Source organism: Mustela lutreola, chromosome 13 (genome assembly GCF_030435805.1).
Source record: "Mustela lutreola isolate mMusLut2 chromosome 13, mMusLut2.pri, whole genome shotgun sequence".
NCBI classification, from domain to species: Eukaryota; Metazoa; Chordata; class Mammalia; order Carnivora; family Mustelidae; genus Mustela; species Mustela lutreola.
The window spans coordinates 59,336,532-59,442,041 of NC_081302.1; the positions used below are offsets into that span (position 1 = coordinate 59,336,532).

The following is a 105,510-nucleotide window of genomic DNA, read 5'->3' on the forward strand; positions in this document are numbered from 1 at the left end:
GAGCCGAGAGGAGCATCTGTAAGAAGAAAGGAGTTAGACACCATTGTCATCCTGTCTTTGGCACAGCATTACTCTGTTACTCGGAGGTTTCTGACTGACTGTCCTCTATCCCCGCAGAAGCAGGTAGGGCCTGTAACTTCAGCCCACACTGGAACCAAAAGAGGTTGGGTTATGCAGGAAGGAGGTCAGGGTCCTCGATTCTTTTCTAATCCAGAATTTCCAGTTCTGCTTCTTGAATTCAGGTTCCTCATCTGCCAGGTGCGTGGAAGGATCACGTATCTAAAGCCCATGCCAGTCCTGAGAGTCTCTGACTCCTTGACTCAGGATCCATCCCAGTTAGAGAGATATATGGTGCTATGGGCTGAATTATGTCCTCCAAAATTCATATGTTGAAGCCCTAACTTAACACCTCAGAATGTGGCTGCATTTGGAGGCAGAGTCTTTAAAGAGATCATTAGGGCTGAACAAGTCAAATGAGAGGTCCTAATCCAGGCTGATTAATTATTTTGGGGGAGAGGAAATTTGGATGTACAAGAGATACGAGGAACACACAGATGCACAGAGAAAAGGCCACACGAGACGATAGCAAGAAGGCTACTATATGCAACCGGAAGAGAGAGGCCTTGGGAGAACCCAAACCTGACACACCTTGACCTTCGACTTCCAGCCCTCAGAACTATGAGAAAATAAATTTCTGCTGCTTAAACCACCAGTCTGTGATATTTTACTACGGCAGCCCTAACAAACTAATACATATGGCAACAGACCAACTTAAAAGGTTAAATTGTCCAGGAAGAGGGCTTCCTCAAGCAAAACAGCCTCTGGTTCTTTTGACATTCAGCCAGTTTGCCTGGGGCCCTGTGCCATGACTAATAAGATGCAATTCAATATAACAAGTGTTTACGGAATGCCAGCCATAAAGAGAGGCACTGGCAGTACACACCTAATTCTCCAAGGTCTTGGGATTAAGAGGGGATGGAGAAAGATCAATCAAAAATCTAACACCGGCCAAAAATATTAAATCTCTCCTTTCTCCATATGTGACCTCCATCTTCAAGAACTGATGGATTCTCCTCTCCTGGGGCTAGCCCAGTCTCTCCTACAGGTCATCATCAGCCACAAGTAAGCATGAGAAGAAAGAAAAGTCTAGAAATCCACAGACTTGGATTAGCCATTGTTACAGAAGAGAAGCTGAAGCAGCTCCCAGGGAGGGACTCCTCTGTTCAAAGGGAGAAGACAATTGAGGGAGGGAAAGAATCTAGAAAACTTGCTGGCATTTGTGATCACTAAGGCAGAAATCTGCTGAATGGGAAAGAACGGGTTGAAAACATGTCCATGGTTTTCTCAGCTGTGCCTAGAAAAGTGTGTAAAAGAGAGAAATCTCACAGCTGAGCTCTTTCTTTGGATAAAAATATGTTAGAAAAGGGGCGCCTGGGTGGCTCAGTCAGTTAAGTGTCTGCCTCCGGCTCAGGTCATGATCTCAGCTTCCTGGGATTGAGCCTCATATTGGACTCCCTGTTCAGCAGGGAATCTGCTTCTCCCTTTCCCTCTGCCTGCTTGTGCACTTGCTATCTGTCTCTCCCTGTCAAATAAATAAAATCTTAAAAAAAAAAAAAAAAAAAAAGCTGGTATGGAAGCAAAGAGGACTGGAAAGTGACAAGAAGGAAAGAAAGATCTGGAGCTTGTTTTATTTTTATAATTAATATCTGGCTGGAGATGAAGATCTTTGGAAGCCATCAACAACTTTTGAAAGAGAACACAGAGTCTAAATAGACAATCTCAGCATCTTCAAAAGCTAAGTTGCACACATCACCCTGAAGGATCCCAGCATATCCACTGCGAACCTAAGCTCCACCAAGATCTCAGAAAGGTGACCTCTGCCCATGAGAGCCCAGAGATCTCACTTTTCAAGTGACGAAGTTCTTAGCTCAATTCCTGGACCCTGGTCCTTACAAAAGAGCAGAGCATGAAGATTCATGTTTCTAAATGTTCCTCTTGAAATTCTCTCTCTTTATATCCTTCCCCATCAGAGAAGGATGGGGCTATCCTTCAGAGTCCTCGCTCTTTTCTCAAGAAAAGCTAGCAATTGCTTCCAGGACCTGACTCTGCAGACTCCACCTTCACCTTCCCCTGCCCAACCCACCACCCATCCTGGGCCAGGATCTTGGACTAAGTCTTCAGAGTGCTCAGCAACCCTAAACCACACTGTACCCACCACCATCACTGCCCCGAAGCCCAAGCACAGGGTTCACCTGCCTAAAACTGGGCTAGGCAGCAATAACTGGTCACTCGGAGGCTCTGGGGACAATCATCTTAGAGAATCAGAAGCAGAGTCTGAGATTTGCATAAATGTGAAGCTGGTGTTTGCGGTCAAATGCTCTACCACTAAGGTATACCACCATGAAGCTGATGTTTGGGCCTGAAAGAAACCTGATTGTTAAAGGAACATAACGCAGATACCATGTGCTGTAGAAGGAAGAACACTGGACTAGGAGGCTCTGGGGTCTACCTTCATTGTTGCTATGTGACCTTGGACCAGGCACCTAACTTCTCTGGACCTCTGTTTTTATCACTAGAAGAAAGCAAGTATTAGAGCAATCTCTAAGGATTTTTCCAGCCCTAAAATTGTCATAGCTTTAGTTTCTTTGATCATTTTCATTAATATTCATAGAAAATAATCTTCAGCCCACATAAGGTCCTGACTCTTATCAATAGTAAGTTATTCGGTCGCCTGGGTGGCTCAGTGGGTTAAGCCTCTGCTTTGGGCTCGGGTCATGATCTCAGGGTCCTGGGATCGATCCCCACATCAGGCTCTCCACTCAGCAGGGAGCCTGCTTCCCCCTCTCTCTCTGTCTGCCTCTCTGCCTACTTGTGATCTCTCTCTCTCTCTGTCAAATAAATAAATAAAATCTTTTTTAAAATAGTAAGCTATTAAAGTGTCACAGATTGGAAATACTATTTTCTGAATTTATAGTACATGTTTTTCATTCTTTTTGGGCTACCTTTCCTGTGTCAAAGGAGTCTCCCACCATATGAGGTATTATGGATTGAGCTATATCTCCCCTAACACTAAACTTTTAACCCTTAGTACCTTGGAATGTGGTCCTATTTGGAAATAGGTTGTTACAGATGTACTTAGTCAAAATGATGCCATACGGGAGTAGATCAGCTCCCATCCAATGTGACTGGTGTCCATATAAAAAGGGGGACTGTGACTCAGAGACACACACCCACAGAGAAGGCCGGGTGAGGCCTGGAGCGTGTTGTCCTATGCCCAGAACCCACCAGAAGCTGGGCGGGGCCCAAAATACATGCTCCCCTCATGCCTTCAGAGGGAAGCCCTTGATCTCAGTCCTCCAGGCTCCAGAAGTGTGGACAGTAAATTCCTGTTGTGGACGGCACCAGAGCAGGGTTTTTATTAGGACAGTTCTAGCAAACAGAAGAGGTAAACCCACTTGCCAGTACAGTTAAGAATGCCAGCTGCTTACTTTCCCAGCCATGCCTGGGGTTGGGCAAGGATTTGTGATCTGGGTTCTACTGATGGGACACACCTGCACAGCTAGTGAGGCAGAGGCAGGAACTGGGAAATCCAATCAGATGGCACACGGTGGCAGTGGTAGCCACACCACACAGCTCCAAGGGGTAGTTACAAGGGCAGCTGGAGCAGCCAGCTGGACCCTGGAGCACCAGCAGTGACGGCCACACCTGAGAGCAAGGACACGGGAATCTCTGTAGCATGAGCTCTGCAGCCTGGCTTAGGGGGTCCTCTGAGCCTGCTGGCCCTTCTAGGGCTTCCTAAGTTATGCAGTACTTTCTCACAAATTTCCTTTCCAATTCAATTAACCAGAGGATGCTTCTGTTGCCAGCCTAAAACAGCTTAACCCAGAGTAGGTCCTTGGTATTTCTCAGTATTGAATAAACTCTGAATTAACAGAAGTGGTCATACATAAGCCACATATTTTTCTAAAATAGTTCAATATAATACACATATACTTGGTGAATATCCAAATAATAATTACTCCCATTTAATAAACATGGGCCGCATACTCTGACCAAGCTCATTACCTGGTACCTCAACACAACAGTGCCCTGATCTAGCAGGCCCTCCTGACTTGCACAGATGGGGAAAACCATGTTTGGAGACTTACCAAGCCATGGTGCTAGCAGATGGCAAATACAAGAGTTGAACCCAGGCATTCTGACTATAATATGTGTGAACAGAACACTCTGGAACAATACCGTAAATACATTTTTTTAAATGAGATAGCAAGGAAAAAATGCAAAGTTTCTGATTCTGAATGAGTTACAGAACAATATTTAAAGTTTGCTTTGATGTCCATTTGTCTGGAAAGAGAGTCACATATGCCTTTTCCTAAAAGAAGAGAAATGAACTAGACACCCTCTGCTATTCTGGTAATGGCCTGAGGGAAATTGATGTAAATAGCTACATAACTTAAGGCACAAATTATTGAGGCAACAACCAAACTGGGAAATTAATTTATCTGATAAATTGTGTTGTATCAGCTTGACTTTATAAAACTAATTTCATTTTTTAAAGTGTTAGCCATTACAAATTCTGAGATACTTCGTAAAGCTTTCATTTGGCAAATGAGAACAGCTGGGAAAATAAATCTGTACAGTGAAGAAAGCTAAAATATCTTGTTCAAAAAAGAATTTACAATAGCTGTGAAAACCAAAGTATCAGAACATCGTCCATGTTCAAGTTCACCATCAGAATCAAAGCATTATTTATTATTTTTGAAAAAAATGTTGATAAGAAGCTCAGGGAACAGGTGACAATAAGAAATATCTGAGGTAGCTCCCAAAGCAAGGATTGGCTAGGTCAGTGGGACCCTGACTTCCTAATCTTAGGGAGAAGCTCTCAAGATTCACTGTGGGAACTAGGTACTTCCCTTTGTGTTCATGGAGAATCATACTAAGTTTCATTGATTGATCTGTTCCCACACTAAGATTGGAATTGTCATTGGAACTCTTTCTGGACTGTCCCGGAGAAGATACATCACTTCTCTGGGTCTTCACTGTCTCACACAGTGTAAGGACCACCTGCTTTATCCTATCTGACCTTGACTGCTGTCAGGGGAGACTGGAGCTCCTGAAATCCTTGCAGGTTCTTCACAGACCTTCCAACAAGGCTCCATTTAGTGCCTAGTTATTCTCTTCCTATCCTTTCTCCAACTTCTGGACTCAGAAGTATCATGGAGAAGTTGAGGGTTCTGAGGCTTTATCAGAAGTGTAAGGACCACCTGCTTTATCCTGCCTGAACTTGACTGCTGTCAGGGGAGACTGGAGCTCCTGAAATCCTTGCAGGTTCTTCACAGACCTTCCAACAAGGCTCCATTTAGTGCCTAGTTATTCCCTTCCTATCCTTTCTCCAACTTCTGGACTCAGAAGTATCATGGAGAAGTTGAGAGTTCTGAGGCTTGCCAAGGCAAAGGCTTAAAGTTCAAGGTTCAAATGAGGTTCAGAGAAACTGTTGAACTGAAACTACTAAAGCTACATGTATGATTAGTCCATGATTTACCAATTCTACCACTAAGTATATACCCATAAACAGTATGTGCATTTCTCCGCCAGAAGATGTATGTGCACAATGGACGAAACCTGGACCAGATCCAAATGTACATCAACAGTACAGAGCATAAACTACAGTATATTCATATATCATTACACAGCAATAAAAATAAACCACTTTCATACTCAACAATATAGATAGATATAGAATTGAATGATGAGGCTAGATACCAACACGTGTACTGTAGGATTCCATTTACATGAAGATCAAGAACAGGTAACACAAATCTGTGGTGAAAGAGGTTGGAACAGGGGTTACTTCTGGGGAGAGGATAGATACTGCTTGGGAGGGAACATACAGGAACCTTCTGGAATGCTGTGAATGTCATAGATATTTGTCCTAACAGTGATTACATGAATATATACATAGGTAAAAATTCAAATAACTTTTATACTTTTATACATATATGCATACTTTTATACATATATTATCAAAAATTTTAAGAGAGAGGTTTTTGAGAGTCAGGACTTCAGTCTTTTTTTTTTTTAAGATTTTATTTATTTATTTGACAGAGAGAAATCACAAGTAGATGGAGAGGCAGGCAGAGAGAGAGAGAGGGAAGCAGGCTCCCTGCTGAGCAGAGAGCCCAATGCGGGACTCGATCCCAGGACCCTGAGATCATGACCTGAGCCGAAGGCAATGGCTTAACCCACTGAGCCACCCAGGCACCCAGGACTTCAGTCTTAAAGTAGAATATATGAGTATAGGAGATTTCAATGAGAAGTGCTCGGGTTGGAGCCTTCAGGCTTCAATGCTCAGCATTCAAGACAGCTCAAGATTCAGAGGGTAGAACTTAAATATCTGCAAGCAAATAAAGATAATCACTACCATCTTGTTAAGTACTTTCCAGGTGCCACACTCTAGACCAAGCATTTTGCAAACACGACCTCACTTGACATTTACAACTTTATAAGGTAGGTCCTGTTATTATCTCCCTTTTACCGAATAATGACGTCTCGCTCAAGGTCATGCTGCCCTGAGTGGGAAAGTCAGGACACTAACATAGATCTGTCCAGGATGAAGGGACAGAATGGTGTCAAGGTGGAAAAGAATGATTTCCAGGCTCCTCCGCTCTAAGTATTTACTTTTCTTGGTAAGAGACTAATCAAAACTTCAGAGACAGAAACTACTCTTCTCCCTTAGCCAACCAAGCAATCAACACGTTAAAGTGAAGAATGCTCTAAGGAAACAAATCAGGTCCAGGTGGAGTGGCTTCTGCTTTTGTCAGCCAGCACTCTTCCTCCCTTTTTTCTGGAACAGGAATAGAGAGTGACCTAGCAGGGGCCCGGGACTGTCTCTCCCTTGGCTACATGAAGGTCCAGTACTAACCCATGCAAGTGGAAGGAGGCAGACCCAGTCACTGAGCAAGAGCCAGAAGCTCCCATGGCCAAAGCCACAGGGCGACCTGCTCCCTGCCTTTCCCATACGTCTTGTGCCACTTTTCTTTCCCTTTTGTGAATTGCCCCAGGGTCTTTTCAATAAATCCTGTGTTAGGGTACCTGGGTGGTTCAGTCAGTTAAGCGACCAACTCTTAATTTCAACTCAGGTCATGATCTCGGTGGTGGGGTGGGGCACAGTCGAGCCTCAGGAATGGAGATTCTTGAGATTCTCTCTTGAGAATCTCTCTCAACCTCTCCATCTCCAACTAGTGTTTTCTCTAAATTAGTTAATTAATTCAATCTTTAAAAATAAATAAATGAATCCTGTGTTATTTAATAGGGTTCTTTGCTACAATAAAGGAGTCCAGAGATACCTGGGTGTCTCAGTGGGTTAAGCATTTGCATTTGGTTCAGGTCATGATCCCAGGACCCTGGGATAGAGCCTGCATCAGCAGGGAGCCTGCTTCTCCCTCTCTCTTTGCCCTCAACCTGCTTGTGCTGTCAAATAAATAAATAAAATACTTTTAAATAAAAAAAGGAGCCCAATTTGAACCAGCTTGAGTGAAAAGAGGAATTCATCAGTAAGACCCATTGAGTCTCACAAAAATCAAAGATGGAAACACAACCTCCAGAAGAGAGCAACATCCTAGAGCCCTGTAGGGAAGGAACTTGGAGGTCTCTCCACATCACTCCCTCCATTTTCCCAGTACATCTCCTTCCCTAGTCCAGGCTACCACAGACCGGGCTCCTCGGCTCCTCTAGACACACTATGGCATGTAACCAGGATTTGTACATTCCATCTCATACACCCAACAGGAAGCTCATCTCTCACCCTTATTTCCAAAATCAAAACTCAAGGTCAAGGACTGATTGGCCAACTTAGATAAAAGGGCCCAGATGAGGCAAACATGGCAGGGGTTCAGGATCATGTAGAAATGTGGCAACTCCTCCCATAATCATGTGGGCAGATGAGGGAAGAAGAAACTAGTGGAAAAGAGATGGTGGGTAACAATTTGATGGGTATCCACCACATGGCCTCGCTTAAGCAATCCTTTGACCATAGTGAAAGCATCAGCTTCGGAGTTAAAAGGACTAGCTCCACCATTTACCAGCCGTGTGATGCTGGGCAAGCCTCTGGCTTCTCACTTGCAAAGTGAGGGTAATAATACATACCTCATGGTGTCACTGAAAAGATCAAGCAAGGAAGAGTATACAAAGCACCTACAACACTACCTGACACAGAAGAGTGCAATGCTCCTAATTTTATTTTGAAATTGAAACAATCACAGGAGGACTAAGTGTGCCTTGCATATATACTGAATTGTTTTTGCTAACACGGAGATTTTCCCATGCCATGTAGCTTGCTAACTTACAGCATTTCACTGGGGCGTCTCATGCTTTCAAAAAAAATTTTAACAAAATACAAATGTTCCTTCGTGCTTGCTGCAAAAAAGTGAAAGGCAAGAGGGTGCCATGGTACAAGCACCCAAGCTAAACCCTCTCGGTGAGGCAGATGATGGTAACTTGTCTTAGGATGTTTGGATTTGTTCATAATGAGCAGTACTTGTGGAGAGTTATCAGTGAGAGCTATAAATAAGAAAGTTCTAAAGAGGCAAAAAGCTGATGAGACTATGGGAGGACTTTCTAGTTGTCAGGAAAGGCAGGTGGGAAGTCCCTCTTTCTTTTTGTCTCTTTTCTTAGAGAAAGAGAACAATGTACTATTTTAGGAAATCCATCTAGGCCTGATTTAACACCTTGAACAGTTGGCTTCATGCTATCAGCATCAAGGTGATATTTTCAAAACACAAAGACAACAATACTGGCTGTGATCACTATGTCAAGGCTTTGGGAAAGTGTCTAGTTAAAAAAAAAAAGCCCAGTCTCTTGAAGTTTATCAGTTTGACCTATCATGGTTTAGGATTCCCAGCACAGGGAGCAAGTGACTTCTGGTTCCCTCTGGTATCTGAGAGAACACCCATTCCCTGAAGCAGAATGAAGGTCAGAGAAACTGCCCATTTATAGTGCTTGCTGGAAATCAGCGATGTGTGTCTACAGTGTTCATATTTAGAGCATTTTGTTTCTAGAAATTTATAAACAATAACCCATGTATAATTCACATCTTATATGGAATTATTGTTCCTCAGGTAAACAAAGAATTTATGTGTGACCTTAAATTTTAGAAAGGACTTGAGTCTTCTTTAAATTAAACCATTTTGTATTTTTTCTTTTCATTTTTTATTTAAATTCAATTTAATTAACATATACCATATTGTTAGTTTTAAAGGTAGAATTCAGTGATTTATCTGTTGTATAAAACACCCCGTGCTCATCACATTACATGTGATGCCCATCACCAGGTTACCCCATCCCTCCCCACCCACCTCCCCTCTAGAAATCCACAGTTTGTTTCCTAGTGTTAAGAGTCTCTTGCGGTTTGCCTCCCTCTCTGTTTTCCTCTTACTTTATTTTACCTTCCCCCTAGCTTCATCTGCTTTGTGTCTGAAGTCCAACATATGAGTGAAATCCTCAGGCAAACAAAAAATTTATGTGCAACCTAAAATTTTAGAAAGGACTTGAGTCTTCTTTAAATTAAACGATTTTATTAAACCCATTTTATTTTTTTTTAAGATTTTACTTATTTATTTGACAGAGAGAGAGATCACAAATAGGCAGAGAGACAGACAGAGAGAGAGATGAGGAGAAGCAGGCTCCCTGCTGAGCAGAGAGCCCAATGAGGGACTCGATCCCAGGACCCTGAAATCATGACCTGAGCCGAAGGTAGAGGCTTAACCCACTGAGCCACCCAGGCGCCCCTATTAAACCCATTTTAAATTGAAAAAGTTCTCTTTAGCAACATGAAAAATACAATATGCTCACATGAGAATCATGGTAAACCTCCCAGCAGAGGAAACCCCTTTACAACAGTCCTGCAAATGATCACCCAACCTCTCACTCAATACTTTGAGATGAGCTACTCCCCAGCTTATGGCATGTTCCTGCCATCATTTGCCTTGTTTATGTTTGTACTCATTGGTACTTATTAAGCTCTGCAGCAAAGCAGAATCAGCCTGTCTTTGAAACTAAAATATCCTTTCAGAGATAGGACAGTGGTCATCACGCTCACCTTTATCTTCTTTCAACACAGCTAAACTTTGGGAATACTCTCAACAAGACATTTTTTCCCTAGCACCTTAGAACTGAACTGAACAACATAGCACAAAATATGGCGGAATTTTTGGTTGTGGGCTATAGCTAATGGCTTCGAGGTGGCATGAACTTTCTTTGGACGCCACATCACATCATTGATTATTGCTTTAAAAACATCAGAAAATGAACTGCTGCTTTCTCTAAGATGTTTTTCATTTGCAATCTTATACATTATTTCTATTTTCTTTTAAAGCTACACTTACAGAAGTCGTTATAGGCCAGCACTGACCTTAAACCAAACTGATTGCAAAGGGGCTGATTGCTGATGCTGGTCAGGAAATGGTACCTTTGCTGGCAAGCAGAAAGGTTACTAGAGGGCTTTTATAATAGTAAACTAAAGAAAATGTCTTTAAAATTGGACATTCTCTAGGAGAAAGAAAAAGAATAAGAAATGATGTGGGCAGCAGTTTCCTACACTGGAGGAAGAATAATGAGCCATGAATAGAGGGAAAGTCACACAAAATTACCTTTTTTGTGTTAATTAGGTGACACACCATGACAAACACTGGATAAAATGAAAAAGAATGAAAAGCAACATGCCATTTCTGAACCTAACCCACTGATTAAAGGTGGGGGCAGCCCAGTCACCTGCTCACCCAGAAGACTTGCTGAAGGGGAGTTGCAGTTAAGCAAACTGGTTTTCTAATCAGCCTCTGGACAACATGGCTGACATAATGCTGTGAATGATGTACAGGGAGAACCGTGTTCCTAGAAATGGTCTCCAATTTTTAAAAAATCTCAAAACATTCTCATTCCTTTTATTTATTTTTCTTTGAATAGATCTCAGCTACAGTTGGTGGAACAGGTAGGTAGAAGGATAAGAACCACTTGCCAAGGAAGAATAACTGACAAAACATGAGCATATGGCATGAAAGTCAGAAAGACTGTTTTTACGTGATAGTCGGATATTGAGTACTTCCTAGTGATGATGTTATAACCAAATGCTTGTGCCCATCCTCACAAAATTTCTTGTGTTGAATCCTAACCCCCATTGTGATGGTGTTGGGAGGTGGGGATTTTAAAAGGTAATGAGGTCGTGAGGCTGAATGAGGTCATGAATAGCATTAGTGCCCTCATAAAAGAGGCACCACAGAGCCTCCTGCCAAGTGAAGACACCAAAAGAGCTAGGAACCATGAAGTGAGCCCTCATCAGAACCCTGACTCTGCCAGCACCCTGATCTTGGGACTTCCCAGCCTCTAGAACAGTGAGATATAAATGTGTGTTGTTTGAGCCACCCTGTCTGTGGAACTTTTGTTAGAGCAATCCAAACTGACAAAGATACATGATAACCTAGTGTGCTATGGATATATTCCAGAAGAGAACCGTGAGGCATGTGTTCTCACCAAAGCCACTCCCCTCAGAAATAAAGACAGAGTCTCTTGTATGGATTCTGATTAGTGTAACTTCACGTGAACTTCCTCAAATTTGGGAATACCTTTGCCCTCTCCCCACACACACTCAAAACCAATCACTGTTAAACTTTAATTATTCCCAGGAGTGTTAAAGAAGAACATCTGTACCTGAGTGATTTCAAGAAGCATAACCCTAGAGCCTATTATTTGACATGGATACTAAGCATGAAGTACCTGCTCTACATCTGCTCTGAGAATTTCTGGGCCATCTTGGCAGTTACTGTCTTCTCCTACCATTTTCTGTCCCAAATATCACCACTCTGTCACTTTCTATCAGCTTTCAGTCACCTCCACTCTCCTCTGGGACTAATCTGGCTGTCTGCCTATATCACAGAGCATTACCTGAAATTTTCTGTTCCTGCACAGACCCTGTAATATTAAACACAGGTATCCCTAGCTGTATTTCTGAAGCCATGGATTTTAAGCCCAGCTGCACATCAGAATCACTTGGAAAGCTTTTTAAAAATACAAATGCCAGGGGAGGAATTAAGAAGGCAGAGGAGTAGGGAGACCCTAAATTTGCCTTTTTCCTCAAATACATGTAGATGGTTACCAAATCATTCCAAACACCTAAAAAATCAGTCGGAGATCTGAGAAAAGAAATGCTGAAGTCTAGAAGTAGAAAAGCAACCACTGTTTGGAAAGTAGGAGATGCAGGCACTTGAACCTGGTGTGACATACCTGAGGATACAGTGGTGGGGAGAGAGCCAACTTAAGGAGGATACTGCAAAGTATTATAAGAAGCAGAGCACAAAATTGGAACTTTTAGAAGTCTGTTACGTTGGGGGATGTGCCTGGCTTAAAGGTGCACAGGTGGTGAAGCAGGACAGAATCCCAGGTATAATAGGGATCCCTGCTATCACAAGAAGAATGGGTGGCTCCTGAGTGAGGCAGAGTTTCCAGGCACAGGAGCAGGAAAGCTGGCTGAGAGCAGGAATTCTAGGTACTGGCTCTCTGCTCTGTGTTGCCATTACCTGTGAACCACCGTGCATTCATGCAACCACTTTCCTGGGACAGGTCCAGCAAAAAAACCTTTTGCATGGTGAGCCCCCCTTTCTCCCTGACCCAGGGAGGAACAGTGCTAGTCCACACCACAGAAGTCCATAAAATTTGGAGTTTTGTAACTCAGTCATGTGCCAGAGATAAAAATGCTCAGTCACAGGCAGGGTGAACACAGGGTGAAAAGAAACTGAGAAGACAGGAATGATTGATGGCTCTTCTGTGAGCACTGAAGAGCAGGGGCAGGAATTACCAGCTCTGGGGATAGCAAGCAGGGTGGAGCCATGTTCATCCCAACCATCAGTGCTGAAAGCCTTCAGAGAGCAAAACAGCACCACCTTGTGGAGTCCCGAGCCACATACAACAAGCCCTGCCTCCCTGTGCACTGGAGGCACATTTCCACTAGGGCAAGTGCAGCTAAAAATCACTGGAACAGGCCTTCCCCAAGAAGACCAGCACAAACAACTCACTCTCACCAAATTTACTGATCTTAAAGGGCTGCTAAGCTTCAGCTCTTGGGGAAAACAGTATATAGCATTCTTTGTATTTTTATTTTTTAGTCTTTTTTCAGTTATTTTCTTATTTTTTCAATTTTTTTATTTTTTAATGTTTATTTTTAATATACTTTATATATTTTTATTTTTGTTTCCATTAATTGCATTTTATACATGTGTGTATTTATGTATATATATATACATACATATACATATATACATGTATACATATATAAAATATATATAATGTGTATATATTATATATATATACATAAAATTTCCTTTCTTATTTTGGGATCTAGTTTCTTTTATTATTTTTAAATATTTTATTTATTTATTTGTCAGAGAGAGAGAGAGAGCACAGGCAGACAGAGTAGCAGGCAGAGGCAGAGGGAGAAGCAGGCTCCCTGCCGAGCAAGGAGCCCGATGTGGAACTCTATTTCAGGACGCTGGCATCACAGCCCCAGCCGAAGGCAGTGACTTAACCAACTGAGCCACTCAGGTGTCCCTGGGATCTAGTTTCTTTTAAAAAGCAGACCAAAACACACCCAAAATCTAGTTTCTTTCTTTCCCTGTTGTTGTTATTGGTAGTGGTGGTGGTTTTGTCATTTTTTTCTCTTCTTTTCTTCTTTCCTTTTCTGAACAAAATGATGAGATGGAGAAACTCACCCCAAAAAATAAATAGGGGTAATACTCACTGCTAGGGATTTAATCAATATGTATGTATGTAAATGTCTGAACTAAAATTTAAAACAATGATTATAAAGATACTACCTGGGCAAGCAAAAAAACCCAGAAGACACTAGAGAATCCCTTACTGTAGAGATAAAAGAACTAAAATCTAGTCAGGCCAAAATTTAAAATTCTATTACCAATATGCAGACCCAAGTGGAGGCCATAAAAATGAGGACGGATGAATCATAAGAGGGAATAAGTGATATAGAAGATAAAATGATGGAAAATAAGGAAGAAAAGAAGTAGGAAAGAAAACTATTAGAACATGAAGGTAGACTCAGGGAACTCAGTGATTTCATAAAGTGAAATAATGTCCATATTTTCAGAGTCCCAGAAGATTAAGAGTGGGAAAAGGGGGCAGAAAGTTTATTTGAACAAATTGTATCTGAATACTTCCCTAATCTGGGGAAAGAAATAGGCATTCAAGTCCAGGAGGCACAGAGAAACCCCCTCAATATCAACAAAAATAGGTCAAACAACTTGATACATTTTACTGAAGCTTGCAAATTACAAAGTTAAACAGAAACTTCTGAAAGCAGCTTGAGACTAGAGGTCCTTAACCTAAACAGGTAAACACATAAGTAGGCTGGAAGCAGAACTGTCCACTGAGACATGGAAAGCCAGAAAGGACTGACATGATATCTTCAATATGTTAAATAGGAAAAATATGCAGCCAAGAATACTTTATCCAGCAAGACTGCTATTCAGAATAGGAGAGATAAAGAGTTTCCAGGACAATCAAAAACTAAATGAATTTGTGAACACTAAACAAGCCCTGCAAGAAATAGTACAGAGGATCCTTTGAGTGGAGAGCAAGCCCACAAGTAACAAAGACCAGAAAGGTACAGAGAAAATATACAGGAACAGCAACTTTACAGGTAATACAATGGCACTAAATTAATATCTTTCAATAGTTATTCTAAATGTAAATGGACAAAATGCTCCAATTGAAAAACAAAGAGTATCAGACTGGATAAATAAAACAGACTCATCAATATACTGCTTATAAGAGAATCATTTTAGACACAAAAACACCACCAGATTGAAAGTGAGGGAGTGGAGAATGATTTATTATGCCAGTGGACATCAAAAGAAAGCTGAGTAGACATCCTTATATCAGACTAACCAGATTTTAAGCCAGAGACTGTAATAAAAAGGACACTATATCATAATAAAAGGGTTTATCCAACAAGAAGATGTGGGCACCTGGGTGGCTCAGTCAGTTAAACATCTGCCTTTGGCTCAGGTCATGATCCCAGGGTCCTGGGATGAAGTCCCACATTGGGCTCTCTCATCAGTGGGGAGTCTGATTCTCCTTCTACCCTTCCCCACTGCTCATGATCTCTCTCTCTCTTTCACTCTCTCACTCTCAAGTAAATAAAATCTTTAAATAAATTAATAAATAACTATTGGCTTCCACCTGTAATTGAAAAAAAAATATGATGATATGATCTGACAATTATAAAAATGTATGCCCCTAACTTGAAAGCAGCCAAATGCATAAACCAAATAATAATAAAATTAAAGAAACTCATTGATACTAATACAATAATAGTAGGGGACTTTAACAGCCCACTCACAGCAATGGATGGATCACCTAAGCAGAAGATAACAGGAAAACAAGTGCTTTGAATAACACCTTAACAGGTATATTCAGAGCATTTCATCCTAAAGCAGTAGACTACATATTCTTCTTAAGTACACAAAGAACATTCTCTAGAGCAGATCACATACTGGGTCACAAATCTGGTCTCAACCAAGACTGAGAGCATACCATGCATATTTCCAAAACATGATGCTATGAAACTTGAAATCAACCACAAGATAAAATTTGGAAGGACCACAAATACATGGAGGTTAAAGAATATCCTATTGAAGAATGAATGGTTCAAACAGGAAACTAAAGAATTAAAAAAAAAAAAAAAAAGACATGGAATCAAAGGGCATCTGGGTGGCTCAGCCAGCTAAGCAACTGCTTTCAACTCAGGTTATGATCCCAGGGTCCTGGGATCATGTCCCACATCAGGCTGCTCGGTGGAGAACCTACTTCTCCTCCTCCCTCTGATGCTCCCCCCTGCTTGTGCTCTCTCCCTCACTCCATCTTTTTAAAATCTTTTAAAAAGGGATGCCTGGATGGCTCAGTAGGTTGAATGGCTGCCTTTGGCTCAGATAATGATCCGAGCGTCCCAGGATCGTGTCCCACATCAGGCTCCTTGCTCGGCAGGGAGCCTGCTTCTCCCTCTGCCTCTGCCTGCCACTCTGTCTGCCTGTGCTTGCTCTCTTTCTCTCTCCCTCTCTTTCTGACAAATAAACAAAGTCTTAAAAAAAAAAACTTTTAAAAAAATGTATGGAAGAAGATGAAAATGAAAACATGACAGGCCAAAACCTTTGAGATGCAGTAAAAGTCATTATAGGAGGGAAGTATATAGCAATACAGGCTGTCCTCAAGATGCAAGAAAAGTCCCAAATACACAGTGCAACATTACACGTAAAGGAGCTGGAAAAAGAACAGCAAATAAAGCCTAAATTCAGCAGGGAAGAGAAATAATAAAGATTGATTTCTACTCTAATGATATAGAAATTTTAAAAACTAGTAGAACAGGTCAACAAAACTAAGAGCTCATTCATTGAAAGAATAAGATTGATAACTCCAAGCCAGACTTACTGAAAAGAAAAGATAAAATACCCAAATAAATAAAATCATGAATTAAAAAGGAGAGATCACAACCAACAATAAAGAAATTCAAATAATTATAAGGGAATTTATGAGCAATTATATGCCAACAAATAGGGCAATCTGGAGGAAATGGATACATTCCTAGAAACATAAAGTACCAAAACTGAATGAGGAATAAATAGAAAAGCTGAACAGACCCTTAACCAGCAAAGAAATTGAATCAATAATCAAAAATCTCCCAACAAACAAGAGTCCAGGGCCAGATGGCTTCCCAAACATTTAAAGAATTAATATTGATTCTTCTGAAACTGTTTCAAAAAATAGAAATGGAAGGAAAATTTCCAAATTTGTCCTATGAGATCAGCATCACCTTGATCCCAAAACCAAAGACACCATCAAAAAGGAGAATTACAGACCAATATCCCTGATGAACGTGGATACAAAAATTCTCAACAACATACTAGCTAATAGGATCCAAAAGTACATTAAAAGGATTAGTCACCATGACCCAGTGGAATTTATTCCTGGGCTACAGGGGTCATTCATATTCACAAATCAATCAACGTGATACACTACATTAATAAAAGAAAGGATAAAAATGATAGGATCCTCTCAATAGATGCAGAAAAAGCATTTGACAAAATACAGCATCCTTTCTTGATAAAAACCTGCCATCATGTAAGAAGAGAAAGAACATACCTCAACATCATAAAAGCCACATGTGAAAGATCCACAGTGAATATCATCCTCAATGGGGAAAAACTGAGAACTTTTCCCCTCAAGTGAGGAACACAGCAGGGATGTCCACTTTCACCACTGTTGTTCAAGTAGTCAAATAGTATTGGAAGTCCTAGCCTCAGTGATGGATAGGATAGGATTCGATAGGACAGGAAAGACAAGGAAGAGAAGGAAGAGAAGGGAGGGAGGGAGGGAGGGAAATAAAGAAGGAATAAAAGCATCCAAATCAGCAAAGAAGTCAATCTTTCACTCCTCACAGACAATATGATGCTCCATGTAGAAAATCCAAATGACTCCACCAAGAAATTGCTAGAACTGATATAAAAATTCAACAAAGTGGCAGTATATAAAATCAATATACAGAAGTCAGTTGCATTTCTATACACTAACAATGAAGCAGCAGAAATATAAAGGAATCGATCCCATTTACAATTGCACAAAAAAGGGGTGCCTGGGTGGCTCTGTGGGTTAAGCCTCGGCCTTCAACTTGAGTTATGATCTCAGGGTCCTGGGATTGAGCCCTGCATCAGGCTCTCTGCTCGGCGGGGAGCCTGTTTCCCCCCACCCCCACCCCCGCCTGCCTCTCTTCTACTTGTGATCTCTCTCTCTTTCTCTGGCAAATAAAAAAATAAAGTCTTTACCAAAATAATTGCACCAAAAACCATAGGATACCTAGGAATAAACTTAACTAAAGATCTGTAAACTTAACTGAAAGATCTGTACTGTGAAAACTATTGAACACTAATGAAAGAAATTGAGGAAGACACAAAAAAATGGAAAAACATTGCATGCTCATGGATTGGAAGAATATTGTTAAAATGTCCATGTTACCCAAAGCAGTCTACACATTCAATGCAATCCCTATCAAAATACCATCATCATTTTTCACAGAGCTGGAACAAACAATCCTAAAATTTGTATGGAACAATGGAAGACCCCAAATAATCAAAGGAATGTTGAAAAGCATCATAATTCTAGACTTCAAACTATATTACAAAGCTATAATCATCAAGACATACGGTACTGGCACAAAAACACACAGAACAATGGAACAGAATAGAGATCCCAGAAATGGACCCTCAAGTCTATGGTCAAGTAATCTTCAACACAGCAGGAAGGAATATCTAATGGAGGGCGGGGGACAGTTTCTTCAACAAATGGTATTGGGAAAATTGGACAGCCCTATGCTGAAGAATAAAACTGAACCACTTTCTTATACCATACAAAAAAAATGAACTCAAAATAGATGAAAGACCTGAATGTGAGACAGGAATCCATGAAAATCCTAGAGAAGAATGCAGGCAGCAATGTCTTTGACCTCAGTCACAGCAACTTCTTGCTTCGGAGACACCTCCAAAGGCAAGAGAAACAAAAGTAATAATGAATTATTGGGACTTCCATCAGGATAAAAAGGCTTTGTACAGCAAAGGACACAATCTACAAAACTAAAAGACAACCTATGGAATAGGAAAAGATATTTGCAAATGACATATTAGATAAAAGGATAGTATCCAAAATCTGTAAAGAACTTATCAACACCTCCCCCGCCAAAAAAACAAACAAACAAACAAAAAAATCCAGTCAAAAAATGGAGAGAAGGCATGAACAAACATTTCTCCAAAGAAGACATACAAATGGCCAATAGATGCAGCAAAAATTGCTCAATATCACTCATCATCAGGGCAATACAAATCAAAACCACGATGAGATACCACCTCACATCAGTCATAATGGCTAAAATGAACAAGTCCAGAAACAACAGATGTTGGCAAGTATATGGAGAAAGCAGAGCCTAAATACACTGTTGGTGAGAATGCAAACTGGTATGGCCACTCTGGAAAGCAGTGTGGATGTTCTTCAGAAAGTTAAAAATAGAACTACCTAGGACCCAGCAATTGTACTACCAGGTATTTATCCAAAGGATGTAAAAGTCCTGATTGGAAGGGGTACATACAGTCCAATGTTTATAGCAGCAATGTCCACAATAGCTAAAATATGGAAAGAGCCCAAATGTCCACTAACTGATGAATAGATAAAAATGTAGTGTATGTAGATGTGTGTGTGTAGATATATATGTATCTATATATACAAATATATAAAACGGAATATTATTTGTCCATCTAAAAGAATGACATATTGCCACTTGTGATGATGTGGATGGAACTAGAGGATATTATGCTAAGCAAAATAAATCAGAGAAGTATCTGTTCATATCTTCTGCCCATTTTTTATTATAGAGGACATGGATTGCATGGAGCACTGGGTGTGATACAAAAACAATGAATACTGTTATGCTGAAAATAAATTTTTAAAAATTAAAAAATAAATAAATAAATCAGAGAAAGACAAATACCATATGGAATTTAATCATGTGGAATTTAAGAAGCAAACCAGATGAACATAGTAGAAATAAAAGAAAACTATAAAATAGGATAAAAATGGAGAGGGAGGCTAACAATAAGGGACTCTTAACTATAGGAAATCAACTGAGGAGTGCCGGAGGGGAGGTGGGTGGAGGTAGGAGTAACTGGGTGATGGGCATTAAAGAGGGCACTTTATGTAATGAGCACTGGGTGTTATATACAACTGATGAATCCCTAAATTCTACCCCTAAAAGTAGTGATATAGGATATGTTAACTAAATTGAATTTTAAGATTTTATTTATTTATTTGACAGAGAGAGATCACAGGTGGGCAGAGAGGCAGGCAAAGAGAGAGAAGTTGGGGAAGCAGGCTCCCTGCTGAGCAGAGAGCCCAAAGCAGGCCTCGATCCCAGGTGCCTGAGATCATGACCTGAGTCAAAGGCAGAGGCTTAATCCACTGAGCCACCCAGCTGCCCTGAATTGAATTTTAACAAAAAATTAAAAACCAAAAAAATTAAAAAAAAAAAAGGCAAATACGAATGCCAAGACCTAAACCTCAGGAATTCTAATTTAATGGAGGGTATTGACACCAGTAATTCTTAAAAGCTTTTCAGATGACTCTAACATATAGCCAAGGTTAAGAATTACCATTTTATTTCTCCAACATACCCACAAGCTGTGATGTATAACATCAATAACTGCAGTTATTTATGGGGCATGAGAAGGGAGATTCTTAGAGATAGCTTCTAACAATGAGTCCTAGAACCCTTCAAGAATAAGGAGAATTGAACATTAAATGTCAGATAAAGACAAGCCTAAAATTCACATGGAAAAGGAAGCACACAAGAATGCTTAAGAGAACAGGGACAGGAAAAGTTCTAAGGACTTTAAACCAGACATTAAAATATTCTACAGAGCTTCTATAATTAATGTATTATTGGCATACAAATAGACAAACAAATCAAGGGAATAGACTGGAAATAGATACAACTACATAAAATAAACAAAGCATATGAGAAGATATTTGCAAATGACATATCAGATAAAGAGCTAGTTTCTAAAATCTATAAAGAACTTTTCAGACTCAACACCCAAAAAAACAAATAACTCAAGAAATGGGTAGAAGACATATACAGACATATCTCCAAAGAAGACTTCCAGATGGCTAAAGGGCACATGAAAATATTCAACATCACTCATCATCAGAGAGATGCAAATCCAAACTACAATGAGATATCACCTCGCACCTGTCAGAATAGATAAAATCAACAACACAAGAAACAGTGGTTGGCAAGGATGCAGAGAAAAGAGAGCACTCTTACACTGCTTGTAGGAATGCAAACTGGTACAGCCACTCCGAAAAACAGTATGGAGTTTCCTCAAAAAGTTAAAAAACAGAACTACCCTCCCATCTGGCAATTACACTACTAGGTATTTATCCAAAGAATACAAAAATATCAATTCAAAGGGATACATGCACCCCAATAGTTTATACTAACATTTTTATCGTAACCAAAATATGGAATTAGTCCAAGTGTCCATCAATTGATGAATGGAGAAAGAAGATGTGGTCTATAGATATATGTATACATACACAATGAAATATCACTCAGCCATAAAAAAAAAAAAAAGAATGAAATCTTACCATATGCAGCAACATGGATGGAGCTAGAGAGTATTATGCTAAGCAAAATAAGTCAGTCAGAGAAAGACAAATACCATAATGATTTCACTTATATGTGGAATTTAAAAAATGAGCAAAGGAAAGAAGAAAAGAGAAAGAAACAGACTCTTAACTAGAGAGTGTTAACAAGCATGGTTATCAGAGTAGAGGTGGGTTAGGAGGATGGAAAAGTCGGTGATGTGAATTAAGGAGTGCGTTTGCTGTGATGAGCACGCAGGTGTAGAACTGCTGAAGCGCTATAAGGGTCACCTGAAACTAATAGTGCACTGTATATTAACTAACTGGAATTTAAATTTTTTTTAAAAAAGCAAAATGCAAAAAAACCCACATATGTAGTATGTCACCTTCTGGGTATTTTTTTTTTTAAGATTTTATTTATTTATCAGAGAGAGGTGGGGGGAGAGAGCAAGCACAGGCAGACAGAATGGCAGGCAGAGGCAGAGGGAGAAGCAGACTCCCCACCGAGCAAGGAGCCCGATGTGGGACTCGATCCCAGGACGCTGGGATCATGACCTGAGCCAAAGGCAGCTGCTCAACCAACTGAGCCACCCAGGTGTATTTTTTAAATAAGAAAAATGCATATTTTCCCTCACTATTAATATCAGCAAAAAGAACTAGTAAGCCAGTAAGCAATGAAATTGGTTCCCTGCAAGGTGCAGGTGAGAAAGAAATATAAGACTCATGCTTCCAAGCATAATTTTTTGGTATAGTTTTTACTTTTGAAAGCATATTGATCTCTTGTTCAAAAAGAAACACAATCAATAATAACGGGAAGAGAAAAAAAAAAAAACCCAAAATTGAAAGCAAACTGAAACAAATGAATCTAATTGTATCTCAAATGAAAATTATAGCCACACTGAAGGGGAAAAAATAAACAAGGAATGCAGGTGATTTATGAACACAATCTAATAAAGTATTTGTCTATAATCCCTCAGTAGGGGGTAGGTTAGGATACCAGGTGAGGAAAAAGAAGTGCAAATAAATCCTAAACTCTTTCTAGTAGCTTTGCTTAATGGTAAGGGCAAAACAACAGGGGAATGATTTGGGATGTATTATTAGACTCAGCAGAAGAGTAAATATGTTCATATTGTTGAAATACAGGATCCTCATTGTGAGGAGAGACATACAAATATTGATCTGGATTTGTAAAAGGGTTCTGCGAAATGCTCACCAATCATTCCTTTCTGTTGTCACCTTTAAGATGCACATTTTGTTGGGCTGCCTGTGCTTTTCATAAGTCACTTGATCTCGATGGTGTCATTAGACCTCTAAAATCTAAAGCTTTCATCTAAGCCTACACCTTCCCTGAGGTCCCCCAGGGCAGGGAGGCACTGCCCACCTTACCATACCATCACTTCTCCGCAGTTCCCTAAGCAGAGCCTCATCACTGGGACAACTACATCCTAGTAAGAGCAGCAATTTTCCCCTCTAAGCTCTTAAAAATGGCAGAGACCTTAGTCATATCTGTATCCTCAGGTCCCACTAAAAAAATCTAGCACTTGATGAATGTTGGTTCAACTAAACTGAATTGCACCTCTTTTGCTGTAGGCCACCGAAATCCTTCTGTGGGAAGAAGAGTATAAATAAATCTGAAATATGAAATTCAGTGGGGAGTAGATGCTACCTCTCAGGAAAAGGAAAAATCCTCGCAAATGCCCTTTTGTTGCACAGCAGAAGATAAGGGAAGGACCTCTCACCGATAATGAACTAGCTGGTTTGACTTTCAGAAAACAAACCGCTGGTGCTGTCTTTCAGGGTGACTGAGATTTTCATGGGAGAAAAAGCAGCTGATTATTGGCTGCTTAATTACAGCATTCTTGGCAGAGAAATGGAAAAAGCAGTATAGTGAGCTCTGTTGACCTATGGTGATAGTTTACAGGAATATTAAAGCAGATTTTAAACACAAATCATAGTCTCTGTAAGTTATTTACTACCCAGACTTGTGTTCTTTGTTGATTAAATGTACAGCAGGAGTGAGCTGCCAGAGTCACTTTTAGCAAAAGACAGAAAAGATCTCTTACCCTTGCAAATTAATGCGTGAGATGCTCATTTAATTTTGCCACCTCTAAGGGGTTCATGCCTCGTTCCTTCTCACAAGGTCTGGTGTTCTTCCTACTCCTATGCAGTGTTAGCAGCTTTTTGGGAATGTGATTATAAAAGCACTATCCAATTTTACATTTGGTATCCGTGTCCTTAACTAATACTCCAGCTTTGCTGTAGGTTACCAAGTATCATATTTTCCTTTGTGTGAGTTTTTCTCACCGCCTCCTAACTTTGGGCATAAAAAAATCTATTGCTGGAACAAATACATTTCAATTTGGAGGCTTGAGGAATGTATTTATCATCCCCCCCGGCCCCTGCAGATTCAGACATACTTAGAAACTGTTCTCAGTTCCTGCCAGGGTCAGAGGATGCTTTAGCTCTGAAGTCACAGACCTTTCCAGTCTGGAAGATTCATGTCTGTTCATCAATGCAAGAGAAGAGCAAAAAGAAAGTTAAAGAATAGAGGGGAAAGGTAAGTCACCAGAAGGGAAGAGTAGAAAGGGGGCATGTGTACACAGGAGCTGCCCCTGCTCAGTCCTCCTAATAATCAGGTGGAGAATATTTCTGAACTGAATTTAGGGTTCTTCCCAAAACCTCTTTCAAATGATGGAATATCCTAAAGCCTAGCATCACTTCGACTTTAAAACCAGCAAGGAAGAGAGGAGCTATGTAGTGGTATGAAAAACACGGATTTTGATGTCTGGAGACCCAGTTCATGGAACAGTACTCTGACACCTTATTAAGCCACTCAGCCTTCTTAGAATCTCTGTTGTCCTCATCTGCTAAATGGGGATAAGACTTGCCACCGATATTGCAGTGAGCCCCAAATGACTATGCATAGGAGAGTATTCTGGAAACTATACACTGAGCAACGGTTAAGTTTTCATTTCAACCATGGGTGGAGGGATGGTTACCATACCTGTATTTCAGGGATTCGGGGAACTAAAGAGCAAATACAACAAGCAAGATCATGATGCCACTGATTTATATTGTTAAGTCACGTCCACACTCTCATGTATCTCTGCATATTTCTACACATTTCCACACTCTGCATATTTCTACACCGAATAACAAAATGGGGAGCTTAAAAGGAACATGAGAATTTCTCAGATATTTGAAGGACAGCCATGTGAAAGAGGGTTTAAACAGATCTAGAGCAGCTCAGCGATAGACCCTCACACTAGCAAATAAAAGCTACAGGGAAACAGATTTCAGTACAATATTGATATCAATACTGATATTCAGATATCAGTACAATGGAGATCTTTCAAGTATTTAGGACTATTTGAAAATGGGATGGCTCCCAGGAAGGGAGGGATCTCCCAGCTGGTGAAAATACTTAAGTTGAAGGGAACATAAGTGGGCAGGGACTCATATTGCTTTGTTCACTCTTGCCCTCACCAGTGACCAGAACAGTGCCTGACACACAGAAGAAACTCAGATGTGTTGAATAAAGGAATGAGCACATCCTGTGATCACTTTGACTCAAAGACTACAATTTTTTGATAGATGTTCAATAATAATTCTCAACTCTGCTGAGTTTAAGTCAGTTCAGCAGCTCAGCTGGGAGTTTCAAAAGCCATAATCATGTAAAGATTTTCTTCAGGTCAATTTCACAAACCCAGAAAGGCAGCTCCGCATCTTCAAATGGCTACCAGCAAGACCTATCTCATCATTATACTTAAAAGTATAGGACAAAAAGCAGATAAAATAGTCAAGCCTACACAAGTCAACCAACAAAATCAAAGGGGATGTTATGTGGATGTTATGCAGGTACAATTCCAAATGGCTCTGCAGTCAAGAATGCTCTCCTGCCCATCTCTCTAATACTCAGCACAGATCAGTGTCTGGTCTAATACTCAAAAACCATCTGCTGCATTCAGTTGAACTGAAATTTATCTGACAACCACTAAACTGTCCTCTCTTTTCTCATTAGGTTCACATCCATTTTATGCTTATTCTTAGCTTGGTTTGATTTAACTGCATGTCCCGCTCCCCGGCTACCTTGTGAACACCATGAGAGATCGTGCCTCTTCTTTATCACCATATAGACCAGGGCACCCCAGGACATTATATAGCACATAGAGGTGCTCGATTAATCTTTGTTGAATGAACCTTGATTAATATTTGTGGAGTGAACCGAATGAATACTGGAAGTAGATCCCTGAAATAATCATGTGGGTGAAGAATTCTGGAGTCACAGAATCTTTCAGTTAAAACAGACCTTAGCAAGCCTTTCAGTTACTTATTAAGTATTCCCATTTAGACTGAACAATTTAAGAAGTGAAGCAATTTAATCTACATAAAATAACAGTAAATCCAATAGTGATATCAAGGATGTTTCTTTTTTTTTTTTAAGATTTTATTTATTTATTTGACAGAGATCACAAGTAGGCAGAGAGGCAAGCAGAGAGAGAGAGAGAGAGGAGGAAGCAGGCTCCCTGCTGAGCAGAGAGCCCAATGCAGGACTCCATCCCAGGACCCTGAGATCATGACCTGAGCCGAAGGCAACGGCTTAACCCACTGAGCTACCCAGGCACCCAAGGATGTTTCTAATAAGGAAATTGAGACGTAAAGAAATAACCAGTTTTCATACAAAGAGAAAATAAATTTGTGAGGAATTAACAGGATAAAGAAAATGGATACTTGGGAGGTGTGATCAGTAAGGAATTTGAGCAGGATTTGGGCTGAGGTAGTAGATTAGTTGAAAAAAAAGTAACAAGGTTTGTTTCTATAGCTTTCTTGGCTTTAAAGTTCCTATCTCCCATGATAAGGGCATCTTTTTACTTCTTAGTTCAGGGAGGGTCCCTTTCACATGGGAAATGAGTTTTCACTTTGGAGGGACAAAGGAAGGTCTGTCTTTGCACTGGCTGTTTCTCAAGTAACTTTTATTTAAAATAATATGCCAAGGCAGCACATTCTGGGGCAGCCTGCCCTTCACCCCTGCAATGGTAATTGCCGGGCCTATGTTTAACTGCCATTAACCTCACAGGATTTCTGACACTGGGCAGCCCATTTCTCATTAAAATACTGAATTTTTAGCTATGTTGACTTGAGGAACAATGGATCTTTTTTATTTTTTTTTAATAGAACTTGCTCATCTCAGAAATAACCTGGATTTCAATCAACCTTTCTTTCAATGAGGAAATTTCACAATAATGGACTTCATTCAAAGGGGCTTTCTTTTACAGGTCCCCTAAAGGACTGGCTTGCTAAACTCTGCCCAAGTAGGCAGGCTGAGTGACACGGCTAGAAGTTAAATCACCTGGCACTGTTTCACGGGAAGTCAATTTTTAAATCTTCTCACTACACTGTGTCATCAACAATGATATTTCTATAAGATGGGCACTAGGCCAAATGCTGTACCATAAAAATAACATGTGTCTGTGGTAGCATTAATACTCAGCCAAGCAACTGATCTCAGTGTACAGTCAAGTACACCAGCACAGGCCTCAAGGAAAGAATTTAACCACAGGGGTGAACCCCAAGGAAAGGCGCCATAACAAGCACCAGAGGTCAGGAATGCTGGGTCTGCCAGGAGAGGAGTCACATAGAGCGCCCTGTCTGTTCAACGGTCTCCACAGGCGGAATGTTTCACACTGACTTCACACGGACTTAGGATACCAAACACATGAGAACCGACAGCCTGGGCAAGTTAAGTCTATGGTTTTGTGGTTTTTTTGTTGTTTTTTGTTTGTTTTGTTTTGTTTTTAAGATTTTATTTATTTATTTATTTGACAGAGATCACAAGTAGGCAGAGAGGCAGGCAGAGAGAGAGGAGGAAGCAGGTTCCCTGCTGAGCAAAGAGCCCAATGCGGGGCTCGATCCCCAACACCCTGAGATCATGACCTGAGCTGAAGGCAGAGGCTTAACCCATTGAGCCACCCAGGTGCCCCAAGTCTATGGTTTTTAAAAGGTCGACTCATAATGAAAAGGCTCTCACAAGCTGAAAAAATGGTCCTTGTCAGTTGAATCACACTTTATCAGAAATCCATGACCAATTTGTTCAAACTGCTCCTCTGGCTATACTCTTCAGTATCCCTCCCAGAGTAAATGTCAGTTCGCAAACTCACTCCCAAACACAGAGGGACAAGGAGAGCCTGAAGAAAGGGGCAGGCCACTCCAGACTCTCAATAAGCAAGAGAACTTACTTCTGAGGCTCATCTTGGGCAGCTGAGAGCCAAGCAGATGTCCACACCCACCCGCCAGGATCTTGCAAGTTGACCTAGAGGCCTGCGCTGGTTTCGGTCCCAGTATGTTGTACCAATAGTCTCGACTTCACGCTGCGCTCTTGAGGTGGCGTCCTTGAAAATGGCTCCGGCTGTGGGAAGGGCCGGTGGGCAGAAGGTGCGTTTCAAGAATGGGGAGCAGGTGAGGAGCTTCTGATTGCCTGGTTCTAGGTCAGAGGTCAACCGGTGATCACCTGCTCTGCATTCATAACTCAAGCTCGAACTAACACCAAAATTAAGCCTTTCAAAGTCATGAAAACCAGAAACTATAAATATCAGTACACTTGATTATATTAAAAATTATATTTGTAAATAAATGCTGTATGATTCCACTTATATGAGGCATCTAAAATAGTCAAAGTCGGGGCGTCAAGTGGCTCAGTTGGTTAAGTGTTTGCCTTTGGCTCAGGTCGTGATCCCAGAGTCCTGGGATCCAGCCCCATGTTGGGCTCCCTGCACCATGGAAAGCCTATGGCTCCCTCTCCTACTGCCTGCACTCTCCCTGCTTGTGCTTCCTCTCTCTCTCATTCTGTCAAACAAACAAAATCTTAAAAAAAAAAAAAAAAATAGTCAATGCCCTAGAAACAGAGATTAGAATGGTGGTTACCAGGGACTGGGGGAGGGGAAAATAAAGAGTTGCTATTCAATGGGTATAAAGTGTCAGTTATGCAAGATGGGTAAGTTTAAGACATCTGCTGTACAACACCATGCTTATAGTAAACAATACTGTATGTACAATTTAGAATTTGTTAAGAGGCTAGATCTCATGTTATATGTTCTTAACATGATTTTTAGAAATCATGTAAGATAAAATATGTAATATATAATAGACAAATGGCTAATCTCAAATATGCAAAAACTTCTTAAGTATCAATTAGAATGAAGTCAATAGAAAAATAGTCAAAGAACACGGAAATGTAAGCTACACACATGTGCTCCTGCGCAAATGACTAGTAAACAGATGAAACCCTCATCAGTGTTAAACAGGGAAGACATGTCTTTGGCCCACTGCAATTATCAATGCATTGTTGTCAAAGACATGGAAAACTGTCAGACACTGTGAGAGGGAAACTAACCAGGACAGACTTGCTGCAAAGCAGCTGCTCAGCGACTGCCATGAAAATGTTAAGTGTAGTTATGCTTTGACACAGCTAATCCACCTCAAGGTGCTTATCAAAAGGACAACTTATGCAAATGGGCATTTACCTCTTTTATTTAGAATGTTAAAAATGTAGCCAACAAATGTCAATAGTGTAAGACTTGGTATGTAAAACAATGGTGCATACATTCTCTTGTGTGTGCAGTCATTAAAAATGATGTAGACCTATACTGGACACGATAGAAGAATGCCTAAGTGTTTACTGAAGAATAGAACGGTATCTAGAGTTCGACCCCACTTACATAGAGGGATATTCATATATCTGGGCACATATGCTCATGCATAGAGAAGACTGGAAGAATATTACCAAACTGTTAACAGTTGTTATCTCTGGGTTGTGGGGCTGCAAATGAATCTTCCTTGTCTTAGTACTTCCTGTATCAATGAGGTTTTTACAGTGAGTATCTATCATTTTCACTGAAACAAAGGCCTCTTTTTCTAAAGGCTAGTTTCATCAAACACGTCAGAAACAGAAGAAAAAGATGCTTTTCTGTTTTTAGAACTCACCATAGGAATAATCCTGAACCATTCAAGGTTTGTCTAGAGTTCCCTTATTATGAAATGACCATCTCATCACCCTGGAACTGTCAACCTGAACAGCAGGACTGCAAGGTCTCAACCAGTGATCAGTCATCTCCTACCAAAGACACTGATGATGTCAGTGTGTAAATTAGCAACATACAAACCAGACATGAAGCTCAGGCCATGCCTGGCCCTCTCCCTGCATACCCCAATTTGCTCAACTGATTTTCTGTATCAGCACTGACTGGACTCCGGGACACACACCGGTCTGTGGCCTTGTTGACTGATGGCAACTGGCTCACAATTTTACAAAGCTGTGAGTACCATCATATTGACTAGAAACTATTCAATGCTGAGCCTCTCAACAATGGATGTTTGTTTATACCCTACTTCCAATTTTTATATTCACATTCTCATAATTGGATGTGATGGAGCTTTTCTCAGTCCTACTCAAAATGTGATCTGTGGACTGATGCTGATCCGATCCACAAATAGTTCACAAATCTGCAAGAGTTAAGCAGATATTTAAGAGTAAGCATTTAGAAACTTTTATAGCAATTTGAAACTTTATGCTGTTGAATAAAAACAAAAGAATTGGAGTTCATATTTTGTACACTTTTTTAAAAAAGCTATTTCTTGTCATTGTTTTGGTTGTATTTTATACAAGGATTAGTCCATGGCAGATTACAAAATTTTAAATTTCTAATTTTTACAAAATGGCCCTTCACTTCAGTTTGAGATAAATTGGCTTTCGTAACTAATAAACAGTAGTGTGGATATATTAGTATATCAAGTTTCCTCTTGCCGCCATAACAAATTACCACCAACTCAGCAGCCTAGAACAATACAAATTCATTATCTCACAGTTCTGTGGATCAGAGGCCCAGATAGGCCTGTCTGCTTTCTCTGCTCAGAGTCAGGTGAAACCAAAATCAAGGCATCAGCCGGCTTTGCTGTCATAAGGAGGCTCTGGAAGGAAGCCAATCCAAATGCATCCAATTGTTAGCAACACCTAGTTCCTTTTGGCTGTAGGACTGAGATCTCCATTTCCTCACTGCCTGTCTGCTGAGGGCTGCCCTCAGTTAAAGGCCTCTCTGTGGTTCTTCCACATGGACTTCTGCATCTCAGAAGCAGCAGCAATAGTATATTGAATTCTCCTCATGTTGTAATCTCTCAGCTTCCCCTCTGGCCACCTCTCTCTTGCCTCCACTTGGGAGAATGTTCTCTGCTTTTAAGGATTCATGTGATTAGACTGGGCCTTGCTATAACAGTATTTGTCCTTCCAAAGTGTCCTTCCAAAATTCATACACTGAAACCTGATGCCCAATGTGTTTAATAGTAGGAAGTGGTGCCTTTGGGAGATGCTCAGATCTAGAGGGTGGAGCCCTCACGATTGGGATTAGTGCTCTTATAAGAGACCCCAGGGAGCTCCCTACCTCTTCTACAAGGTGAGGACACAGCGCCTGTCAACCAGGAAACAGGCTCTCACCAGACACTGCATCCACCAGTGCCTTGAGATCTTAAGAATTCCCAGCCTCCAGAACCATGTGAAATAAATTTCTGTTGCTTATAAACCACCAGTCTACAGTATTTTGTTACAGAAGCCCAAACAGATCAAAACAGGCCTATGGGGATAATCCGGAATCATCTCCCTATTTTAAGATCTCCATAGCTTTATCACATCTGCAAAGTCTTTTGGACATGTAATGTGACATATGCATTGTTTCCAGGGAGCAGGTGTGGGTATCTGTGAAGGGGCCATTATCCTGCCTAACAGACAGGGTAAGGTGAATGAGTGCTCACATAATCTGCTTGTTCATGTAGGGAACCTAAAGGTTAAAGCCAAAGGCATGAAAACAATAATGATGGAAATGACAGAGGTCATGTGGGAAGTAACAAAATGGATCTCTGGGAAGTAACAAAATGGATCCTGGTAGGGCCAGCCCATCCATTTTCATGTCCCAGGATAGCTGCTTACGGATGAAGTTTGCTGCTGACTGCACAGCCAGTGAGAGTATCCCGAGAAGGAAGTCAAGTGGGGGTGGCACGCATGGTGGGGCTCCCACCCCACTAACCATGAAGAGGAGGCAACGTACAGGAAAACAACAATGTACACACAAGATTGGAAGAAATGAAAAATAGAAGCTGGTTACTTGTGAAGAAATAAAAGTTGTTCACAGTCTAATCTTGTGAGGCAAGTCATGAATAACAAAGATGCTCAAATTTCCTCAAAGTGGAAAAAGAAGCTGACAGAGCTAGATTTTTGAAAAAGAGAACAAAGACTGCCATTGCTTCAATGCTGAGAACATTCAGACAGGGGGCAAAACCCTGGCACCCGAGGACTCTGTAGCTTCATTATCTCAAGTCCCTCTGGGTCACCACAGCCCTCCCTTCCTCCAGTCCTCTCTCTGGCTGTCACTTCAGACACCAACTTTTAAAAAATTATTATTTTATTCTTTCACTTTCACCTCTTCATTTTAAATCACACTTCAGACAAAAACTGATTTACCAACCTTTTGCCTTTCCTCATTTTATAGTGCAAACCTCTAAATCTTATTTTGATTTTTTACCACCACACAATAAATCACACAAATCTGAAAATTGATTTTTCCACAGATCCTATCTCACCTCATTACGTTTCAACGGGACAAAAGAACGTGACTATAATTGTAGCACACCTGCTAATATTTATGCCCGTTATCTTAAAATTTCTTTAAATAGAATTATTTGCCAGACAGAAACAACTCACCAAAATATTTTTAAAATATTGACTGCTTCAATGTCCTGCTGGGGTTACTGGAGCTTCAATGTCCTGCTGGGGTTACTGGAGCTTCAATGTCCTGCTGGGGTTACTGGAGCTTCAATGTCCTGCTGGGGTTACCGGAGTCGTACAACCTGCCTGCCTGCCTTCATTTGCGCTTTCCTTCCTTCTTTCTTTTCTTATTTTTTCTTTTTATTTTTCACTCCCTCCTTTTGTTTTTGTTTTTACATGTTTTCTCCCCTAACGTGTGGTTTTCTAAAATCCCATCTGGTGCAAAGTATGATTATCTATCAGGCTTGGTGTCCTGGATTCTGCAAGCTGTTATCATAGTCAGAATTGGTCATATTCTATACAGAAAGAGTTGTTCAGATGGATTTACTCAACTGTAACAGAGAGAATTCAGACGTTAAGTAGTTAAATAGGGTTTTTTTGGGGGGAGGGGTGTTTTTTGTTTTTTTTTCCCCCACAGGAAGCAGGCAGGGCTGTAGGGACAGAAGTATCAAGCCCGTAAAAAGAATATTCAAGGGTGATAGTTGTCTTTCTCTGCTTGACTTATTATCATATGATCTCCCTGATATGAGGAAGTGGTGATGCAACATGGGGGCTTAAGTGGGTAGAAGAATAAATGAAACAAGATGGGATTGGGAGGGAGACAAACCATAAGTGACTCTTAATCTCACAAAACAAACTGAGGGTTGCTGGGGGAAGGGGGTTTGGGAGAAGGGGGTGGGGTTATGGACATTGGGGAGGGTATGTGCTTTGGTGAGTGCTGTGAAGTGTGTAAACCTGGTGATTCACAGACCTGTACCCCTGAGGATAAAAATATATGTTTATAAAAAATAAAAAATTAAAAAAAAAAAAAAAGAATATTCAAGGGTGAAAGCGTATTTGTGGGCTGCAGTAGGAGGGTGTGTAAGTGGCTACCAGGCCATTGTTTCCATTCTCCATTCTCCACAGAATTTCTACTTCCTGCCCACAGCTACACCATCACGCTTACCAAGTTGTTGTGCCCTATTTCAATACCACCAAATACTTTTTGGTCCTTATGTTTCTTGACTTAACTATATTTGACACCATTGATCACTTTAACCTTGAAACATTCTTTCCTTACCTTCCCTGATAAATGTTCTTGTAGTTTTCCTGGGCCCACCACTGAAGAAGCCAAGGTACTCTCCTCCTCAAGGCTGCAAGCTTTTGAAGTCTTCCCACCTCCCAGATTGTCCCTACTACCTCAGTCTCAGCAGTTACTAATCTCTGAGTTAACTCAGCATCCAGTTTGCTCTTTTAGCTTCCAAACATGAGTTGTGATGTTTTAAAATATGTCAACAAACTGATACTTCTCCCTTCAAGAATGGAACTGACAATGTCCACAATAACTAAACTATGGAAAGAGCCCAGATGCCCATCAAAATATGAATGGATAAAGAGGTTGTGGTATATATATTCAAAGGGATATTACGCAGCCATCAAAAAAACTGAAATCTTGCCATTTGCAATGACGTAGATGGAACTAGAGGGTATTATGCTAAGTGAAATAAGTCAATCATAGAAAGACAATTATATGATCTCTCTGACATGAGGAATTTGAGAGGCAGGGCAGGGGGTTGTGGGGGGATAGGGAAGGAAAAAAATGAAACAAAATGGGATTGAGAGGGAGACTCTTAATCTCACAAAACATACTAAAGATTGCTGGGGGGTGGGGGAATAGGGTGGCTGGGTTACGGACATTGGGGAGGGTATGTGCTATGGTGAGTGCTGTGAAATGTGTAAGCCTGATGATTCAGACCTGTACCACCGGGGCAAATAATATATTATATGTTAATAAAAATAAGTAAGCCTGGACTCAATGAGTCATGTCTAATGAAGAACGTGGCAGAAGTGACAATGAAATGAGAACACAAAAGGCAATGTCGCTCCTCCCTCATTCCCTTGGATCCCTGACTCTGGGGGAAGCCAACTGACATGTCACAAGAATATTCAAACAGCCCTGTCGACAGGCCCACATGGGCAGAAACTGAGGCCTTTGGACAACAGCCATGTGAGAGAGCCATTTGGAAGTAGGTCCTCTGGCCCTAGACAAGCCTTCAAATGACTGTGGCACCAAAACTAGCACCTAACTAAACTGCTTCCAAATTTCTGACCCACAGTAACTATGAGAAAATAACTATTTGAAAATCATTTAGTTTTAGGGTAATCTGTTATGCAAGAATAGGTAACTGAAACACTAGTATTACCGATAGCCTATATTATACCCTCCCTATAATACCAAGTATTGTTTTAAATTCCTGACTACACCCCAACTAATACAAAATGCCAATCTTTTTTGAGTTTGTCATTGGCTGGCAATTTTTGGAAATTTTTTTTTTTAATGAAAAGCCAAAGGCTTGGACTTTTAATTATAACTTAATCATAATTTTCAATAGTTTAATGGCTCCAATTTAGTATTTTAATACATGAGCAGGAAGCGCAGACTGATAGTTAGATAATGATATATGTATAGTTGGTTTAAATATATATTTTATATATTCTCTTTATAGAATGTCTCTTCCTCTCCCCCAACCCACTCCGTCCCTGGCTGTCCTTCTCTATCTCCCTCTCCCTACCCAGTAACTCTAGTCAAGATGAGAAAGGAGCTAAGGAAACAGATGCACTGAAATTTAAAGACTTGTCCAAACTCATATAGATAGTAAGTAGTGGAGCCAAGATTCAACTACAGAGACCACTTTCAAATTCTATGCTCATAATCACTATGCTATGCAACCTATCAGAGTATATATATCTGATCACAAGTTATGTATATCAGAATAGGTAACAAGTTCTGATATTTATCAGTACGGTTACAGAGCCTACCACTTGGCTGGTATTTCCTTCCATGGTATTCACACTGTTAATAGTTAAATATCAACTGTTCTAAGCAGTGACCAAAAGATTAATATACACATACATATACACACCAGATGGACACAAAAGAAAACATGACTGTTTTAAAGAAGGTACCAGAAGGTACACACACATAAACATCAAAATTCAAGGGAATTATTTGAAAGTAGCTCCAAAATACATAATGTCATACCCCAGTACATGATCTACAAATCAGTAGAACACATCACCTTCTACTATGTTTACTTAGAAAAGAAATGAAAAGAAAAAAGAAAAAACATTAATCCAAGTCACATTGGGAGATTTTTATTAACTTAAATTGACACTTAATTTTGTCTGCCAAGTCCTTACTGAATATACCTTTATTTGATACAAACCTACCCGTTCTTATCAATACCACAGGATCATGAAGACTTACAGTAATCAGTGTTTTATGATGCTTAAAACAATGTTCAAATAACAAGTTATTTCACTGACATACTTAAAAGAATATTTTGGGGAGTGTCTGAAAGCTCTTTTTATAAATAGTAATTGATATATTTAGATAGGTATTTGGTGTTGAAGATAAACACTTCTAATATAAAACATTGTTTTAACACATTGCTCTGCTAATGAGACTAGTTATCAGATATAATATATTTCTAACACTAAAGAATAAAGCTTTATCTTCATATTTATTTTATTCATAGGACTCTCATCAATGAAGAATGTTGAATCTAACAATAAACTGGCATATTGTGAGTGACATTCTATAGAAGTGAAAAAGAAAGCTGCAACAAAAGAAACTAGATCACTGCATTATACATTCTTTATACAAACAGCCCACTCTGAACAGTAGAATTAAATGCAGACCAAATGCTTTTAAAAGTTTTTGTGCCTAGCTGGCAATTATAATCTCCGTACACTAAAGAGAAAAGGAACAATAATAATACAGAACACAGTATTTTTAACAATTATCGCACATTTAACACCTTCAGCCATCCACTGGGTTCTCCAATCAGATTGGCAACTGAAATTTCACATCCACCTGGGCTTGCTTGGCTAAGGTCACTATTTCAGAGAGCTTTACAACCTGGAAGGAAAAAACAAAGCATCTTTGTTTCCAATTTCCACAAAACCGTAAAATCAGAACTACCAGTAAATGTGAAATTAATGCACATTCAATCTTTCTCACTTAAAACATCTGGGCTATTCTGACATTTTATAAATCACTTCACACTTACAAGCATTTGCCACTCTTGAAGGATAGTCAAATCTGAGACTCTTCATAACTCACACCTCAGCTCAATACCTTCTGTATGTATGTGTGTGTGTGTATGTGTATACCTACTCTTTTTTATTGCCTAAATTTTATCTATTTTAAAGACAGAAACTGTGGTTGTCTTAATTGGACACCATACAGTGCAAAGTACATCTAATCAAAAGTCTGTTTAATAATATGTATATAATCCTAACTTGCAATATCAGGATAGGAGCTTGAGTCTAGAAGTTAGTATTTCATATTTTGCCAAGCTGAATTCCAATGTTGTGTCTATAATCTGTGTGAGGATAGCCAGCTGGTACCATACAAAGGATTAAAATTAAACATGTCTAAAACAAAACACAAATTCAGCTTCTGTCCTCCCCAGGTGAGTAGTTAAGAAGAGGTTTCAAAGTTAGGCCCCCTGAGTCTAAATCCCATTCTGATGTTTATGACATGTGATCCTGATGAATAAGTTAATTTATTTGGCCTGTTTCCACATCTATAAAAATAGAAATTGTATAATCAAATATAATGAGATAATACCTGAAGAAAAAGCTTAGCATTGCAAGCACAATAAATAAGTGGCAGCAGTTGCTACTATCATCATCATCATAATTATTAATATTGTCATACTTCCATAATCTCACAGTCAGTAGAAAAACAATGCAGTTACAATTTAATCAGCTGTTCACTTTTGTCTTTTATGGTCTACTTGATCAAGAGTTGATCAATATTTGACTGATTCTTCTCCTTTTTTCCCATGTCCACAAAGTTTTCTGAAATACTTTTGCTCTACCATTCCCTTGCTCAAAATCTTAATCTTTAAACTCGGGATTGAGGGGCACCTGGGTGGTTCAGTCAGTTAAAGTGTCTGCCTTCAGCTTAGGTCATGATCCCAGGATCCTGGGATAAGAGTCCCGCATCCATCTCCCTGCTCAGGAGAGAGCTTTCTTCTCCCTCTCCCTCTGCTGCTCCCCCTCGGCCCCATTCTCCCCCTCTCTCCCCCGTCAAATAAACAAATAAAATCTTAAAAAAAAAAAAAAAATTTAAAAATAAAGTCAGGATTAAGTATAAATCTGTCACTAAAGTGCAGCTGATTTTTATTTACTAGTGTGTACTTTCCCAAAGAATGACACTAGACCTTTATTATTTTTATGAAATGATATCACATTAACTCAGCAAATCTCAAAAGTCTACTGCTGATTAAAAGTCTACTACTGCCCAGAGGATTCCACGAAATGACCATAAACAACAGTTGGAAAAATCAAAAGTTCTCATTTAAAAACACCTCTATGTCTACTATGGAGTGTGTTCCAAGACAGATTACTAAGTAAAAGAAATGACATAAAATATGTTATCATCATACAATGTGAGAAAGTGGAGATACAGATATATATGTGTGTATATGTATGTGTGTATACACAAACACACACGTACACATTACTTGCATATTATTTTTGAAAAGTGAAATGATGAACTAAAACCTTCTTTTAAAAAGTGGCTATGTGTGGGAAAGGAGGAAACAGGCTATATTATAAAAGTATAAAAAGTTTAAAAGTAGAAAAGCTAGATTCTCTGAATATACCTTTGGAACCACTTTGGAACCACATAATATTTACATAAAACAAAAATTCCTTTAAAAGTAAATGAGGGGGTGCCTGAGTGGTTCAGTAGGTTAAGTGCCTGACTCTGGTTCAGGTCCTGATCTCAGAGCCATGGAACTGAGCCCCACATTGGGCTCCCCGCTCAGCAGGGAGTCTGCTTGTCCCTCTGCTGCCCCCCACCTCCATGCTCTCTCTCTCTCTCAAATAAATAAAATCGTTTAAAAAAAATAAAAATAAAAATAAAAATAAAATAAAAATAAATAAATGAAACTAACTTAGACTCTAAAATGAGCCAGCTAATATTGCCAACAATGAGTGTTTCTGCTAAATATTAGGAGCACTGAAGTGATTATACCTATCATCCCATCTTATACACTTTGCAAATTTGCCCTTAGATATGTAATGTAGCATGTTTACCATTTTAGCAGCTTCATCCAAGTCATCACAAGCAAGAATTTTAAGTCCACTGTCTGCTATCAGTGCCTTAGCATCATCAACTCTTGTACCTGGAAATGATTTATACAAATATAAAGATGTTTTAAATACATGCTTAAACTCATTTAAAATGCAGGTCACAATATGAAATTTCAACATAGGAGTACTTTCATCATCTAAAATAAATGCTTCTAAAACCAAAGAAACTACTGTAAGATTCTGGAGCTACCTCAGGAATATCTTGCCTTACCATGTCCATGGTAACTTAGGCAAGTCCGAATTTTAAAAAAGCACAACAAATAAATAACATAATAAATTATACCAACCAAAACTATAAGCAATTTCCCCCAATATAAGAAATATTTTCTAAACCCACATCTTAAAAATTTCCTATTATAGGGGTGCCAGGGTGGCTCAAGTGGGTTAAGCCTCTGCCTTTGGCTCAGGTCATGATCCCAGGATCCTGGAATAGAGCCCCACACTGGGCTCTCTGCTCAGCAGGGAGCCTGCTTCCTCCTCTCTCTCTGCCTGCCTCTCTGCCTACTTGTGAGCTCTGTCAAATAAATAAATAAATAAACCTTTAACAATTTTTTAAAAAAAAATTCCTATTATATATTAACATTTTCACTTCAAAGATAAAGCTATTTGAAAACTCTATTTTAAATTTATTAAACTCCTTGGAATTAGGAACTTTTAAACAATCAAGAGTTCATGGAACAACCACAAGGTATCTTTTACACTCACCTTGTAACCGTACCACAATAGGTATTTTAATTTCCAAATCCTTTACTGCCATAACTATACCCTGTGCAATAACATCACACCGCATGATTCCTCCAAAAATGTTGACCAGAATAGCCAGTACCTGTGAATAAAATGGTTTTTGTAGGTTAAAATTTAAAAGCAAAGAGTATAGGTCCTTCCTTCTCAAGAAAATACTAGTGCCTGTGCCCTACCAATTAATTTCATGGTAATAATTTTCAACCAAACCATCACCTTCTCTGCAGCTCCCACCACTGAAGTTTATGCAGTCCACCACGTACCAGAACTTACTCTCCCCAACATGGGTGATTTCAACACCTGGCTTATACAGCATCTTCTCTCCTAGCCCATATGAACAAGATTCCCTGATCCTATTTACTCGTTTTCTATTAAACAGCCATTCACCAACATGACTGCCCCAGATCATGATATAAGATAACATTACATGCAAGTTCTCCAATTTAATATTTACCACCTATCATTCCTTCTTCATTTATCCCCACCAACTCAACCAAATTCTCACACACAACTGAACCTCAAAGTCACTCAGCTTCTCCTGAATACCCACTCCTAGCTACACTTCACATCCAAATCTCAAGGCCTGTTTGGATCAGCATTCTTACATCATCACTGATAGTCTGAATCACTATTTTTCTATCATTTCCCCCAAGAAATCTTTTTCTATTTTTTAAAAAAGAGTTTTAGTTCATTTACCTACACCAGAGCTTCCAACTAGCAAAATACAAATGGGTTATAGACATACCAAGATATTGTTCCCCTCTACCCACAGAGCAGTTAGGAGGATTCTGGGACAGCTAGCACCTCTGCACCTCTGGGCCAGTATCCTCTGTCTACAAGCAATCTGCTACATCTATCTTCTATACCCCACTGAAATACCATTTTCTGTGAATGACAGGACATTAAAAAGACTGAAACACATTTAACTACACTATGCATTCCTTATTTTTACCAGTATTATTTCTAGACCTTTAAGAAATGAAGGAGTAGACTAGAATTCACAGTGACCTTGGACGTATCCTCCTCTCCTCCCTCCCACCTCATTCTCGGTAGCTTCAATACATACCACAGGCATCACCTAACACGCGTGCCTTAAAGTGTCTCTACCATGTCACTTTTACCTCCGGTTCTCCAACTAATGATCACCAAGGCTAAATCGTTGACTTGACCAGAATGAATGTTTCTAGAATATTAAGTGTACAAAGCCCACTCTCTGCTCAACCTCCTCTCCTCTCACCTCCAGCTCCATCAGACCCAGTCTTTTCCTCTTAAAACCTTCTAGTCTCTCAACCTTGATCTAATCTCCCAGATTCTCAGCAGCTCTGGCTTTCTACACTACAGGGCCTGGATCCTGTGGCTCAGTGATCCAGTGACACTGTCACCTGCATGCTTAACTTCCCCATACCCATTCCTCTCAAGACCAGTCGGCCTCTGCCATCCCTTCAAATAATGCACTCTTGGATGATTCTAGTCAATCAGTTTATTCATTGCAACTTCAAGGAAAACCTAAAAAGTTAAAACAACAATAACCCGAAACATCAGCATAACCTAAAGAGCAGTACAAAAATGACTCTTCATTAACAATCATTTCTTTAGTGGTCTGCCTCATATCTCTCACTTTCTTCATAAGCCTCCTATCTCACCTTCAAGCTCTCTAATTGTTAGATGTGATCTTCCTTTCTCCAGTGACACCTTGAGGAAGGAGTTAACCCCCCCTCTCTAAAGCTAATCTCACTATCTCATTAGTGTGTCGTATCTCCTCCAGGTCTTCATTCCATTAGCTAAACTCACTTTCTTCTTCATCCTCAAATCTCTTCTCTCCTTAGATAGAAATAGTTCATATTCTTGGTCTTCTAAATAAACAAGAAAGTAAACATACACTAAACACTAAAGTTCTCCTCAACCCCACCTCCATTCAACTGCTAACACTATGTCCTTCTATACCCCGGGGTTGCCTCAGTGGCTCAGTCGGTAAAGCTTCTGACTTTGGCTCAGCTCATGATCTCAGGGTCCTGGAATAGAGCCCTATAGGGTGAGCTCCACATTCAGCAAGGGGTTTGCTTCTCCCTTTCCCCCAACTCATGCTTGCTTGTTCTCTCTAATATATAAAATCTTAAAAAAAAAAAAAAAAAGAAAAGAAATGAAAAAGAAAGAAAGAAAGAAAGAAATACCCTGAAAGGGTAATCTCTGCCGGAAGTCTCTACTCTCTCAATTCCCAATCAGAGCTAACCTATTACAACCTGGTCTCTGGCCCTTCTTCCCTATTGTTCTTGCTAGGGTTCCCAATCACTAATTCAGTCCTTACTCTACCTGATCATTCCTATAGATGGACACTGCTGCCTACCCCTTACTACTCAAACTCTCCACCTTGGCCTTAGATGTCATTGCTCTCTCCTGATCTCCAGGAGGTCTCTCCTGATCTCTTTTTCTATTTTGTTGGGCCTTCCTTCTCTCTTCAGTCCTTCAGCTCCAGCGGTGGCAGGGGCTCCCATTCTTGGTTTCAGCCTCCCACCCTGGGTCATCTTACCAACTTCCTAACACTTCAAGAGACACTTCAAGAGAGATACCATAAGCCAAGTTCAACCCAGTCAGAAACACCTATTTCTCCACTTTGCCTCTGACTACACAAAATGCTCGCCACCGAATGATCTCGCCAAACAGAAGTCCTTAATGTTAACCTAACCAACCCTTCTCTGTAGCTTCCCAACAAAAAAGGAAAAGATGAATTTAATGATTCTGTCTCAGAAATGCCTCTAAATTAGGTTTCTTTGTTTTATTCTTAATGACACTACTTCTGTCAGGGACCTCTTCATAGTTTTGCACAAGCAGGTATATAACAACTGAACTCTCTCTCCTGCCACTGCCTCCTCCTTCCACTCCATTTCATCCTCTACTAACCCCAGTTACCTTCTTTAAAAAAAAAAAAAAAAGGAAAATAAATAAATAAATAAACAAAAAGGTAAGGGATATATATATATAATCCCTGTGTATGGATTAGGATAAGGGAGTTAAAATCCAAACTTCCTAACTAGATACAGAGGATCTCTACAATGCAGTCTCAATTTGCTGACTTTAATCATTCATTCCAAAAATGTTGTATTCTTACACATAAGCACCTTACCATTCCATAAACACAATGGTCTTTTTTGGATTCTATATAGCTTTTTTAAAATTTATTTGTCAGAGAGGAAAAAAGGGAGAGCGCACAAGCAGGGGGAGCAGCAGGCAGAGGGAGAAGTAGGGTCCCAGCTGAGCAAGGAGCCTAAAGAGGGTCTTGATCCCAGAACCCTGGATAATAACCTGAGCCGAAGGCAGACACTTAACCGACTATGCCACCCAGGCATCTTTGGACTCTACATATCACGCTATTTTCTTCTTCTTCCCTAACTCATTCAATTTCTCAAGACAGCTCAAGGAATCATTCATTCAGTGAAGGTCTCCTTGATTCGCCTACTAGTTACCAGCTCTGACTTCTATTCTTCCACAACACTACATTCAGTTTATCACTCCAGTCAGACTATAAAAACGCCTTAAGCAAAGTAACCATGCATTCCCAAATCCAAGTACAGTGTCCAACACAAAGAGACATAATAAGTATACAGCTATTTCAATGCTATCCACCTTGTGTCCCTGGGTTCCTGGCCTGTTTCCAACTCCAATGCCCTTCCTGTCAGTCCACAACACTGGAATTCTTACGCTTTTCTCTATTCTTGTACGTAGACCCTAAAAGCTCTACTTAGAAGAATAGTTAAAATTCTAGCTCACCGTAGTAAGTACTCAACAGTTAAATAATTAGATAATGCTCTGCTTTTAGAGTTTACCAAAAGAAGCTACAGAAATACAGTTCCAATAAGATTTATTTTTTGAATAGTTATTAAACAAGGAAAATAAAGCACTGTTATTTCTCATTTCAGTTCAATGCTTTTTGTAAAACAAAATATGGCAAATAATTCCAGAGGCTCAAAGAGCAGTAAAAAAAATTTTTTTTTTAAACAATTAATTACTTTAGAGTCTAACACCATAAGTAAAAAGGCACATTGTCAGCAGCATCAATAATACTTATTAATGACCTCTGTATGCACTGAGCACTATGCCAGCCACAGGCAGAGGCAACAGTGAGTAAGAAATACTCCTCACTGGGGCACCTGGGTGGCTCACTGGGTTAAAGCCTCTGCCTTCGGCTTGGGTCATGATCTCAGGGTCCTAGGATTGAGCCCCACATCGGGCTCTCTGCTTAGCAGGGAGCCTGCTTCCTCCCTCTCTCTGTGCCTGCCTCTCTGCCTACTTGTAATCTCTCTGTCAAATAAATAAATAAAATCTTAAAAAAAAAGAAAAAAAGAAAGAAAGAAAGAAAAGAAATACTCCTCACCAATGAGGAATTCTCGGTACTGAATTCAGTAAAACTAGTTCCACAGAAGCCACTATCTTATTTTTCCATAAGTCTTACAAAACTCACAAGGGCCACACAGTAGATATACCTCTTTAAAAAATCATTAATAATATTGTGTATCTTTTGGATCATTATGCTTCATGTCCCTTGTATTCTGATAATCACTTACAAAATCATAGTTCTAATTTATGGCCTATCTACATATGAAAGATTAATACAAACATTAAAATGAGTGTTTTAGAAGAACACCTTATGTAAAAAGTGGGTCAAGGTATGCTAGCCAAAGAAGACAGGAACAGACATTTCTGCAAAGACATCCAGATGGCCAAAAGACGTATGAAAAAGTATTCCACATTACTCGGCATCAGGGAAATACAAATCAAAACCACAGTGAGAATACCACCTCACACCAGTAAGAAGGCTAAAATTAACAAGTCAGGAATCGACAGTTGTTGGCAAGGATACGGAGAAAGGGGAACTCTCTTATATTGTTGGTGGGAATGCAAGCTAGTGCAGCCACTCTGGAAAACAGTATGAAGGTTCCTCAGAAAGTTGAAAATAGACCTACCCTACGACCCAGCAATTGCACAATGGGTATTCACCCTAAAAATACAAAGGCAGTGATCTGAAGGGGCACATGAACCCGAATGTTTATAGCAGCAATGTCCACAATAGCCAAATTATGGAAAGAACCTAGATGTCCATCAACAGATGAATGGATAAAGAAGATGTGGTGTGTGTGTGTGTACACACACACATATATACAATGAAATACTATGCAGCCATCAAAAGAAATGAAATGTTGCATTTGCAATGACATGGATGAAAATAGAGGGTATTATGCTAAGTGAAATAAGTCAATCAGTGAAAGACAATTATCATAGGATCTCTTTGATATGAGGCATCTGAGAGGCAGGGCAGGGGGTTATGGGAGGGTAGGAAAGGAAAAAATGAAACTAGATGGGACTGGGAGGGAAATAAACCATAAGGGACTCTTAATCTCACAAAACAAACTAAGTATTGCTGGGGGTGGGGAGGGGTAGGGATAGGATGGCTGGGTTATGACATCGGGGAGGGTATGTGCTATGGTAAGTGCCGTGAAATGTGTAAGCCTGATGATTCACAGACCTGTACCCCTGGGGCAAATATTATATGCTAATAAAAATAAATAAATAAAGGGGGAGAAAGATAATACATTATATGTTAATAAGAACAAATAAATAAATAAATAAATAAATACGGGGGGAAAAGATATGCTAGCCAAAAAACTCAAACTATGTGTTTTGACATATATTTACAAATGGGTGAACTAGATGGCATGTGAATTATATCTTAATAAACTGTTTCTCTAAATATATATATATATATGCAAACAGAAACAGAGAAAGGGAGTGTGAGTGTGTGCATATGTGTGTGTATGTGTGAAATATACAAGCATTAGCAAATTTAAAAAATGGTAAGTCAATAGTAACAAAAATAATCTCTGGATAGAATTAAAAGGTAATTTTAATTTTCTTCTTTGTAGCTTTATAGATTTTCCAGATCTCTGGGCTTTCGTGGTCAACTACCATCTCCAGCAGTTTTTCATAGGAATGGCTCCCATACTAGATCACTACTATTCAGAGTATTACCTAATACCATCTAATATATCTTCATCTTGTTTTCTAAATTACAGCAGGAAACTACCTTTTTTTTTAGTCAACTTTTATTGCATTGATTTCAGCAACTCTTCTAAGCTAGTTAGGTCTTCTGAAATTTAATGCTCTACTACTGTAATGACCACATCTACTAATTAATCAAGTTACTTCTTGTCATTCAAATTCTAAAACATAAGCCCGGCCCTTACCTTTTTATCTGAAGTGATAAGCTTAAATGCCTCTGTTACTTGATGGACTGTGGCACCACCACCAACATCAAGAAAGTTCGCTGGAGTCCCTCCGTGAAGTTTTATTATATCCATTGTGGCCATCGCCAAACCAGCACCATTTACTGTCAAAAGGGAAAATGACTTGTATAAACAACAAACACAAAGAAAATAAATTAAGTTCAGCCAACCCACCTTTAACATAACAACACATGGTACCTAGACAGCCTATATTTCCATCAAGGCCAATGTAGTTGAGATCTGCCTTAGCTGCACCTTTCTCCCTTTCATCTTCCTGGGTCCAATCCTGTAAATCAAAGATTTTCTTCTGGCGATAAGCTGAATTAGAATCAAAGTTGATCTTTGCATCCATGCACAGCACTATGAAGGAAAAAAAAAGAAAATGATCTGAATTTCAAAACAAACACAATAAACCATCCAATAGTGAAATGTTCTTAGTTTAGGAGAGAAAGGTTTTGTATTGAAAATATTTCAATTTATGTTCACAATGTATTCAAACTGTTTATTAAAAAAGAGTATTTGGGAATTAAAATTGCTCTATCAAAGTTACTAGTTATACATCCATCCTAGCCAGATAGTAATGGATAAAAGGGGGGGGGAGAAACACTTTAAAAACCCTTAAAATTTGTTTTAAAGTTACTAAAAACAAAACAGTCAAGCACCTAGCTATTCCCCTTCTCATGTGCCTTGGACCCCACTGTCTCTTACCTACGGAAGGACACTGCTCTAGCAATTCCATCCTTCTTGCATTATAAACTGCCCCCTTTTTGCTACTGGCTAAATGCCAATGATTTGCAAAAATGCTGTTATTTCTCCCACCATAAAAAGAAGAAAAAAATAATTTGCCATCTCTTCCCTCTTATTCTTCTCTTCATATACAGCAAAAGTCCATGACAGACTTGTCTATATAAACCAAGGGTCAGCAAAAAACCAGTATGGCTCAGGGGCCTGACTGAGACTATGCCTATTTTGTATTACCTGTGAGCTAAGAATAGGTTCCACATTTTTACATATTTTGAATGGGTTGTTAAGAAAGAAGGGGAAAAGGAAGACAAGGAAGATGAACAGGATATGAAGAAAAGCAGCAGGAATGAAAACCATAAGTGGGCCACAAAACTGAAAATACTTACATCTGTCAACTACTTTGCCTAAACTCCCATCATCCTCCCTTAAATCCACTCGAATCAGGTTGTACCTCCAGCATTCTTCCAAAATGGCTAATTTGAAGGTTACAGCTACCAACTTCATCTTTCAATGCTTTATTCCTTCCTCACTCCAATATAACTACAATATTCTCCTTGCTATCCCTGATAAAAGGCTGAAAGACTGAGCCGCTTAAGCCTACAAGGCTACCCAAAACAAGAGACAAAGTTTGAAATCCAGCTAAGTTAACTACTAATAACAGCAGAAAACCAACACTCAACACTCTTTCAGAGGAAGATAAAAGAATTCTGTCTCTACACTGCATCTCCCAAAATATCCAGTATAAGACTAGATCCGTGAAGGTAAAACAGGAAAATATGAACACTGAAAAAGAGAAAAAGCAGCCAAGAAGAACCAAACCCAACACAACCCAAATTTGGAATCAGAGGACTCCAAAAGCTCTTTTAAATACTTTTAATACTTTTCCCTTTGAAATAAAACTATCAAAAGAAGCCTAGTGGAAAAATCTAGAACTAAAAAGTTCAACACCTAAAATGAAAAGTTCTCTGGATGTGCTTAACAATGTATTTATTGGAGCTGGATCAATGAACCTGAAGACAGATAAACAGAAGTTACCCAATCTGAAAAAAAAAAAAAGAAGTCATCCAACATGTGATACTGGGAAGAGAAAGGAAGGAGAATGGGGCAGGAGAAAATATTTGAAGTGATGAAAAAAGATATATCAAGCTAGATTTCTATGTCCAGTAAAAATATTCTTCAAATCATGTAAATAAATTTTCAAAAAATAAAGACCTCATCAAATTAATAAGAAAAACTATCCATGTTTCTTTTTTTTTTTCATGTTTCTTTTGAGTACTGTAATAGGCTGAATAATGCCACCCAAAGATAAATAGGTCCTAATACATGTGAATGTTACCTTATATATTAAAATTCTTACAGGTGTGATTAAAATAAGGATCTTGGAGGATTATCCTGGATTATCTTGAAAGGCCCTAAATTGCATCACAAGTATCTTTATAGGAGAGAGGCAGAGGGAGATTAGATACACATAGAAGAGGAAGAGGCAATGTGACTCAAGAGGCAGAGACTAGAATGAGGTGGCCACAATCAACAGAATGCCACCAATAAGTTACAAAAGGTAAGGAATGGAGGCTTTCCTGGAGCCTCTAGAGGGAGCACCTTGATTTCATGTGACATTGATTTTGGACTTCTGGATTCTAAAACTCTGAGAGATTAAGTACCTCTTGTTTTAAGCCACCTAGTTTGTAGTAATTTGTTACAGAAGCCACAGGAAACTAACACAGTTACCAAAGGACATCAACAGAAAATCTGCAGTCTACCAAGGAAAATGTATGCCCAATAAACATGAAAAATTCTCAACATCACAAGTAACCAAAGAATTGAAAGATAAATTAAGACATTTCCTGATTATTAGTTTGACAGTTTAAACCCAATATAAAACTTACTTCTGCCACAAGTAGACAATGAAATGGACACTCTGTATGTTAGACTAACTTTTCCAGATGACAATCTGGCAAAATACATCTCAAAATGTTATTATCATGACCCAATAATCAAACATACGTGAAAATATTATTCTTCTTTGACCCCAAAATTCCCCTTCTAAGAATCCATACGAAAGATAATGAAGACTGCAAAGATTTATATACAAATAATATACAAGCCTTTAAAAACTGAAAAATAGGGGCGCCTGGGTGGCTCAGTGGGTTAAGCCGCTGCCTTCGGCTCAGGTCATGATCCCAGGGTCCTGGGATCGAGTCCCGCATCGGGCTCTCTGCTCAGCGGGGAGCCTGCTTCCTCCTCTCTCTCTCTGCCTGCCTCTCAGCCTACTTGTAATCTCTCTCTGTCAAATAAATAAATAAAATCTTAAAAAAAAAAAATAAATAAAAATAAAAAATAAAAACTGAAAAATATTTAACATCAAAATATTCTATTATATAGGTTTTTGGGTTTTTTAAAGATTTTATTTATTTATTTGACAGAGAGAGATCACAAGTAGGCCGAGAGGCAGGCAGAGAAAGAGGAGGAAGCAGGCTCCCTACCAAGCAGAGAGCCTGATGTGGGACTCCATCCCAGGACCCTGAGATCATGACCTGAGCCGAAGGCAGTGGCTTAACCAACTGAGCCACGCAGGTGCCCAATATTCTATTATATAGTTTTAAGTTTAAAAAAGAAAAGATACAAACTGAATAGACAACATGATCCTGATTACTGAACAGACTGAAATGAGCTACTGAAATATTAAAATAGTGTTAGGTAATGAGGCTATATAAATTTTTTATTGGTGCAAATTTTCTAAAGTAAATATACAATGCCCCTTAACCAGAAAAGGAAAAACAAACAAAAAATCAAACAACAACAAAAAACCCTCCTTCAAAATATATAGAAATACATACAAAGAATAGAAACTAAATACAAAGAGATAAATTTACAATGCCCTTAACCAGAAAAGGAAAAACAAACAAACAACAACAAAAAAACCTCCTTCGAAATATATAGAAATACATACAAAGAAGAGAAACTAAATACAAAGGGAAAAAATGGTTTTTAAGAGAACAAAGACATTCTCTTAACAAGAGAATATGGCTGCAGAATTCCACTGCTGAAAATAATTCAGGAATCTTGCTTTCAACGTTTGGAATGTTTCCATGAGGAAAAAAAAAAGAAATAGCTGTTCTATACAAGTAATACTCCTTCACTGAACATTCATTTTTAAAATGTGCCTTTACTTTCTAAAAAACTTAATTTTTTAGCTTTATAAACTACCCATATGATCAAAAGAGAATTTACTCATTCTTTATACAACTATATAAATGACCAACCAAAAATCAATTTCTATAATAAAGAATATAACTAGAAGTATAAAAGTGAAAGATGATCTACAAATGCTTAAGAGATTAAAATGCCCAAAGTGACTTGAAACAAATCCAATAAATTACAGTAACAAAGGTTGTTAATATAAAAGATCAAGAAAAGGGAGGAATGGGGTAACTGGGTGATGGGCATTAAGAAGGGCACATAAGAGGCGCCTGGGTGGTTCAGTGGTTAAAGCCTCTGCCTTCAGCTCAGGTCATGATCCCAGGGTCCTGGGATTGAACCTCACACCGGGCTCTCTGCTCCACAGGGAGCCTGCTTCCTCCTCTCTCTACCTGCCTCTCTGCCTATTGTGATCTCTGTCTGTCAAGTAAATAAATAAAAATATTAAAAAAAAAAAAAAAAAGGGCACATAATATGATGAGTACTGGGTATCATATGCAACTGATGAATTATTGAACACTACATCTGAAACTAATGATGTACTATATGTTGGCTAATTGAATTTAAATAAAAACAAATAATCAAGAAAAACTTAAGCTACAATAATGCAACTTATATTTTTATAACTTATATATAACATATATATAACTTTATAATTTTTATAACAATAAAACAACTATACATGGAAATTGTAATAATTCAGAATCTTTAAACACATGCAAAAGAAAAGGTATCAAAGTAACAAGCTAATCTTACTTCTCCAGTGAATAAAAATATTAAAAGGACTCAAGTATCAAAGTCTACCCTCTGTATAATAAAGATCCATGATGACTCTAAAGTCTGAAACTTGTGAGAGACTAAGATGGCTAATTTCCATAACTACAGCCAATTACTCACTACCACACCAGATACTCTAATCAGCAATGCCCAAAAGAACTTTCTGCAATGATGGCAATATTCTATATGCGTGCTATCTAATGTGGTAACCACATGCAGCTACAGAACAGATGAAATGTGACTAATTTGACTGGGGAATAGTTTAATCACATATCATTTTAATTAATTTTAATTGCCACATGTGGCTAAGAGCCCCCATAAGGTACAGTATAACTTTAACACCCTCCCCGTGTATTTTAATAGGTATCTTTAATATTTGTTCACACTCATTCTATTTATTTTAAAGTAGTTTCTACATAGGAATGCCTTCACTCCATTATGAGTTAAACTTCCCTAGTGAAACATATGATTGGTAAATAAATATATCATTAATGTTTGATTAAAAAAAAGATACCTTACCAGATCCATCTGAATCCTCTACCATTGGATTTATTTCTACCATAGTTGCATCGTATTTCAGGAAAAGGTTGTAAAGCTTGACCATATTTTCTGCCGCAGAATCCACAATATTAGGTGGAAATCCCATCTTCTGTGCAAGCTGAAATTCATTTGTCTCTTTATTAACAACATCAACATTAAATTCTTGTAAATAAAAAACCTTATAATTCATCATTAAAATGGTAAGCATGAATCATTTGTAGTCCCCAAACATGAATGACTGAAATAGCAGCTACTACTACTAAATGGTTAAACAAAACTTTTTATTCAAAATTCTCACAAGGCAAGTAGTATGCCCATTTTACAAATGAGAAAGAAATTTAGAAAGGTCAAGTGACTTGCCATTTGCCTAGATTCCAGTTCCAGTGTTTATTCCATAGCCTCCATACTGCCTCTAAGCCTTATGGTAAACCTAAACTGAAAGAAGAGGCTTATATTTTATTAAAACGACATATGAAATGTGGACTGACAATCCCAATAGTCCAAATGATAGCAAAAATATTAAATCACCTGATCTTACCTTTTAGGTAATTTATGAAGAATATCTACCAAGCAATGAGAACACAAAATCAGTGTAACTGCATTCATTCAAAAAATCTACTAAGCACCTAATACAAGTGAAGCAAGTAGTATGCCCATAGATATAGGTACTTTAGCTATGAATCTAAAAGAAGAGTTTATAGTCCTGAGCAGAAATCCCTAACTAGATATACCTGAAGAGGTTTTTTAAAAATACATATCCCAAGGTCATAAGGCCATAACTGAGAAGTTCCAGTTCACAAGTTCTATAATGGACCAAGCCATCTGTAACTTTTGAAGTTCCATAAGCAATTCTGAACCACTGGTATGGAAGTTCCATGTTTATTCTAACTGCTGCCACTGCTCAAAAACACTATGGAGGATGTTCACCTTTTTTCCAACTGCTATCCAAGGCTGCAATACATTTGAATTTTAACTACAGAAAATCTTAAATTCTTTAAGGGTGAATATGGTTTTTGTAAAAAATCAAATGCCAATAAAGCAGATAATCAAGCTAAGAAATGTCATTTTCTATTAAGACTTATTTCAGGAATGCCTGGGTGACTCAGTTGGTTAAGCATCTCTCTTCAGCTCAAGTAATGATCCCAGAGTCCTAGGACAGAGTCCCACATTCGACTGCTGGTTTAGCAGGAAGCCTGTTTCTCCCTCTGCCTGCTGCTCCCCATGCTTGTGCTCTCTCTCTCTCTGACAAATAAGTAAGTAAAATCTTAAAAAAAAAAAAACAAAAGACTTATTTCAAATAAAGAATAGTAAGAAATAAATGAGAAATAATGAAATTTTATTTCATTAAGAAAGATTTTCACTAGGTCATAATCTACCATTTTAGAGCTAAACATATGAGAATTATGACAGAATCTGATCAACCCAGAATGACATTAATTTACCAAATGCTATGCTTGGTACTATTTCTGTTCATCACTCAAAAAGCTATAATCTTAGTAGACTATGTCTTCAACTATTCTTGTAAATCAAGTATTCTTTCTCATCTAAATTTAGCCATCCAGTCATCACTCTCACATAACTACCTAATGAATCTCTCTGTCCCATTTAAAGATTTATACCATTCTTTTGTCTAAATGACATTATCAAGGTAATTTCTCTATCTCTTTTAAACTTTTGTGCAGGTCAAAAATTTCTGTCCTATACTTCAGTATCATAAACCTATTTTGACATAGTTTCCCACTAATAGATGGTAATTTCATTCAAACTTTAATATTCAAACTTTTTTTTAAGATGGCACTTATTTTTCATATCCAAACTAAAAACAATTTAATTCAGTAGGAGTATTACCAACCTTACCAAGCAACTCTCACAGGCCATGGTATTAAACTTCATGGTTGGGCTTTTTTTTGGCGGGGGTGTGGCAGGGGATGGGGAGTATTGATGGAGAGGTGGAGGGAAGATGCATACAAAAAGGACAATATAGAATACTAGTTATAATGTGGGCAAAATTTATTCTGTATGTGCAAACACTAAAAGTCATACCTGTCATTAGGTTCTCAAAAGCATCCTTAAACCCCCCCCCAACAAAATAAAATCACTGACCTATCATAGGGATACATAAGACAGTGTCCATACTATTCCATACAATTTTATAGGAAATAAAGGGGAGGATGAAACATATCAAATGCTACCATGGGAATGTAAAATCCAGACTGTGATAAACAATAATCACTCCAGTGTCTTCAACAAATGAAAGAAGACAAAGAGAGTAAGGGAAAGAAAACCTATAAATTAGAAAAAGACCCACGAGACAATAACCAAAAACTCAAAGGAAGACCTAATATGGATCCCAACTCAAACAAATTATAAAAGAAAAAAAATGAAAAACTTGAGACAAGGGGATGTGAATGACTGGGTAAGTAAGTAATGATATTAAGAAATTTTTTTTAATTTTACTAGTTATAACAATGGTATAGTGCCTATTTTAGAAGAATTCTTACCTTTTAAAGACAAGTAATAAAATATTTATGGAAAAAAGGATATATTGTAGATACTTCTAAAAGTTTCAATTTCAAACAAAATAGTCAAAATTTTTAAAAGTTTCATCAATCACTTCACTTACTCAAAGTTAATTCTCTTTCTTTCTTTCTTTCTTTCTTTTTAAGTATTACAATTATCCAATAAAGCTAGACAGAAATTTTTCAGAATACAACATACCCGGACAGCTTGTTCCTTCTTGATGCCTTCTACAATATCAATAGGTTCTTTAAATATGGCCTCAGGAGTCTCAGCAGCAACATCTTCAATGTTGACACCACCTTGAGAACTTCCTATTAATACAGGACCCTACCAGGAGGGGGAACAGACAAAACATCTAGATTTTATTATGGACCCTTCATTAAATGTTAAAACCTATTTATGCACACTACCAGACTTATGAATTTATCACTCCCCACTCCTATTTTTAAATTTCCCAGAGAATTTCTCCTTACACTTCCTGCACAGTGCCCCTTTATAAGTATTCATTTGAAATGAAGGCAAAGAAGTAAAAAAAGTAAAGGAAGACAAGAGCTCACCTGTGAAGGAAAAATATTAAAAATATATACAAAACTCACACCAAATAAGTTATATAAAATATAATCCATGCATTATTTCTTAAGAACTGAAGGGCAATTAAAATATTATTTAAAGAACATTTTTAAAAGATCATAAAAAAGATACTGATATTTAAAAAGGAAAGTCTAATGAATTAAAGATTTTATAAGCTCTAGACATTCTGCAAGTTAATAAAAAAGAAAGTTACCTACCTTGAAAGAATAATTCTGGCTATTATCATGGATAATATAAGAAGGTAAGATACAAATACTAAATAATTAAATTAACTTTTAAGTCCTCTAAAACCTAGACAAGAAAAATCTTGGGAGCAAAATAATCTAATAGATTTGTTAATTCACACACAAAACTGGAAATAACCTTAACATGCAAAAACAAGGAAGTGATAAAATCGTATTACTGAAGATTATTTAATGATATAGGAAAACGATCTCAGCAGTGTTACATGGGAAAAAATTAAGAAAAACTCTAGATTCTGTTCTCAATTGTTTGGGTTTATTTTAACATAAAGTATGTCTAAAAGTGCCCCTACTCACTAATCACATAAACTGAAACCATTAAATGTTAAGACTTTTATTATTTTGTGTCACTATTCCATACCCCACCCCAATCTTTTTTTTACAGTGAACATAGTATTCTTAATGGGGGGGTGGGGAGCGGAACAAGGTGATTTTCATGGGAAAAAGGCAAAAACCAAAAAAAAAGACTATTTTCACTTTTCTATCCCAGCAATTAGTGTGCTTAAGTAACAAAATCATCTCAAGACATAATATAAAGGAATAGTATTGTATTCATTACTGGAGAACAAAACAGTCTGGAGAACAAAACAGTCCTTCAAATCCTCAAAATAAGGCAATAGCCAGAGGAAAAGAAATAACCTATTACTTTTTAAGAGAATCAACTGTTACTTAGGTGAAAAATGACTTAAAAAATAGTACCAGTGTCCATGGAGAAAAACTGGGTGGCTGAGAAACAGGTGGATGGGAGATTTATACTTCCTTGTATATCTTCATACCCTTTAAATTTTATATTATGGGATTAGAATTCAATATGCATGTATAATAGTTTGGCTGGCCTTTGTCCCCAGTGTCTGGACAACCTTTAAACCTTCCACTACATCTCACAGTTTATGCTAATGAAGTGACTCATGGTCGGCCCCTAGTTAATACAAAGGAGATGACTCAGGTAGGCCCCAGGCTAGGACAGAAAGACAAATGCTGTGATTAGAGGTTTTGGAGCTTTGAGCCACATGATATCTGCACACCCTTCTGGGAGGAAAGGGGATATTAAGTACAACCAAGCAGCCAATGATTTAATTAATCGTACCTACTTAATAAAGCACCCCCCTAAAACTATGGACATCAGCATCAGAAAGATGGTAGATTAGGAAGCCCTAGACCTCATTCTCCCACAGAAACACAAACTTAACAATATATGATCTGAATTTTTATTCCCTTCTATGAGAAGAAACCTCTTTATGAGAATACCAGAAACCAATTAGGAAATTGTAGTACCTCAAGTTCAAATGCAATGAAACAGGTAAGAAAAGTCATTTCATTTCATCCAAGTCAGCCCCCTCCCCTAGGTTGACACAGCTAAAGATCAAGAGAAATAGCCCAATGCCATTTCTTCCTTGGGGAGAAAAGGGGGAAGTTGAATGCATATCTAACATTCCTGCTTTTCAGGCGGCTATGAAAACTACTAATCAATATCATCGATGAGTATTGATGCAAAAACTCTCAACAGAACACTAGCAACCAATTTCAGTAACACACTAAAAGGATTATACATCATGAATAAATAGTTTCTGTCTCACCTGACTTGGAAGACTGAATGGGAAAAGCATACTCTTACTGGTGGTGGGGAAACATGACACAACGAGAACAAAAATAGAGCTCCCCATCTTAGGATGCTGTGGAACTTGTATTACTGCACCATAGAACTTGTAATACTGCAGAAAGAAGTCAACATAGCCCTCAGAAGTTGGGAAAAAGCACCCAGCTCAGGGATTTTCTTTTTTTTTTTTTTTTTTTTACAACTCAAGGAACTAGAAAAAGAACCTAAACTCAAAGTTAGCAGAAAGAAGGAAATAATTAAGATTAGAAAATAAATAAATAAAATAGAAAATAGAAAAAATTAATAAAACTAAGAATTGGTTTGTTAAAAAGATCAACAAAATTTACAAACCCTTAGGTAGACTAATTAAAAATAAGAAAAAAACTAAAACAACAAAAATTAGAAATGAAGAGAAGATATTACAAACGGATACTACAGAAATAAAAAGGATCATTCAAGTCTACTGTTAATAATTGCATGCCAATGAACTGGATAACCTAGAAGAAATGGAAAAATTCCTAGAAACAAATCAACCAAAAATGAGTCCTAAAGGAAAAAAAAAAAAAACCTGAAGAGACATATTAGAAGGAGATTAAATCAGTAATTAAAAAACCTCACAACAAAGAAAAGCCCATGACCAAAGGGCATTACTGAAGAATTCCACCAAATATTTAAAGAACTAACAGCAATCTTCAAACTTCCAAACTCAAGAGAGCTCAGCATTGATCGGACAAAGATACTACAAGAAAACTACTAATTGATATCGCTGATGAATACTGATGCAAAAACTCTCAACAGAGCACTAGCAACCAATTTCAGTAACACACTAAAAGGTTTATACATCATGAATAAATGGGATGTATTCCTGGAATGCAAGGATGGTTCAACATTCAAAAATCAAAGTAATTCACCACACTAACAGATTCAAGTTTTTGATGCAGAAAAAGCATTTGAAAAAAATTCAGTATCTTTTTATAAAAACACTCAACTAGGAATAGAACGAATTACCTCAACATAATAAGCTATACATTAAAAACCCACAACCAACATTCACTCAATGGCAAACAACTGAAAGCTGCCTTCTAAGGTCAGGAAAAAAATCAAAGATGCCCACTCTTGCCATTTTCTTCAACATAGCATTTGGAAGTCCTAGCCAGAACAATCAAGCAAGTAAAAGAAATAAAAGGCATCCAAATAGGGAAGGAAGAAGTAAAATTACCTCTGTTCACAGATAACATGATCATGTATATAGACACCCTGAAGAACCCACAAAAAAACTAAGAACCACTAAATGAATTCAGCAAAGTTAAAGGATATAAAAATCAACGCACAAATATGTCTTGCATTTCTATATACTAACAATGAACAATCTGAAAAGGATATTAAGAAAATGATCCCATTTATAATAGCATCAAAAAGAATAAAATACTTAAGATAAGCTTAACCAGAAAGATAAAAAACTTGTACACAGAAAATGATAAAACAGTGCTAATGAAACTGAACAGGACACAAACAGAAAGACATCCTGTGTTCATGGATTGGAAGACTTAATATTGTTTAAATGTTCAATACTACTGAAAGCAATCTACAGATTAAATGCATTCCTTATTGGCACATTTTCCCAGTGCAATCTTGTGTCCATCATCCATTTTCTGCAAAAATAGAAAAAAACCTTAAAATTCATATGGACTCTCACAGGACCATGAAAAGCCAAAATAATCCTGACGAAGCAAAACAAAGCTAGAAGCATCATACTTCCCGATTTCAAACATATTATAAAGCTATAGTAATCAAAACAGTACGGTTCTGGCATCAAGATAGGACATAGAGACCAATGTAACGGAATAGAAAATCCAGGAATAAATCCCCATGCCTATGGTCAAATGATCTCTGACAAATGTGCCAGGCTATACAATGAGGAAAGGATAGTCTCTTCAGAAAATGGTGTTGGGGAAACAATATCCACATGCAAAATAATGAAGGTGGACCCTTATTTTACACCATACGCAAAAATTACCTCAAGATGGATTAAAGATCTACATATAAGAGCTGAAACTGCAAAACTTCTAGAAGAAAACATAAGGGGGAAATTTCATGACCTTGGATTTGGCAATAATTTCTTAGCAATATTTCTTTGGCAATAATTTCCTTTGCCCAATTTAAAAATGGGCAAAGGACTTGAAGAGACATTTCTCCAAAGAAGATGTAGATCTTCATCAGCTTAGGATAGTATAACAAAATGCAGTAAACTCGGTGGTTTAAACAACAGACATTTATTTCTCACAGTTCATGGTTCCCACTCATACTAACCTCCTTATCAAATGGTTATTCAGCCACACCCTCCATATTCTTTTCCAAATAGCTTTCTCATTTTTTGCAGTATAGGCAGACTGAGAATTTTCCAAATCTTTTTAAACTGATTCCTTTTTGCTTAGCTAAGCAATTTCTTCTTCAATTCATTTCTCTTTTCTCACTTTTTACCAATAAGCAGTCAGAAGGAACCAACCTGTTTCTTCAATACTTTTCTTTATAATCTCCTCAGCTAAACATTTATCCCTCCCAATTCTACCTTCCACAAAACACTAGAACATAAACACAATTGAGTCAAGTTTTTTGCCACTTTGTAACAAGGATCACCTTTTTTCCATCATTCTTTATTTCAGGCTGAGACCTCAAAAAAATGGCCTTTACTATCCATATGGATATTTATACTAACATTCTATTTATGAATATTTATATATTTTCTAATAAAATGGAGGTTTTCTCTATAGCTCTTTTCTTTGCGCTCTCATCGGAATCACTTTTAACAGTCCCTTCATGATAATCCCAGCTTTTTCTACCACATACCTCAAAACGCTTCCAGGTTCTACCCTTTACTGAGTTCCAAAACCACTTTAGTGTTTTTATGTATTTGTTATAGCAGCACCCCCACTTCACTGTATCAACATCACCTTACCTAAACCTAATTACCAAAGGAATCACCTCCAAACATATCACATTAGCGGATAGAGCTTCAACATAGGAATTGGGGTGGGAGATAAACTTCAGTCTGTAACAAGAGCCAACAAGTATAAGAATGGGTGCTCATTATCATTAATCATTAGAGAAATGCAAATCAAAACCACAGTGAGGTATCACCTCACACCCATAAAGGATAACTTCTGTTTTTAAAAAAAAGGCATTGGTGGATGTAGAGGAATTGGAACTCTTGAACACTGTTGGTAGAAATGTAAAATAATGGAGCTACTATGGAAAACAGTATAAGGTTGCTCAAAAAATTAAATACCATATTATCATATAATCCAGCAATCCCACTTCTAGGTATATTCAAAAGAACTGAAAACAATATCTCAAACAGGTATCTGCACACCCACATTAACTGCAACATTATTTAAAATAGCCAAGAGGAAGAAACCTGAATGTTCATCAACAGATGAAAAATAAAAGAAAAATCATATATACATACAATGGAATATATCCAGCCTTTTAAAAAAAGGAAATCCTGACACATGCTAAGCATGAACTTTGAAGACTATTACGCTAAGTAAAATGAACCAGTCACAAAAAAGACAAATACTGCATGATTCCACGTACATGAGGTTTAACTACATCTAAAACAATCAAACAAACTCTTAAAAACAGAAAGTAAAATGGGATTGCCAGGCGCTAAAAAAAAGCAGCAGAAAGGGAACTGTTCAATGGATATAGTTCCAGTTTTGCAAGATGAAAAAGTTCTAGAAATTTGCTGCACAACAATATACATAAAGTTAACACTACTGTACTGTTACTTAAAAATGATTAAGACAGTAATTTTAATACATATATTTGACCATAATTTAAAAAAAAAGAAAACACAACTCTAGACCAGAAACTTGATGAGGTCCTATGGTTGGCAATATTTTCTTTCTGTGCACTGTCATATATCAATATTCCAGAAGAATGACAGGTACCTGAGGACAATGGAAACTTTATGCTTGGAACTCTCCCAGACCTTGCCCTGTGCGTTTTCATTTGGTTGGCTGGTTCTGATTTGTGTCCTTTGGCTGTAGTAAAACTATAATCATAAGTATAATATTTCCTAAGTACTGTGATTCACTCTAGCAAATTATGAAACCTGAAGGGGTACTAGAAACCCCCAAATTTGTAGCCAGCTATTAAGCATACAGGTTACCTAGGGAAGCCCAAACTTGAGGCTGGTGTCTGAAGTGAGTGAGCACAGGCATGTGGAGGCTGTACCCTTAACCTGTGAGGTTTCGCCCAATTCTGGGTACATGGTATCAGAATTCACTATAGTACACACAGACAAAATTTTTAATGAAAGAATTCGTTGTGCCTCCTGAGACACAAAAAGAGAAAGAAAGCTACACTAAAGAGAAATGATCAAAATTATAGTCTAATTTTTAGTTCCCCTATAAATTTCAAATGAAAAGATATTTTTCACTTCCTTTCTCGAAAGGCAGTTCATAATTATAAGCTTTTACAAAGAACTAAAAGGGGGGGATACAGATTTAAGAAGACCATGTATGACTAGTATCATGCTATTGAAGTAGAATATAGGTAAATTAATGTACAGATAACCTCAAAATATAATTTTATACAACAAATGAGGTAGAAACCAACAAACTTTTAAAATATTTTAACATTTTTATTTTATTTAAGATTTTATTTTATTTATTTGAGAGAGAGAGAGAACAGAAGAGGGAGAGGGAGAAGCAGACTCCTGCTAAGCAGGGAGCCCAATACAGGGCTCAATCCCAGAACCCTGGGATCGTGACCTGAGCCAAAGGCAGATGTTTAACCATCAGAGCCACCCAGGCACCCCTGGACATTTTATTTTTGTTTTACCTTTTTAAAAATATCTATTGATAAGAACAATTAAGAGCCACAAAGAAGGCGGCACTATTAAAGGGGAAAAGATACTAAATTCTCACTGAAGTAATGATTAAGTCTCCAAGAGTTAGCTGTATGTTGGGAAAAAAGACAAAAAAACAAAATATCAAATAATAGTATAGAAAAGAAAGTGAACAGATTCTCTGTGTATTAATTCCCTAACCGGTTAGAAAGAAAACCCAAAATTATAGGCAGCTGATCAGAAGAAAGCTTACATAGGTAAATATGTATCAATTAAAACAATGACTATAGTTTTGCATTTGGTCATAACTGCTGAATGCATGCTGTTTCTGTTTAAACAACTGGTTTTAAGTTTAAATTTTAGTAATAAACTTTCAGAACTACTTAAGTTCTAGCAAATAGTTGTAAATTCAAATAAATTAATAATGCTATTTTCTCCTTCTTAACTTAAATTCTTCTTTTCTTTGGTCCTACAAAAAATTTTGCCTTAAAATAAATCTGAATTTTAGGGCGCCTGGGTGGCTCAGTGGTTAAGCCGCTGCCTTCGGCTCAGGTCATGATCTCAGGGTCCTGGGATCGAGTCCCGCATGGGGCTCTCTGCTCAGCAGGGAGCCTGCTTCCCTTCCTCTCTCTCTGCCTGCCTCTCTGCCTATTTGTGATCTCTCTCTGTTAAATAAATAAAATCTTTAAAAAAAAAAAATAAATAAATAAATCTGAATTTTAAATATGACAAATAAGCCACTTAATAAAAATGTCTTCTGAGAATAATAAAAGTGGGGTGTCTGGGTGGCACAGTTTCTTAAGCATCCAGCTCTTGGTTTCAGCTCAGGTCGTGATCTCAGGGTCAGGAGATCAAGCCCCACAATGGGCTCCACACTCAGCACAGAGACTGCTTAAGACTTTCTCTCCCTTGGGCACCTGGGTGGCTCAATGGGTTAAAGCCTCTGCCTGCAGCTCAGGTCATGATCCCAGGGTTCTCTCTGCTCAGCAGCAAGCCTGCTTCCTCCTCTCTAACTGCCTCTCTGCCTACTTGTGATCTCTGCCTGTCAAATAAATAAATAAAATCTTAATTAAAAAGAAAAGACTTTCTCTCCCTCTACTTCTGCCCTGACCCCCTCACTCTCTCAAATAAATCTTAAAAAAAAATAATAATAATAATAATAATAATAAAGTATGGAAAATAAAATTTGCAATTCTTGAAGCATTTGTTATCTATGCCAGGCAAAGTAAAAAAACTCTATCCGGTTAAATGCACCACTCATTTATAGCAGATTACAATGTTTTACTAGACAAAAAATATTAAAATAGCAAATGTAATTTACTAATTAGATTTGTTCAGCCCAAAAGTACCCAGTAAGTACTGGGAAAACGTTAAGAAATATAATTTTGAAAAAGTGCCAATACAGAGTAGGTACTTAAACTGATTTTTTTTGATATACCATCCCTATGGTAAATATCTACCCAAGCTTCCTGATGTAACACATACTAAGAAGACCAATAGATCCTATGATATACTCCTAAAAAGAAATAAGGAACAAAAACAATTTTTAATCATCAGCTGACTTCTATAAACAGAACTTTAATTCAATCAAAAATGTTTCTTTTTAAATAGACTGATTTTTTTTTTTCTTAGAGTTCCCAAAATGCTTGCCATATCCCAAAAGGCAACATCAACCAACACTACATTGTTTTAATGCAATTAACATCAAAGAACACTTGGCCAAATGGTTTTATTGGTACTATCAAATTTTTATTTTTCTAATTTTTTTTAAAGATTTCATTTATTTATATGAGAGGGAGGGAAAGAGGGAGCTAGGGAAAGAGAGAGAGCACAAGTTGGGAGAAAGAAAGCACAAGTTGAGAGAGAAAGAGGGGGAAAAGCAGACTCCTGGCTGAGCACAAAGCCCAACACACAGGGTTCAATCCCATGACCTGAGTCAAAGTTAGACCCTTAATTGACTGAACCACCCAGGCACCCCACTGGTACTATCAAATTTTAAGTCTCAGTTATTACAACTATGCAGTGTGAAATAAAAACATTTTTCCCGGGAGAAGGGGGGTGGGATTATGGACATTGGGGAGGGTATGTGCTTTGGTGAGTGCTGTGAAGTGTGTAAACCTGGCGATTCACAGACGTGTACCCCTGGGGATAAAAATATATGTTTATAAAAAATAAAAAATTTAAAAAAAAAATTTTCCCACATAAGACTCAGAGAGTTCTCTAAAAATTCAAGTCCTTAAAATGAACTCAAATTTGATCCTCTTCCCTAATACATTTGGTTATGACTCTTCTCTCAGTGGTCATTATATTTTTAATGAAGTATTTTCAGTGTGTTATAGTTGTATCTTTAATAACACATATTCAGTTTGCCATATTTACTCCAATCAAAGTGAGGTACTCTGAATGTTTAATATTATAGGACTCATAACTCTAAAACAAAAAGTAAAAACATAATAACTAACAAAATGAAACATGTTGATAGACAACCTCAATAGAAAAGAAAATACAGTGAAAATAAGTGAATTTGTAAAAATATGGTTTTTGTAAATGTGTGTAATATGTAAGTTTATTGTCATGAAACTTCTAAAGAAACTAACAAAACTGAATTCTACCACATAGAGAAACCTATATTGGTAAAGACATCACTTACAAATAAAACAATGTCTTTTATCCTATATATTCTGAGTGGGTTTTTACTACCATCTAGTGTTATATCTTAAGAAATACTTTCTTGCAAAAATAAGTTACAAAAGACACTTTACAATATTACTCAAACATTACTAGATTTAATTAACTGTAGGAAAAAAACATCACAGTATAGAAAATAGCTATTTTTAAAAAGCTGTCTTATGTAAGAAACCTATTTTCATTACTCTTAAAATTTTTGTTTTATTACTAATTGTGTAATTGTGTAATGTACATCAAATCCTTTATAGGGCTTCTAAATACATACTCAAGTTGCTTCAAAAGACAAAGTAGCTATTACAAAGATTCAGCCCATTAAATCTAGCCAATGCATTCAAAAAGCCAGATACTTATAGTATAAAATGATTATCAATGTTCTCTCAATCCCAAGAGGTATATGAAAGGACTTCCTCCTCACCTGACACCTTAAATGCTAGCATTTTAGGTTCCATACAGAGAGAAAAGCAGAGGTATGGTTATGCTCCATAGAATCTTATTGTTTGCTATTGAATGTCAGTCATCCTTCAACTTGCCAAACACCAAAACGCCTAGTGAAATAAACCCCAAACCATTAAAAAAAAAAAAAAAAAAAAAAAAAAAACACCAAGAGGTTGAAAAGGAAGAAGATGAAGCCATGGAAACACATTCTTTTAGTGGGTTCAGAAACTACCTTTGTTAAAAGATTTTACTCTGCTAGAAATTATTTTCTCAGGCACAGATTCCAGGAGTCCGGGGATCAAGTCCCGCATTGGGCTCCCAGCTCCATGGGGAGTCTGCTTCTCCCTCTGACGTCCCCTGTCATGCTCTCTCTCCCTCAAATAAATAAATAAATTCTTTTAAAAAAGAAAAAGAAAAAGAAATTATTTTCTCAGTCTATGGAATCTAGAGATAAATCCAAAGGATTTAAGCTGCTTTTAGTAAATTAAAAATTAAGAAGTCCTATGGATTCTATTTCAGCAAAGTTTTGCCTACAGCTATTTTTACCACAATATTACATATTAAATTTTATATCATTAACCATACAGGGTTTGTTTTTTTTTTTAATGACACAAAAATATTGTGCTCATGATATATACAAATAAGATTATGGATCATACCTTTTAAATCCTTCCCATACAAACAGAAATAATCAACCTTTGAAATTGAATGTAATAAAATCGTCCTGAAGGTATCATGTCTACATTACTCACTTGAAATGACCTTTCCATTGTTATTGCAAAGTAGTATTCTCTCCGGGGATATCTTCTCTCACAAACCAATACTTGATTGCATATTCTGCCTTTTTCTCCTGTTTGCTTGGTAAACAACTTTTTCCCAATCATTTGTGAGGAAACAGCTTTTGCTTCTTCTGGACTGAAAAAATGAAAAAGAACTCAAATTTTTTTTCTCCTCCAACTGAGAAAAACAAAAACATAGGACAACCAAAATTTTATCTCACTTAATATTTATTTTAATTTTTTTTAAAGATTTATTTATTTGAGAGAGAGAGAGAAAATACAACAACGGGGGGAGAGGCAGGGGAAGAGAAACTCAAACAGACTCTGTGCTTAGTGCGGAGCCCCACATGGGTCAATCCTAAGACCCTGAGCTCACGAACTGAGTCAAAATCAAGAGTAGGACACTCAACTGACAGAATACCCAGGAACCCACTCATTTAATATTTAAATTTCAGTATTTTCACCAATTCAATAATAAGGGATAATTTTTAAAATACATTTTTTCTTTAATACTGATGATTTTTCTTTAAAAAGCAGGACTTACGAGAAAACTATCTTCACTCCTCCTTTGAGGCCACTCTCAAAGGTTCCTTTTCCTCTCCCACCAGCTAAAACCTGTGCCTTTATCACAACGTCTTTTGAACCTAGAAGAAAAACACTTCCATTAGATAAACAGCATGGAATAGCATGCAAGATGTTACTGTTATTAAGCATATATATTAAGTGATGTTTTTAAATGCAGTAAAGACTCATTTACCCACAATGTCAAAAAATGTAGTCCACATATATAATTTTTCTAGATTAGAACATTAAAACATTCACCATCTAAAGATCCACAAGTTAAAAAATTAGCCATTCATATGATACCATTTCTTAAAGTAGACTGAAAATAATTTTACTTTTCCTTAACACTGAATATCTAATGCTTTGGAAGATATTAAAAGTATAAAAATTAAGACTCAAATGACTTCCCAACATTTCCCTCCCTTTCTGTTCACATGTAAAATTGCTATCCTGTGAAAATTTGAGTTAAAAATGCTACTCTGAGCATAATATACATGATAACTTAAGGGAAAACTGCCAGTACTGATACCAACTTACATTGTTCTAGTAACAGAAAGACTTGTTAATACACATTCTTGAGCTATACTGTTATGAGGAGTATTATCAGAAGTTAAACTATATTTATCAGAAGATTCAGGGATGTTACATTTGTAAGTCTTAAATTTTTAATTTTTTATAATACTTTAAAAAAAATTTTTAATGAAATTTTTTAAATAAATACCCTGAATTTTTCTTCTTTAACAGGTAGACTGATCTCTCTTCTATCTTCCTCTTTCTAATGTGCTGAAGAAAAGCAGCAAACCAGCTGGTTAACCTGGGTACCCTTCATCATTCATGGTCCATGGCTACTCCTCCTTGAGGGGCATTCTCTGTCTCCCCAGACACAGAGAATTTCAGAATCTCCTCATTTTGCCTCTTATAGCATTTTGCCTATACTAGCAGTGCAACACTTATATTACATTATGGCAAAATAATAACCTTATCCTTATTGGTCACAATCCCAAAGCAGTCCCTCGTATGTAACTACCAATTCATGCACACACCATGCAGAATGTGGGGACTCTCACCTAATCAGATAAACCAACAAAATCAAAGAGGTAACAAACACAGTTTCTGATAAAACCAATAAGAACTGACCTAAAGTTTATACCTAAACAATTATTTTAAAAGAATGTTTAGAAAATTTATGATGTAAGGGTGCCTGGGTGACTCAGTGGGTTAAAGCCTCTGCCTTCGGCTCAGGTCATGATCCCAGGGTTCTGGGATCGAGCCCCGCATTGGGCTCTCTGCTCAGCAGGGAGCCTGCTTCCTCCTCTCTCTGACTGCCTCTCTGCTTACCTGTCAAATAAATAAATAAAATCTTTAAAAAAAAATTATGATGTAAATGAGTCTACATTTAGAAATTAGAAGAAGACCCTTAAGTCAGTCAAGGATGCTTTTTAAAAAGCCATCTTTTTCACACCCCATACCCATCTTTAAAATTTACGCAGAATCTTGACCACTCCTCATCACCTAGTTTGAACCCTGGTCCCAATGACCACTCTATCTCACCTAGATTACCCCCGTCCCTGACAGTATTCTCAAGGCAGCGAAGAGAGCACATCGCTCCTCTATTTAAAACCTTACAGTGAATGCCCATTTTACTCAAAGTGAAAGTCACACTCCTTACAATGACCTACAAGGACCTATATAATCCTCCAGTACCCTTACTATTTGTATCTCCTATAACCTCCTCATCGTTCACTCCACTCCAGCTACACTAGTCTCCACTGTTCCCAGGCATACTTCCGCCTTCGGGATTTGGCTCTAATGCTCCCTCCGCCTGGAATACTCTTCATCAAGTATAGGAATCCTCTGCTTTTCAAAAGTTGGCATTACACCACTTCACTTTTACAGAAGACCTACATCAGTTACCTGTTTTCACTAACCAAAAGAAATCCAAAAGTGATCTTTACTTCTGCAAAAGTATCACTGTTGATTTTGCAGAGAGCCATGAGAGGTAACACAAAAGTGGCCAAGCTCTTTACCCACAACTATATTCAGCATCCAGCCACCAAAGCTTTGAACTGTGCCTGTGAGCATCTGTGCTTTAGCCTAGGAAGGGTCATTTACTGGGTCTGAAAATGTCTGAAATTTTTTCCTCATAATTAATGCTAACTTCTTTCACTTTATGCCATTTTGGCCTACAAAAGGTTTCACAAGAATGCTCTGCTTTCAGATACCAGAAGACACCTGTAACCACTTGAGAAAGGTCCACATTCCTTTCAAATTTTTCTTCTTACATCTCATTATCCATTAGGCTTACCCTGATCATTTTATTTAATAGTACAACCTGCCCACCAGGGACCAATCCTCTTTACCCTGCTTATTTATTTTCCATAGAACTCATCACCTTCAAACACAATATATAATTTTCTCATGTTTACCATTTATTGTTTTGCTCGCCCACTAGAATACAGACTCCAAAAGGGCAGAATCTTCATTGTGTTCACTGATGTTCTCAAGCTCCTGGGAGCGTTCCTAGCATATATTTTCTGAATGTTGAATAAAAGAACGTGTAAAAATGGAAAGAATTCTTGCACACCTTGATTTTTCACTGCTCTTTTAAAAACTCAGAACTGGAAATACTGGGACCTACAACTAAAGCTGATTAGAAATGCCTGGTTTACACAAGACAGACCCTTTTCTACCTGCCACAGTCCCCACCATTCCCAGGTAAAAACAACTAATATTAGATGAATAGACAAAACTTTAAAAATGTCCTTAAAATGAACAATAATTTTCTTATTGGAAAGAAAACAGGTAGCCTCTGGGACAATGGCAAATTACAGAGTTCATGCCCAAACTAAAAGGAGCAACCACTAGTCATTTTACCCTGGCTTTTCCCGTACTTTAGAAATATTCTTTTATATCCAAAGAGAATAAATGTAATCCCAACAGTGTAAATATAGCATAAATGGGCAATAGTTAAACTGGTGATTTGCTGGGCTAAATTCAAACATTCCTAACATTAAACTGAAAACTTAAAACACTGACCCATTAGAGTAATAAAGCTCTACTTTTTCAAAATACATTTTACAAAACAAGAAGTCTCCTCCTCCACAAAGTGTAAATTTCCTTTCTTTAGGAATATAAATTCCTTAAGGGCAGAGAAGATTCCTCAAAAGTTCCTTCTAAAAAAGCCCTTCACAACAAAAGAAATACCAAAAAAATTTAATGAATACAGTTTCATCAAGACAAGAGGGATTACAAGAGAAATCTGAGGACAACTGATTGAAACAAGAATTTTATTCAATTCCATTAATTCATTCAACAATTACATCTATATACCAGTTACTTGCTGGAGCCACAGATCTACCAATGAGCAAGAGAGACCTACCTGCCCTTAGAGAGCTTACAGTCTTACTAGATTTGGCCCTTTGCTCTAGTCAGACAAGACCTTTAATGGATTCCAAAGTTGTCTTTAAAATATAGTCAATACTCTCCTAGCTTTAGTTAGTCATAAATGTCTTAAACATTCATTATATATAGTCATTAATAAAGCATTGAGGAGAAAAAAAAGAAGGCAAAGTCCTATTTTATGCCTTTGGAATCTCCCTCCAGGCTGTTATTCATTAATTGGCAACCTTTGCACATGTTTAATCAGTCAGACAAAAATTCCACCGTAATTATACTAGAATCCTATACATTAGGACTAATACACAGAACGGCTGAGTAAATAAAAAAACAGACTAATCTATGCTGACTGTAAGAGACTCACTTTAGATCTAAGGACACAAACAGACTGAAAGTGAAAGGATGAATAAAGATATTGCATGCAAATGGAAACCAAAAGAAAGCTGGGTATCAGACAAAATCAACTTTATAACAAAGACTGTAACAAGAGACAAAGAAGGGTATTCCATAATGATAAAAGGGTCATTCCAACAATGGGACGTATCAAGGGTGTTACATAATGATAAACGGGTCAATCCAACAATGGGACATATCATTGGTAAATATTTATGCACCCAACATAAGAGCTCCTAAATATATAAAGCAAATGTTAACAGACATAAAGGGGGAAACAGACAAGCAATACAATTAATAGTAGGGGATTTCAATACCCACATATATCAAACAATAGATCACCCAGACAGAAAATCAATAAGCAAACACAGGCCTTAAACAACATATTCAACCATGGTCTTAATATATATATACAATGTTCCATTCAAAAGCAACAATACATATTCTTCTCAAGTGCATATGGAACATACTCTAGGAGAGATCACATGGTAAACCACAGAACAACTCAATAAAATTTAAGAGGACTGAAATCCCATCAAGCATTTTTTCCAACCACAATGGTATGAAACCAGAAATCAATTAAAGGAAGAAACCTGGAAAATTCACAAATATATAGAGACTAAACTGCATGCTGTCAATGGGTCAAGGAAAAATTAAAAAAAATTAAAAAATACATTGAGACAAACAAAATGGAAATAAACCAAAATTTATGGAATCAGCAAAAGCAGTCTAAGAACTCACAGTAATCAAAGCCTATCTCAAGAAGTAAGAAAAGTCTCAAACAAATTAACTCTGCACCTCAAGGAACTAAGAAAGAAGAACAGATGAAGCCCAAAATTAGTAGAAAAAAGGAAATAACCAAGGTTAGAACATAAATAAAATAGAGATTAAACAGACAATGGAAAAGATCAATGTTCATCTTCAAAAAGATGAACAATATGACAAACGTTCAGCTAGACCTACCAACAACAACAAAAAAAGAGTGGATTCATAAAATCAGACACAAAAAGATATTACAACTGAACACTCAGAAATACAATACAAAGGATAAGAGACTATTAAGATCAATTACATGACAACAAATTGGACAACCAAGAAGAAATAAATTCCTTGAAACATACAACCTACCAAGAAGAAACATACAATCAGATTACCAGTAAGGAGATTGAATCAGTAGTAAAAATCCTCCCAACAAATGAAGGTCCAGATCCAGATGGCTCACTGGTGAATACTACGAACATTAAAAAAAGAATATCAATCCCTCTCAAACTCTTCCAAAAAATAAAAGAGGTGGGAACATTTGCAATTCGTTTTACAAAGCCAGAATTACCCTGATATCAAAACCAGACAAGGATGCCACAAGCAAAGAAAACTACAGACCAATATCCCTGATGAACATAGACGTAAAGATAGTTGACAAAATATTAGCAAACTGAATACAACAATACATTAAAAGAATCATATATACCTTCATCAACTGGGATTTAATCCAGGGATGAAGACTGATTTAACATCTACAAATCAGTCACTGTGATACACTTTACTAATAAAATGAAGGGTAAAAAATATATGATCATCTCAAGAGATGCAAAAAAAAGCATTTGGCAAAATTCAACATCCATTTATATAAAAACCTCAACAAGGCAGTATAGATGGAACATACCTCAACATAATAAAGGCATATATGGCAAGCCCATAGCTAAATATCCAACTCAACAGTGAAAAGTTGACAGCTTTGCCTCTAAGACCAGCAAAAAAAGCAACAGTTCTGCCACTTAAACACAGAACTGGGAGTCCTAGCTATAGCAATCAGGCAAAAAAAAAAAAAAAAAAGAAAGAAAGAAAAGGCATCCTAACTGGAAAGGAAGAAGTAAAACTGTTCACTATTTGCATATGACATGGTATTATATATAGAAAACCTTAAAGATACCATCAAAAACCATTAGAATAAATGAATTCACTAATACTGCAGGACACAAAGTCAATACACAAAAGTCAACTGCATTTCTATACATTAATCATGAACTATCAGAGAAATTTTTTTTAAAAGTCTCATCTACAACTGCAGCAAAAGAATAAAATACCTATGGATAAATTTAACCAAGGAGGTAAAAGACCTGTGTACTGAACTGTAAGCATTAAAGAAATTGAAGAAACTGAAGAAATTAATTAAAGAAATTGAATTTCTTTAAAGATTAAAAAAATTCATTAAAGAAATTGAAGAAGACAAAAATAAATGTAAAGATATTCCCTACTGAAAAATTGAAATAATACAGTTGAAATGTCCATACTACCCATAGCAATCTACAGATTCAATTCAATCCCTATCACAATTCCAATGGCATTTTTCACAAAATTGAACAATCCTAAAATTAGTATGGAACCAAAAAAACAACCCCAAGTAGCCAATGCAATCTTGCAAAAACAGAAAATAGCTGGAGATACCACACTCCTGGATTTCAAACTATATTACAAAGCTACAATAATCAAAACAGTATACTACTCACATAACAAAACAAAACAGAGAGCCCAGAAATAAATCCATATATACATGGTCAATTAATTTATCAAAAAGGAGCCAGGAATATAAAATGTAAAAAAGATAGTCTCTTCAATAAATGCTGTTGGGAAGGGGAGCCTGGATGGCTCAGTCGGTTAAGCTTCCGACCCTTGATTTTGGTTCAGGTCATAATCTCAGGGTCCTGGGATCAAGCCCTGTGTTGGGCTCCACACTCAGCAGGGAGTCTACTTGGAATTCTCCCTTCCTCTGTCCCTCACCCCACACTTGCTCGCTTTCTGTCTAAAAATAAATAAATCTTAAAAAGTTTTTAAATAAATAACTGAAAGAAATAATGTCGGGAAAACTAGACAGCCATATGCAAAAAGCATGAAAGTCAACCACCATCTTACACCATACAGAAAGATTAACTTGAAGTGCATTAAAGACTTGAACGCAAGACCTAAAACTACCCCATAAAATTCGAAGAAGAAAATAGACTAGACGTGGCAAGCTCTTTGACATTATGTCTTGGTGATAATGTTTCCAATCTGACACCGAAAGTAAAAGCAACAAAAGGAAAAATAAGTGGGATATGTTAAATTAAAACACATCTGCATACCAAAGAAAATCATCAACAGAATAAAAGAGCAACCTACTGAGAGAAAATATTTGCAAATTATACCATAGTCATAACTCTGACAATATGGATAGTGTCAATATCCATATATCCAAAACATATAGAGAACTCAAACAACTCAATTATAGGAAAAAAAAACGTGATTAAACAACAGGCAGAAGATGTGAAGACATTTTTACAAAGACATACAAATGGCCAGCATACATATAAAAAAGATGCTCAAAATCACTATTTATCAGGGAAATCCAAATCAAAACCAGAAAAAGATGTATCTCATACTTGCTACAATGGCTATTATACAAAAAAGACAAGGAATAACAAGTGTTGATGAGGATCTGAAGCAAAGGGAACATTCATGCACTGTTGATGGGAATATAAATTGGTGCAGCCTTGTGGAAAACAGTAAAGAGATTCCTCAAAAAAATTAAAAATAGAACTACTATATGACACAGCAGTTTCACTTCTGGATATTTATCTAAAGAAAACACTAACTTGAAAAAATACATGTATCCCATGTTCACTACAGCACTATTTACAATAACCAAGATATGGAAACAACATCCCTTGATGGATGAATGGGTAAAGAAATTATGGTATATGCACATGGGGTGTGTGCGGGTGTGTGTGTGTGTGTATGTGTACTCAGCCACAAAAAAAGAGTAACACTTTGCCATTTGCAGCAACATGGATGTGGCTAAGAAAGCCAGAGAAAGACATATTCCATAAGAATGTAATCTTATATATGAATTGGAAAACAAAACAAAACAACTAAGCCCATAGATACAGAGAACAGATTGGTAGCTGCCAGAGGGAGGGGGTAGGGGATAGGAAAAATGGATGAAAGCAGTCAAAATTAAAGAAAAAAAAGAAAAAGATGGGACTTAAGACCCATTTCAAACTTCTAACCTCATGAAAGAATAAGTTTATGTTTTAAGCAATTAAATAATATGCAGCAGATATAAGTACTATTATTCATGAAATTTAGAATTTGGCAATTCAAGTCTATTCTAAGGATCAACAAAATATGCAAAAAAGACAGACTAGTCAGGCAACATAAATTTCACTAGGTTGAACAATTTTCAAGCAACAAAATGATTACATTGTGTCGATTTCAAACATGGAAAGTCAATTCAGTTGCAATTCTATTTAGGGTAACAGAGAAACTAAGATGTATTTGTAGCTGAACTATGTATTATAGTTTCCCCTTTTAAAATTCTGTGAAGCACAGCTTTTAATAGTTCCTCTGAAAATTAGAACAAAAATGGGAGAAACTTCCCAAGCCTAAAAGATATTATTCTTGGCAATACAGAATCATGAAATCAATGAGATGTCTACTACAGACTTATCATTAAAAATGGATATGAGGGGGTAACCTGAGTGGCTCAGTTGGTTAAAACTGCCTTCAGCTTCGGTCAGGATCTCAGGGTCCTGGGATCAAGTCCCACATCAGGCTCCTTGCTCAGCGGGGAATTGGCTTCTCCCTTTGCCTGATGCTCCCCCCTGCTTGATTTCTCTCTCTCTCTTTCTCTCTCTCTCAAATAAATAAATAAATAAAATCTTTTTTTTTTTTTTTTAAATGGTTATGAGGGGACGCCTGGGTAGCTCAGTTGGTTAACTGTCTGCCTTCAGCTCAAGTTGATTCCAGGGTCCTGGGATAGAGTCCTGCATTGGGTCCCTTGCTCAGCAAGAAGCCTTCTTCTTCCTCTGCCTGCTGTTCCCCCCACCTGTGCACACACAAGAGCACTCTCTCTGACAAATAAATCTTTCCAAATAATAAATAAATAAGTAAAAAAAAAAAAAATGAAAATGGATATGAAAAGGGGAGCCTCGGTGGCTCAGCTGTTTAGACCTCTGACTCTTGATTTTGGCTCAGGTTATTACCTCAGGGTCCTGGGATCAAGCTCTGTGTCAGGCTCCATGCTCAGCAGGGAGTCTGCTTGAGATTCTCTCTCTCCCTCTACCCCTACCTCTGTGAATGCTCTCAATCTCTCTCTCTCTCAAGATAAATAAATCTTTTAAAAAATGGATATGAGAAAAACAGTCTATTAAAACACACACACACACACACATACACACAGGAAAAGAAAAGAAACTATAGATTTCTTCCCAACCATTCTTCCATCCCTAACTTCAATTATTCACAACAGGCAAAACTAGCCTCCAGGCCAGTGTATCCAACTTTTTTCACATCACAATATACACAGAAAATTATAGAATTTGTAGGGAATACTGGGGAAGAAAGCCAGGGCTATTTCAGGAAGAGTCACCAGTTGTAGGCTCAGTGCCCCCAGACCCCATGCTAACTCATGGAAATGAGGGCAAGCAAGTTTGGCCCACCTGTAATGCATTTATATCTCACTGTTTCAGCTGCTGATGTAAGAGTTCTAATAAATGGGAATTAATACTTTGTGAGTTGTTCAAAAATTCAAGAAGCAAAGTAGCCAAAATCAAAATTAGGAACTGCTAGCTGGATGGACAGAGCCAGGTATATTTCTAAGGCACCTTATACCATACCTTATTAGATCCTATAAGCAACATTTTCTGACATTAATGACTCCCAAACAAAAGACAAAACTGTCCTCAACATCTTCATAGTAGCTGCTAAATATATCTTTTAAAAGTGGCATTTCAGGGCGCCTGGGTGGCTCGGTAAGTTAAGCCTCTGCCTTCGGCTCAGGTCATGATCTCAGGGTCCTGGGTCCTGGGATCGAGCCCTGCATCAGGCTCTCTGCTCAGCAGGGAGCCTGCTTCCCTCTCTCTCTCTCTGCCTACTTGAGATCTCTGTCTGTCAAATAAATAAATAAAGTCTTTTAAAAAAAAGAAGAGACTAAATATTTATTAAAAAAAAAAAAAAAAAAGTAGCATTTCTGGAGCACCTGGGTGGCTCAGTGGGTTAAAGCTCTACCTTCAGCTCAGGTCATGATCCCAGTGTCCTGGGATTGAGCCCCGCACTGGGCTCTCTGCTCAGCAGGGAGCCTGCCTCTCTGCCTACTTGTGATCTCTGTCTGTCAAATAAATTTTAAAAATTTAAAAAATAAAAAAGTAGCATTTCTGAGTCTCTGAATTTAAGACCTCCTTAACCACTAATCCCACTTGCATCCTATAATCATCATCTGCAGTGTTACTTGACAAAAACATACTCTCCAGATGAACAAGATACCTTCTGTTCCAAGGGGCTCAAAATCAGAGCTGTCTACTTGCTCCTTGCTTCACATAAATCCTGGTCCCTGAGACCTTCCCAGAAATACTCATAATTAGAGTATACCCTGCATACATTAACTATCAAATAAATCCTACTTGTTTTATGAAAAAGTTCCTACACAGATCTTTTTTTTGACAAAACAATGAATTTTGATTAAATGAGCAAATATATGGAAAATACAGAAAAATGAATTATAGTGATTCAGAAATAGAAAAGCGAATTACAGTGATTCAGAAATAGAAAACAATAATTTTTACCAACTTCATTATATATAAATCAGGCCTTACTGACACTGGCATGAAAATCATTTTAAGCTTCAGCATTACAACAAAGGAAAGAATTGGTAAGCAAAAAATCATCAATGCGAGGGATTAGACTAATAAAAATAAAAACAAAGTCAAAGGTCTAAATTTCATTCTTAAGGACAGAAGGGCAAAATAAGAAACCTTATACTTTCTCTACTGCACTTCCAAGTTTTCCTTCCCACTTAGCTGACTCTTCTTTACAAATTAAAGCTTAGGTCATACAGATAAGATCAAATCTCAAGGGAATAGTTATTAATAAGTAGCCTTTGCAAGAAATAGTACAGAAATACAATCACGAGTTTTCTTTACACTTGACCTTTAAGAGCCTCTACCACACAGTGTGTTGAAAGTAAAAGCGAAGCACATCTTTTACCATGCACAAGTTCCAGCTACAGGTCATTAATTAACAAAAACTTCCCCCAAATTAATATCAATTTACACAAGGCTTTCAATGAATAAAAAGAAGTGTGCTTATAACCTGAATAAAGAGGACTTTTTTCTGATTAACAAAAAATTAAACTGTCAATGAAAAATCATGTTTCCAAGTAAACATCTCATTCAAAAATATATGACATATGTCTGAACTTGTACATGCCCTCACTTTTAAAGACAAACTCATTCTAGAAACAAATAAGTACAAAACGAGAATAAAACTTAAAAAATTTTAAACATTTTTAAATGTTCCACTGTCTTCTTAAAATACTAATAAAAGCAAAGTCTTCACCAAAGCACATTCAAAGCCTTATTAATCAAGTATACATACAACAGAGATTGTGCTAATCTACGTAAAATTGGTGGAATTTTAAATATTGCTAAAAATAAAATGCAATGGGGCGCCTGGGTGGCTCAGTGGGTTAAAGCCTCTGCCTTCGGCTCAGGTCATGATCCCAGGGTCCTGAGATCAAGCCCCGCATCGGGTTCTCTGTTCAGCGGGGAGCCTGCTTACCTTCCTCTCTCTCTGCCTGCCTCTCTGCCTACTTGTGATCTCTATCAAATAAATAAATAAATATCTTTAAAAAAAAAAAAATTAAAATTAAAAAAATAAAAATAAAAATAAAATGCAATGTATAGCTCCTACATTACTCGTTGTTATGGCCTCATATTAAATCATTAAAAATGTAAGGGGCGCCTGGGTGGCTCAGTGGGTTAAAGCCTCTGCCTTCGGCTCAGGTCATGATCCCAGGGTCCTGGGATCGAGCCCCGCATCAGGCTCCCTGCTCAGTGGGAAGCTTGCTTCCCCCCTCTCTCTCTGCCTGCCTCTCTGCCTGCTTGTGATCTCTGTCTGTCAAATTAAAAAAAAAAAAAAAAAAAAAAATCCTTAAATCATTAAAAATGTAAAGTGAAGGATACCTTCTAAAGTCAGTATTTTTTAATTATAAGATTAATATAAATTAACAAAATTCAAATTAACAAAAGCTATTTAGTTTTCTGTTAGCAATAAAAGACTTGACTAATAAACATGAGCAAGTACTTAATTCATTTAACAAATATCAATAGTTCTTGATTATGTAAGTGTCAGGTACTCTTCTAAGAATTTAGGATATATCACTAGACAAAATAAGACAAAGAAACCCTGCTCTCATGGAGCTTACAGTCTAGCACTCAGCTTCGCCCCTCCCTCCTACCACCCTGGTTCCATACTTTTCCTATCAAGAGAAAGCTGGGGGAGTTTTATTAGACCTCTTTACAACCATATAAACAGCTAAGATTTTCTTCACTATTTTCTTGAAGAAGAATCATCACAGACACCAGTCTTTTAAGCTTTAGAATATTAAACAGAACTTTCTTCCCATAATTATACTCCAACTAAAGACAGGACTTTAAAGGCTTCCTAATGCCAATATAATTGGTTCTTAAGTTACTAGCTCTATGGGAGCTCAAAATGATCTCATAATTGCAGAATGTCAACAATCATAAAGTTCTACCTTCCCTTTTAAGTAAATAAAATTTATTTTTTAAAAAATAAAACAAAACCTATAAACTGTTATAAACTTAAGTAAAGTTTACATCTTATCAGAAGTGCCCATGTCAAAGTGGCCTAAGTTTTTCTTAAGTTAGTACCTAATTTTTTGGCAACTGCATAAGCTTCATCTGGTGATTTTGCCACATGTCCTTTGGGAATGGAGACACCAGCTTCTTGCAACAATTCCATACTCATGTATTCATGTAGTGAGAGATTCCTTTGTTGCTGCTGCTGTATTTGGAGTCCATGGTTGTTAAAAAATCCAGAACTTCCCAGAACCTAAAGAAATTGGGGACATATTATATATGACAGTAATTTAGAACTTATTAAAAACACCTTCTCAAAACACTTTTTTATATACAATACTTGGTTCTTCATAACTGTAATAAAACTGTTATGTTAAACCATCAAAGAATAATATTCAGAATACCTAAATTATAACCTAAGAGCTAACCTACCAGCTAAATATCAAATGTTACCCTTGTAGTTTTAACTATTTTCTCATCACGTCTAGTCTTACAAAATCTCTGGAATGGGCCATATCCCTAATGACCTACAGAGCATTTCTACCTCAATGCCAAATTCAGCAGATCTAAAACCAACCTCATCTTTCCCAACAAACCAAAAATCCTTCCCATTTTCTTCGCTCCATCATTCTTCCAGCACCTAACAAATTGCTTGGCACTAGATATACGGTAGTTAGTTAAGTGATAGTTGAGTGATTCCTCTTTCAAACACATAAGACTAAACCTTGGTTTCATCTGTAGTGATCACTGTGGTGTGCTACTCAGATTCCCCTTTCATAGCCCAGCTGCTGGGAGTGCTGGCTACTGACAGCTCTCTACTGAGTCCTCTCATTGGCACTTCCTTGTCCAAAGTCACACCTTCCCATTGTCAGCCTGCATCCAATGACTGGTCGATGGGGGTTTAAGGAAAGGTTATAAAGTCCTAGCACCTCACTTCAATTTGGGATAATTCTGAAGGACCATCCTAGTTCAGGATCTCCCAGAGGAGGCAAAAGTTCCTACTGCAACTGCACCACAGTTCTACTTCTCCCATTTCTCAAGCCTCATTCCTTCACTCCCACAAGTGTTGATCCAGACACCACTTTCCAGTGATTTCCTCAATGAAACTCTTCATTTCATAGCCTGTAAATATCAAAATTCCTCAATCCTATCAACTTTATATGACAATATGTAGAACAAATTAAGTGCTATGAAAGCCCTAGAAGAATGAATTGAAATCATACATTTAAGTATTATCCATACATTTTCATTCTCTAAACAAGGAATGCAGAATACTGAAACACAGCTCATATGAAACACATAGTAGCATAAGAATTGAATTTAAAGGGATCATATATAGAGTCTCTTTCTTTTTAATATAAAATATTGGAAACCATTTACTGATAGTCCATGTTATAGACAGTTTAGAGCATTAGAAATGTGCAGTTCTGGACTATCAACTATTGCTTTATTAAACAGTCTTCTTGAAGGAAGTTCACGAGCCATCTGCATCAAAATTACTGGGGATGTTGTCTAAAAACACAGATTCTTGAATCTACAAAATCTCTGGAATGGGCCTCAGGTAATCTGCATTCACAACAAGTCATTCACCTGATTCTTAAGCACCCTACAGTTTGAGAACCCTAGTCTAAAAAGTCAGTCACACCAAGTAACAACTTGTTTCTGTTTCACCTGGTAAGCTAAAATCCTGAATAACATTTCAGCAGAGAAACTCAACTCCATGAGTTACTGTCACTTCAATATTAAAAACCAGCAACATCCCAAACCGTTCATTATACATCTACTTTCTGAAATCCCATTCCTGGGTATATACCCAACAGAAATGAGTGCTTTGTCTACCAAAAGGCATATTCATAAGAATATCCATAGCGGGCTTATTCATTAAAAAATAAAAATGACTCAATCACCCATCAACAGAAAAAAATACAGCATATTCACATACTAGGATCTTACAAAGCAATTTTTTAAAAATCCCTGTTGTTCACAAAACAATGGATTCATCTCAAAGACATAATTTTGAGGAAAAGAAACCAGATACAAGAATACATATTTATATTTTTTAATATTGTTCAAAACCAATCAAAAATAGTGATAAAGTCAGTCAGAATTAGTGGTCACCTTCTGTTGGGGAATACTGATAAGGGGAGAGGACATGGGTGCTTCTGAGGGCTGAAAGTATTACATATCTCGATCTGAATGGTGGCTACAAAGATGTATACATATGTAAAAATTAATCTAGCTACCCAAAGTTGTATACTTTATATAAATTATACCTCAAAATAACAATAAAAATAAGGGGGAAAGAGGTGTACCGAGCAGAGCTTGGTAAAAACAGTTATACATTCAGACATTATGCCTGTTTACCAGACACTGTGCAAGAGGTGTTAAAAGAATAAAACTGACTTGGTCCAGCCACAGAATTCATTTAATGGAAATGAACATGTAAATGAACACCTACAACACACACATGAGCATTCAGAGTCATTACGTGGCACCTAATTAACTGGACAGACTAGAAAAAATACTACAGAGGCCTGATCCCAGCTTGAAAATAAAACAACTTGGGGCTATTGAGTGGCTCAGTCATTTAAGGGCCTGGCCCTTAGCTTTAGCTCAGGTCCTGAGCTCATGGTGCTAAGATGGAGGTCCCAGCAGTTCCAGGCTCAACTGTAAGTAGGCTTCCCCTCTCCCTCTCCGCCTGCCGCCCCCACTCACAGTTGCACTCTCTCAAATAAATAAATCTTTTAAAAAATCAATAAATAAATAAAAATGAAATAAAACACCACCTTGGGAACAACTGGGAAAATCTAAAACTAAATTTCCAAAGTATGATAACTACAAATTTCCTAAATATCATAACTATGTTGTGGTTATTTAGGAGAATGTCTTTACCTTTAAAAGGCGTGTACTATGGGATGCCTGGGTAGCTCAGTCAGTTAAGCATCTGCCTCAGGCTCAGGTCAAGATTCCAGGGTCCTGGGATGGAGCCTGAGCCTTGCATCAGGCTCCTCCCTCTGCCTGCAGCTTCCCTTGTTTGTGATCTCTCTCCCTCCCTCTCTCTGACAAATAAATCTCTTAAAAATAAATAAATAAAAGCCGTGTGCTAAAATACTATCTAGGGATAAAGCACCATGATATCTGCCAGCTAGTCTCAAATGGCAGAGCAAAAATAAATGAATGTTATTTTATACATATATGCATATATAAACATGTATATATGCACATGAATGCAGTTTTTTAAAGATAAAGCAAATGCAGCAAAATGTTAAATAAAGATGAAAGCAATATCTGTGCTCACTGTACGATTGCTGGAACATTCTATCAGTTTGAAATTTTCCCAAAAAAACTTTAAACCAATGACACAAAGCTCTAAGTATATTTTTGCAGTTTCTTTCAAATATCTATATTCACAAAGAATCAGTAGTACTCATAAGGTAATACTGCTAACTTTTATACCCCTTTAAAGGTTTTGTAATATCTGAAGTGTGGCTAATCCTTTCCTTGCACCCCTAGAAGTTATGACTTAAAATATGCTTTTTTAATTATGCTGGTAATAAATATTCCTACAGAATCACAAGGATTCCCACATTTAAGTCTTTGTCTTTCTCCACATTATCACTTAGAAGATTCCTACTGCCAAAAGGCCACCAGTACCTGGCCAAATTCCTATAACACCAGCCATTTAATCATCCACCCATTTAATCATTCACCAATTCAAAAGGGGGAAATGTAGTTACTGAAAAATGTGATTCACAACGAGAAAATATTTAAAATTAGTTCATCTGGGGCTCCTGGGTGGCTCAGTTGGTTAAGCAACTGCCTTCTGCTCAGGTCATGATCCTGGAGTCTGGGATCGAGTCCCACATGAAGCTCTCTGATCGCCAGAGAGTGTTTCTCCCACTGTCCTCTCTCCTCTCATGCTCTCTCTCTCTCATTCTCACTCTCAAATAAATAGATAAAATCTTAAAAAAAAAAAAATTAGTTCATCTGCTCATAACCTAAACTATTTTATCAGACATACACTGGACAAAAGATACAGAGAAACTAGACCAGGGTTAGAGAACTAAACACAATGTTTAAGAATATTTGCTAAACTCAATGTGTGACCTTGAACAAGTTTCCTAGGATCCTGCACCTCTGCGTCCTCATCTACAAAAGCAAGGGATTAGACTAAGGGCCTTCCAAATTCTAAAGCTGTATTTTTTAATGTGTGGGTGGAAAAGAAGAGATGTTCTAAGACAATAAACTAGGCACCTCCATATGGAGAGACAAGAGCTTTTAAAAGAATTTCCAAAAGGACAGATGAAAACATGTTTGTTCACCAAGTCTTCATTTTCTAAAAACAAGACAGCATTCTTTAAGACTCATAAGAAGGAAGTTCAAGGCCAAAAAATTATCACTTCTCCTATTGAGAAGCATGCTCATGTAATTCACTGCCTCCAGATTTAGAGTATTAAAATCAATTCATTTTTGTCATGTCCAAGGAGTTAATTTCAGAACGTAATCTAAAACTCTGGAATTGACTTATGAAGCAATCGTGCCCTTCCAACAAGTTTCTTGGTGTCAACACTGGAAAGAACAGGCCAAGTCTTCCGGGAAAAAAATGAAGAGCAGATTCGAGCACAAAGGCTTTGGAGCCGGACGCTTCTGGAATTACGCCTTAGCTTTGCCCCTACCTGCTTTGTGACAGAGCCCGAAATACTAGCTCTCCAGGCCACAATTTCCTCATCAATGATGAGGATATTGATGACGCCCTTATAGTGCTGCTGAAAAGCCTAACAAGAAACTACAACTAAAATGCCCAGCTCAGTACCTGGCCCACGGTAAACACTCCAAAACAAAAAACCAAAACAAACACACACTTGTGATTATTACGCTATAATATATGCTATATAAACGAAGGGATCCAAAAGATAATTGTCTTACTTCCCCAACTGGTAAGCTGGTAAACCTCATCTTATTACCACCCTTAACAAACAGAACAGGTGGGAAACTTCCCTGCCTTTTCCCAGAACAGACCAGTCAGCAAGCTGATCCTGGGAAGGCATTCCCACCTATGACAGCTCCCCAGGGACATAAAAGTACATCTGAAGGGCATTTTCCCCCCTCCCCAAAGAAGGGCCGCGGAAGCCTCTGCCCACTGCGCTGGGTGAGGTAAAAGCAGCAGAAACTGCCTAGGCCCCCACACCTCCACTTAGAAGCTCCCCTCACCCGCCTCCCCTCCGGCCCTCAGAAAGTGAGAGGGCAGCGGCAGCCGAATGGCCCGACTCCTCGCGGGCTGAGGACGAGAGCAGAGCGGCGCAAATATGGGCCCGCTCGCAGCCACAGCCACAGGCGGGCAGTCCTCCAGGGCAAGCCGCCCGCGGGCCCGGCTGGGCAACCCCATGTCACCCAATGTCACCTATTGCGAAGTGACCCCGAGCCGGGCCTCACATCCCCTCACACCTCACCCACAGGAGCCACGTCTCCCACCTCGCCCTTCCTCCTGCCGACCCTCGAAGAGATAGCGGGCGGGGCCGCAATACCTGGGCGGCGGCCCGCAGCGCAGGCCAGGACCCGCGGCTCCTAAGGGCGGTGGTAGCCAATAACCGGCTGTAGAACATGGAGGCCGCCATTTCTGAGCCCGACCCCGTCCCCTCGGCGCCGTGCGCAGGCGCAGAAGCGCAAGGCGCCCGGCGACCCAGCTGCTCCTGACGCGGACTCCAACCCGTGGCCCCACCCATGGCGGGCGGGACTTCTGGTTAACTCTGCGAATGCGGATTCCCTTAGCAGAGATTGCCAGTTCAAGCAAAGTTGGGCTTGACAGGCACCTAGCAAACTTTGACCTTTGGAGCTAACCTCCGCAGCCTCAATATGCGACCTGAGACCAGAAAGCAACCCGAACACTTCCTAGTAAAGTAGTAAGATGTGGTATTGGAGAGATGACCAGCCTTGCCATCTGTGTGATCCCAACTTCTCTGAGCCTCAGCGGCCTTAACCGTAAGATGGTGGTCGTTGAAAAAATAAGCACTCAGTATCTGCTTTGTGCCAAAGTCTGTGTTGATACAGCAGTGAATAAAACACCAATTCTACCTTAAAAAAAAAAAAAAAAAAAGACGATCAGCCACTAGTTACCAATCCAAATGGCACAGAGAATTGCCTAAGAAGCTTTAGAAAAACTTCCTTCACCAGCCCCATCTGAAGATGGAGTCAGGAATCTATATTTCTTAGAGCTCTCAGGTGAATGACATACACACTGAGCATTGAAAGCCCTGAGATGAGACGTGTGCCCCATCCAGACTTGACCACTGGACACACGGCGCCTATTTTCCTCTGGATATGTGGTTTTAAAATGTGTCGAAGAGTTTTCAATGTTAAAGATGTTAACCCAGGAATAGATTGGAGGGACTGACTAGCATTATACAGGCTCTGGTAGCTGCTTCTGAAGTACAGTGGCCCAATGCCCAGAACAGCACTGTATAAAGAAAAAAAAAAAAGGAATCTAAAACAGCCTATCAACTCAGGGAACAGAAAAGGGCTTTCTGCAGTCCTCCAAATCTCTGAGCTCTTAAAGACAAAACTTTCTCACGGATTTTTTCATTTCACTGCACTTAGGCAGGACTGTCCTTAAAGCTCGCTTCCTCACTAAAAGATAGGTACAGTTAGAAATAGGCAGAGTGGGAAAAAGCCATTGGTAGTTCAAATGTCTCTTGCTCTACCCTTCTACTGTCAATCATTGCCAGTCAAATAAAATCTAGATATCTGCCCAAAAAGCTGGGGCTGGGACCTACCAGCTTCTGTTGGAAACACCTATCCCATCAGATATGAATAGGACATACTTATTTTCAAGCCATTTTTTTAATTGCTAGTAAACACAGCAGTTGAACAACCAGGTATAACAAACCATCTGAGTCCAAGGCCAGTTATTTAAAGGGCATACGGGTAAACTCAGAGTAAGTCAAGGTGCTAAAATAAGATGTAAGGCTTTACCCCTGGAGCCTCTCAGGCTCCACACCTTTCAAGTCTGCATCACAGGTGAACCATTACACATCTCCCCTGTTGTGCCCTCTTCCACCCTAGCTTAAAAACAGGGAAGGCAGCAGCAGAAATATGGAGTAAGTCAAGAAGTGAGAAAGAGAACATGCAGATTATGTGGGACTGGCTCCTTTGGAAACCTAAGCAAGAGGCAGAGGTGCATTCCTTCAGCACTCCTTGACTGTGTTCAGAGCTCTGTATGCCTGGATACCTCATTAAAAGAATTCAGTGAGGTAAAATGATGTGACTCCTACCTGCTAACCTTGTTTCAGCATCAGGCAATCAGTCTTAGAAAATGAAATTTCTTTACTAAGAAACTACTTTTTCCACAACAAACATTTTTATCATTTTTTTCTACAAGTATCTCAGAAACTAGTAGGCAGAATGTATTAGGTGGAGGGTAGGGGAGAGTATATGAGGAAGGGGGGGAAAAAAGAATTGTACTTCATGTATAATGCTATTCTTATGCTCAACCTGTAGTCCCCCACTTTGTGTATCTCTGCCTCTACCTGGAGATTAAGGATGAGCGTGGTGTGCAGGAAAAAAGAGGAAAAGAAATTTCCTAGGGAGAGACTTTAATTTTTTTCACAGTTCTTTCAAATCATTAAAGGATATAACATCTGATGTAGCAAAATCATTGAAGGTATAATAATACCCCCCCAAAAATTTTACTGCCTAGAGCAAAGACTTATCTAACTTGCCCAGAGTAAACAGCTTTTACTTGATTGCTCTAGCACAACATCTGAACTGGTTCTGTATGGCAAGAGCTGGTTCCATATGGCAAGAGGAGAATTTGAGAAAATAACTAAGATTCATATCATCTTATCATGTTCATTAACCTTTTACTTTTCACTCCATTCACTACCTAAAGGAAAGAATGATGCTGCAGACCATCAGGGGACAGGTTCTGAGGTGTAAATGCAAGGGTTGAGAACTGCAAAAGACTGAACTTCAAGTTTCAAAAGCCAGAACGAAGAAGGACTCAAGGAACGTTTATGCCTCAGAATTAGAACTGGAATTTCCTCTCTCCTAGAGAATATGGAGAGAGGAAATTGGGAGAAAGTAAGACACTCTGGTGGTTTCTTGAGGAGGGCCCCTGTGTTTTATACTTTCCAATGCCACTGTGTCCCGGATGAAGGGTTATTCCACTCCCAAAGAGTTTTGGGGATCTAAACAAGAGATACTAGAAGAAGACACAAAATCCCCTGATCACACTGGTGGCACAGAAGGAGTGGAAACTTCTGACAGTCAGGTGTACCTTTGCAGATGGAGCTAAATCATATTCCCAGGATTGTACCCATCCCACCAAAGATGGGGAAGCCTGCAAGGGCTTCCAGAACCATTGACAGCTATGTAGACAAGCATGGAGAGATGGCAGATGGAAACATGTAAGGATAGACCTGTAAGGAACAATGACACAGAGCATATGGGAAGAGGAATTTGACAATAAATGTCAGCTTAGTTATCTAGCAATACCAAAGACTAGCTGTTCCATGCTCATCTGTCACTGCAATTATCTCCTGGATCTAAAGAGGAGGGAGGGAGATAGCTTCTAATTTACCAGAGGTTAATTTTCTGGCAGTTGATGTAATCAGGTTAATAACAGAATTCAACTCTATATGTACAAAAAGAGTCGTATCTCTCCTACCTATGAAAATATGAAATGAACTTGGCATCTCTGCTCCACTGGGAGCAATACTGAAGGCAGAAGATTTGTCCTGCCCCAGTCTTGTCACACTTCCACCTTGAGGCTCTGAGGGAAAGTTGCCTTGAAGAATCTCCTGAACCAAAAGACACTTGATAACATGGTATAGTCAGACAGGTGGGCTCTCAGCCACCCTTGGTTTTTATGTGAGGACTCCAGATTTCTTATCTGTCTGATTCCAAGGCACATGTTAAGTCCACATGGATTCAAGGAAACTATCTTCCAAAAGTGTTACAAAATGTCCAAGCCATACCCAGCTTCATATATCTGTATGTCTTCAGTAAAAATAACAGGGAGAAAGGTGACTGAAAGGCCAGCTGTTTAAACCAAGATAGACTGAATGTGACTTAAGGGTCCTGACTAAATTATTAGACTGGACTGTTTTGAACAGATTGAATATTTAATGAATTCTCTACAGACCCATATGCAAACTAGTGACAAAGAGTTTGGGGAGAAAAATGAAAGGAAGGAAGGAAGGGAGGGAGGAAGGGAAAAAGAGAAAGTAGGTCATTATTTCTGTGCATCTGAGTTGTGATGTGAGTTAAATTTGTTAAATTTAAATTCTGCCTTAATGCATACAATACCATGCTGTGTAAAACCATAAGGAGGGTACATGAGTTATATACACCTTTGAACATCAAACACAGGACAGGCTGGAAAGACAACACTGCTCTCCCAATAAAGTCCTAGAATTGGGCAGGGCAGGAACCCTTGTGCCTGGCTACCCTACCCTTTAACTGGGAGTCTGGATAAACTGGAAAGGAGATGTGGCAATACAAAGCTCTGTTAGGTTCTAATGCTGCAGGGACTGCTGGTATACCTTGGTCAACTAGTTGGGAACCCTGCAAAAGGGAATTGTGTGGATTCTCTAGAACAGAGTGGCAACTAAGTGGGCTGATTTACACTTCTCTTGTATGATTCATAAACATCAGCTCGGTGTCTTTTTTCCTTCATCACTAATTGTATTTCGTGTGAATCACACCACCTTTTTCCATATGCATAAATATTCTAGGAAAAAATTGTTTTCTAGTTTGCTTAAATACAACGAAACTATTTTGTTACACGGATAATTGACGTGAAATGCTGGGGTTCGGGAACGACCTGTCAAGAAGGATTTCTTGAGATGTTTTTCATGCAAAAGGGGTGGTTCTATTAAAGCTCAGGGACAGAATCCGAGGGCAGTAAGAGCTGCCCTGGGGTTGTGTGTGACTGATTACACAGTTTCAAGTTGGGAGAGGGTTAGGGATGATATAAGTCTCTAAGGAATTTGGAAGAAAGGCATCCAGGACCTTGAGAGCCTAGCTGTTGTTAGGAGAAGGTCATTTACTACTGTCCTGTAAAACCTTAGTCGTGAGATTCTTCAGATGTTTATCAGTGGGACATATGCTTGGAGGATAATTGCTAACATATATCTTGCAGTAGGTAGAATGGGTAGAGATAAAGGGAGTTTCCAAAGGGATCTTCATATATTAAAGTAGACTTATAGAATCCTGGAGGTCAGGCTAATGTCAAGCTAAGCTTGCCTTTTGCCTTTAGCAAAGTATGAACATTGAGGCAGTTGAGTGCCTGGAGGAAGGTCACACAGCCTGTCCCAAATACTTGTCAATGGACTGTAAGTTTAAGGAAGTTTAATTTTTTTTTTAATTTTGCCTTTGTTCTCCACTTCAATAGTAAGGAGAGAAGCTTCTGTTCAGCTGTTCATCTATAGGGCACTTACATGTCAGTCACTGCTCCAAGTCCCCAGAACGCTGAGATCAAAGACTCTCCTTGACCTCCGTGCTTCTCTGGCCTGATGCTATTCTCTTTTCACATCTTTACACAGCCCTACAAAGCATAGGAAAGACCAAGCTACAACATGTAAACAGACTTTATTGAAGGCGTCCAGACAGTAAAATGGAATTATAAACCCAATAAAAGAAAACTTTAAACTGGCTACTAAATGTGACCCCTGAATGTCACAGGATGTCCTTGCCCACCACTCCCTTTAGACCCTGACTTCCTACTGTGTGTAAGGAGTAGCCTACTCCTTAACAGGATGTCTGTGACCTTGAACCTGCTGTCCCCGTCCTCCCTTCCCTTCCCCCATCTCCCCGCCCCAGCTCAGGCTACAGCCTAAGGCTAGCTCCCAGGAAACACTATAATCTCCAGAGAACAACTCCACACACAAGAATGACAAATTTTAACATTGGTAAAATAGGGCAGTTTAGCTCTGGGCAACCTTAGAACTCTCTGCTGCATAACTGCCAACTCAACTTTTTCTTTCTGCAACTCCACATTGCATTTTTCTTTCTTGGCTATTTTTTTTTAAAGTCAGATTATTGAGGTATAATATACATATAGTAAATTTCACCCATTTTAGTGTATAATTCTGCATTTTGAAAAACACATAGCTATGTTATCACTGCCACAATCCAGATAAAACACAGTTCCTTTATCCATATCTCTCATGCCCTTTTAGTCAAACTCCTCGCATGCTCAGCTCCAGGCAAAACTGACCTTTTTGTTATGTCTATAGTTTTGCCCATAACAACATGGCATAGAGATGGAATCATACATATGGTAGTTTTTTATATCTAATTACTTTCACTTAGTATGATGTAAGTTTATCCATGTTAAATGTACCAAAGTTTGTGCCTTTATATTGCTAAAGGCAATTTAAATTTTAAATTTTCTATTGTCTGAATTTACACTGTATGAATGTACTACAGTTGACTTATCCCTTCACCACTTGAAGAACATTTGAGTTATTTATAGTTTTTGATTATTATGAATAAAGCCACTAAAATATTTACATACAGGTCCTGAAGAGAACGTAAGTTTTCATTTCTTTTAGGTAAATATCTAAGAATGGGATTACTGAATCGTATGATAAACCGATGCTTAACATTATATGAAACAGTAAATTGCTTTCCAAAGTGGCTGTACCATTTTGCATTCCCACGAGCAATGTGTGAGAGTTCTGATTTTATGAACTTTTAAAAAAAATTCTTAATTTATTTGACAAGACATTTTTTTAAAAGATTTTATTTATTTATGATTTGTCAGATAGAAAGAGAGCAAGCGAGTGCGCACACAAGCAGCAGGAGCAGCAGGCAGTGGGACAAGCAGACTCCCAGCTGAACAAGGAACCTGATGCGGGACTTGATCCCAGAACCCTAAGATCATGACCTAAGCCAAAGGCAGACACTTAACTGATGGAGCCACCCAGGCATCCCAACAAGAGATTTGTGTGAGAGTTCTAACTGGACTTCAGCATTTGGTATTATCAGTCTTTGTGGTTAAAAACAAACAAACAAACAAATAAACAAAATAAAACACTAAAACTTATTCATTCTAAAAGATGTATAGTTACCTCAATGTAGTTTTAAATTTTTAGAGACTCATCGTGTTGAACATATTTGCATGTGTTTATTTGCCACCCATATCTCTTTTTGATGAAATCTCAGTTCAATAATTTTGCCCATATATTTATTGGGTTGTTAGCTTTATTATTGGGTTTTGAGGACTCCTTACATATTCTAGAGCCCAGTCCTTTATCAAAAATGTGTGTTGCACATTTTTCTCCTAAGTCTGTAGCTTGTCTTCATTTTGAAAAATAGTTTATATCTTTGTTAGCTCAGGCTTCTATAATAAAATGTCATAGACCGGGCAGCCTAAGCAACAGACATTTCTTTCTCACAGTTCTGGAGGCTAGGAAGTCCAAGATCAAAGTACCAGCAGATTCGATTCCTTGTGAGAGCCCTCTTTCTGGTGTCCCACCTTCTTATGTCCTCACATGTTAGGAAAGTAGAGATCAAGCTCTCTGGTCTCTTGTAAAGGCACTAATCTCATCATGAGGATCCCACCTTTATGACCTCATCTAAGGCCACTTACCTCCAAGTCCCCATAATCAAATATATGTGGGAAGAGCACTTCAACATATAAATTTGGGGAGGGATGAAATACAATCCATCCTTAATTGTGTCTCTCAAAGAGAGTAAGTTTTAAGTTTTGATGAAGTCCAAATTATCAATTGCTTTCAACAGATCATGCCTTTGGTGTCCTAGCTAGGAAAACTTTGCCTAACCCAGATAACAAAGATATTCTCTTATGTTTTCTTATAGAAAATTTATACTTTTAGGTGGTTTTATTTAGGTACAGTCCATTTTGAATGAACTGTTATATGTGGCACCAAGTATAAATGATCTTTTGTTTTTGTTGTTCTAATACCATCTGTTAAAAAAGTCTATTTTCTGGGGTGCCTGGGTGGCTCTGTAGGTTAAGCCACTGCCTTTGGCTCAGGTCATGATCCCAGGGTCCTGGGATGGAGCCCCACATCATGCTCTCTGCTCAGCGGGGAGCCTGCTTCCCCCTCTCTCTCTGCCTGCCTCTCTGTCTACTTGTGATCTCTCTCTGTCAAATAAATAAATAAAATCTTTAAAAAAAAAGATTAAAAATAAAGTCTATTTCTGGCTTCTCCATTCTGCTCCATTGATTTATATGTCTATGCTTTAATAAACACCACACTCTCCAGGTGCCTGGGTGGCTCAGCTGGCTAAGCATCTGACTCTTGGTTTCAGCTCAGGTCATGATCTCAAGGTCGTGGGATCAAGTCCTATGTCAGGCTCCATGCTGGGCATGAATGCTGCTTAGGAGTCTCTCTCTCTCTGTGTCTCTAAAATAAATAAATACATACATGCACACACATGCATACATATGTACATACATGCATATACACACAGGCATGCATACATACATGCATGCACACATACCACTCTCTTGATTAGCGTGGCATTATCCTGGGTCTTAAAATCAGGTTATGAATTTTCCAAGTTTTTCCATTTTAAAAATTGTTTTAATTATTCTAGACCTTTTTGCATTTCTATATAAATTTTTATTTATTTTTCTTTTTTTTTTTTATTTATTTGACAGAGATCACAGTTAGGTAGAGAGGCTGGCAGAGAGGGGGGGGGAAGCAGGCTCCCTGCCGAACAGAGAGCCCGATGCGGGACTCGATCCCAGGACCCTGAGACCATGACCTGAGCCGAAGGCAGCGGCCTAACCCACTGAGCCACCCAGGCGCCCTCTATATAAATTTTTAAATCGGTCTGTCAGTTTCTACTGGGGGAAAAAGGCCTTCTGAAATTTTGGCTGGGATATCAAAATCCACATACATCAATTTGAAGAGATTTGACTGTTTAACCACATGTAGTCTTTTGATCTATCATGGTGGTATTTCTCTCCTTTCAGTTAATTTCCTGCAGTAACTTTTTATAGTTTTCAGTGTACAGGTTTTGCACATCTTTTGCTAAAGGTATCCCTTAATATTTTATATTTTCCATGATATTGTTTTTAAAATTCAGTTTCTGAATTTATTAAGTATTTTTTTTTACTATTACTTACTTTATAATAAAGCGTTGAAGATCTCATGTAACTTATTGAGTACTGTAGTGGAAGTGAAAAGCAGAATGATTGTATACATACTGGGAGCTGAATCCCACTGTAGCTGGCCAGCATCATAAGAGAGTGCCATGCTGCATATCACTACCCTGGGAAAACATAAAAATTCAAAATTCAAATTATGGCTTCTGTTTTCACACTATCATAAAGTCAAAAAACTATAAATAGAACCATCATAAATCGGGAGACTAGCTGTATATGGAAATATAATTGATTTTGTGTATTGACCTTAATCCTTTGAACTTGATAAACTCATGTATTTGTTTTCGTAGCTTCTTTGTGGATTCCTTAGGATTGGCTGTGATTAAAGATAGTTACTCCTTCCTTTTCAATTTAACTATCTTTTATTATTTATTGATTTTATTGGTTGCACTAATAGAACCTCCAGCTATGTGATGACTTCAAATGATATCCTTGCTTCTCTCAAATCTTAGTCTTTCACCATTGTATTAGTCTGCTAGGGCTGCCATAAGGAAGTACCACAGACTAACTGGCTTAAATAACATTTATTTTCACACAGCTCTGGATTCTAGAAGTCTAAGATCAAGGTATCAGGGGCCTGGCTTTTTCTGAGGGCTTTCTCCTTAGCTTGCAGATGTCTGTCTTTTCCCTGTGTTTTCAAGTGGATTTTCCTCTGTCTGCGTCTAACTTCATCTCTTCTTTAAGGATACCAGTTATACTAGATTAGGATTCACCCTATTGACCTCATTTTAACTTAATTACTTCTTTAAAGGCCCTATTCTCTAAATATAGTCATATTTTGAGGTATTGGGGGTTAGGACTTCAACATACGAATTTGGGGCAGGGGAGCATGACTTAGCCCATAACAACCGTTAAATAAGATGTTAGTTGTAAATCTTTTAAATGCCATATATAAGGTTGTTAAAATTCCCTTTAATCCTAGTTTGCTTAACTCTTTTTAAAATCATTAATAATTACTGAAGTTTCTCAGGTTCTTTTCTGCATCTGTTTAGATGATTATATGAGTTGGGACACCTGCGTGGCTCAGTGGGTTACCTTCTGCTTAGGTAGGTCATGATCCCAGCATCCTGGGATTGAGCCCCACATCAGGCTCCCTGCTTAGTGGGGACTCTGCTTCTCCCTCCCCAGGCTCTTGTGCTCTTGCTTACTCTCTCTCTCTATTTCTCTTTCCCTCCCTCTCAAATAAATAAACTCTTTTAAAAAATGATTAAATGTGTTTCTTTTTTCTCTCTTTTAATGCAGTAAACTACAAGGATTGATTTTTCAAATATTAACCTCACCTTGTATTTCTGGGAATAACTCCATTCAGTTATGATACATTATCCTGTCTATATGTTGCCAATTTTTATTTGGGAAAATATTATAGAATATCTTTGTGGTGCATAACATATTAAAGGGTGTATTTCTGGGTGGAAGGAAAGATGCTGTACAAATATGTAGTCATTTACCAAAACATGAAGAAGAAACCTATTACTTGAAATATGTAGGCAAGTATCAGGAATAATAGTTCAAAGAGCTAAAAGTGAATGGAAACCAGGACTAGTGGGTAAAGTCATCCCTACTCATCCTTACTTGTTTTTCTACCATTTGAGTTTTAAAATTGTAAGTGCATTAGTTCAGTAGAAGTAAAACCTGATTTATATTAATGAAAAAAGTAAATCCTCCCCAACCAGAGACTAGTCATTTGTTCTTTTCTAGTTCATTTTCATCACAACTCTAATTCAGCTGGGATTATTTTGGTGGGTGCATGTTGTGCAAACAACTGGGACAATTCTTTCCTTCCCCCCAAACTAGCTTCTCCCAGCACAATCCATTGTCTTTAATTTTTTTCCATGTTGTGTTAATACTTTCAATAATTTATACCAGGTTGTTTCTATACCATTTATCCTTGCCCTAATAACCATGCTGACTTGAGCTATACATAGAATGAATTTATATGGTGGTGGAGAATCTCATCCAAACAAAAAAAGAAATAGGATATGCAAGGCGCAGAGGTTTATAAAGGCGGACAGCTGGTAAATGCACGCTTTGGATAATCTGAGAGTAGATATTGATGTAGAAATTGTTGGGGTTCGGGGCAAATGCTCAGGAAAGAATTCTTGAGATGACTTTGGTGGTTTTATTAAAAGCAGGAAGACAGGACCTGTGGACAGAAAGGGCTGCCCTGAGGTAGTGATGTGTGACTGATTATGTACTTTCAAATTGGGGGGAGGTTAGGGACAGCACAAGCTTCCAAGGTATTTTGGAAACAAGGTTCCCATGATCCTGACGGGCTGTTGTTCGGGAAAGGTCATTTATTACTGTTTAGTAAAAACTCAGTCCTGAGACCCCCTCAGAAGTATATCAGTGGGCCACATGCGTGGAGGTGATTACCAACATACATCTAGGGGTATAGAAATATAGGAAATTTGCAAAGGAATTTTTGTATGTTAAAGAAGATTACAGGATCCTGGGGCAGGAGGTGGGAGTGGAATCCTCAGGTTGATTGCCTCTTGCCTTTAGCAAAGTCTTAACATCGGAGAAGCTGAGTTCCCAGCGGAATGTCACTCTGCCTGTTTCAGGACTTAACAATGGGCTGTAAGTAGTAAGGAAATTTAATTTTTTCGTCTTGGTTTCCCTTATCAGATATGGATAGCAAATGTTGAAAGTGCAACAGTAAGTGGCATTACTTAAAACAAAGCCTTGAGAGGCAATCCTTAAGGGAGGAATCATTAGCTTCATCAACTGAGATAGCACCAAGGTAAGCCCCTCCACTCAGACTTTTTGCGCCAGCGCAGGCACAGGGAGAAACTGCGGGCGGCCCAGGAGGCGGGGCAAACGTCACTTCCCCTGGCCTCTGCCGGGTCCTCCCGCGCTATGACCGCCTGCCCGGAGCCTCCCCCGCGGCGCCCCGGAATCGGGATAGGAGTAGTGATAACTAGCAGCGGGCATCCTGGTTGTGTCCTCCTGGGCAAGAGGAAAGGGTCAGTTGGAGCCGGCAGTTTTCAACTGCCTGGGGGCCATCTGGAGTTCGGGTGAGCAGTCACAGGGATCCCTTAGAAAATCCCAAGGTGCAGCGGGAGAATGAACTCGCTCCTTGCGTGCGTCCGTGCGTCTTTGCGTGTGCGCTGACGCTGCGTCATCTCGCGCGTTTCTCTGCGCCTTCCCTGGGCGGATAAGCCCCGCCCACCCCAGGTGCGCGCTGGGAATGGGTCCTGAGCTGGGGAAGGCTGGGAGGGTGCTGCCTTCGGTGTGAGTCCCGCCGGTGTTGTCCCTTTCGGCAGGCGTCCGCTTGGTCACGGGCTGGTGTGTGTGCTGTTCTAGTGCATGCACTTAAGGGACGCATAGTGGGTCTTTCTAAACCTCGAGCAGTCTAGTTTTGCCAGTGAAGGCATTTGCACGGTTTGGCTGTGCTTTAAACTTCCATGCAGGAACGATCTCTTTCCTGCCTCAGCAGATTTATTTGCACCCTGACCAAGCAGATGGGGTACTCGAACTCTGTGGGACTCAGTGTGTTCATCTTTACAGTCAGAAAGTTGGAACAAAGTACTCTTTAATGTCCCTCTCTGCTTTGGCATTCTGTGGTGTGAAGATAGATCCAACCAACAAAGGAAGTTGGGCAGTTAAGGGTCAGATCTACCCAAGGGTGTAGAAAGCCAGTAGTTGTGCTGAAAGGTGGGTTCTGAAGTGAGAACCGGCTTAAAGTCAACAGCAGATAAACAGCATCTAAAGCGTTCAGAGCCAGAGCTTGTTTTTCCATTAGTGTCAAAGTTCGAAACATGCATAAAAGTAGAGCACATAGCTGGTGAGTCCTCGTTTACCTGTTACTCAGAGCTTGTTCGTGTTTCATCTCTGTGGCTCCCTCTCCTCCGACACACACATCCCTTCTTTTCTGCACTCTTCTAAAGGAAAACTCAGACATTTATTATACCACCCCAAATCCTTCAGTATGTATCTGTAATAGGCTTTTTAAGAGATGTAAACGTGTTTTCCCACCTTAACAGAATACTATTTTAACACATTAAGATAATCCTTTAATAATCTGTGATACTCAGTCTATACCGTTTTTCCCCAATTGTCTTGAAAATGTCTTTTTATTGTTTTGTACCAATCGAGATCAAAGGAAGAAGACTTATTACATGTACTTTGGCATTGATAAATTTCTTAAGTCTCCATATCCAACAGTAATCTGCCCCCCACCCTTCCTTTTCCATGCTATGTTGAAAATTTGGGTAATACGGAGAATTTCATACATTCTGACTATATGCTACTAAACTACCTATTTGTTGTAAACTGCTGGTTAGAAGTAGAGGCTTGATCCTAGTTCCCTTTAATCAGACTTTGTCTTTTATGAAACATGGAATTCTTATCTCATAGCATATGGAATTTTTGAAATGGTCTTCAGGATTTTAAAAGGTGACAATAAATCATTTTCATGTAAGATAAGCCATCAGTTAATAACTAATAAAATTTCACACACACTGTATTGAGCTTTGTCAATTGTTGGTAAGCATTAGGTCACAAACAAAGCACTAATTAGAATATATAATTACTGGAACAATGGCTAAAGATAGATTAATAATAACACAATAAAGTATTAGAATCTTTACTTAGCCAATGATAATAGCCAGAATTGAACTTTAATGAGCTTTTTACTAAGTGCTAAATATTATGCTAAGCTCTTCACATGTATGCTTTCTCTCATCTTCATATGACTGGTACACTGGGCTAAGTTTGATGGGAAACAAATAGGAAATGCTTTATTTTCTCTGACCATTGTCTTTAAACATGATTTGTCTTTCTCTTCTCTGGTGCTCTAAGACATTTCCTGCAAATTCGATTGTCTTCCTGTCACTTGATTGTAAAAATAAATCGCCCTTCAGTCAGTTACGATCCACTTCCAAGCATTTGTCTCTCCCAAGTAGTGGGGAAAAGGAGAAAGGAGGTGGGCCTCCTCCTCTTCTCACTGTTTCTGGTTTCCTTTCTTCTCCAGGCTGTTGGGGAGGGAGGGAGGGGGCCAGACTTTTTACATGACTAATGCTGCTGTGATCTACCCATGGGTACTCTCTGGATACAGTATTCATAGATGTGCTCTCTTTCTCAGTATATATTTGTGGGTTGTTTGGAAGTCCTATAAGGATGTCTATATTGCACAGTTCTCTGACATAGGTGACCAATTTAACTCTTGCTTAGCACACTGTCTTGCATTTTCTTTATGTTGGGGTCCCCAGTAGTCTCTTGTAGCATCTGTTGGGCCCAGAGGAAATTCACAGTGGAAAATAATGCCTTCGCTGTCACTCTTTTTCCTTGCTCATTCCTCATGGGCTTCTCTAGCCAGTCTTCTCCTTTCCAGATTCTTAAAGTGGGATGAAACCTCAGCCTCTGTCTTCACATGCAACCCTAAACACCAAGGAACACATTTTAGACTTACCCAGACCTCTTACCTTTCTACCGCCTCTAATCTGATGCACAACATTTGAGTTTCCACAGTTCTACATGTCTTTAGCAGGGGAGTAACACACCAGTATCTCCTTGAAAGTCACACCCAATCTCTGTGACCAGTTTTCTTGGAGTACCTCTCACTTGGCCTTGGGGCAGAGTTGTCCCCTCATCAGGAGGAATGGGAACATTGCTACTATGCTTGAAAATTCGTAACTTTCCTCCTTCCCCCAAATCTCCTATCCTTCTTATTATGTAGCCTGGGTGGGGTGAGGTCAAAAAACTACTCAGGCCTTTGGATACCTTTGAGTTTAGATGGCATTTGTTTGCTCTTTTGCCATACTCTTTAGAATTTAAAGGTGCTTATTGCCTATTGTTCTCAATTTTGAGGCTTTATCAAAAATTCTGAGACTGCAAAAAAAAAGACATCATCCACGTCTTGATACACTTAAAACAACTCGATGAGAGAGTGGCATTATCTCTTTATTTGTGCAAGGTAGAAAGTAATGGACTTTGGAATCAAACCTAGGTCTAGCTGACTCCAAAGCCTGTGCTTTTTTCTTTCTTTTTTAAAGATTTTATTTATTTGCCAGAGAGAGAGAGGGAGCACAAGCAGGGGGAGCTGCAGGCAGAGGGGGAAGCAAGCACCCCACTGAGCAAGGACCCTGATGATGTGGGACTCGATCCCAGGATCCTGGTATCATGACCTGAGCCTAAGGCAAATGCTTAACTGACTGAGCTACCCAGGGATCCCAGCCTGTGCTCTTAACTGATACACTAAACTGTTTCCTGATTGCATACAGCTTCTAGGCATGTGAAGTAGTGCTGAATTGGCTAAAGGGTCATTAATTATTTTGCTCAGTATGAAGTCCTTTTTGTCTTCAGATAACTTCAAGATTCCTTATACTTCAGATGAAGAGAATGTAAAAGACAGGGTTGTTGATTATTTTAAACATAAGCCAATTACAGTTCTTTTTGCTTTAAACTAGAAATTCCTAGCTAAGGTTCATGGCAGAAAAATAAGTCACATAAACAGAATTGAATACAGCGCCGTGCTTCTGTTTTCTAGTGAAACGTGGGAAGAATGTGCTCAGAGGGAAACCTGGGAAGAAGCAGCTCTTCACCTGAAAAATGTTCGCTTTGCCTCAGTTGTGAATACCTTTATTGAGAAAGAAAATTACCATTATGTGACCGTACTAATGAAAGGAGAGGTGGATATGACTCATGACCCAGAACCAAAGAACGCAGAGCCTGAAAAAAATGAAAGTAAGAGAATTATATATAATCATGCATCATCTTAGAAAAGCGTATCATCTGGGTATTACAATATTATTGCCATGGGAAGAGAATTAGAGTCTCTTCGTATAGAAATGTAAATATACTTAAATCCTGAGAACATAAAGACACAGCAGGAAAGAGAATGGGCTCCCTGGCCATACTACTTGACTTGCATCCTGGTTTTTCCACTTAGAAATTTGCAACCTTAGGCAAGTTATTTAAAGTCTCTGGGCTTCTTTGCTCCTCTGTGATGAGAGTAACCACCTCAGATGGGTTGTAATAAAGATAAGGTTAAAATGAATTAATATGCGTAAGGAACCAAGGGAACACCCTAAGAACTCAGTAAATCTTAGTTTTATTGTTAGTGTTTGATTTTACTTCAAACTGATTTTAAGGAAAAGATGTAAGGTGCCATTGTCAGTGTTCTCCCCTGTAGAAGGGTGTAAATTTCCTTGTACAGGGAGGGACTAACTGGACAAAACAGTTCTCCTCCGTGTTGGGTCAAGTGCTCTGAAAGCTGTATGTAACAAGTGGTATTATTTACTGTGTGCTAGGCATTGTTTTGAGGGCTTTGCCTGTATCACGTCTCTTCAAATTTCATAAAACTCCATGACAAAGAGTAAAATATAAAATTCAAACATCACATATATTATTTGCCATATGAAACCTGACCCCAGTGGTCTTGTGTCCTGAACCTACCCTGTAAACATTTAATCGATTCTCTAATATGGAAGAATCTTTTCATTCAATAATTAGTTCCTGGGTACTGTGTGCCCATTCCTGTTTTAGGCACAGAAAGTGCAGTGGTGGGCGAAACAAAGTCCATTTCCTCTCAGGCTTGACATTTTATTGAGCGGGAGGGATAGCAACAAATTGACGGTATGTTACCATGTAATTATAAGGAATAAGGATAAAAATAAAACCGTGGAAGGATAGGGACACCTGGGTGCTGCCTCAGATAGGGTGATCAGGAAGGGCTCTGCGAAGGGGGATATATGCAGAGGCCTGGAGGAAGTGATCTTTCCAGAATGAATAAATCATCCCTGAAGTGTTCTGCAGATTGCATTGATTGAATGAACAGAAGGGTATGTTCCCCCCAAATGTCTGTTGAGTCATATACAATTTTTTTAAATAGAACAGATAACTACATGAAATCATCTAAAGTGAACTAGCAAAGTCTGACTTTGACTTGAAATCATCCAAAGTGAACTTACTATACTCTAACACCAAATGTGTGGCTTTTCTCCTCACTCCAAATAATTCTCCAGACATCAGTTGGGTGTCTTACAATTCAGTCGAATTCTTAACAGTGTCTGGAGTTAGTCTCAGAGCCCCAAAGTTAAGGAGCTCCGTCCCACAACAGTGCCCCACCCCCAAATACCAGTAGCACGTCCTGGCCTCCTGTATTTCTGACTGCCTGGCTATCCATCGGGCTTCCCACCACCTCTTCCTCAGGTTGAGTAATTTGCTCAAATGACCTGCTGAACTCAGGAAAACATTTTGCTTACATTACCAGTTTATGACAAAGGAAACAACTCGGGAATAGCCAAATGGAAGAGAGGCACTGGGCCAGGTAGGTGTGGAGAGGGAGGCAGAGCTTCCATCCTCTCAAGGAGCATGACACCCCCCTGGCACCTTGATGTGTTCATCAACTTGGAAGCTCTCTGAATTCTGTTGTGTAGAGTTTTCATGGAGGCTCCTATGTAATGGGACTATTGCACATTATTATTTTTGCAGTTGACTAAATCATTGTCTGCTGGTGATGAACTCAATCTCCAGCTCCTCTCCTCTCACCTTAGGTGGGATGTGGGTGCCTGGGAAGTCTTTCTGGTCACCAGCGCCCATCCGGAAGCTCTCTAGGGGCCTCCAGCAACCGGTCAGCTTATTAGCATAAACTGAAGTATGGTTGAAAGGGGTTTATTATGGGTAACAAAAGCTGTCCCTCTCATCCCTATCACTTAGGAAATGACAAAGATTTCAGGAACTCTGTGCCAGGAAACAGGGAGGAAGGCCAGATATATATTAATCACATCACAGTAACATACATAGAAATACCCCAAAAGTATCCAGAAGTCTTCGGTTGGCCTAGGGTAACAACGAAAATCATTCATGCCTTAAGAGAGGAAAGCAGGACACTTTTAAGTGAGAAATACCAGTTTCCCAGGGGGAGCTCTACAGGTTCTGCTCTCACACCCTAATTATCCTGGATAAGTTGAGGACGAGGAGAGTCCAGGACAGTAACAGTGGGAACAAAACTCAATAGTCTTGATATCCTGAAGCTGTGGGGAGGAGCAGTTGATTACTTGGCTTTTTAACATCAAGCTGAAGTGTAAATATGCAAAATTTCCACTGGAACACTTTTTGCAGGACTCCGTTTCCTACAAAGCAGAGTATATTTCATATAACTGAAGCAGAATATATTTCATGTAACTGAATTTTAAAAAATTCGTTTGAGGCGTCATTTATTCAGGTAATAAATAAGCGCAGATTATTGTTGTCTTAAAACAGAACCCTAAACTTGGAAGGAATCACCATTTCCTTATTTTTATCTCTGCTACAGGCAAAAAAAAAAACCTGAGACAAGATGAGACAAAACAATGGAATAGTTCAGTTTTGCATTCTTAGTGTCCTTGGTATGAAGCAGACAGGAAAAGTGTTAATTTGTAGAGAAAGCCTGGGGAGAAAACAAGGGAGTGACTGGCTATTGCATCAGCTCTGACCTGTCACCAGCCAGCTGCCTGTGTCTCACAGGCCCCCATTCCGCCTGGCGTCTGCAGGGTTTTGCAGGGATTTGTAGAGATTTGTGGAGCTGAGCGCCCCCCCCCCCCCCCAGGTGCAGAGTGCTGGCTGGCCTCTATTTCTAGTTAACTTCCCCTGATGTTCAGAAGGCATCTCAGGTTCAATTCAAGTGTTCAGCTTCAAATCATACTTAATGTTTTCCCTTTACTGAACTGTGAATACATAAAGAGCAGAATTTGGGCTCATTCACCTTTGCCTGGCTCCTATTCAGAGTACTTTCAGAATATGTTAAAGGAAGAAGGGAGGGAGGGAATGAGGTTCTCAAATCTGGTATCTAGACTGGCCTACTTTTTAACAACTTCTAAAACACTATTCTACTTTATGAAGTTCTATATAAGGGTTTTTGTTACTCTACTATTGTATGTATTGTTTTTCTCCTCCTAGAATATGGTAGGTTTGGTTCCTTTTTACATGCTTTGTGATTTTTTTTTTCTTCATTTCTGTAACTTTTTTTATTTTTATTTTTTTTAAAGATTTTATTATTATTTATTTGACAGAGAGAGATCACAAATAGGCAGAGAGGCAGGCAGAGAGAGAGAGGAGGAAGCAGGCTCCCTGCTGAGCAGAGAGCCCGATGCGGGACTCGATCCCAGGACCCTGAGATCATGACCTGAGCCGAAGGCAGTGGCTTAACCCACTGAGCCACCCAGGCACCCTGTAACTTTTTTTTAATTTAGTATGTCTCCTTTCATTTGGTTGACCCTCTCACATGCTAATAAGCTGAAATCAAACAGTATGATTTTATAAGGCCCAAGTTTACTAGCACCAAGTCAGATTTGACCAGAAGAAAATCATTCGACTCTGTCCCTCAATAACAATATAACGGACATTATTTTCACTGTTTTGCCAGTTGAGAGCCCTTGCTGATGGCCAGCTGCACCATAGCCAAGGTGCAGTGGCTCAGTGATGGTGGTTTTATTTATAATATAAATATGCAGTCTCTCTCCCATGCTCACTAGATCCTGGATCTGGATCACCCACTTCCGGTTGCAGGTTAGGACATCTTTCCTCCTGCAGCCAGTTATACTTAGGAGGACCAGCCAGATGCTTCATGTTCCCCAAGACAGGATAAACTTTACAGACAGCTCTCTTGAGGCTCTGATAATTCAGCAGCTGTCCTGACATTGTTCGGTGACACCTGTCTGTCTCTCTCTCCCTCATTCCTTCCTTCCCTATTTCTTTTAGTCTGTGCTCACAGGGGCTGATCACTCCTTCCTGAACTTGTTCTAACTTCACGGATTCTCGATCCCCTGCCTTCTCAGAGCCAAAGTACATGCCTGTATTTTATAGGGAGAAAAATACTTAGTGGAAGTAACTACATTTAATTAAACATAAGTATATGCATGTGATCATGAGGAAATGTAGTTTGAACATGGAGTGTACATCTGAATATAATCTCTATATATTCACCTTTTAGGAGCATCTGTCCTTCCATGTTATTTACAACTAAAGATGTAATTTATTTGAGAGAGAGAGAGTGCACTTTCATGTGAGCAGGTGGGGGAACAGAATGGGAGGGAGAGAGAGGGAAAGAATCTTCAGGAGATGCCATACTGAGCTCAGGGAGTCCATTCTGGGGGCTTGATCGCACAACCCTGAGATCATGACCTGAGCCCAAACCAAGAGTCGGTTGCTCAGCCCTGCCACCAAGGCGCCCCTTATGTTATTGACATTTGAATCATCAAAGAAGGGGTGCCTGGGTGGTGCAGTCAGTTAAGCAGCCAACTCAGTTTGGGCTCAGGTCCTGATCTCAGGTGATGAGATGGAGCCCCCCGTCCGGCTCTGTGCTCAGCGTTGGAGTCAGCTTCAGATTCTCTCTCAACCCCTCCCACCTATGTTCTCTCTCTCTCTCTCTAAAATTAAATAAATAAATAAAAATAAAAAAGAAATCATCAAAGAAAATACTGTTCTCTAGAATGGTTTTCTAGAATTTCATGGATTTCACAACTGGTAGATGCTGTGAAATCTTTCCTCTTTCAACGATTTTTTAAAAATCTGCCCCGTCCATACTGTCTTTCTATCTAAAGTATACCACAACACAGAGAATACTTCTTATTCTCTGCATGGCTCCCATTACCTTTTAGAAAGATGGAGCATAGCTTAGAAATGTTGTAATTCTCCTTATTCTATATGTAACTGGTTTATTTTAATGTAATGTTGTAACCTGTCATATATAAAGTTCTGTGCATTTTGTTTAGCCAAATATTTAAGCAAAAATTGAATGGTCCTCAATCTGGGTTTTACCATAACAAGGTCCTTATAAACTTGGCTTCATGTTGAAATAACAGCATGTTTTAAATGATCACCATTCTGTTAAGATGATTCTAAATGCAAATTATGTTGGTACAGCAGAGCTAATGCATAGCATCACTATAATTAGTAGCATGCTATTATTAGTAGCAAGCCATTTTTAAATTTAATTAATTTTTTCTAAAGATAGGTTAACTTGCCAAATTAAATATTGTTTCCATCCAGCTAAATTAATTGATTTGGTATCTTTCTTTTCTAGGTTGGGAGTGGGTTCCCTGGGAAAAATTTCCTCCACTGGACCAGCTTTTCTGGGCACTGCGCTGTTTAAAGGAACAGGGCTACAATCCATTTAAAGAAGATTTGGATCATTTGGTTGGATACAAAGGACATCATCTTCAGGGGTACAAGAAGATAACCTGATTTATATTTAAAAGACAAGATAAGGTCCTGTTAGAGAGTGAAAAGTATCGGCATTTCACAACAACTCCATTTTGTCTAAGAAGTTCCATATGATTGTCAATTTATTTGATCTCTCTTAATACATCCATCACCCTTTCAGCCAGTACTTGTGAAATATTTTCTGGCATTATGTCATGAAGTGCACTGCAGACTCAGTGTGATTAAATGGTGGTATTGCGGAAATTCTGCTTTCTGTATTTTTCTGTGATATTTACTGTGTGGTTTTTTGATACCAGCTTGCATGGAATGGAGGGCAGTAGAATTTGCCTTAGTGTTTCCATTCAAATAGAGATCCTCGTTCAGATGCTGACACAGTATGCCTGCTGCAGAATTTACCCTGTTTGATTTTCCTCTTCTGCTTTATTTAAAACACATTTTTTGGTACTGTATTGTGACAGTCCTTGCAACTGCAGCAACAGGATAGGTCTTTAGGGTCTGTTTCCCAAGGTTCTGATTCAGAACCTACCTCAAGAGAAGTGAGACTAACTGCCCCAGATATTATCTCGTCATTAACAGGCCATGTAATTTTGGGTTTCTCACATAATCTCTGTGAGATCTAACTTCCTTATATGTAAAAAGAAGATAAGACTAAGGCAGTGGTTCTCAAGATGTGGTCTGGGGAGGTCTGTGAGACCCTTTCAAGGGCCTTCAAGGTCAAACCTGCTTTCATAATACTAGGACATTATTTGCCTTTTCCACTGACATTCTTTAATGAGTGTACAGAGGAGCTATCCAGATGCTGAGGGGCAATGATACTGTAACAGACTGAATGCAAGAAGAAACCAGGCTATCCTTATGGATTAAACTCTTCCATAGGTTTATCTCAAATATAGTTGATTGGGAATTCATTGATTCTTTTTTTGAAATTTATTTTTTATTTATTTTTTTTTTAAGATTTTATTTATTTATTTGACAGACAGAGATCACAAGTAGGCAGAGAGGCAGGCAGAGAGAGAGAAAGAGAGAGAGGGAAGCAGGCTTCCTGCGGAGCAGGGAGCCCAATGCGGGGCTCGATCCCAGGACCCTGAGATCATGACCTGAGCCGAAGGCAGAAGCCCAAACCACTGAGCCACCCAGGCACCCCTTTTTTTGAAATTTAAATTCAATTAACATATAATGTGTTATTGGTTTCAGATGTAGAGGTCAGTGGTTCATCAGTCCTATATAACACCCAGTGCTCATTACATCACGTGCCCCCCCTTAATGTCCATCACCCAGTTACCCCATCACTCCACACTCCTCCCCTCCAGCAATCCTTAGTTTGTTTCCTGTGATTAAGAGTCTCTTATGGGGGCGCCTGGGTGGCTCAGTGGGTTAAGCCACTGCCTGCAGCTCAGGTCATGATCTCAGGGTCCTGGGATCGAGTCCCGCATCGGGCTCTCTGCTCAGCAGGGAGCCTGCTTCCCTCTCTCTCTCTCTCTCTGCCTGCCTCTCCATCTACTTGTGATTTCTCTCTGTCAAATAAATAAAAAAATCTTAAAAAAAAAAAAAGAGTCTCTTATGGTTTGTCTTCCTTTTTGATTTTATCTTATTTTTTTTCCTCTTTTTCCCGTGATCCTGTTTTGTTTCTTAAATTCCACGTATCAGCGAGATCTTATGATAATTATCTTTCTCTTATTGGCTTATTTCCCTTAGCATAATACCCTCTAGTTCCATCCATGTCATTGCAAATGGGAAGATTTCTTTCTCTTTTTTTGATGGCAGAGTAGTATTCCATCCTCCTTATCCATTCTGCTGTTGATGGACATCTGGGCTCCTTCCATAGTTTGGCTGTTGTGGGGAATTCATTGATTCTTTACACTAGTACTTATTACCAAGTAGAATGTTATAGCTTCAGAGACTTACCACAAACCTGGAGAGTTTTTCCACATCAGCTACTTTAAATTTTTAATAGACTCATTTGGAGCTCGTGAGGTTATTTTAAATTCACCCAATTAGACATAACGGTTTATCTCGATGGAAATTAAAACTAACCTGGGCTCTTATTTATAGGAATAGGTGAAA

At 38.5% G+C, this 105,510-nt stretch overlaps 2 protein-coding genes across 4 annotated transcripts; one reads left to right on the forward strand and one right to left on the reverse strand.

Moving 5' to 3' along the window:
- Positions 1-35,166: 35,166 nt before the first annotated feature.
- Positions 35,167-94,046, reverse strand: SUCLA2 (succinate-CoA ligase ADP-forming subunit beta). 3 transcript variants are annotated; one of them, XM_059144073.1, is made up of 12 exons: positions 93,746-94,046; positions 91,264-91,409; positions 77,235-77,415; positions 64,721-64,820; positions 64,150-64,312; positions 53,191-53,319; positions 50,452-50,590; positions 45,412-45,573; positions 45,175-45,317; positions 38,903-39,023; positions 38,141-38,229; positions 35,167-35,948 (listed from the first exon to the last, which is right to left on the reverse strand). In XM_059144073.1, exons 2-12 carry the CDS (start codon positions 91,378-91,380, stop codon positions 35,874-35,876), a joined length of 1,419 nt encoding a protein of 472 aa, XP_059000056.1. In that variant the 5' UTR covers positions 91,381-91,409; positions 93,746-94,046; the 3' UTR covers positions 35,167-35,873. The 3 variants fall into 3 exon arrangements, with proteins under 3 accessions (XP_059000056.1, XP_059000055.1, XP_059000057.1); XM_059144072.1 differs by lacking the exons at positions 91,264-91,409; positions 93,746-94,046 and adding an exon at positions 82,688-82,842; XM_059144074.1 differs by lacking the exons at positions 91,264-91,409; positions 93,746-94,046 and adding an exon at positions 82,635-82,651.
- Positions 94,047-94,126: 80 nt separating this feature from the next.
- On the forward strand, positions 94,127-103,689 carry NUDT15 (nudix hydrolase 15). Its single transcript, XM_059144075.1, has 3 exons — positions 94,127-94,316; positions 97,790-97,986; positions 103,307-103,689. The coding sequence occupies exons 1-3, from the start codon at positions 94,159-94,161 to the stop codon at positions 103,465-103,467; spliced, it is 516 nt and encodes a 171-aa protein (XP_059000058.1). The 5' UTR covers positions 94,127-94,158; the 3' UTR covers positions 103,468-103,689.
- The last annotated feature ends 1,821 nt before the right edge of the window (positions 103,690-105,510 follow it).

What these genes read in the sequence shown, in the direction of transcription:
- NUDT15 (XM_059144075.1), top strand. Translation starts at nt 94,159, where the DNA reads ATGACCGCCTGCCCGGAGCCTCCCCCGCGGCGCCCCGGAATCGGGATA. An exon ending in GGGGGCCATCTGGAGTTCGG is followed by an intron (nt 94,317 to 97,789) that starts GTGAGCAGTCAC and finishes TCTGTTTTCTAG; the next exon opens with TGAAACGTGGGAAGAATGTG. An exon ending in AGAGCCTGAAAAAAATGAAA is followed by an intron (nt 97,987 to 103,306) that starts GTAAGAGAATTA and finishes TTTCTTTTCTAG; the next exon opens with GTTGGGAGTGGGTTCCCTGG.
- SUCLA2 (XM_059144073.1), bottom strand. Translation starts at nt 91,380, where the DNA reads ATGATGCTGGCCAGCTACAGTGGGATTCAGCTCCCAGTATGTATACAA. An exon ending in TGGAAATATAGGCTGTCTAG is followed by an intron (nt 45,318 to 45,411) that starts GTACCATGTGTT and finishes CCCTTTTGACAG; the next exon opens with TAAATGGTGCTGGTTTGGCG. An exon ending in TATTGTGGTACGGTTACAAG is followed by an intron (nt 38,230 to 38,902) that starts GTGAGTGTAAAA and finishes AATCATTTCCAG; the next exon opens with GTACAAGAGTTGATGATGCT.